We start from the raw sequence: 144,179 nt of genomic DNA on the forward strand, positions 1-144,179 counted from the left end.
GTGTCATAAAAATAGTTCACTGGCAAACTGGTCCTGACTCTGTTATGTTGTCAGCGATGTCTACATCATATGCGGCCGAGTGGGCTTCATCAAAAATGTGGTGAGAAGCAAAGTCTTTGTTTCACGTTGGTAAATGTAAATCACCTAATGTGCACCTCCTCCAGCAACGTGGCTAACAGTGTTGCACATATACTAATGCTGTTGTGGTTGTAGTTTTTTCAGGGGCAAATATATTTATGCTTTAGGTTTTCACGCTTCTTTGCACAATTCCCTGATGTCCATTTTAATAGTTTCAGAAATATTACAGGCATTTGCTGACATGCTACGGCTGAAGGCATGGTTTTTATTATAATTAGGAACCATACCTTCTTAAAGTAGCTGGAAAGAGGAATCGACAGTAATGAACTGACCATTCACAGTAATTGCAGGCTGTGTGGATGCAACATGTAGTTACATTTAAGGCTATGCCGTAATGTTTCAGAAGGGTTTGCAGTTATGATGTAGCACAAATCTCCAGTAAGATTGCATTAGGAAGGAGATCTGGTGTTAAAAAAAACAAAAACGTTTTGAATAGAGTTAGAGGTAACAAGTAGCTTGTTCTTCTTCATACTCTTCAGAGAAAATAACAATCGCTAGCAAAATATAAGGAATCAAAATCGTAGCTTTACTAAAAGGACTCAAAGATGTCAGCAAACAGCTGGAGGGAGATTGCCAAAACTACTTGAAAGATGTGAAGGAAGGGACAAAGACAGGACAAATATGTTTGCCTCTGAAAAAACCAAACAAACCCTAGGAGGGTCCTCGCTCTTTTCTATCATGGCTGCCACCGCATATAAAACTCTGGGAAATCACCACAAGGTAATTTATTCATAATATACCATGCAAAAGCATGAATGCTGGTAATGATATCAGCCACTTGCATAGGCTACGTTATATTTTTTTATATAGATTCATCTGAGAAGTCAAATCAAACCTTAAGACTTCAGACAAGTTTCCATTTATGACATATGGTGTAAATTTAAGGCAGAAAAAGACTTTTAAACCCCACTTAACATGAAGCAGAATATGAATAAAATGTGAGTGCACGTGCATGTTGCTTCTATGTATTTGTTACTTTTTCGCATGTAATTTCATACATGAGGCCATGAGGTAAAATAAAAAGACAGCTATATAACTCAAAATTGAATTGAAATTTGAGATGAACCATGTATGCTGGCCTAACCCTGACCTTAAATGTACCCTTTCGATTTTTGTTGAAAGACAGCATCTCATCATCCTTTGAGATTTCCCTCGCTGGATGAATTCCCCATTTTTACGTGTAGGTCCCTAAGCCGTGCAGCAAGAAAAGCCCCTGTCGTTTTGCATTCGCCACGCTATATTTGGTGAAATACAGTAATTTGCATTGGAATTTGGACATTGCATATTCACGTGGAATTATGGTCACAGTTATTTTTTCTGTTTTTGTGAAATCAAAGAGAGAAAATATAATTAAACAAAAAGGTTTCTTTCAATTAAACCATTAAATAACGTGAAAAGTCTCCTGGGTGTTTCAAAACACCTAATTCATGTCTGCAAGTGATAGACTTTGATAGTTCAAAGCAATGCAAAGTGAAATGGCTGGCACTTTGCATGCTTGTGGCATAAGGTTCAGCCTTTAGGAGCGTGTGCCAGAAATTCCTTAATTCTCAGTTCGCAGTTGAGTAAACTAAGATTTGGGGGGATTACAGAGTTGCTGGAGGGAGTAACATGTAGTCCTGTCTGGAAACCTTCAGCTGGTAGGTTTCACATTATTCACACACGCTTTTCGCTACATCTGCCGTCTGACACACATCACAGTACATCACAGTGTCCTCGGAGGTACAGCTGTGTCGACTGATAAGAGACTCTTGAAGCTCCACCTCCGAGTGATCTGAAAATACTATGAGCCAAATTATCTCTTCTTGTGCATCCTCCTCCCAACTGGAAGCTCAGACTTGCTCACAGCTGCTTTTCCATCACACTGAAGGACATTGCACTGACATGTACTTAAAGTAACCTTACCCAGCTCTAACTACAAACACTAGCATGATAGTAACATTAAGCTGAATTTTTACTGTAAAAGGAAATGACTGATGTGTGACTTGCCTTTAGTCCCGGAAGTGTGACTGTTTTACTATACATACAGGTTCAAATATATACATACGCTTCCTTAAACCTTTTAATAAGTGGTACTGAAGGTTATGTGACATCTTTTAACTTGACATGACTTGTTAACTTTTCATTAGTGATCATGATTGTTTCTCTTTGCCAGAATGAAAAGGAATTGTTTGACAGCGCTCATTGGACTGACCAATATTCAGATCAATAAGAAATTCCAAGGAACTCGGTGAAGATCTAAGGAAAGTTGTAGATTTACTCAAGCTGGGAAGGTCTCTGAGCCATATCTAAACAACTTCAGATTCCAGGGATTCCAGTTATTGAGATGTCTCACCATTTTGCTAAGGTCTGCTAAGAAAACACAGACTGTCACCCTCAGATGAGAGGAAATTTATTAGGATACTCAGGAGCAACTCAAGAACCACAAAGCCTGTCACGAACTAGAAACTGCTGGAACACCAGTGTCATTGTCTACAGTAAAGTGAGTTTACATCATCAAGAACTGATAGGGCGCCGACCAAGAAAGAAACCATCCATCGATCTTCTTCCACTTACCCGGGGCCAGGATAATGCCGTAGCAGCCTAAGCGGAGAAACCCAGACCTCCCTCTCCCTAGCCACGTCCTCCAGCTTGTCTGGGGAACACCAAGCCTCCCCCAGGCTAGCCAAGAGTTATAATCTCTCCTGGGTCTGCCTCAGGGCCTCCTCCCGGTGAGGAGATGCCCAGAACACCCAGGAGGCATCCTTGTCAGATGCCTGAACCACCTCAAAAGGCTCCTTTCAATGTGGAGGAGAAGACGGCTCTACTATGAGTCCCTCTCAGATGGCTGAACTTTCTCTAAAAGAGAGGCCAGCCATCCTTCGGAGAAAGCTCATTTCTGCCGCTTGTATCTGCGATCTCATTCTTTCGGTCACCACCCAAAGTACACGACCATAGGTGAGGGTGGAGATATAGATCAACTGGCTTCGCTTTTATGCTCAGCTCTCTCTTCACCACAACAGACCGATGCAGCGTCCTAGCGTCCATACCACCAATCTGTCTGTCGAATTCCCGCTTTCCTCTTCCTTCACTTGTGAACAAGACTCTGAGATACTTAAACTCTTCCACTTGGGGCAGTAACCAGTCCCTGACTCAGAGTGGGGACTCCACCCTTTTCTGCCTGAGGACCATGGCCTCAGACTTGGTGGTGTTGATTCTTGTTTTGCAGCACTGGAACGATTCACCCTGCTCCAAAATACACACCTTCAGTCTTGACTGAAATTTGCAGCTGCCAACATGGGTGAGACAAGACAAGGCATAATCACATGACGTGATAAGGTGATGTTTTCAATGGATGGAATAATGAAGGAGGAGATCCACCTTCAAATTCTTACCTTCATTTCAAATCAACAGCTAGAAGGTGGAAACTTGGACAAAACTGGATGCTACTACAGGACAGTAATCCCAAACATACATCAAATCTGGTTTTGGAATGAATAAATCAGACTAACATTGAGTTTGTGGAATGGCCTTCCCTAAACCCGACCACAACAAACCAAAATTTGTGGCTTACACTTAACGGCTGGGTCCATGTCAGGAAACCATCCAATTTAAATGAACTCTACTAATTCTTTAAAGGTTACCAAATTAATCAAATATCGGTTGGGATGTATGTATACTTTTGATACTGTGTGGATTAGAGAAATCCAAAATAACATCAAACTTGTGCACAGTGGAAAAAGAACAGTTCCAAGAAATCCTTAAAAGCCCCAAATTACCATGACTTTTATGCCAATGATAAGTGTCTGTAAACCTCTGACCACAACTGTATACACACATAAACTATGAAAAAGAGAGCACCTCATACCCACAAGTCCAAGAAAAAAAGCACACAACATAAACACACATGCATCTGGGACTTTCAGAGCTTTAAGGAGAACTTTCAATTATTGATGAGGCCACGTGCTTTGTACCTTTATTGAGGCAAAGGGAGTCTCGGGTGGGCTTGACTCAGCATTTCTCTGTCCATTGCTTTTTCTTTCAGCCTCTGTCAGCACAGTGAGTGTGTGTTGGTAAATCATCTGTTGAGAAACACACAAAAGGGAAAACTAGACAGACAAACACAGACGATAAAGCCAACGTAGACTAAACAAGAGACACAAGTTGGTGAACAACTAACAGGTCAGTGGACCTTTATAATCTCGTTTTGTAGGTCAATAGCAATTTTCAGACTCCTGAAAGAAAATAAAATGTTACTGGTGGCAAACATCAGGTTTTGCTGTTGACCTCACAGCTGAAGGACTGCACTCATAGTGGAGGCAGAGCCACCAATTTGTCCTTCAGCTGTGGCTTCAGCTCAGCTGATATGACAAAATGCTGGCAAGAGTGTCAGCCTCCTGGGCATTATTTATAGTGTGAGGCTTGGGAATTTTAAGAACTATGATGTCTGCTTCTTGGTAGTTTAAAAATTAAATAACAATAATCAGCTTTGTCTGCGTTAATCTTGTTAAAATGACGTTAACACCATTAACGCGGCAAATCTCCGTTTGCGAGTTAGTGCAGATCGCCCCGTGCGTGGGGCTGCCTGGCGTCAACGCGTTAGCACCGGGCAGCCCCATGATCCGTGCTAACTCGCTAGCAGAGATTTGCCGCGTTAATGCGGTTATGCTACAAAGAAACAACTGGCGATGTCAGCAGGTTTAAATTAAATTGAAACAATATTAGACTCGAGTTAATTCCTAATCAGCCATTTATCACCAGTAATTTAAACACCCCACCATCATAAAAAAGTTTTGAGTTAATTCAGGCTATGTTAGATAACATAGATAACTAGTCTCGATCATCATTTTAGCAATCGGGTTACGCTTACCCTTGCACCTGTCCACTGCCTGCCATTTCATTTTGACCAGATGCAGTTTTCTGCACCATCTCCTTTTGTTTATGTGCTAAAAGAGAAGTCATTACCTTGTAAGTAAAACCGATTCTGAAGTACGATTTTGCTAACTCATCTACACAAGACGTTTTGTAGAGGCCATAGCAGCCGTGGCAGTTTGTCTTGAAACAACAACTCTAATCTCTAAATTTCGACTTTCTTCTCAAAATGATCAATAATATCTTTTTATCTTAATGTGGCCCTAATACATCCCATCACACATCATGTGGAAGAGAACTAAAAATGGTGTATTTCATAGGGTGGTTTTTTTTTTTTGAAGCTGGCCACCACTTCCACCCAGTGACTGTTTTTGTGGCTCCTTCCAGCCTGTCACACAGCCAGACTCCTCGGCCATGGAGAAGTGCCCAGAAGGTAAATGAAACCACTCTGGCTTTAGAGGCAGAGGTCCTCAATTGATTTCACACCCACGTTTGCGCACATTCTTTAATTACACATTTACACACACACACACACACACACACACACACACACACACACACAGAACCTTTGGCTAATGAATGGGTTTGAAACGTTTCTTGCGTTGCTTCATAAGAAAAATTGGATAACATGAAAATGAGCAGAATTAGACTCCTTTTTATGTCACGAACCGTGAATGAATGAGCAAGTCGCCCAAATTTGACATCACCATGGCAACAACAAATTCACAAATTGCATGCTGCCGTGCATACTACAGAAACGGCTCAACATACAGGGATGTACTGTAGTGAAAGATATAAAGACGGACAAACACAACTGTACTTTTGTACATCCTTGACCCACTTTGCTCAAGACACCATGTTCAGTCCCTGTTTGAATAGAGGCTAAAATCTTTATGACCCTTTTTTTACAGTGATGTGTGCTGTTCACATCTGATTACCACCAGGGCAATAACGGATAATCCACCGCTACTAATTTTCTACAACAGTTATGCTAATTGTTCCTGTTTGCTCTCTGACTTTGGTGCCTCTCCAAATAAAATAATTGTTTTCACTCCTGAAATTATGCAGCAAATTAAAAACTATTTTTTTCATTGCCTGTGTTAGTTTTTTATTTACCAATATGGAAAGCTGCATAATTATCACATAAAACTTGCAGATTTGTCAGTTTTTGCTCTGGAAAATTTTGAAATTTCTTTCAACACACTTAACCACTTATTTGCTCAGTGTAGCGTACACATGCATACGATGCACACGCACACTGACCCTCACATCACAGGCCCCCAGCTGCTGCTCTGTTGTAATTTATTATCCCTTCTGTGCCCAGTGGAGTCATGAAATCAGCCTGGCCTTTGTGACACACACACACCCACATGGATGCACACACACACACAGTTCACGTGTCTTTTTCAAACAGTCATCTCAGCCCGCTACCCAGAAAGACCTCTTCGGCTTAATTAGTATAGGGTCCCCAGGGAGCGCACAACAGGGGAAAATACACTGGATGGATGAAGGAAGGATGAAGGGTTTGAGGCTGTCAGGCAAAAAAATAAAGAAAAAAGAAAAACATTGAGGAGATGAGCTTTTCTGTTATATAAAAAGTGGAGCAAGTTGGGGGGTTTTCAGCTTATATTTAGAGTGAGGTTGTTAGTGATTATAAATATTACCCATAGATCAATGAGAAGCTTCCCATCCATACCCCAAGGTCCTTTGCATCCCCAAACTACCCACACGGTTTTCTTTCTCAGCCACATGCCCGATCCAAATGAATATTTTATAGGACCCAAACACAACTCTACAATAGCACACCATAAGGCTTTGTTGCGCTGGTCAACACTACACATGTAAACATCTACATAATTTACACAAATACAATCGGTGTCAAAGTCAAAATTCTGTATTATTCATGTGTAAACTTGGGAATGCAGAATTGTCTTCTATGCACTTTTGGGTTTGGCTGCAGAATTTTCTACCGAAAATCAAAACGGCAGGAAATTGTTGAAATGAGATTTTAAGAAATTAAACATCAAATATTGTGAACTTGTATGCATTTGCTCTCAGGCACCTCTGTGCACGCTTATAAATGCACACTTGACTCACAAACACACACACATGCGCGCGTACACTCTGGGAGGAATTGCACCATAATTATGCCTTAGGTAGAGGTGATTAATTTTTTAATGGATTCAATGTTTTATTCATAGTACCTATCCACTCTTGAATATGGCAGAGCGCACAGAAAACCATTGCCAGAAAGTGAATACATGATAAAACTGGCTATTAGTAAGTTCATACAGTAGATAAATTACACATCTCGGTAGCTTTGAAAAAAGTCGAATTTCAGGCTGAAACTGTAGATTCACAGTAGGTCTTATAAATAGTTTCATAAATATGTAATTTACTTCCCCTTCTGCCTCGTGCTTTATTTAGGGTTGTTCTGGGCATGAAGAATTTGGAACAAAACAATGTATTTTTGTGACAGACAGCAAAAGGCAGAGAAAAGGGACAGTAGGAGGAGAGGGTGTTGTCTCCTGAGTGAGGCCAGCAGGACCGGTTATTCTGTCCTAGAAATCCATTTACAGCACCGAGCACTCTGCCTAATCATCTGCCCCGCTGTGAAAGGAATACTGTGTCCTACACTCAAGAAGGGCCATAAAACTGGATCACATTTAGGATTTTTAAATATTAGTCCTTCCTCCTGCTGATTTTCTCCCCCCAGTGTATGAAGAAGATTTCTTTTAAGCAATTTTGTTTGCAGACCAGAGTGGAGATTGAAGAATGATGAAAAAGGGAAACGGAGGTCACGTGTATATGATAGAAATTTAAGATAAAAGTGTTAGGATGGAGCTACTGTGGACACGATACTCTAATTAACAAAAGCAGTAGGGGTAAAATGATTATTTTATTATGTTTAGACAGTCATGGGGCTTAATTATATTTTGGAGAATATAAAAAGAGGATTTAATTGTGCAACTTAAATTCAATATAAATATTTCTGAAGCAGAACATGAACAAAAAATAATATTTGGCATTGTTTCCAAGCCACAGATCTTTAGGTAAGAACCATCTCCTACTGAAACAAATCGAATTCCTTGTGCTCTACTCTTTATTCATACTACTGTAGTGTAGAGCATGAGGAGTGGCAGAAAGCTGGATCTCATTTGTGATTTTTTAAAAAAACAAAAAACAAAAAAACATTACTCCTTCTTCCTGCTGTTTTTCACCCTCCAGTGCATGAAGATTTCCCTTGAACAGTTTTGTTTGCGGAACAGAACAGACATTTTAAAAAATGAGGAGAGGAAATGCAAATGATGATAGAAATTTGTGATACGAGTGTTAGACTGCAGTTAAGCTCCTCTACAGTAAAAAAACACAAAACAGTTGAGGTGGTCCGGGCATCTGATCACCCCCTGGATGCCTTATATGTGAGGGTTTCTTGGACATGCCCAAGTTGGAAGAGGCCCCTGGACATACTGCGTTTTGGCTGGCTGGGGAACACCTTGGAGTTCCCCCAGAAGAGCTGCAGGAAGTAGCTGGGTGAGGGAAGTCTGGGCATCTTGTCTTAACTGTCTCCACAACCAGATCAAGTGGCAGAGGATAGGTGGATGGATTTCTTATTGCAATATTGTCTTATTTGTACACATCTACGGGTATTTGCACAGCTCACGCCAACCTCTGAGCACAATGTGAATGGCCACATTATCAGGCATCTGCAATCTATTCTCTTAATCTGATTGCTTTAATCCGGTCACTCCTTAACCCTGCTAATACCTGCTCCATGGCCTGTTCATCCTTCCTGTATATATTAAATAATGCAGGAGACTGCATGTTCCCCTAATTTATCGCTCTCTCCCAGCTGGATTTGAAGTGACAGATTTATGAGATTGCCATTTGCGGCTTGCGTGTAATACTGCCAGTTGAGGGTCAGTGAGACTGACAGAGTCAAAGCTGTTTGATGACCTCTCTGTGATAATGACCATACAAGAGAGAAGGACACAGAAGGACAGGGAAACAGATAAAAGGAGTAGAAGGTTATTGGTGTGGGTGGGTGATGAAGGAAAAAAGGTGGTTGGATGGTCATCTGACAGAGTAAAGCAGACACAACCACATCTCTTAAATGGGCTACATGTGATACCCTAGAAAAAACTGGGACAGATTCATATTGGTATGACGAATCAAATCAATCTTAGATGTCAGTTAACACTGTACACGGAGAAAATAGCTTTTTTAGATCAAAAGAAGAAATCTTTTCTTGAGTGCTTTTTTACTGAATTTGAGATTATAAGATTGTCTCCTCTCTAATTTCTGTCCATTAAATCAGGACACAAGCAGGCTTATTCAACGTTTTGTTAGCATAAACACTAACCTGGCTTTGTGCAAAGGTGAAAACACAAGCACCTATAGCTCTATCTCTTAAGGGTGCTTTATCCCACAGGCTTCAAACTCTGTTAGGGCCTGGGGCAGAATATACTATGTCTCTCTCACACACTATAAGTATAGCATCTTCATTCCAGCTTCTGATCACTACAATGGACTATGACCAGAGTCAGAGGTAAAAGTAATATATTTCCTAGTATGCTCCTTGTTCATTGAAACATCTCAGAAAATGTGCCAAATGATTAAAATAATCAACCAAAACAAAATAATTTGAAGATAAAATGGCATCGGCACCCTGCTTCTTGCCCTGTCTTGACCCTGAATTGGATAAACCGAAGAGAATGAATGGATAGACTGATGGATGGATGGATGGATGGATGGATGGATGGATGGATGGATGGATGGATGGATGGATGGATGGATGGATGGATGGACGGACGGACAGATGGATGGACGAACGGATGGATGGACGGACAGATGGATGGACGGACGGACGGACGGACAGATGGATTTAATGAATAAAGCATTTATATACTACATACATGAAGTTTGGTTCACAAGATAGAACCATAGCTGACACTTGTAATCTGCCTAATATAATAGATTTGTGTATTTTGTGTAATGTACAAAGGATAATAGTTTGTCATTTCTGGACTGTGCTGTGCACACTGACAAGGATATAAGCCTTAACACTGAAGTTCACTGGAAGCCCACATACACAAATCTGTACTTTTAACTCCCACCACCCTCCGGAACACAAGCTTGGGGTGATCAGGACCCTGCCATACTTGACAGAAAATGTTCCCTATGGCAGAAGGGAAACAAAAGGAACATATACGTGTACACAAGTACATACTTTACTTCAGACCCAGCCACACCCTCGGACATAAACCTGTTCATCCGTAAAACAAAGCTCCCAAACAGAAACTAAGCAACATAGTGTACGCTGCGCAGTGCAGTGAGGAGTGACAGATGGTTTGAAATAGGAGTAAAAGAGGCCACCTATGTCCACTGTGGAGGACCATCATCGAAGGAGGTGGTGGCTTACGGCAGGTGCCTCAACCCTGACTCACATCAAGTAACCTCAACAGGTCACATGATAGGGTGGGGCAAGGTCTCACAGTGGTTTCACCTGAAACCTCTGGTGGTAATGACCCACGCCTTTTTTCACACCTTGTCTCATGTGATGACATACGTGATTAATAGTGTGTCAACGACCACCTCCTAAGCAGCATTAGGGCTTAAATACCTGGGACTTTTGGTTTTTGAACTGAAAGAGCCTCTTGGATGAGAGGTGAAATGGGTTTAAAAAACTTAAAGCTCTCTTTCTGGCTCTTGTTTTTCCTGTAATGTAGACGGGACAATTTGATAGCCATGAAGCTTTTTTGCTAAGCAATCTGCTTCCTGGTTGTCACTACATATTTAACTGTATGATTACATGACGGCTGCTTTTGATTTTGGATTGAATAGGCTGTTTTCTCATAATAAAACCTATTATAAGACAGTGTGAGTACAGATGTAACACAGATAGGAGATATTACATTAACCAGCTTTTCTTTTGGTATACAACATAACTCCTTGTCTAACAAGGAGAGATTTTATCCACAATTCTTTTGAATCTTTATGTCGATGATGTGTCAAAGAATATGAGAGCCTGTAAATTTAGTGAACTACATCATGTATGCAGATGATCTTGTGGTCTTCAGTCCTAGTAGTGCTTCTCTCCAGCAGCTACTTCACATATGTTATGCGTATTACTCGCAATGCCTGTAAGAGCGATATGATTTCTAGATTCTATATAGATTAAGGAGGAAATCTATCTCAGATTTCCAAAGTTTACATTGTCAGATAATAATCTTACTGTCAGTAATGAGATCAAATATCCTGCAGATCTTTCTGCAGATCCAATGACAGATGACAACAATATTTATAGGCATGACAGTTAATGTATGCTCAAGCGAACATCCTCTTATGCAAATTTACTGCATGTACAGAATGAGTGAATATTTCTTCATTTAGAGCATACTGTACACATTTGTATACAGAACACCTGTGGATGAAATACAGGGAAGCGAGCTACATGTAGCTTATAATGATGCCATGAGGTTGTTACTAAAGAGACTAAAATGGCAAGTGAGATGCTTGTAACTGCTGGAATCAGTATATTTAAAGCTTTATTAAGAAATCTCATGTTTAAATTTATATTCAGGCTCAACACGCCTGAGAATGAGATCACTGGGCTAAATGGATATCAGGTTTGGCAAAACATGAGTCTTTATTGGAGGCACTCCTGTAGTCTCTTTGTGGGTGTATTTCTTTCTATGGACAATGAGTGCTGAATAAAGATTGACTGATTGGGAAACATTGAAAAGAGGAGTCTCTAGCCACCTGACAAAAATGATAATGCTGAAAAATACTGCAGAGTGCAGTGGCCAGTGTGAAGAGGACGAGGTTTGCATTTAAGTTATGCATGAAAAGGAACACCAAAACGACCACCAAAAAAAACGATAGCATACCTCCTTGTTTCATCTCCACACAACAAATGAGCTAGGGATCAAAAAGCCCGAGCCAAGGATGCGCTTTTACTGAAGCTTTGGTGGGGGGGTTGGGTTTCTCATTTTTCTCACGACCTGATATAGGCTGCATCGTGAAAAGACAGGATAGCGATGGGAGGAGGGTTTTTTTCTGCCCTGAGTGGGCAGGCCCTTAAAGCACGGCGTGGTTATATTATTGGCGCATAGCTGTTAAATGATGAAGAATTTTAGAGAGGTTGCCGGTGGTCCAACCAATCGCGTACCGAGGTGTGGCCCCGTGAAGGCGTGGTCTAAGCGAAGAGGGGCCGTCCCAGAAGCGGAAGTGTGTCTCGGCTGATCTTTCGCTGTCATTCGGCCACGGTCGGTTCCAGGAGAGAGGGGCAGCCAAGAAGCAAGCAAGCACACACACAGAGGATCGGCTGGCTCTGAAGGAGAGACAGTTAGTGAGAAGAAAAGAAAATAAAGCGAACAATGAAACCGATCGAATAAGGCTTTATGAACGAACCGAGTATAAGTCACACACTGCCACGTTAACAAAGCTCTTCGATGATACGGTCCAGATTACAGGCAGCAGATAGAGAGCTGTGTCATTGAGCAGGCAGGACACGTCAGGAGAAGGGAGAGAGAAAAAAAAGAGCTGACCGACTGCACTGTACGAGTCAGCTACTAAAACCGCCTCTGAAAACCTTTGCCTGCCGCACTCATTGTTTCAAGGACACCGTCTCGCTCTCAGCCCGAGGGAAAGGATCTCGACACAGACGACGCCGAGGTCGAAAGGTGGTGATCAGAAGGTGAGGAGATGTTTTATTCGCTTGCCTTCAACCTGTCCAGCTAGCTAGCATTCGTGCTAACGGTCGTTAGCTAGCAAGCTAATGTTAGCAACGGATGGAAAAGTTAGCTGGTCAGCTAACCACGATTTAAACTGCTTCTCCGTCGACGCGTGAAACCGATTAATTAACAATAATTTGCCCGACTGATAAAAAAGCCGTATTAATATAAACGTAATTTTGATAGTGGGCTCTTCCCAGGGTGCTGACAGCTGTCAAACAAGGTCGAGTGTTTTATTTTTGACGGTTTTGTTGGTTTTTTGTCAATATTTTCAGCCTTCGTTGATATTTTGTGCTAATGTGCGTTTCTTGGGTGATAATTAGTTGCCTGTCAGTTGGTTTTCGTTAGTAAAACGTCCCCAAATGGAGACTATATGCTCGACACAGCAGTGGTTCTGGCTTTACTGGTGGCTGCCAGCAGCTCAGCTGTAGACAATCTGGCAACGTCACGGGGTTATAATTAGCTAAAGATGTAACGTTAACTGGCTGGCTTTTTTTTAAGGATGAGCTCTAAAGCCACAGTACAGTGAATGTTATATGTGTGTAGGATCTCATTTAGAACCTACACATAAAGAGATTTCCATGCCTCTGTGTCCCCTCACTTCGTTGTTTTTTTTTTTTCTAAATCCCTTGATCTGTTGGTTAATGTGAGTGGGTGACTGCTAACTCAGTGCATGCCATGCTTGTATGCTCTTCTCTCTATAGGACCAAACGATCACGGGATAGCACTTGTCTGTGGGGGGAGAAAACAAATGGGGGATTACGGGTTTGGAGTTCTAGTTCAAAACAACACTGGCAACAAGTCTGCATTCCCGGTCCGAATCCACCCGCATCTGCAGCCCCCTCATCATCACCAAAATGTGTCGCAGAGCCCTGCCGCTTTCATAAACAGCACCACAGCCGCAGGGAATGGCACCACGGGAGGCTCTCCCTGGCTCTTCCCTGCCTCCGCCACCCACAACAGCGTGCAAGACGAAATCCTGGGGGGGCCAGAAAAACCCAAAGCACAGCAGCAACAGGAAATGCAAGAAACGCAAGAAAAGCAGCAGTTGTCTCCTGGGAGTCACCAAGAGGGTGGAAGTGGCGTTGGGATAATTTCAGAATTGGAAAAAGCCAGGTCCGAGGAAGGCAAGACAGAGAATGGCACATCTGACAGCAGTAATGGAAAAGAGAAGCAGCTCCGTCTTGAGTCACCTGTTCTGACAGGCTTTGATTACCAGGAGACATCTGGTCTCGGGGGTACGGGCCCAGTTCAGTCCAGTACAACCTCGTCATCGCTTTCTGGCTTTAACAACTGGTCACCCGCCATCCCACCTGCGCCATCAACAATCATCAACGAGGATGTCAGCTTTTTCAACCCGGCGTCTGCCAGTAACGGGCCTCTGCTGTTCCAGAACTTCTCACACCACGTCAGTCCAGGGTTTGGTGGGAACTTCTCCCCCCAGATCGGACCAGCTGCTGCCTTGTCCCAGCACCACCCGGCTCCCCCACCTCATCCCCATTTCCAGCACCCCCACAGCCAACACCAGCAGCATCGGCGTTCTCCAGCTTCTCCCCACCCACCACCGCCCTTCCCACACAGGAATGCAGCTTTCAGCCAGTTGCCGCATTTGTCCAACAGCCTGAACAAGCCCCCGTCTCCCTGGGGTCCAGCCAGCTACCAGAGTCCCTCTCCCTCCCCCGGCTCCTCCACTTCCTGGAGTCCCGGAGGAGGATATGGTAGTGGTGGCGGCTGGGGAGGATCTCAAGGCAGAGATTATCGACGCGGGCTGAATGGCGGGATGACTCCCATTAACTCTATCTCCCCATTGAAGAAGACCTTCCCTAACAACCATGTGGCATCCCAGAAGTACCCTCGAAACAGTCCCGCAGGCTTTAACCCCAAGTCCTGGATGGATGATGGAGTTGGCCGCAGCGATAACATCTTCCCCTTTCAGGTCAGTTTGCCTCTAAGATGTTTATTCAGATGGTTGAGTGGGAATTTTCACTAACTGTATGGAATTGTCCTCTTTTTCTTCCCAATTATGTTGTATACTAAGCATGAATGTCCAGCGTATATGTCTGGTTCTGAATATTTTTCAGTTGTAGCTGCTCATCACCTGAATTATTAAACAGCAGGATGTCATTTATGTGAACTATTAATATTATAGCATTATGTGGTACAGCTTCTATTTTTAGACACAGCAGGAGGGCACAGATTTACACGATGCTTTTGCTACTGTGTTAAACCTGTTATTGGACTCTGTACTTCTATAGCTGAGCGTCCTTTGCGATGACTAATGTGGCTCTGTCACTGCAGTGGTGTGTGCCATGTGAATTGGGGGGGGGGGCGCATATAGGAATGGGGGAGAAGACGGCATGGACAGAAAAAAAATGATAAGATTTTATAATGGGAGACTGGGAGAGCGAGGTACAAAATGAAGACGGCGATGGAGGGTATAACGACAGACAATAGTGTCAAAAACTATATCTGCATTAAGTGATGAATAACAATACATTATGGTTAGATTGCTTTTGTTCCAGTCGTAAACAACCATTAGCAACAAACGGTGATACTGTAGATCCATGAACCTTGCTCAGTTCTTTATGCTTTGCATATATTAGGCTCTTGACCTATTACACTGTGTAAAAGAGAGCCTGATGATTTATAAGATTTAGAGTTACATTAATCACTTACTGTATGTCATGGCATGGGTGGCCACCCCTTAATAAAAAAAAAAATCCAACCTGTTCATTCATTTTAAAAGCTGGGTCCACATACAATGAAGACTGCTTAAATAATTGTACTGTCACATGTAGAAACCAGCTGTAATGGAAAGAGGTAGAGGGGCCTGGAGATAAATTCATTCTATTGATCTAGCCCGTGATTGATTGTGCTGGTCGTTATAAGGAGGAGGGGAAAGAGACAGAGGTGGCTATAGACCCATCTGGGCCTATCCAGTGAAATGTTTCTTTAAGTACCCTACATATCCTTTACTTTTTTACGTTGTGACAAAGTCCCTGCAAGTTGGTGTCAGTCGTAGTCGTCGTCATGGATGAAAATAGATCCTGTTAAATAGTCCTGGTGGCTGCATGTCTTTTTAGATTCAGCAGCCTGTCAACATCATAACTGAACGTATAGATTGCAGATTTCCTGGACACGTTCTTTACCAGTGAATCCAAAATTCTCTAAAGATGCAAAGTAACTTAAAACTGTTAAAAGTGATGCTTGTTGTGACCTTTCTTCTTGTCCATTAGCAGTTAATGACTCAACACTCCACAGGCTCAGCAGCCAGAAGGTTGTGCGGACATGTCTTGACATGTATTAGAGAGGGAGCACATGCTTCTCAGTAGCTATTTAGGATTAATGTTGTTAACAGCTAATTGCTGTAGGTAGTTGTGCGGCCCAGGTTCGTGTCTGACCTGTTCCAGTTTGCTTTGATGAGGAGACTATTTAAAGGGGGCCTGTTATTCTCATTTACAGTTCCATATTTTTATTCTTGGACTCCACTAGACTAGCTTTGCATGATTCAGTTAAGACATCCTCATTTGTCTTGTACAGGGTGTTGGTACAGTTCATCCAACGTTTGAAATGAGCTTTTTTAGCTCCCACCCCATCATTGCTTAAAGCCACTAAATGTCAGTGACCTTCTGTGGTCTCTGATTGTCACCACACTTGCTGTGTGGACTTCCCTTAAGAGGACAATATTAGGAACATCCTCTCTCTTTTAGCTAGTTTTCTGGCAGCATAATTACAAGGATGGTGGCTCACTTATTTAGCATTGTAGTTTAAAAAAAGATAACTAAAATTGTAACAAGGTAGTTAGCTAATTTATAACTTCATCCTATTGCTTCTATTAACAGTTTTTACATGTCAAAAAGATTTAAAAAGCTTAAATTGATTAAATAACTGGGCAAATGTTGTGACCTAGTTCTGTATTACCTGTTCAGCTAATATCCGTCCTCTTAAGTTAATTAGTTACTGTATGCAAAATCATTTGTTGTGATATGTGAACGGGGTCATCAGTGATAGAATACTATAATGATCTTATAGAAGCATCACTTTCGGCTCATGCTGGAAGGAGGGAGGCTCTCCTGTGTCTCACTTTGTCTCCATCCTCCTCCCTGCTTTGTGCAGAGGTGCACATACGCAGCTGTTATGTCTTCATGAGCACAAAATTACAGATTAGCATGGTTGGATGGTACAAAAAAAGCTGTTGGCTTAATAAAAAAAAAAAAAAAGACCAGAAAAAGTATAATGAGAAAGAAGTTCCCAACATGCTTTGTAGATTTAAATGCGTTAAAAGCATTACAACTGGCGTTACAACTGGTGTCAAACAGCCTGTAGATCAGATTTGGGTTTCTGCAACAATTTTGAGAAGCCTGACTGTTACATCCCGGTGTTAGAGTTAAGCTAGCTTTCCTGTAGCTGCAGTATGTTGTTCTTCCTTGTGGTTGAATCAGATCAACTAAAGTAGCATTGTCCTCTTGCCCCCTTGATACTGCAAGGGCAGATGGAGGATGGGCGTAGAATGGCCTCCCTGTCGGTGTGCATGTCTGAGAGAGGGAGAGGGACTGATTATGTAAGTGTAACTCCTTTTTTAAAATAACAACACATTTAAAATATAGGTTTCAATAACAAACAAAGGATAACAATGACTGTTAAGAAATTGCTGTGTATATTTATAGTCCTCAAGCTCATTTTGAAACCTGCCGCAATCTCCACTTTTGCTTCTTTTCTTCAAGAACATCTCCTTCGTGAATCTGTACTTTTCAAGCATATGCACGGTGGCGTAATGGCAAGTCGGACACGATCAGTTCACGCAGATTTGTTTTCGCCTCGCTTTGCGTGGATGTGGATCGGTATTGTTTTGCCCGTAGTTACATCTTCCACTCAGATCTGTATCAGTGCTGCTTGTTGCATTGTGTAATGCAGCCGCTTTGGAACATTCACTTCATATGCACTTCATGTGGATATTAGGATTTGTTCCAACTGAGATAGTTTACTACATGTAAATGAGGATTTGCTTATAAGTCTGTCAAATTCTGAATCACATCAGTTGTTTTTCTTCTCTTTTTTCTTTTTGTCAGTTTCGATCCACCACAAAACAACCGAATCTTGAAATGTTTCATTTTGGTGTAAGCATGTACTGTAGGTCATGATGTTGTGGTGAAGTGGTTACTGTAGAAACCATTGTTAAATTACTGCACAGCCAACCAAGCGTCACATTTAATTGCCAGTGCCTTCTCTGTATATTTCACTCTTAAATACATCTATCCAAGTGTTGTTTGGCTTTCATTATCCATGCTTGCATATACATGTGACATGAAAATTGACACATCGGTCTCATCAGTTGCCTTAAGCAGTTTCCTATCCATTTACTCCCGTAGCTACAGAAATACTCCAGAGGAAGTTATGGGAAAGATGGCTTTGTTTTGCTTTCTTTAAAACTGTTTTTAAAATGGTTCTTGTCAATGTTTGTTGAGATCAGGCATTGTTCAGATGACTGATTACACAAGTTGTCTTACACAAGGCACTCCCGGATTTGGTAAATGAAACACTGTAGTTTGTGTAACTGTGAACTAAACAGACCTGTGTCACATCCCTTCTCCTGTAAGCCTCAACTGTTGGAGTTTTAGCACACACAACAGATGAAGGATCAGTTGGGCATTATTCAGGTCTTCTGTGTTTGATGAAATAACTCCTATTTCATCACAACATCTGCTTCTTTGTGCATTTTTAATGTCGTAAACATGTAATATAGATGATTTCTGTAAGTCAGTACTTTTGTGACCTTTGCACTATAAACTCGCTGCACATAAACACAATAAATCAATAGTATGCAACCAGTCAGATATGTTACAGTGGTTAACTATCCAGACACACTGCTGCTAACTGCTAGCACACAGTTCACTTAGTAAATAACCTTTGACCAGAAATGTGTACTTTTTAAATGTCAGGGAAGTCTTTATTTTCTTCTTCTTCTATCTGTTATTCTTTCCTTCTTTGTCCTCTAATTCTTCACCCGTGAATTTCAAGGTCAGAAGCCTGCTGCTGTGTCAGGTGTACTGAGTGGTTTCAGACTGGTAAATCTGGCCAGTGACCAGGTCAAGACCTGCAGGGTCTGAGGTAGAGAAGCCAGCACAGGATATTGCCTCAGTAAGCCACCTGGGTAACTGTTGGTTACAGCGCTCCTGACTGTTTGTGCAGCTTAGAAATAATGATGCTGTTATCTGAAGGCACATTATTAAAACTGTCTCTGTGTATGTCCAGAAAATCTTTGCAGAGTGTGGTTTTACATATCGCTTTAACCAAAACAACGCTACTTTTTATGTAAAATCAGACCTGTAAATGACCAGTACACGGGGTTGTAAGCTGGTTTGCGTTACGAATATTAGACTATTAGGCCGTTTGTTTTTACTCGATAAGCCTGTGCTTTAAATATTTGTAGTTGGATGCCCTGTGTCAGCTTACATGGGCTCCAGCTCTTCTGTGACCCTGAATTTGATAAGAGGTTAAGAAAATGGATGCATGTTTGGAAAATACTGTAGCTCTGGAGTGGGCGGCACAGTGGTTAGAGCTGTCGCCTCTCAGCAAGAAGGTCCTGTGTCTGCATGTTTCCCTTTTGCCTCCAGATACTAAATCTTCCTCCTACAGTCCAGTGACATCCATGTTAGGTTAATTGGCTGTCTCTGTGTTAGTGCTGCTATATACTGGCGACTTGTCGAGGGTCTACCTCTCCTCTCACACCATGACAGTTGGGAGAGTCTCCAGACCTCAGACCCCACCCCCAATCCTGAATCAGATTAAGAAAATGGATGGATGTATAACTGGACGGATGGTGCTCAGGAGCCTAAAGATGATATTCAGTATTTACATGAACCTTTGTTGGTTATATTCTACAAAGGCCAAGGGTGGCAGTACATGCGTGAAAACTGCTAACATCTGAATCTTTAATGAAAATATGATGCAGAAAATATTGAGTGTGAACTAGAGGAAGTGCAGTTGGGTAAACTCTATCCTGTCCAGAGTTAATTGTCAGTAAAAAAGTTAGACAAACAAAGCCATGGAAGTGGCTGAAAAAGCAAGGCCTGTTGCTTTGTGCCTGATAAAACCGAGAGTAAAATGCAGCTATTTATTATGTCTGGTAATGGCAGACAGAAAACATTGTTTGTAAACTCCGGTTGAGAAGAGATAAGAAAGGTATGTGTGAACATCCGTTCATATATGTACTGTGAACTCCTGAAATAAAACTTTCACTTTACAGCAGAAGTATAAGTTCTGGATTAGCAAGTAAGCAAAGCTAAATGTTATTTTATTATTGCCTGAATTTATTCCGATAAGTAATTTTCTTCTGCTCATTTTTATTTGTTCATAGCTCATTTGTGTCCTGGAGCGATCTGCTTATTCTTAAACTGATATATTTTTGTGGGATCACTAGGATGTCAGGTGTGGCAATGGCAAATGGTTTGCATGGATCAACCCCTTTTTTGGGGGTGAAATGGTAGAATTATTGCTGCGGTTTTTCACAGATGTATTAATAATATATTTCAAACAAGGCAAAAGTACATTTTTAACTCCCTAACCCCAAAGCACACACACGTATATATGAGTATGAATACTCACGTATAGGGCTGCTCAATTAATCGAATTTTAATCACGATTACGATCTGGGCTTTCAACGATCATTAAAAATGACTGAGCCGATTATTAGCCCCTCCCTAATTTATTCGCGACACCTTAAAGGCCGTTCCGTGAAAATATTGTCGGGCATAAACCGGTCCGTGGCGCAAAAAAGGTTGGAGACTGCTGATTAAGAGGACCCGAGGGAAGCTCGGAAAGCTAAGCAGAAGTTATTTGGAGAGTGACTGCCGTTGGTTGAAAAGAGAGTTTAAAAAAAAAAAAAACTTCAGTGGTGTTGCACACTATTTTATATTATTTTTTTAAAGTCATTGTTAACCCTTTAAAGCCGGTCAGAGCAGCACGCTCCGTTTTGCGTAACTATTTTTAAATCCCTGTAGAACCTGAACCGTGTAAGCTAGCGCAATAATTTGTTTTGCATATGAAACCGGAGGAGTTGTACTTACATCTGATGCCATCAGCTTGTCCTCGGTCACAGTTTCGTTCCACATATAGCTTTGCAAAAATTGCATAAAAAGCGCTTGCAGGAACAAAAACATAATATTCCAGAAACATGCTTTGCCGTTCCTATCAGCTGTTCGTAACACTTCCCACAGTGAAATGATGCACATGCTGTTTTCTTTGCAAATTTGCATCATAGGATTGTTTTTTGTTTTTCCTGCAGTATATAAAAATTGCTGTATCTCCAAAATAAAACTATGAAGACACTCAAAATAAATTTCCTGTTGTTGTAAACTATTTTTTGCAACTTTATTGTATTTAAAGTTTTGAGGGATAAGCCTCTTAAATTTCTCCAAGTAGAAATATATGTAAACAAAACAAAAGCGATTTTCAATTTTTTTTGTAGTTTATTGCAGTTTTTTGCAATTTATGTAATTACTATGGACTTAATGCATACATATTATTAAAATATGGGCTATAACAGTTGTATTGATGTATAGCAACTTGAAATGCTCCCACAAATGGCACTACAGCATGTAAAAAAATAATATAAGCTCTGGTGGACTTTGTTCTATAGTAGGTCTTAAAGGGTTAAATAAATATCGTCAAATAATCGTGATCTCAATTTCAGTGAAAATAATCGTGATTATCATTTTTGCCATAATCGAGCAGCCCTACTCACGTATCAGGTAATTGAACTGTAGACCTGCCCATTTTCCTGTGTTAAACACAACACCTTATGGTTCCTGTACACAATCACGCTGACACTGACAAATTTGCTTTAAAGATAAGCCTCAGGCCTTTCAGGTACCCTTCCTTGCCTACCTGTGATGTTCTGCATGAAAACTGTCATGCCATTTCAGACAAATTCTCTCGGTCATTTGAAGCCCAAGGTTAAAACCATTACCACTGGTCCTTGTGACAGTGTTGTTAAATTAGAAAAAAAACTTGCTTTTTTTTTTCTTTTTTTTTAAACTAATGAGCGGTGCACCGGCAAGCACATAACTCTCCTGCTCATACAGCCTCATTGTGCCCTTCTTACGCCCTTGACAGACGCTCTGCAACAGGAAGAAAGGGCACTTGTGTATACGTGTGTGCATAAGCCCTAATTAGTCACTGAAATATGTGTTCAGCAAAATTTGATATAACAAAAAAGAGTTGACAAAGGAAAGTTTATGTTCAGGTGTCTTATAGGGCTGCTCGATTATGGCAAAAATGATAATCACGATTATTTTCACTGAAATTGAGATCACGATTATTTGACGATATTTATTTAACCCTTTAAGACCTACTATAGAACAAAGTCCACCAGAGCTTATATTATTTTTTTACATGCTGTAGTGCCATTTGTGGGAGCATTTCAAGTTGCTATACATCAATACAACTGTTATAGCCCATATTTTAATAATATGTATGCATTAAGTCCATAGTAATTACATAAATTGCAAAAAACTGCAATAAACTACAAAAAAAATTGAAAATCGCTTTTGTTTTGTTTACATATATTTCTACTTGGAGAAATTTAAGAGGCTTATCCCTCAAAACTTTAAATACAATAAAGTTGCAAAAAATAGTTTACAACAACAGGAAATTTATTTTGAGTGTCTTCATAGTTTTATTTTTGGAGATACAGCAATTTTTATATACTGCAGGAAAAACAAAAAACAATCCTATGATGCAGATTTGCAAAGAAAACAGCAGGTGCATCATTTCACTGTGGGAAGTGTTACGAACAGCTGATAGGAACGGCAAAGCGTGTTTCTGGAATATTATGTTTTTGTTCCTGCAAGCGCTTTTTATGCAATTTTTGCAAAGCTATATGTGGAACGAAACCGTGACCGAGGACAAGCTGATGGCATCAGATGTAAGTACAACTCCTCCGGTTTCATATGCAAAACAAATTATTGCGCTAGCTTACACGGTTCAGGTTCTACAGGGATTTAAAAATAGTTACGCAAAACGGAGCGTGCTGCTCTGACCGGCTTTAAAGGGTTAACAATGACTTTAAAAAAATAATATAAAATAGTGTGCAACACCACTGAAGTTTTTTTTTTTTTTTTTTTTTTTAACTCTCTTTTCAACCAACGGCAGTCACTCTCCAAATAACTTCTGCTTAGCTTTCCGAGCTTCCCTCGGGTCCTCTTAATCAGCGGTCTCCAACCTTTTTTGCGCCACGGACCGGTTTATGCCCGACAATATTTTCACGGACCGGCCTTTAAGGTGTCGCGGATAAATTAGGGAGGGGCTAATAATCGGCTCAGTCATTTTTAATGATCGTTGAAAGCCCAGATCGTAATCGTGATTAAAATTCGATTAATTGAGCAGCCCTAGTGTCTTATTATAGGTAGCTTTGCTGAATGCATACAGTAAGTGAGTTGTTTTAATCTAATCCCCAAGCAGTTCAAATACTGCTTGAACGCCTCCCTTTGTCACTTGTTTTAAAACCCAAACGCACACACTGTTCAGACAACACTGTGTATTTGGTTGTTTTTGGCAGCTGGGAGTAGTTAATATTACTGTTTAGTACAATCACCAGAGCTGAGCAATGTGGAATTTTTTTAATTTTTTTTTATCACAATTCTTTTCTTTAATGTCAGTCTATCGATCAGTATATAATTTTGACTTTTTACTTGTGATGATGTAAGGTTGATTTTGATTTAAATATTTATTTCTGGTCTGCATTTTAAAACAAAATAGGTATATAACAAAGTGACAATCTAATCAGTTAAAGTTCTGTGACAGAAGAACGCAAACAAATGTCTAAATTCTTTGGTCAGTTCCAAATAAATAAAATGGATCCACATTTAAGAATGGAAAATAAATCACTAAAAATGGCATCGATACTTTTCTGTTGATTCAAACCGTTCTGTCCCAGTCTTCTGAGCCTTGGACTGTGTCCTCTGGGGTGTCGTGCTCTGTAATGCATGAGTTTTCGTTAACATTTTCTGGTGTCATTTTGTCCTTTAGCTTGCTCATACTCCTGACGTTCTACTGTACGTGGTTGCAGGAGCCCAGACATTAGCGCATGTGCCACTACCTGCTGCTCTTCCTACGCTTTGCAGGTCACGTTAACCTGATATGGCTCAAACTCTGCTATTCTCATTGTCATTGGACTTTTGTGTTGCCTGTCAAAACATGGATGGAATGAGTTTTATCAACTTTATATTTATTTTGTGATAATTAAATAATCACAAGCGTCAAAAGAACAACTTGTTTCCCTTTCCTGTACTACATTTTTCCTCTTTTTATGATGAATTACCTCACTATTCACTTTTGCTCTCCCCTTTCTTTAACAGCTGTATCTACCTTCCTTCTTTGGCCTTTCTATCTTTTACAAATCTCAGGGATGTAATTAAAAGCTCAACCTTCCGACAATTGAATATAAGCGAACTATTAAATAACCTCCAAATTCTACAGCCTTGACAAATTACACATCACCAGTGTGTAATTTAGTTACTCTTTTTTTGCCTTTATGTTGTGCATCCCTTTACCCTGCCACAGCTTCCATTTTATCTTAACAGCCAGATGACATTGATGATTAATGTTGAGAGTTAATCACCCACAGCATGTTGGATTTAATCATTCTTTGATGACTCTACATGCCATGAAAATCTGTTGGAGGTTGCTCAGTTTGGTGCTGCTAAAGATTAGATTCTGTTTAGAGGGAGCAGTCACACAGTGGTAGCCAGGCCCAGCCCTGGTTTTGTTTGCTTTTTTGTTTTTTTCCAAACATGCTTGACTTGAGCTTTTATGATATTAAAGGCAGCGTGTTGTCGGTGGTCTCTGTTATAGACGGAGCCGATGATAGGCTCTCCTGTCCAAATAAATATCTCCTGTCAAAAATAGACATTGTTTTTTATAGATGTCTAAAATTGATTGGAATTGACTCTGTGTAAATATACCAGGGAGCCCAGAATGGCAAAGCCCAGATCTACCTAGACTACTTTTTCAGTCAGTGTTAAGCAACTAGTGTGTGCTGTGTGCAGCACTTTATGCACTGGTTGTAAAGCTAACCCATATCATAATTTAATGAACCATAGATTGAATGACAGATGAACCAATTTCTGATCATGTGTGACCCAGTACGCTTTTGTCAAGCATTTCAAATAAGCTTCTTAGACAATGCATAGGTCCCAATTTAAACAAAAAAAGAAAGAAAAGGGGGAAAAAAAGGAATTGATTATTAATTTTAGATTGATAAGAATTACTGGCTGAAAAAGTCAAATTATCTGAGAGGTAATTGTAATGGAATAATAAATAATAAGCCCATTTTTGTGTGTTCCATAATCCTTATTCTGGATAATAGTCCAAAATTTTTAAATGATTAGTTTGGTGCATAGTTTTTAATTCAGTGTCAAACAAACAGCAAATGGCACCGGGCCTGGTAGAGTAAGGTTGCCTTGCTGCATACAACCAACAATTCACACCTATCATGCATAGTAAAAGGAAAAAACCCTGCACTGTCACTGTTTACATTATCAGCTTCAAATAGACTGCTTCAGGGTTACACGTTTCTGCAAGAGATGATTTTGCAGTGTGAATGGGCTGCATGCAAATTTAAGTGTATGCATTAGGCCGTGTTCATAGATTACAAGAACTACCATATAAACCGTCATTTTTCTTGCTTGTGGCTAATGTGCGTGCATTTGTGCATGCTTGCAATCTGTCAGGGATAAGCTCTTTGCTGGACAGCTGGCCAGTTGTTGAGAGCGAGTGAGATGCAGAAATCTGATGATTAATCACTCTCCAGGCTAATGCTTAGCAACTGCAGAGAACCAGCCAGGCCTCAAGTCCACCATACTGAGTCCATCTCAGCCACAAAATGAATTTGTATTATCCAGAAACAGTATAATAGAATTACCCTGTCATACTACACCGCCCACATATGATGGTAAATAAACTGATGCCACAAAGCGTGCGAATCCAAAAATGCGTACAGCATTGTCCGCTTCCTATTTGTATGCATTTGTCGTCATGTTGGAATATACTCATTACCCTTGTATACTTAAGGCAGAAACCAAACCTGGACTCTGTTTCTGCTTCCCTTGCCTTGGAGTGTTTGACTTATTTGTCCTTAGGCAATAGCGCAAGTGCACATATTATACTGAAGCGGATATGAGAAAATGGTGGACACAATCTGGCCTGTATCCCCATGTTGATATTTGTTTTGAGGGAGAGAGAGTTAGTGCATTGGGTGTGTTCTGCCACAGTGTTGTTTCTGTTGTAGTCAGCTCAAATGCTGGTAAGAAATTTGGCTACAGCTGGGAAGTTTGGCTGTTTTACCAGCCAAGTGTGCCAGATACCCAACCACGCTCTTCAAGCCGATCAGATAGTAGATATTGAATTTTGGTGAACAACTCCAGACACCGGACGGTAGATTAATGAGGAAAAAGAGAAAAAGTGTGTTGCCCTCCTAGTCAACCCTTGAAGTGTAGTTCACTTGGATAGGTGTGTTTCTTCTGAGCCTTTTAGCATGGTAACACAAAGGACAATGAACATTTCTTAGTCTTTTCTGACACTGCCTGCAGTTTGCCGTTAGGCTTTGAATTGGTTGCTGGTTTAACAACAGAGATCTTTGCATAGCTGCTGCTGAAGAAACAACATAGTAAATTTAAAGAGTGACTGATAATGCAGCCTTAGTGACATGATGGGTAATTCTCTGCCCATTATCAGTCAGGCCCAGGGCAGAGCTGACTATGTAGTGTTGTTGTCAGGATGTTTTCTCTGTTTTGTCTGAAACGGTGAACTTGTTTCTGTGTCATGCTTTATTTCAGTTATTTAACACTTTTCTCTTCCGTTTTTCTCGAGGCAGAAGTTTTCTGACCAACATTCGAACTGTTGCTACACCTGAACTGTATGAGTTTACTGCTTACTTTGCTTATAGTTTTTAAATTTGGATTTAGAGTTTTCCACATTTCATCTGAACTGTCCGCCGATTAGGTTTAAAAAGAAACAGACCACATTGTTTCACACTGATGCTTTTGTTATTTTAACACTGCGTTGCTGACATGGTTTGGAAGTCTGATCTGTCAATCATCCTGTCAGGTTCAATTGCTTCGAAGTGGATGTTTTTACAGCGTTAAACCTGAACACATCAGGTGTGTTCTGGCATTGTTATTTTAGAAGCATGACAGTTAGTAGTTAGGCAGCCATTCCTTCTCCTGTCTTTTTTTTTTTTTTTTTTTTTTTTTTTTTTTGTTAAATTGTAATAATCTATTTTATGTTTTTACATATTTACACAAAATGCTAACGGTTGATTTTCTTTGAGTGCCGCTCTACAAATTAGTTGGAGATTGTTTCTCATTTAAAAAATCCCTTAAATAATCAAGTAGTCGATGGACTAGATACCAAACTGAAAGTAGGACATGCATATTCAGTCGTGACCAAGTTTTGAGAGAATAAACATGACTAAACTTTTTAGTCATAGGGTACAGCCTATGAACAACAACTTCTAGCTAGAACAATTGCTGCCTTTGTCAAGTATGAGATCTCTGACACATGCATGAGGAATATAAAAGGTTTTTTAAGGCATTTCTACTTTTGAAGTTGGTATTTGTTAGAGAATGGCTTGGAAAATGGTGAAGGAGGAGGAAGGAAGCAATGAGACATTGAAAAGCGAGATGCGAATAATAATTATTTCATATTTAACTTTTGGTTCTTTCAGAGGAAGGGAAACCCAAAGAGTTGATCACTTTCTTTAGAAGTTGTTGACAAAGACTGCATATTTTGTCTGGCTGAGGTGGAGTCTGCACTGAAACCTTATCAGCATGCCACTTGGAGTGTGTGTGTTTGTTTATGGGTACATGTTTTTAGTGTGAGAATATTTTGTATATACACATCGTATGGGTGTGTGCGTGTTAACACGTATTTGTGTGTGCATACAATTATATCCAGTGTGGCTGGCTGATATGCCAAGGATGCCCTTGTTGTAGGTGACGAAGCTTTTGCCCAGGAATTTGCTTGGCTCATGCTCCATTTGACTGCTTGTTTTTCTCTTGACTTTCATTATGTTGCCTCATTGAACGAGTCTGTTTATTGCTTGTGTTTACTTTGCAAGTTGCACAGCAGGAAAAGCACACAAAAACATGCAAGAAAAGAAATTAGGGTTGAATTAAACACATAGTAATTAAGCACATAACAGCATCTTATAAGATGAGAGAAATCAACTGCTGAGAGCAAAAGCTAGATTTAATAAAAGAAAAGAACAACATTTAATTCTTCTTCCCATTGGTAGATACACACCTACAGATAATTTTTAAGCTACTTTGGGATGAGTCCTTCTGGACCCACACAATAAAGCTGAACACAACGTGAGCCAAGAAAATGCTATAACTTTTTTTATTTCTCATTTCTTACTTTTAAAACGATTTAAACCAATACTAAGTCTATGTGTACCTGTACAGTCTCTCACATTGAGAGAAACAAAGCTTTCTGTCAAGTCTTTTCTTTGAAACAAGCTCAAGTGAGGTGAGAAGAAACAGGAAAGCATGTGACTGTTCCCCTTTTTTAACTCTTTTTGGTCAAAAGTCTTTAAGTATTGCGGGAAGTTTTCACCATTGTGTAAATTTTCTAAGTTAAGAGTGAACATGTCTGTCTTGTGGCAAGACAGTCTTTGGCAAGCTTAGATATTAACCAAGTCATTGTCGCATTAATAAGGCAATTTCTTCATTGCTCCGCTTTAACAGTTAACACCATTGGTTACCACATTTCTTTTTATAGTTGTGTTAACTGCATGTCTTTGAAGCAGGCTAAAAATGTGACACAGTGTTTCTTTTTTCTCTCCTCTGTTTAGGAGCGCACCAGGTCATTTGACAGCTTCAACATGAACACTCTGGAGAGCTCCCTGATTGACATCATGAGAGCTGAGCAGGACAGTCTGAAAGGTAAAGATGCCAGTTGTCAATCAAGATCATGAAACACTAAGCAGACCAGTAGCATTTTTTTTTCTTCCTTTTTTCTGTTTTTAATTTGACATTGCGTTAACAGCAGAGCTGTTTTTTCATAGAAGGCCACAGGCCTAGACACTGGTTGGTGAATGTCTGACAACCACCAGTCGCTAGCAAAAAGTGAGTCTCCAGCATAAAGGTTTCGCCTTTTGAAATGTGTTGGTTGCGGCAATATGTTTCAATCTGTTTGTGACCAACGAGGAGGTTTTTGGTGCGACAGATGTCTCCCAGCATCAGCCTACAACTTCCAGCAACCATACATTTTTCCCTATTCTATAGGCAGGGAATTTTCTTTTTTTACTATGGATTCGGTACAGGAAATGAGTGTATATGCTGAAAGTGTATGCTTCCCATTTAGCATGTCTGTATTTTTAGAAAACCTGTGATGCGCTGGAGGTAGTTGTATGGACCTTTATCTTTAGATGCATCATATTTTCCCACAGATGGCACACATACTATGATACTGATCTTGTCATTATTTGTCCAGTAAATGGCTGGTGTGCAATAGTTATTCAGTGCATGTCAACTGATCTCGCTGAAAATGAGTTTCACAATATAACATGCAAACACTTTGCAGTACACTCGTTATTTTGCATTTGGCAGTTTTCCTCATATAAGGTGTGCAATACAAGAGGGGAAAAAAATGTTAATGTGCAAGCAGGCTTTACCTTTAAACACTTGTCTTTGTTATGGATTGTAGCTTATTTGGCCGCACAAAGGAACAACAGCTCACACACAATAATTTATCAGTTAACGCCTCAGTTTTTAGCAGAGAGGTTTCACCTCCTCCACAGGTCAGCCATGTAGAGGCTTTGTCTTCTTTTTGTGCTATCATCGGCGATATTATGAAAGGCCACAGTGTGTAGCAGTCAGCTCACACCTCTGTCTTCCTTTTCCTTCTTTCTTCTTCCCACTCATCATAAAAAACACAAACCAAGACAAACAAAAACAAAATTCTCCTTGTGGCTTCTATTCTTCTTCTTTACATTTTCTGTCATATCCATATATGCGATTATTCTGGGTGCGACAAATGCAGCTGGGTGAGACTATGTTGCATTCTGGCTTATGCCAGAGCTGACGGCAGTGGATTTCACAAGCAGCTCTAGGCAAGGCAAGGCAAATTTATTTGTATAGCACAATTCAACAACAAGGTGATTCAAAGTGCTTTACAGAGACATTAGAAACAAAAACAAATAAAAAGCATGATTTAAAATTGATTAAAACAAGCAAACAAACAAACTAACTAAACACACACATTTCACACCTGTACGCGCGATCTGAACCCTTATCGTAAGGGGAGCTACCAGTCCTTCTGTGGACGAGCTACTTTCTATTTTAAATTCCCTGAATTTAAAATGGCATTGCTTGAAACTGTGTCTAATAGTCTGTTTTTGCTTGGAAGCCATATCAGGCTGTACAGAGCAGGTCAGGAGGAGACAAAACCACACATGTAAATGACAGAGAATCTGGTCATTTATCAAAATAAAAGACTAAACCTTTTGAAATGCTCTCAGTGTGATTCGAAGCATGCATAAAACTGCATCAGAGAGGTGCCTTTCCTGTGCAGCTGTTAATATTCTACTTGCTGTGTTACATATGGTATTCCCTGATGGCAGATGTTTTCCACGTCAGTTAGCGTTTTCTTATGCAAGTTGATTCCCATGGACCTGTATAGCAATAGTTGACTGACCTGCTTTTCCACTGTTATATAACACAATAAGGAGTTAATGAATTTAATATTTACAAAACACAGACGCCCAGCCATAGCCATCGTTGCTGCACATATTTGTGGTGTCCACAAGTTGCAGTTTTCAAAAGCACTTTTACCCACTATTGTTTTGAATCTGATGGTTTTTATATTGACAGATGACTGCACGATCAGCATAAAGTGAGCCTTTAGGAAGAGGGGTCCATTTAAGTGAGCTTGTTTCATAGAAACGGTGATGAACTGAGGGGCAATGCAAAAAGAACCATAAGATAAATACTGTCAGTTGTTTTAAATGTAATTCTCATCATCATTTTTATACTATTTTATTATTGTTTTTGCTATTTGTGCTAATTTTATTATTTTAAATGTTATTTTAATAATCATCTTATTTATTTATTTTTTAAATTAATTTATTTTATATTATTTTTTTATTTATTTTTTAACATGTTCAATGTATCGTTTCTGGCATGTCAAGTGTACAGCACTTTGTGTTCAACTGGGGGCTGATCTGAAAGTGCTATATAAATAAATTACTTGCTTGCTTCAATCAAAGCTACTTCTGTGGCATCCCAGATTTAAAAACACAAAGTGTACAAACTGAACTGAAGGATAGCTGAGCATGGTGCAATAGGTATAACCTCTTTCTCATGAATTTTAAGAAGCAGATGCAGAGAGATTCATGAGGGCTTAGGCTTTATTTAAATGGGAATTATGAGAGATGGGAGAGCCCTCGCTGAACTGAACTGACACTGTCGTTGTTTTCTAATGATTGCTGCTGCTAAGCTTTTCATGCAAAATAGTGTTGTGAAATAGTTTTGGTCCAAAATGTGTGAAGAAGTTGCATGCTAATTTTTTAACATGTTGGTGTAGACGTTGCCAAGAACAATGATACTTTTTAACATACAGTATTGGTCTTAGCATTAAAAGGAAACATTTATTTGATAGCAAACAGTGCTGCTGACCGGTTATCATAACCCAGAAATTGAATATTAAATTAATTCTACAGGAGTCTAATGATCATTGTTTTAAAGGGTGACGCTCACAGAAATAATCTGACTACAGAAAAGTTAGTCAGTGGCCAATAGTGAGTGTTGGCTAAGAGGATAGAGCTGAAGTTCTTAGTAATGATCATTGTTTGAAAGGAAGCACATTTGATTTCTCAAGGCTTAGGCTAAGTGTAAAAGGTAACTAACTATACAGTTAAAGTTGACTGTTATATTTGATAGTAGTTTAATAGGACAGAGGACTTAGATAATGATTATGTTGTTTTTGTTAGGTTGTACAAGTTTTAAGTCAAGGACCAGAAATTGATAGGAGTCTTCTTATGAGGTAAAAATGTGGTATAAAAAATCTCTAAATGGGAGCGATGTCGTGCGTAATATATGCATAGCTTTATGTTCCATAAAAACGCTTACTATACACATCAGTTTATTAGCAGAATAAATACAAAATAAAAGTTTTAAATAAATTTTTAAGTATGGGATGCTACAGTAAGATCACTTCTTTAAACCTCGGACCTATCGGGCTCAGTGGCGGTATAATGTTGTGCTGTCAAATCTTAGTAAATGTTTCTTCAGTATTAGCAGAAGAAAACTAGAAGTCTGCCTCATTAAACATGTTTTGGTGCTTTAGCTCCACTGATGGATCCAAGAAAACACAGGAAGAGAAGTCAAAATTCTCTTCTAAAAACCACAAAGCTTCTGCTTTACACAACTTCATCACAATTTCAAAATACTGCATAGTCTGGTTTGCAGAAGTGATTTTTAAGCCCAACTTCCTATAAATATGATAGAATATGATATGTATACATCCTATAATACATGTAAAGTAGATGTTCTCTGCTTCGTTGATGCTAATATTAGCTCAGTGGTAGGGATGGGTACCGGTGTCCGGTGCCATGATGGTACCGGTGTCCGGTGCCATGATGGTACCGGTGTTCTGACATAAACGGTAGTAACCAGACCGAAAAGCAGCGCACATTTCGGTGCTTTATTTCGGTGCTTTTTTTTCCTGAGCTGTGATACACTTCTAGCCAATCATTTTACGTTTCCCAGGATAGTAGGCGGGTCCAGGTACATACGTTCTTTTAGAGCGGAGCTACAGATTAAAATGCCCAAGGCGAAGCGGTCAAAAGTCTGGCTGTACTTCACAGCAAAATATGCAAACTCAGCAGCCTGCAACAAGTGCTTTAAGCTGATACTGTGATACTGTCAAAGGAGGTAACACCTCAAATCCGATGAAACACCTGGCGACGCATAACGTTTTTTTTTAAAAGCCCAGAAATGCGCCGTATGATAGCTTGCTGCGAGACCTCACACCGAGCGCATCTACTGTGCGTGGGTTGCCTGTTATCTGACCCGGAGTTAGCAATATCCCCCAAAAACCCCGAAGAGGAGAGTCCTGGCCCCTAGCCCTGCCAGTGTATCAGAAATGATGAGGATGATGATGCAGCAGCAGCCGTTCTTCTCTGCGTGAGTAGCTTAATGTTCGTGTGTAATTTACGTTGAGTAGGCTAACCATGTTATTACATTAATGCAGGTAAGGTGAACTAGCAAACATCATCATAGCTACATGCAGCTGTCTTCTTGTTTGATGGCAGATACTCCCTTCACCCTGGCCAAAAAGGCTAAAATGACCAAAGAAAAAGTGGAAAACAGTTAAACATGAGAGGTTTTGGATAAAGTTTGTGTTTTTTCCATTGATTAAGCACTGCTTCCAGCCAAGAGTGATACCATATATGCCCCATAGCTGCAGAAAAGGCTAACATTGTTATCTTTTTACAAAAAACCAGCTGAACATGAGAGGTTTTTGGACCAATTTTGTGTTCTCCATTCTTTAAGCACCGGTTTGAGCACCGTTTGAGCACCGGCACAGTTTCAAAAGTACTGATTTGGCACCGGTATCGGATAAAACCTAAACGATACCTATCCCTACTCAGTGGCATTCTCAGAACCTTTTTCTGTGTGGTCAGGTATGTTTACATTTTTCCGTTGTCTGCAAAGCTTGTCTGAAGAAAGATGACAAAAAGTAAATAATTTTAGACAATTTGATGCATAACAAATATTATATTATAATTACAGCGACTCTTCTCCGGGCCAGTTTTTGCTCTTTCTCTCCGTCACATGCATACATGCATCTACATAACAAACTGTGGCAGAATTCATACACAAGCACATTTAGATGCACATAAGCAGGGCAGCAATTTCTCATTCCGGCTTAACATATTGCACAAAGTGAGAGCAATGAAGCAAGGGAGCGGGCGAGACAAAATGTCTACAGTACAAGGAGCTTTGAATCCCTTCCAGCATTGTCCTGACTGACAGAAAGGATCCCTCTGTTCACCCGCCCCATGCATGCACACACACCCCCCCCCCCCCCCCCCCGTCTTTTGTGTGCTCTGCATGCATGTGCTTTAACTGTTACAGTACTGTACTCACATGTAGCCAGGAGCATGCAAATCAGGTTCACAGAGCGGGCATGCACAGTCCTGCAGACACACAGGGATATGGTGATCCTCGGAGACCATTATAGCCCTTTAAAATTCAGAATAGCAGGTGGTGCTCAGATGGACTTTTACCTTAGTGTCATCACATCACTAAGGTCTGAATTGTAGTCCAGAGGATTTTAGTTTGGTTTGGTTGCCACCTTTGAGCTTATTTTGATTAAACTGAACTCATTTTATTGCATTTTTATTCAGATAATGATGATGGGTGCGCTACACAGTCGAATATTATCATCGAGCGGCGTGTTTCAAAGCTGCAGGTGGTCTGTCCTGGTTTCTCTGCTCTGTGAGTCGGGGTTCTGTTTTTTTTCTGTTCCCCCCCCATAGTTCTAGGCAAACTATGGGGGGAGGAGCCAACACATTTCCATGTGACCAAGGCGTTGGAATGCACCAATCACAGGGCACTCATTACCCACTCAACAATGGTCGTACTATTTGAGCTCTTTCATGTCATTATCCCTCTGCAGCAAGTGGGCCTTGCATAACTTCGAAGCTTGTTTGGAATCATAACATGTTTGTGTAGGCGCGGGTGTGTGCATATGCAAGAGGGTCTTGCCAAATGGCTAAAATCTATAGCATGAGGCTTGGAGAATAACGAGGTGATAAGAGGGAAAGAGATAGTTGATGTCCCATAGATGTAGGAGAAACATGCAGCGAGCGGTAACAAAGGTTGTGGTCATAGCTGTCCCAGCTAAAGTCTGCTCTGGATTAACACTTTAAAAAAAACTTATAACAAAGTAAAGTCACCAACTGTTCCTATATTATGCGCAGAATAGATCAAATAGTGCCCCTCGGCAATTTAATTAGTGCACTGCTGTAATTGTCAAGAGGATTATTATGGTAACAGCCCTTTTCCAAATACAAAGTACTGATTGATAGTGTTAGTGGTGCTGTCTTGCCTCACATTGTTTTTAGCTGGCTGTAGCTGGTGTGGAGGGCAGACATCGCATTAGTGACAGCCATTTTATTACTATATCTTTCATATTCTTAATAAAATACAGATTTTTCTTTCAACTGGTCAGTGAAAATATAATAATAGCTTTATAGGAAGGTTTATATGATATAACAAAAGATTTTTTTGTTGTGTTTCCCTATGTAGGTCGTCTTGGTTTTCCTCACCCAGGAGGGGACAACCCTCTTCCCCTCAATGGTACGTATGGTAACCTAAACACTCAAGAGTCTGCTAAAATGACAAACTGGGCAATAACAAACTAATTAAAAAATTAAATCATAAAATGCTGATATCTCTGATAAATTTATTTATTGCAAGCTGGCATTCATTTTATTTATTTATTTATTTTAAAAAAAGGGCCTTTATCGCTTAAAAACGCCCAATAAGTTAAAATGGACAAGTGGACAGTAGATCGACGTGAAGAAGAGTCAGATGTTTCAGATGGTTTTTTTGGAGACGTAACAAGGTGGGCTTCATCAGTCTGAGGAAATGGCAGTAATCTCTCATTCAGACATGGGATGCTTTTCCATTAACGTCCCTCATAGCTTCCCAGCCAGTGCCATGATGGAGGGAGAGAGTGATGGCATGCCTGTATTGTATCGACTCTAGCGAAGCGTAACTGCACTTGAAGGTTTAGTTGTTTGCCGCTGTTGTTGCTAAGAGCGGTGTTTCTGTCTGTGTACTGTTCATTGCAGCAGCTGCTCCTGCCCCTTGCATGCAGGATCAGAAAGTAGGCGATCTCCCTGATAGACTGAGAGAAGCAGGAATACATATTTTATGATTGGAAAATAAGTTAGTTAGACACAAGACACTTGTGCAGTTGTAATCTTGAGTGTGTAACCATTAGTGTGACTGGTTTCAGTTAAAAACTTGTTGGTAAGAGTGCCATTGTGACTCTTAGAGGAAGTAGCCACGATATTTATGCAGACACAAAGGTAGGGTGTTTAGATGCCGTCAGATTCTTGGAGAAGAGTGCACATCTTAAAGGAGGGAGGTAGGCTAAATATAGCAGGTGGAGATGCAGATCTTTCTGTTCGTCTTACCTGAAGTTAAATACAAGCACATCCCCACATGCCTGCTTGAAATTAAACTAACAAGCATATATTTTTGTGCCCTTTCTCCTAGCTTGAAACTAATGTGGGGCTCTTCCCTTTCTACCTGTTACTGTTGAGATTGCTTAGTCCCCAAAGCCAAGCGGTAAAGAATGGATTGAGAAATGTGGACAAGTGGAGGGAGCGAAATGGTGTTTTTTCACCACTCTTTAATAAGTGGATAGAAAGCAGCAATGAAAGGGAAACTGCCTTTGGTTTGAATAATTTGCTAAATACCAGAAATAGTTTGATAGGTAGTTACACTAAAGATGAACCTCTTTGCTGTTCTCATGCTTCTTAAGGAGGCTCTTTCATCTTATGTTTGTTTTGCTTTTAAATGCATTCTTTAATCCTGGTGCTTCTCAAAAATAAGATATGGAGCTCGAAATTAGAATTGGCTTTATACTTTATTTCTTTCCTCAGCGGGTAGGAAAAAACCAAACCATTCATGTCCACATGATATGTGGAATTTAGTGGCTTCTACTTTGCCCTTGTACGCTACAGTTTCCTTTATTGTCCTTTTAGCTTTTTGCTTCTGGGCTTGGGGCTAAGATGTAAAACATGAAAGGCCAGCAGTTTCTTCAAAAGATTGCTGAGTCACATGGCAAGATCACATGATCAGGAGCTGTCATCAAGCCCCGAGACAGATGGTGCCAGCGGATAGGCAGCAGATAGAGGATGCACACTAGCCAAACCCTCCCTTCCATCCCTCTACCCCCACCTCATAAGAACACAAAGATTGCATTCCTATCTCCTGTTCTTTCACCCTTTCATTTTCTTTGACCATTTTTTCTTTTTCTCCTGTTCACGCACTTCTTATAGCTCTGTGTGCTTCCTTTTAGTCTGCTTTCTTGACTCTCTTGGGCTCTATTGCTAGCCTTTGTAGCCCCCCCCCGGTTGATGTCCATCTGGGTTGGAAAATCCACTGAGGGAGGCCAGGATTGTTGCTCATGCGCTCTTCTCCATGTTGCTCTTTTACATGGGTTGAGGCCTGGTTCACTCCAGTGTGCACATTTGAACATTTGTCACTTTAGCTCAAGGCCAGTATAGTCCCCCCCCCCCCCCCCCCCCCCCCCCGCAATGATGTCAGCATCAGAGAAACCACTGCCCTGGGAAAAGTTTGGATAATGACACACTGGATACATTTTCTTTCTGTTAATTAGGCTAGATTGAAACTGCTGTTGTCAGGGGTAGTGCTGCTTGACCTTCAGTGATGCATTTGATGTCTTGGAGAGTTCAGATTTAGTCACTAAATTACTGAGGTCATGCTTATAGTAGAGGTCTCAATTTTATTTATTTTTTAAATAAATAAACGTCTTTTACACTTATTGAGCCTAAGGCAATATTTATCTATTTGCAGCATTACATTCCTGGAAAACATTCTAGTGCAAACTAACATTTTCTTCAGCTCAATGAAGAAAAAAAGGTTGTAAATTGACTTTTATTATGAAAGAGTCACACAGGAAGTGCAGTGCATTTATCAGTGAACTTGTATCTTAATGCCATTATTCACTGTGATGTTTTTTTTTAAATTTTATTTTGGATAACAGATGGGTTTGAAATATTGCAGGGAGTAATGAAACAAGCAGGAGCAGCCACTGTGAACCATTAGATAAAGAGCTGCAGGCAAAAGGCTGTAACTTCCCAGCAAAGTAACCAACTCACTCTGCCATGCTGTTTGCAGGTTCATGCTGTGTGGAGCACACATGCAGGTCAAATATGACCTACAGTTTTAAAGCACATTTGCTGTTAGCTATAGGTCTTGCTAAATTAGACCTGAAATCCAGTTTAAGGTTCAGCCCTGGGATCAAGTCTTCGTCATCGTCTTTCCGTTTGCATAATTATGCAGACTTGCTTAATTTTGGTACTTTGCAGTCAAGCTAGGTGAACTGGATAATTCACACGGCTGTTTGGCTGGCATTGAACATATAATTATATCTGGCACTTAACTTCACACAAAGCTGCAGTTGTTCCGAAACTGGTTTCTATTCATGCTTTTATTATTTTCTTTTTCCTCCTTCCTCCTCTTTCATTTTCTTCCCCTCTTTTAATTGAAGGCTTCATTTGATTTTTGATAGATGTTCCTGATGTGCTTCACTTTCAAGTTTCAATTTTTCTGCCATTTCTGTCAATATTCCTATTCAGAGCATCCATACATGTAGCGTAACACTTCATGTTATCCTTCAGTTTCTTTGTTAAAGGTTATCCCAGGGCTTGTATTGAATTACAGAAATGTTTTGCTGTTGAACTGAGATGTCCTTTTTTAGCTGTGCGCCTTTAGATTGTCTCCTTTATCCCCTTCTCATAATGAGTCAGCATTTTATTTTGAAAGTGCTATATTAATAGCGAGGTGACCTTTACAGCGTGTCTATATAAAGTGTCCTTTATAAAAAATACAGCAAGTTTAAAATGATTGTCTGCAACCTTTCAAAATGCACAGTTCCACAATTAAAAAACACAAAACAAAAACCTGCTTGATAGTCGGTGTGCTGACAAAACCACAGGGTGTTTATGATTCATCGGTGATTAATAAAATCAAGGGCCCGCAGGCTGAAAGTGGATCGTCTCTCCATTGTCGTGCACCACCTGGCACTTTTATTGGTATTATGTGTATTATGGGACTTTTGTGAACATCCTCTTCTTTGATTTGTCCTTATTCCACATGCAGCCAGGAATTATAGCAGGAGACGAGGTAAAATGCAATCACAAATACATCATGTCTCGTTTTCAGCATATTTTCCCACCCTATAAGCCTCAGTGTTTAACTAATCTTGTAATGTTAAGCAGTGTTATGATTTTATTGACTGTGGTCTGCTTGTTTGTTGTTACATTAACGGGCACGTGCATTTAGTTTTGGAATGGCCCTGTGCTTTTATAAAACTTGTTTTCTTTTTCTTTTTTTTATACGTGCAGTGATGTGACGAGTTTGTCTGCATGATTGTCTTTAGTGTCGAGCCTTGTTACTCGTCGTCAAGTGATCTTGTGCATCTTTTATCCTCAAGTTTTTGTTTCTCTCATTATGCTTCACTCTGCTCGCTTTTCTCCATCTTTGCTTGCATATTGCAAGATTAACTCAGACAATACAAGACGGTGTCACACTTAGCTACAAGTTAATGAGGCAGGGAGACGCGCAAAGTGTAATTCCTGATTTACACTCATTGCAAGAGGAGCCCGACACATGGCGAGGCACACACACTGTCAGTTAAGGCTAACGTCCTTGCATAAATCTTCATAAATCTTCATAAAGCAGCTCAGGGCAGGTTGTATAGGAGCAGGGATAGAGCAGGGAGAGCTTAACCTTTACCACACACAGTGCACTCTGAAAGTGTTTATACTTTCTCACTGATGGGACTAATGTGTGCGCGATAACCTTTATGTTCACAGGCAGCACAGTTCCATGTGTGATTCATGGAAGCTAATTAGGAATAAAGAACAACACATCAAGGACATTTAATTCGGTCAGACTGTGATGTGGTCCTTTCAGGCTCTAATATCTCCATTCTGCGTGCACATGTTTAACTGATTCTCTTCCAATTTGAATCAAATAGTTATATTTTAGTAAGTAAGATAAAAAGGTTAATGGTTTGTTTACTGTTGTTAGATCAAGAAAATTAAAGTAGTAGGAATTGAGGTCAGATAGACAAAGGGATGAAATTAAAGTGCTCATTTACGGCCATCTTTATTGTAGTGCCATTACCATGATTTACTGTTTTCTTTAAAAAAACAAAACAAATGTCTAGTTTTCTCTTCAAAAGATAAATCTTTTCCACCTTCTTCTTCTTTCTCAGGCCACTCTTCTCTCTTCCCCATAGAGGATGGTTTCCCTGATGATGAACGTGGAGACCAGGGTCTCGCAGGCCTAGGTTCCCCACACTGCTTTCCGCACCAGAACGGAGAGCGCGTGGAACGCTACTCGCGCAAGGTCTTTGTTGGAGGACTGCCCCCAGATATAGATGAAGGTGCAGTAGTAACATGATTAATATCAAAAGGATTGAATTCCTGGGTTACTTTTAGCCTTTTATGTAATCAAACTTAGAACAAGGGAACTTGAGGGAAAATGTAAAAAGTTAAAAATAAATAAATAAAGCAATCATGCCTGAAACACACAGGGCTTCTTACAGTACACCCCCCTGTAATTTACTGTGAAATCTGAGCAGGGCCTCTGCTCTAAATCTCCCCTGGTGTTTTCTTTGAAAAAGCTATGGGCTGACGATGAGGACGCATTATTATTATTTTTTCATTTCAGATGAGATAACAGCCAGTTTCAGACGCTTTGGACACCTGTTTGTGGACTGGCCTCACAAAGCTGAGAGCAAATCCTATTTTCCTCCCAAAGGTATCTTAAATTCCTTAAATTCACAGCTTGTTCACACTATGCTGTTTTTTTTTTGTTTGTTTGTTTTTTTTGGCAACTGACTTCAGTATTCCTGGGTAAAGCAATGAGTGATAATCTGCTACAATCGATATCTATACATCTGAGCAATCTGGTTTTGTCTTCAGGCTGTTATCTGAAGCATTTGTCATCTCTGCTCAGATTGTTTGTATGTTTGTAAAAGCTTATGCCTTCCTGCTGTGCGAGCAGAGTGTCGTGATCAGACATGCTTTCACAGTAATCAGCAAACTAAATTCCAGCACAATCCTCTGTCAGTACTCTGCGGCCCCAGCAGCGAGAATAACCCTCTTGTGTTCTGTGCAGGCTATGCCTTCCTGCTGTTCCAGGACGAGAGCTCAGTGCAGGCTTTGATCGATGCCTGCATCGAGGAGGATGGCAAGCTGTACCTCTGCGTGTCCAGCCCCACCATCAAAGACAAGCCGGTCAGTGGGAACACACACACACACACACACACACACACACACACACACACACACACACACACACACACACACACACACACACACCAATATGCTTAAATCTATTGGTAGTCCCTTAGTAGACTAGAGCTAAAAAAACCCAAAACCCACTTGTTGGTTTTGTGTGTGACAGGTCCAGATCCGCCCATGGAACCTGAATGACAGCGACTTTGTGATGGATGGATCTCAACCTCTTGACCCAAGGAAAACCATCTTTGTGGGAGGAGTTCCTCGCCCACTCCGTGCAGGTATCCTTCTTTTTTATGCTGGTATTTTTCCGCCAGCTGAATTAACAACAAATGAGTGTTTATAATACAAACATCTGAGGAGTATTCTGTGCATATGCTTTGCATCTCAAGTGTTTTTTTGTCAAAAGCCTTTTAAAGGTTCTTATTTCCCTTCCCTTTGATTCAGTAGTCTAAATATTTTTATAGCATAAATGACCAAATGAGAACAATAAGTAGTAGTCTTCTCTTACTTCCTTTTCTTTCCCAACTGTTGAAATATCAGCCGTAAGCAAAATGCTTCCTTCTGTGAGACAAAATGTGATCAGCTTGTGCTTATAAAATTAGACCCGCTACAGGGTGAGGCTAAAGAGACACTGACCTACACTGGTTATTTCAGGAAGTAGTCTCTATGACACACTGTGCAGTGTTAAAAAAAATAAATATTTTTTTTCCCTTGATAATAATGTCACGTGTACTGTGTGTTCAAGTTTATGCCACCTTTGTGTAACTGTGTCTTAAACCTCTGTGCTGCCGTTTTAGAAAGGAACAAAGACATTAGGCCCAGCAGTGCATTAAATATTTTATGACCGTGTGTAATAACTGGGTTTAGATTTGCATTTTAAGAAAATCCACATATTAAAAAGGACGTTCAGACTTTTTAATGTCGTAATAAGTAAAGCTGAAATGTAAACTTGCAGGGATTTTTTTCCACAAACTGCATGCTTGTTAAAAAAACTGAAAAACAGTCATAAGGACGGTCAGTAAATTCAGGGCACTGCTTTCATATTTACCCCGTGAAACTCTGCAGGACTTTAATCCGTCCACGTTAATGGTTTAAACTCTCAGATGAACAGTTCTCATAAAGTATGTGTTTGTGTTTTCTGGTTACACTGGCATGAGTTTATGTGAACCTCTGTATCCACACAGGTAATTGCTGGATTTCTGTGTCCTGCAATCTTTGTGTCTGTGTGCTGTCTCCATCTGTGCATCAAACTTGTTTTTGTGAATGTTTTGTTGATCTGCTTGTGTGCGTCTTCCTCACCCTCCCTCTTTGCAGTGGAGTTGGCCATGATAATGGACCGCCTGTACGGTGGAGTTTGCTACGCTGGCATCGACACAGACCCCGAGCTGAAGTACCCCAAGGGAGCGGGGCGGGTCGCCTTCTCTAATCAGCAGAGCTACATTGCTGCTATCAGTGCTCGCTTTGTACAGCTGCAGCATGGAGAAATCGATAAACGGGTGAGTGGAAAGAGGAGAGAAAAAAAAAGCTCAGTGTTTTTCTGTCTTCCCCCTCAGCCCCCTCCTTTCTTCAGCTTGCTTCCTGCTCTTACTCGTGGTGTTTCTTTCAGTTGCGCAAAGGTGATGCAAAGTTTTAACAGTTTTTCCTGGAGTAATATAGTCATACTATACTGCATTTTATACAGAAATCATCTAGCATATGAACAGAAGAGTATAAATGACTGCTGTTAAATTTAGCTTCAGATTTTACATCCATTTTAACCTTTATCCAGGCAGAGTAGTTATAATAGGCGTGCTGTGTTTGTGATGTAACTGGAGCAGAGAGTGATTTGTGTAACAGAATAATGTAGGTTCACCAGAAATGATTGGATGTTTTTAGCTGAAATATATCTTGGTGTGGTTGAACTGGGCTTAAGATTTTCATGTCTTCGCAAGCTGTAAAACTGCTCTAATGACGACTCTCCTGTTAAAGCAATAATTGAGATTTTTACTTGTAGAACTGCCTGAAATTCAGACTTTGTAACTGAGTGGACTGTTTTTTTGGTCAGCAGTTAAAACAGCTATTTTGACCAGTTTCAGTAGTAAGAGTACAAATTTGTTAACAAGTGCTTTTTTTTTTTTTTTTACATTCATACTGTATGTGTCAGTGAACCAGCATGCATAATACCAAAAACCCTGAAAGTGAAGCATCTAAATGGAATTTGGCTTTCATTGAGTTCATTTATCAGTGCTATACCTACTGTGACCTGAAAACTATTCTCTATAAAAAGGCTATGAACTCCAGAGCCTCACTCTTTCAGTATCAGGAACCCTACAGATGGTGCACAGTCTATTATTTATTACATTTTTTTTATTAGCCTTAATTCATAAGAATACTGTCAGTAACTTAGCCAGCGCTGTCAGCAGCAGAAGAATTACAGTAATCTCTACAGGCATGCTAATGAACTGTATATGACACAAATTCTACTGACAATAGGTGAGTTAAGATAACGTGAGACTCAGCAGATGCATGTAAAGTATAGGTAACATTATAAGATAAGACACTGGAGTAATGGTATGCTCTTTTAAGATTTGCATAATTGTGATGTTGTGCAAATTTTGTGTAATGACTGCCTTGGTAACGTTCACCTCCCAATACTACAGTCATTCATCAGTGAGCAGGAAAGATAAAGAAGCAAGAGGTGTTCCAAAAGGTCATAAACAGGAAGTTTAAAATGCAGAAAATTTTTAGTATTTTAATAACGGTGAAGTCAGCAGTGCGATATTAACAACTTTAAACATTCTTTTGAATACTGATCAGGAATAGGAGATTATTCGGCTTTTTATTCATTCTGCTTTTTATAAACAAAAACAAGTGAAACACATTTATGCAACAAAACAAATGTCAAGTGCTCAGATCATTTTCCAACATGTTTAAAAATTCACCAGACAACAGGACATCAACAATTTATTATTTATTCCCCCCCCCCATCTGACTTCACAATTTTCCTCATAACTGCTTACATCCTTTGCTCATACTGAGGCTGTTAGCTTGGATAGCTTTAGCATTTACCACTTTGGCTTTGTTAGCTTCTTTCATCTGATTAGTTTTGTTGTTAAAAATGTTTGTGTGGTCATTCCCGTTCTCATGGGTCACTTTGGCTAAATTTGTGTATTTACTCACAGTGAAGAGCTTTCATGCTAACGACATGTTTGCGTGTGACACTGAGTAAACCTGCAACTATTTGCATGGCCACTGTGTGCATGTTGCACATGCATGGACTGGGCCTGCTCGTTGCTAGTCAGGGCCACAAACAATAAAAATGGTCCAGTTCCTGTCACTAGATGGTCAATCAGTGCATCTTTAGTTTAATTTGTGTATGTTGAAGCATAGACTGAATAAAGAAAGCACACTGTGTGGGGTGCTAAGTTAACAGCAAATCCTGGCTAGCTTGGTTAGGAGGAGGAAAGCTCATACAAACACCTGCTTCCTTATTCACAAGGGATCGCGATGCCCTTCCTGAGACAAGCCCACAGGGATTTGTGTCTCCTCCCAGTCTCGAACTCTGGATTTCTTTTTTTTGTCTCTCAGGCCACCACAGTATGGAGCCTCTCACACACACACATCTGCTAATCACTGGTAAATAACGGATTGAGAAGATACTACAGTCTTCCTCACCAAAAGTGAAGCTTCGGCTATTCCACTCAGCACGTCATATTATTTGTCAGCTAAATCAAGATAATGTTTTTCCAATAAAAATGGTAGAAAAGGCAAACAGCCTAATCGTAGCAGATTGTTAATCAGCTATAATGAAAATAAACTGTGCATTGTGGCCAAAATTGAGGTCTGTGGCGTCTGCAGTGAATGAAAGTTCAATTTTGAGCCCAGGCTGATTCTGTGACACTTGAGATTGCTTGTCATAAAAACAAATGTGGTTAAGAAATGCTGAACAAGTGCAAAAAAAGAGACCTTTTTTTTCCCTTTGTGGAAATATTTTTAATGACCAATTGCTGAAAAGAATTACAGCAGTAGGGCACCCGGGATTTTTTTATTCACATTAACTTAAAACAACGTGATGCAACAGTAGGAAAGGGAAAAGTAAACGGTGAGACTCGTATCAGAAAGATGGAATTACAAAGTAACAGTAAGCTGGGTTATAGACATACACTCTCCCCTGTGCATCACTCATGCGTGTGGAATAGCAGACCCCTCAAATAACAATGAAGGCTGTTACATAGAGGTGTAAATGCAGTGAATTATTGATTGGATTAATTCACGGTATTAAAAACAATATTTTCTTTCCTGCTTACTGTAATGATTCCAATAATAAAAGCAGCACCTGTTGTGGCTCACGTTGCACCCTGCTCGTAGTATGTATGGATTTATTTATTTATTTCTACCTCTTTTGCAGGTGGAAGTGAAGCCATATGTGCTGGATGACCAGCTGTGCGATGAGTGCCAGGGAACTCGCTGCGGTGGGAAGTTTGCGCCGTTCTTCTGCGCCAATGTCACCTGCCTACAATATTATTGCGAGTACTGCTGGGCGGCCATCCATTCGCGCGCCGGCCGCGAGTTTCACAAACCCCTGGTGAAAGAGGGAGGTGACCGACCCCGTCACATCTCCTTCCGCTGGAACTGAGCGGAAATTAGAGAGGGAGAGGCAACAGAGGAGCAGGAGGGCAGGTAGTGCAGGAGTCGCAAAATCATTGTACAAATAAATGCACTTTTCTGTTGCTGGTTCCTTTTTGCTCCACTTTCACCCGACATTTTTTGCAATTTTTTTGTTAAATTAATATTTAAAGACGGAAAAGAAAGATTGGATTTATATCCAGATATGTCAAGGAAGCAAAAAAAAAAAAAGATGTGTAATATGATTTTATTTATGTTTGATTTTTAAAATATTTTTATTAGTTCTAAAAAAAAAAAAAACTTATATAGAAAAGTTTGAGGTGTGATATGGTACTCTGCTATTTTAATTGGGATATTTTTCTAAACAGTGTATTTTATTTTAATTTTGATACAAGAGGCCCCGAAACAAATACTTGTCATTTGACATTCAGCTGACTTGTTTTGTAGCAGAGCTCTTACATTTTATTTTGTATCGAGTCTCCAGAGCAAATGCTGTTTGAACAGAATATGATTGGCTATTTATTTCTGAGAGGTAGGATTAAAGTGCCCCTATTTTGCATATTTGCATATGTTTAAAGTCTCAGTGTTTCATGTGAGGGAGGCGAGTGTTCACTCAAATAGATTTCGTGAAGTCCAAAAACAAGATTTGGGTCATACTGTTCACTGCTGCAGTGCCTGTCTTTAACCCTCTGTGTGAAACTCTCCGTTTTGCCTCCTGTCTCTTTAAGCCCCCCCCCCCCCCGACATAAGTCACAAAACAAAAACCTTTGACAGTTTCAAACAGTACAGCAGTATTTTATATATAGTTAATATATAAAAAATCAACACACACACACACACACACCAGACTAAAGGATATGGAAGAACCCAAAAGGCATAATAGGGGCACTTTAAGTTTGCTATTGATAGCTGAGGCTCCAGAGCAAATGTGAATTAAAAAGGGTGTTGCTAAAGAAGAGTGCACTTATTTCCAGTTTAAGTACTGAAGATACACAGTACGTAAGACCCTTAGTAGTTACCAAAGCTGAATCTTAATTCACTCTGACGAGCAGAAAGAGCCCACTGCAGAACGAAATGGATTCGTTTTCCCTTCCCAGATCAAAAACGTTCGAACCTCTCGTTATGATTTCCAGGACCATACAAACATTTTGATGTTACTTGAAAATCTAAACAAAATTTTAGCAACACTGATTAGGGTTTCGATCTCCATTTTGACATGCAAAAACTAATACCTCAAACTCCGCTGCTAATGTGCCGAATACAGAGAGAGAGAGAGAGAGAGAGAAAAAAGAAACCAAGAAAGAAAACATCATCGCTCTCTGGTGTTCTCCTTTCCTCAGAACTATAATCAGAGGGAAGTGATACAACAGGCAGAGAGTGATGTAACTGGCACAGTTTTCTACTCAACTTGCTTCATCACCTCCTTATTTTTGTAATCAAACCCAGGGTTGTGCTAGTGACAGAGCATCGTAAAATATACAGTGTATTATTGGAATGTATGGTAAAGGGAGGCTACAGGAGAGACAGGCTTAGTGGTGAAGAGAGAAATTCAGCCCCAGATCCCCTCCTCGTGTCTGCCTGCGGCCTCTGCTGCTAAGCTTACAGCTAACAAACAGAAGGCCTCATTCGTGGATCACAACCTGCTCGAGGCTTGAATCCACGTCCTTCAGGACCGAGGTTAAGGCAACGTGTCACTGAAGGACGGTATTGCAGTTTTTAATGGGGCTACCACCAAACAGGAAATACCTGTCTGTGTTAGTTTTGTTTTAATGCATTTGTGCAATTCTCCCAAGTCTTTAATGGAAAAAAAAAAAGTTTTACTTTGCATCCAAGGGTTAGTTACATTTAATGAAAGAAGCAATTAAAAGTTTATCTGACTTTGGAATCGTCATCACATGTAGGGATCTGCCCTTGAAGCCAGGTCCCTGCCAAGCTAATCCAACTCAGCATCCAGTGTTTTTGAAGCATAAATGAAGATAGTCTCTGAAGTGTGCTCTACTACTGCACACTTGTGACCCACATGCAGTTTGCTCTCCATAACGAGATTGCAGGTCCAGTCGACTGTAGCCAGCGGCTTTTGGGAACCAAAGATGGCTGTGCAGTAGTGGGTCATACTGTAGCTTGTTACTTGTGTGGAAGTTTTGGTTTTTCTTTTTCATTTTCTTCAAGGACGTTTTGCATATATATATTTTTTGTTTTCCTAAATCTGTGATTTCTACCCAGTTTTGCTTAACTGTCAAGCCCTGATAGACTCCAGCGAACCAAAGATTGGCCTTGAACATCGTCTTTACAGAATGCATTATGCATATGAACGATAGTGCCGTGAAAACCATCAGAACATCAGTATGGGGGGGGGGGGACAAAACAGGGCTTGCGAGACATGCAAACAAGGCCTCACACTCCCTCCGTAGCTCAAAATGGAGGTGTGTGCTGTCAGTTAGGCGCTAGTTATTTTTATCTGAAATGGATTTGTGCGTTTGGGAAAAGTAACACAAAAAGTACACCTTCCCACGGCGAAAGTAAAACTAATCCTTACCTTTGTTTGAGTCACTCAGTGGTAACCTTATTAGCCGAGCATTTAAATGTCAGGGAGTTAGTACAGAAACTTGATTATTACACACACTAGTGAGAATCCTCATATCGGCGCGGTGTTGTCGGCACCAGTTTTGCACCCTGGACATTAGTTTTGTGGGTGTGGTGGGTGAGCATTTTAGAAGTTAAAACACTTTGTGAAGAATTTGCTGTTAAATGAGATGAAAAAAAAAGATTATTTTATACATGGCCTGCTGATTTTTGGTACAGTGTTTTCTAGCTAAATTATTTTGTCATGCACATATAAACATTTATTATGCACTACTTTTCTAAATATTTTTTGTTTCTTTTTCCAACAGTCATTTTAGGCACATTTTTCACAAATGGGGAAACTCCTTTTTGCAATACCTCAATTTTTCACATTGTGAAAGGTAGCTTTTGTACTTTTGTTACTGAAAGATCTGCATATATGGAAATGTTCATTTTAGGAAAAACAAAAAAAGTTGAGTGATTTCAATATATATTATTTTCAATTATGCTTTTTATACATTTCAGTGCTGAGGAATCTTTACAACTAAGTGCGCACTTGTGTTGATGCGACTTCAGATGTGCAGAGGAGAGACCAAAGTGTATCGCTCTCTTGGTCTTAGCTTTTCTTACACTAGATGTTTTCCAGTCGATCTGGTCAATAAGAGCATGGCGAGAAAAAGAAAGAAAGAAAGACATATAATTTGGGATTGATGTTAATGTGTCTAAAAATGGCTATACTAGTTGGAAATGGTAACTTCTGTCTTGGTTTCCTCTCCATAGATGGAGCATAACTTATTATATAAGGAGAATGCAAAATTTGGTTCACGCTTAACGCTGAATCTCGTATCACAAGAATGGATGTTTGGTGTTTAGATATTTTAATATTTGAAAAAAAAGTATATATATATATTCTTGAACTTGCCAACTAGCACCTATTGTAATCCTTAGCATGCATGACGAAAAAAAAAAAGAAAAAGAAAATGACAAGTACAATGAATTAGCTATTACAATTAATTGTTGTGGTGTGCACCAAATGTTTCTCAACTATTCAGTTAAGGACACCCCGAACCCGCTCTCACCTCACCCTCTTCCCATGTTCCCGCCCCACGTGTCGATTTCCTCGCTTCCCCATTCGCAGACCTCTGCAGGATGCACGTGACAGAGAGATAAAAGAAACCTACCTTTGAATTGATTTGGCAGTGCAGGACTTTGAGCATCCTTTATATAGAGAACACTGTTTAAAAAGACTTGAGAACCTGTCCCCGCTGTCTGTCGAGGTGATCTTACATAGACCTATCTGGAGGAAAGGGGAGCTTAAAGACTTGAATGTGGTAAATGTTGCAAGTTAACTTCAAGTTGTTATGTGCAATACTTCTTTTGAACCTTTTTCCAGATAAAGACTCTTTGCAATGTAATTCTTTAATGCCATTTTTAATTGCAGACATTTAATTAAAGAAGATGTTAATATGTTTTTCACAGTCATTTTCTACTGTTATTGTAATCCTTTTCATGCTGGTGTTTGTAAAAAAGAAAAGAAATCAAACTATTTGTACTAATATAAATAATTGAAGTTATTTTTAAAACATTAAAGGTTTTGTGCTCATTTGCTTATTTTGTTTATTTTAAGCTACTGTGATTGATTGCATTGTAATTATTAGGTCAACAATGTATTTAGCTGTTTATTGGTATATTTTTAATTGGAATGTATAATTGATTTTTATAATTTTGATCAGATTTTTGTTATATTTTTGAGGTGAAGCTTTTAATATGTTAAAGTGTCTAGTTTTTACTAATTGCTATATTGTGCTCCACAATATATGGTTCACATTTTCTGAAGGAAAATAAATATTTAAATATTTGTCTGTTAATGATGTTACTTAATGGCAAGATTTCAATAGTTTTTAACTGTGTATGGGAAGGTTGTTGTATTTATTAATAGCATTTTTTTACTTAAGATATCACCTTAATTTTTATTGTCATTTCACTTTATAAGTTCCTATTTTTGTATTTTCCTTTCTAATTAAGTTATGTAATACGGATATGTCCATATTTCTAGGAGTTGGTCTGTAGAAGTGCTAGTGAAACGAAAAAGAAAAATCTAATGTTATTTAATTGTTTGCAGCCAACTATTTATAACAGTATGCATAATTTTTAAATATTTGTAATGTGAAATGTTGAATGAAATAAATCTTAACTGTGATGAAAGCCTGTGTGTGATGTGATTATTTATGACTGTTGTGTTGTCACAGCTTTAAACCTTCAGCTCCTTAATCAGTGTTCAAATCTGGCTGAAAGTTGAATAATTAAAGAGGAGTGTCGATGCCTTGTCTGGCTAAAGGCATCCGCTGTCCGCCTGATCTTCTACAATTCACAAGAATTCCCACTCCTAGAGAAAACTGCACACGACAGTCATCTGATGGCTCAAGGTCGTATTTGTTGTTTTATGGGATTTTTCTCGATGACGAGAAAACTTTGACGTTCCTTCAGTTTTTCACGCATTCAACAACTGAGAAGAAGAATGAGCTGAATGAAAGAATATTGTTTTCCTTCTTATTTTATTTTATTTTTTATATCAAACAACGATAACCGGAGAAATTCAACATGCAGGATTTTAAATTGTTAAGGGAACAAAGTTGTCTAAACCTACCTGGCTCTGTGTGATAAAGTAATAGATGGTTGTGCCTTGGCAACATGAACTGCAATCATGGCTTTCAGTAACTGGTAATTAGTCTTTCACATCACTGTGGAGGAATTTTGGTCCACTTTTTTTTTTTTTTTTAATTCAGCCACATTGGAGGGTTTTCCGGCATAAATGGTTTTCACACCAGATGTAACTGGTGTAAAAGTTATACTTTTGTCCCATCAGTCCATGGAATTCTTTCTCCAGAGTCTTGAGGATCATGAAGACGTTGTTTTTGTTTTTTTTATATATATTTATTCATACAAGACGAGCCTTTGTGCTCTTTTTGGTCAGCAGTGATTTATTTCAAACTCTCCCATGGAGGCCATTTTTGCCCAGTCTCTTTCTTATTGTTGAATCATGAACTCCTTAACTGAGGAAAGTGAGGGCTGCAGTGCTTTAGATGTTGAACTGGCTCCTTAGTGATCTCCTGGATGAGCCACTAGTGCTCTCCTGGAGTAATTTTGGTAGGTCGGCCACTCCTGGGAAGAGATGGGCAGTAACGCCTTACTGTAATCTGATTACTTTTTTCAAGTAACGAGTAAAGTAAGGGATTACTATTGCAAAAACGGTAATTAGATTACCGTTACTTTCCCGTAGGAACGCTGCGTTACTGCGTTACTAAAACCGTGATTTTTTGCGAGAATGTCTCATGACAGTGACGTAAGCAAGTGCGACCTTAGTGACAACAGCTGTGTGCAGATCAACAATGGATAATATATCGAGTGCGGGAGAGAGTATGAGCGTGCAGCGTTTAAAGCGTGGAAGTACTGACCTTACTTTGAGTTTGATTCCATAAAAAGTGACAAAAACATTAGCGTCCGCTGCTCACGTGGGAAGAAAACTTCTTTTTACAGCGAAAAAAAACCCCCTAAACTTCCGAGCAAGCACCGAGTGCGCTATGACGTAATGGGAAATTCACAGAGAAACTGCCGTATCCTTCCACTGACCGCTGCGGCACACCTGCACCAGGGTAAACCTCCGCCTACCTCCTGCTTTACAGGTGAAAATAGAGCAACAGGACCGCTGAGTCTTTGACTTTATTTATTTTCTGCTGTGTTTTACTTGCATCGATTTGAAAGACTGAGTGTAAACACACAAAAAAAAAATTATTATTTTATGTGCTGGAATGTGCAGAAAATAGGTTTAAATATTAAACAAATTTATTCAAGTCAGAGAATGTTGCATATAATTAAATTTTTGCTTGATGCATAAAGTTAAAAGATTAAAACTGATAAAACAAGTTAAAAAAAGAGACTTTTCCATTTGATTACATTTTGTATGATGGATTATGCAGAAAAAGTAGAATTGGGCTGAAAGATCTTTCGCTTTATCACCTATTCAGGTTGTAAATCGTGTTTTTAAAAAGTAACTAAGTAACTAAGTAATTACCTTTTAGTTCATGTTTGAGTATAAAAGGAGCTGTCTACACTTTTTCTTTGTGAGTTCATTACTACCTATCTAATAACCCAGACACGACCTGTTCTTTTGTTTTCTGAACATGTGTGACAGCTCGGTAACACCACCAGCTGGCTGCATCTTATTTGTAACAGAAGTCCTCTTTCCATGTAAAGTGTGATTTTTAGTCAAAGAAATGTAAATTTTGTAGAGATGTTTGATACAGTTAGGCCATAAATATTTGCACAGAGACAACTTTTTCTATTTTTGGTTCTGTACATTACCACAATTAATTTTAAATGAAACGACTCAGATGCAGTTGAAATGCAGACTTTCAGCTTTAATTCAGTGAGTTGAACAAAAAGATTGCATAAAAATGTGAGGAACGAAGACATTTTTAACACAATCCCTTCATTTCAGGGGCTCGGCGTAATTGGACAAATTAAATAACTAAAAATAAAATGTTCATCTCTAATACTTTGTTGAAAGCCCTTTGCTGGCAATGACAGCCTGAAGTCTTGAACATGGACATCACCAGATGCTGGGTTTCCTCCTTTTTAATGCTCTGCTAGGCCTTTACTGCAGCGGCTTTCAGTTGCTGTTTGTTTGTGGGCGTTGCTGTCCAAAGTTTAGTCTTCAATAAATGAAATGCATACCCAACTGGGTTACGGTTAGGTGACTGACTTGGCCAGTCAAGAATATTCAATTTCGTTGCATTAATAAACTCCTGGGTTGCTTTGCTGTATGTGTTGGGTCATTGTCCATCTGTATTATGAAACGCTGCCCAATCAATTTGACTGCATTAGCTGGATCTGAAAAGAGTGTATGTCTCCGTCTCATTTGGCTTTTGTCCTGTGTCACATCATCAACAAACAGTAGTGTCCCAGTGCCGCTGGCAGCCATGCACACCCAAGCCATCGCACTGCCCCTGTCCTGCTTCACAGATGATGTGGTATTATTTGGATCATGAGCTGTTCCACAGCTTCTCCATACTCTTCTCCTTTTTCTTGCCATCATTCTGGTAGAGGTTGATTTTGGTTTCATCTGTCGAAATATTTTTTTTCCAGAACTGTGCTGGGGTTTGGCTTTTTTTTTAGACGTTTTTATTTACTTATTTATTTTTTGAGCAAAGTCCAATCTAGCCTTTTTATTCTTGAGGCTTATGAGCGGTTTGCACTTTGCAGTGAACTCTCTGTATTTACTTTCATGCAGTCTTCTTGGATATTGATACGCATACCTCCTGGAGAGTGTTGTTCACTTGGTTGATGTTGTGAGGTGGTTTCTCTTCACTGTGGAAATGATACTGCGATCATCCACAATTGTTGTCTTCCATGGACGTCCATCTTTTTTTGCGTTGCTGAGTTCACCAGTGCTTTCTTTCCTTGGATGTACCAAACAGTAGATTTTGCCACTCCTGTTATTGTAGCAGATGTTTTTTTTTTCTGTTTTCATAGCTTAAGGATAGCTTTGTTCACCTTCATGGAAAACTCCTTTAACCACATGTTGTCTTTTCACAGCAAAATCTTCTAAATGCAAGCACCACACCTCAAATCAACCCCAGGCCTTTTGTCTGCATTACTGATAATGACTTTGAGTTAATTGTCCAATTACTTTTGGTCCCCTTTCTCCAATTTGAATGTGGATACCCTCAAATGAAAGCTGAGAGACTACACATTCTGTCCATTATATAATTATAAATGGAAAGTGTTTGGATAAGCAGGTAAAAAAACAAAACTTGTGTCAATGTCCAAATATATATGGACCTAGCTGTAGTTGTTAGTGTGATACAGCCTACCTTTTCAGGTGAGGGGAGGGAAGAACATGTTGTTATCAGGAAGACAAGTTTAGAATAACATAAAACATATCTCGTCCACACCCAGTAATATGAATATAACAAGATGACTGCAGTATTAAACTATCCTGGTGCTCGGCTTATAGGCTGAAAATCAATACGTCATCATCTGATTCCCATGGACAAACAAACGGAGCTTGTTAGATTGTGTCAGGAAATTGTATGAAGAAATAATTTGTATTACCTCATACCACAGGGCAGCTGGAGGATGATATTTCTCCACTGCAAACAGAGCTCCATCTTTGAGGTTCTCACAAAAGGAGATGATGCAATGGCTGAAAAAAAAATGTCTGCAAAATCACTTTAGGTGTATTGTGTCTCGCTTACAGTCAATTATCCCATTTTAGTCGGTTCCCTGAGAACCATAAAGGAGCTAATTCCTAAACCTGAGAGGACGCAGTAGGAACATTACAGTAAGTATACAGAAACAGGCATCAGATTATATCTCTGTTCAGCTGCTGAATAATCAGGTAATCACCCGTCACAAAAGGATGAAGGGTGGTCATGCTCAGCTAAACTTCTAAATACTTTCAATACGTTTGACGGCAGGGAAATAAATGGAAGCTCATCTTTAATCATCTGATGTGCTATAAAAAATATTATATTTGATCCATGGAGGAGTTAGGTGTTTATGTCAGCTGACTTGATAACCTCAGGAAGATCTGCAAGCACAGCAATGAAGCAGAAAAGTGCATAAAAGATTACGTTTCCCCTGTTGTGCCTCTATGGAAATGCGCTTCCTGGCCAGGAGGGTAGAGAAGGTGGTTAAACCACGGAGAAGGTGAAAAAGCATGAAAAAGTCACCACCTCTGTGAAATATGGCTGCCTACATACCGACTCTTGGGCTCCAAATGTCCCGTTAATGCTGCATACAGGTTACACGTCCCCACAAACTTGTGAAATATGATTATGATTATTATTAATAATATTAATGATTAAATAATAATGAATACCATTATCATTAGTTGTATTATTTGCAGCATTTGTACCTTTCAAATTGTCTCCAGCAGCATTAGTAGTCATATTATTATTTTCACTCATTAGTAGAAGCAGTGATTATTTGAATAATGCTAGTTTTAGTAGTAATCGTATTAGTAAGCAATAGTAGTAATAAGTCAGATTAAGTAATAGTAATACCTTTTGCAGTATTTGTACCCTGCCAATTGTCTCTAGCAGTAATGCTAGTAGTATTGGTATTTTCATTGGTAGGATTAGTAGAAGCAGTGATAATTTACAGTAATGCTAGTTTTAGTAGTAACAGGATAGAATGGCGCTTTATTGTTATTGTATATGTACAATGAAATTAGTAGTATTACTTGCAGTATTTGTAGGTTGCCAGTTGTCTCCAGCAGTATTAGTATTATTCATATGATAAGCAACTGTATTTGATGTAGTGTTAGTTTTAGTAGTTTTAGCAGTAGTAGTGTTTCTACCTTGTGCAGCCTCCATTACGGACACGCCCTCTTTTGAAATATCAGCTGCACTGTTACACTGGCTGCGTGTCACTTGTTAAACCACCAGGTGGCGCTGTAGGACCAAAGAAACCAGTTTGAGTCCCGCATGTTTCATGCTGCCTTCACGTGATGCGTGTAATGTTGCTTCTTTATGGAAAATGTCAGTTTTAAAACTGGGGAAATGAGAATATTAAGCAACTTCTAAGTGATCGGGATGTCATATTCAGGGTGGAGAGCAAAATCAATCCGCTCCAAGCAGTCCACTTTTATTCTTCGGGTTAGATCTGTGTATTCACAACGCTAGATCCGGACCCGCTTTAATTCATTTAACAAACAAAAGTGACCAAAATGCTCTAAAATATGTTGGTGAAAAATCGGACTTTACCAGGTAACTTGAAAGGCAACGACAGTCCAGTTTCCACTTTGGCAAAACAAACGAGACTCTTAGAGGAGGAAAAAAACCCCAAACATCCCCCTAGTGGCAACTCCAGCGGCTTGGCGTTAGCAGCTCGGAGAGGAAGAGGCTGTTTGGATTAAGGGGGTTGGGCTGCCTGCTGGTAGGAAACCTGCCGCCAGACATCCAGTTTGTCTCCGGCGGTGCAGCGCAGCTTTCCCGCAGCATCAGCAGCAGCGACGCCGCAGAGCATCCTCCAGCCTCACCTGCTCCTCATCTGCGCTCCCTCCGCCTCTGTCCACACAAACAGTGCCGCAGCACGGAGGAACCGGGCGGACAAGGACGAGCAGCTGTAAGTATCAGCCTATTTTTTTTTTACGCGTTATTCGTTCATTTTCTGATGGTTTTGTTGTGATAGAAAGAAGGTGCTGAAGACAGAATGCATATTTCCTCCCCCCCCCCCCCCCCACCTTGTTTTTCGGTAGTTTTCACTCAGATACATGTTTCAGTGTAAACGAAAAAAATTCCCCTCCCTCCGATTTCCTGTTTTTACTCTAATCATTCACCAATCAATCATTCAGGCATTATTTGAGCACCTTTTTGTGCGTAAGCTGCCTCACAGCTACACTCCGCTTAATTCAACATTTTTATTCACCGTTTCATTAAAAATCGTCCCCATCAATCAACCAGCGTTTGCCAGCTTTCATTGACCTGAGAGGCTGTAAAGGTGCAAAACTTCCTCTTTTCAGAAGTAGGCTTCGGGGAAATAAAGGAATACTAAAGGCTGAAGATGGTGAAACTGGGGAGTAATCTGCAGGACAAAGGCGCCAAACCTGTGAGCGTGGAGGACGGCTTTCAGAATGTGCCCCTCATCACTCCACTGGATGTTGGCAGCCTCCAGAGCCAAGCACCTGACAAGGTGAGAGACTGCCCACCAGCTTCTGTGCATCTTCTTCTCAAATCTGCCTTCGCTGCCATTGCCTCAGTGCTTTTGACCTGTGCCATCCTCCCACACACAGACAAACACAGCAAAGGGAAAAAAAAAGGTGATATGATGGCTCTGTTAAGCTGTGGGAGGCATTTTGCTGTTATTGTTTGAAACCACTTGCCCCCCCACCCTCTTGAGGGGAGGATCATTGCAGATCAATACAAAGTTGATGTGAGTGTTCACCTTTATCTGGTGAGGAAGTATTTCACTCCTGATGGAGGTGATCTCCTGTTATCCCAGGATTGCAGGACCTCATATTTGTAGTTCACAATGGGTCACTAAATGTCTCAAAATCACGTTGATTTATATTATGTCGATTTTTACTTTTATTTGCCATCCGTGTGTGTGTGTGTGTGTATTATGTTTTCTTTCTCCATTTATTCACACATTCATTCATCTTATCTGTCTCCCAGCCATGTCCTTTGTCTTCCAGCTGAGATTAGGAGACAGATTTGGTGCCAGACAGACTGTCATTTGTCATCTTGACATCCCATAGTAACTGCGCCGCCGCTCGTTAATCCAGTTACCATGGTGGCAGTGCAGCGCCGATTGGTGTATGTGCCGGGTTGGAAGAGAGAGCAGCACTGATTGCGCATTATAAGAATTAATGGAATTAGGCAGCAAGGCGAGCTCATTGTCACTTTTTGCACACATGAAAGCTTTATTGTGGATTGTTTGTTTCGCTGTTTGGATGTAAGGATGAACATTTTTCAGCTATATTAATCCATATTTCTCCTCTCACCAAGTGACCAATGACTTGTAGAAGTAAAAACAAATCAAATTAGATACATTTTGAGAAATAAATCCATAACTTTGGACTGTAACGCCATATTTTTGTATTTTATTGGAGTTGGTAAACCAACAGAGAGCTATCAGCTTCATGTGTAGCTGTAAGAAGCTTTATGGCATGATTAATCCCCCCTATTTAGTTGCTGTTTAGCCATTTTTAGTGAAAAGCCTCTAACAACCAAATGTACTTTATTCACATCACTGAATGACAGACACGAAGCAACTAACTGGTGGTAGAGTGGAGCATTTAGGAGCTGGATATTTCCCTCTGGAGAACATCTGAGCTCAGAGAGAGTCAATATTGGAGCTACACAGCCAGCAATGGCCAGAAATACGATGACAAATGAGTGAAAATGTTGCTGCATAACAGCTGACGATGTTAATAAGTGTCTGGCTTCCATAGCTGGAATATTCCCATTAAGGGAGATGTCATTTCTCCGGACGTTTATACTGTATGTGGCAAATTTAAGAGGCTTATGCTGTGTGTTTAAATTTGAAGTTTAGCTGTGCTTGTGTTCTTCATATCATGGTCACCCCGTTTTTTGAAAAATGCGTTAACAAAGGGTTTAAATTTTTGAGCGTACACACACAAAACTCCACCGTATGAAACGAGCTCCCGTTTGGCCTGCTGCGAGGCGAAACAGATAGCACAGCCTGAACCCCACAGCGCGGATTCTGCTGAGGGAAGCACAGTCGCTTTCCATTTCATTTACCTGTTAACTCAGGAGACCTGCCATTCACTGTGCTAACACACACACATGCGCACACACTTGCAATTTCATTCACGGTTGTGCTTGCGGGAATTCTAGCAGCGCATACTTACAACAAAGGCGGCGCGTGCGTGCACGTGTGCGTGAGTGACAGGTCGTCTCTGTCACCAGTTTGTGAAACGGCGTTCTTAGTAGAGCTGTCAGTCATTTTACTCTGATTAAATCAGTCCCAGCAGATTCACCAACACTGCTACGTACTGTAGATGAAGCTGCCTTTGCACACACACACACACACACACACACACACACACACACACACACACACACACACACACACACACACACACACACACACACACACTCACTCATTGCTGTATTACTGTACTGTGTGACTACACAAATATGTCTTATATTGATTACCTGAAAAGGGAGACTGACAGAGAGAATAACCTGAGTTGAGTATAAGTCCCCATCCAGTGACTTATTGCTGTTGACATTTAAGAGGAAAAGAGGTCAAACAGGATGGCTTGCAGTTTTTTGTTTTTTTTAATGTAATTTTTTTTCTGTTTGGCTTTGTTTTTGAGTTTTTACATGCCTCAGGAGATGCATCCACAAAGATTGCATTTGCTTGCTGCTTTTGGATAAATCTGCTGACAGCTGATGCAGATTTTGCCGGCTTGCTCCCAGGACTGGGAAATTGTTAGTTCAGCCCCTCCGTGTGCTCATTTATTTTGTGCTCATTTGTGCATTCGGACACTAAGCAAACAAAACCGTGGCAAGTTTTTTTTTGTGTGTGTGTGTTGCTTTTAATCTATCACTATGCAAACGAAAGTGGATCCGTTTGTTAACAGTCAGGACAGTGTGGGAGTCGGAAAGGTCAATTTGCTGCTTAATCTTAGCATTTGTTTGGAGCTGTAAGTGTGAGAATTTTCCTCCTGGTAAGTGATGCATGAATGCAAGAGAGGCCAAGAAATAATGAAATATTTAATTAAACATCAGATTTTATGAAATCTCTAGAAAATTCATCTGTTTATATTTTAAGCTCTTATGCAACAACTTTATAATTCATTTGGAGTCCCTTTTCTTTGGAGTTCCTGATTTGAATAAAGCCACCAATCTTGCACATGAGACCCAAAGCAGTCAAACTGTGGGTCAGACTGATAACATTAAGCTGAATCTATGCTATTCAGCTCTGGAAAGCACAGAGGACCAGACAGCTTGTTTCTCGTTGTTATCACCAGTGTCGGGTGTAATAGATTACAAAGTAATCACATTGCTATTTTTTTCAGTACCACACGTTGATTAAATAACATTACGTTATTTCACTATTTGCACACAAATACATAAAATGTGCCCTTTTCTTCCTGCACACCTGCACTATAATAGGCTGTTTTCAGTTTAGCAGGGAGGAAGAAAATGGTGGAGCAGTGTTTGACTTTTGAGGAGTATAGGTCTGAGAATTACCTTCATTTTCATTGTATAAAAATACCAGAGCATGATGGTAAAATGTAAGCTGCACCCAGGAAAGAAACAGCGGCACTGTACTGCTAACACAGCGTTGGCTCTTTGCAAGCATTTGCACGGCATGCTAACACAAAGCTAGCAAAGAACCCAAAGTGACATTAAAGCTGAGGGTATGCAGAGTCTAGCCCAGCAGCCAGAGCCTGATCATAAACAACAACAGTGATGAGCAGTCTGACTTGTAGCCATGTAGCATCCATTTCTACCTTTTTTTGGACAGAGTCACTGTAGCAATCACTTAAAAGTCCCTTTAGGCTGATTTTCAATGTTGTGTCAATGACTTTGGTTTAAAAGTTAAACAATCAAAGACAGACCATGTGTATGTCCTCATTAGGATAGGGATTTGTACCAGCATGTCATGCTGTAATCGACAGTTTATATTGTTAACACACCAAGTGTGCTGCAAAAAAGCAACATAAAATTAAACATAAAACAAGAAAAGGAAGAAACCGAGATTCTGGGTTCATTTAATTCTCACGAGAAGGCAGCAGCATTGAGAATTTCATGGTTTTCTCCAAGAGTTGAAGCCGAAACACGGTTGCTTTCATGCATATTTCAGGATGTCAGTGGGGCAGTTTGAACTCTTGTTGGCAGAGCTGAGACCACATTTTAGGAGGGAGAAAATTTTTTTCAGAGAGCTGATTGACCCGGAGCAACGTCCAGCTATGAGTCTGTGGCAAAACTGTGTTATTTTACTATTTCCATGTCGCCAAGTCTGAGGCCATGGTCTTCAGCCGGAAAAGGCTAGAGTGCCGACTCTATGTCAGGTACGAGTTACTGCTCCAAGTGGACCCTAACGTAACTCAGAGTCTTGTTCACGATCAAGGGGAGCAGGAGATCTCGATTTAACAGTCGTTCTACGTTCTTACCTTCACCTATGGTCACGAGCTTTGGGTAGTGACTGAAAGAACGAGGTCGTAGATACAAGTGGTAGAAATGAGCTTTCTCCAAAGGGTGGCTGGCCTCGCCCTTAGAGACAGGGTGTGGAGTTCGGCCATCCAACACTCAGATTAGAGGCGCTACTGCGCCACATCAAAAGGAGCCAGTTGAGGTGGTTTGAGCATCTGACAAGGTGTTCCGGGCATGTCCCAGTCAGAGGAGGTACTGAGGCAGACCCAGGACACGCTGGAGAGATTATATCTCTTGGCTGGCCTGGGAGTGCCTTGGTCTTGGAGTTGCTGGAGGATGTGGCTAGGGAGAGGGAGGTCTGGGCTTCTCTGCTTAGGCTGCTGCCCATGCGAATAAGCAAAAGAAAATAGATGGATGGATGGATGAATATTCAATACTGGTGTCATGAGGTATGAATACACATGTTCCCAAATGCAGTGGTCTGATTGGTCAGATCTGTTTATTTTGATCTGAAAAATCTGAAAAATTGAGCTACAAATGCTGTAAATTTGTGCTGCAGATTTATGCAGTTGATGTGAATGACTTCATTAATAATAAAATATTCACAAAGATTTAAAAGCCTTAATCCACAGTAATGCAACAAGTAGTGTAAAGAATTACATTATTCAGGGAGTCATTAAGTAATGTAAAGTTTAAAAAATGACAGGAAGTGTAATACATTACCTTTTTTGAGTAAGGAACCTATACTGGTAATCATTTTGTTATTTGACGTTGATTGTGTCTGTAGGAAAACATTCCTTTGTCTAAATCAGAAACTGTAGACTCGTTGCGGCGACAGGCTTCATAATCTCACTGAATACTGGGTTGCTGTTTTTGCCACTTGCCCTATCCAGAAAGAGATCACTGGTAATCAGCTTTTATCATTCTCTCAAAATCTGATCTGAGACCAGTTTTGTTCTCTTTGTCCTTTAAAGCCAAAGCGAGGTTTTAGTAGGCCATGTGACCCGACTAGTACCCCACATCAGCGGTGCGGTTGTGAGCGGCTTTACAAATACGAGTCCAGCTGTTTTCTCCCTGATCCCTGTCTGATGAGTATGTGACCTTGCCGGCTACAGGGTTACTCGGGGATATTTGCAGATTTTTGCAGGGGTGGGGTAACTTTATGACAGTAAAGTTCATACACTTACAGGCACACCAACGCATGGAAGGAAAATGCTGCTGAGGCATTAGAAAAGCATTAGATTTGATTTCATTTGGGCAGAGATGCATCACGGCCTCTGCTGCGCCACCAATATCTTGATTGGATTTCTGGTAGTTTGAAAGAAAATCAACAACAACAACCAGAGGAGGGTGGCAAGAGGTGGACTGCCTCTGAGAGAGACACGCAGATCGTTTCTGTTTATCATTCCTCTAAGAACAAAGCTAAGCTACCAAGACTTGCTTCAAAGGCAGTAAGAGACTTACAATCACTCTCGTCCTGTTTAACACACATCCTCATTCTTTTATTGTTCTCACTTCCCTCAGTTACTTCAGAGACGCTTTCAAGTCTTGTTCTTTCTTTTTGCGATTCTTTGTTCTTATCCTCATAAATTAAAGAGGAATTCCTGGTATTGAGAACCCTCCATCAGGCAGTCAAATCAGTAATGGATCAGCGGATGATTTCTTATGCGTTGTGACGGCTTTGGGCCTCCTAACCAGATGAACCATCGCTCATGTTAATTTGCCAAATCGCCACAGATTCTAAATATATTTTTTATACGTTTATCTGGCTGGATGTGCACAGAGGCTGTAGGCCAGATCAGATGAAACGCAAAGCCTACACAGTCTGTTTTTTGTTTAACAGTTTGAATAGCAAGCTTTAGCGGGGGATCATTTAGATATCTTTTTTTGTTTATGATTAGATTTAGATTCCATATAGAGTATTTCCCAAATGAAGAAATTAATCGTTTTGTCAATCATCTGTCATAACATGTTGGGAAACATGCATAAAAAAGGATAACAGTGAGTTTACCATCACTATAGAGCGAACAGCTGGTATTGCTTTGACTGAACACTAGTTAGTTGATGAATACCTTAAGGAGACCTAAGGACCATTAAATTCATGCAAAATAATAGACAGTGTCAGTTTATCTTCAGTATTTAAATGAATGAAATACATGTATGCATGTTCAGCCTTCAACAGTTTTGTGTTTATTTTATACTGTAGCAGCCATTCAGGGCTCATGCTTTCTTTCCACTGTGTAATCCAACAGTACTGCAGTGCTGCTGGTTGGTTGGAGTGTTGCACCTTTGGATTTAAAGCCCTGCTGGTTTATATTCTGTCTGTGTAGCCACAGATTGATTTCTACCTCAGATGCTGGGGAATGCAAATAGCTGCTCTTACTTTCCTGATAAGAGGACCAGCAGTACTCACTCTGACAGGCTAACAGAGACTTTCAGGATTGAGCCCCAGTAATTGTTGGGTCATGGTAATGGTGCAAAGCTTTTCTTTCATAGGTCGCCATGATTAAGATTTTTATTTTCATATGAACTAAACAGCTGTGGTGATAAAAGGGTGGATACGGTCCGCAATAATGCTCAGGTAGGCTGTGGTGTTAAAACCATGCTCAGTTGGTAGTAAGTTTGCCAAGAACATATCCCCCCATGCCATTACACCACGAGCCTGAATTAGGGCTGTTCGATATAACAATATATATTGGATGACGATATAAAAACGTCTATCGTTTCATTTTACACTATCGTTTGTTTCGTGGTGTCGCAAAATAAACTGTTTACGGCAATATTTTTTCATCCTTTTGATGGTCACTGTAGTGACTATATTAATTTCTTCTTTCTCTCTTTCTCTTATATTTTATATAACCACACTACTGACGGGCAAGCGCCTGTTTTTATGCGTTGTGGTTAGCAACAACGACGGTAACAGCATCACGTGTCAGCTTGTTTATGTTCCACATAAACCTTTCACAATAAAGCTCAAGATCCTGTTGAGACTTTTCAAAATAAACTGAATCACGTGAAAGAGCAGATTATTTATGGATGAGAAGCAAAAAAAAAACAAACCTTAGACTCAAACGTTAGAACAGGCTTTTCCCCGCAGCACGCCGTGTAATAAATACTCACAAAGAAAACGGCGGTCGTTACAACTTATGTCTAAAAATGTATCGTTTCATGCATCTGTTAAAACACTCGACTCCAGCTACATGACGCGCAGCTGGAAACACTTCACGCAAGTCGAGCTGCCCGAGATTCACAGAATTTACAGAAAATGTTACATTTTTGTGATTTATATCGTTATCGGAACGATAGAATTCTTATATCGGGATATGCGATTTTGTTCATATCGCACAGCCTTAGCCTGAATTGTTTATAAAAAGCATGATCCATGCTCGTTACCCGCCAATTCAGATGACCCCACCATCGTCACAGCAGAAACTGTGACTCCTTAAACCAGGCAACATTTTTACATTCTTCTGTTTTTTAACTTTGATGAGGCTGTGTGAATTGTAGCCTCAGTTTTCTGTTTTAAGCTGACAGGAACAGCACCTGGTGTGATCTTGCCCTTCCGCTTCAGGGTTCAGTATGTCGTGCGTTCATAGACGTTCCTCTGCATATCTTGGTTGTAGGGTCACAATACCAGAAATTGAATAGTTAGTACCAGTAGTTGAATTAATGGACAGCCAATTCGATATCAAAACAAAATTTGTATCCCACATACTTAAAGATGAACTTCTTGAAGTTCTTTTAAAAACACTAACATGATGGCGGGTCATTTATTTAAAATCTTAACATTACATTTTGTTGACAAGACACTGACTGAAATATTAGAATATTTGCCATGGAACCCTACTAATGTTAGAGTTACATCACGTTATTATAAGCATTTAATATCGCATCGCACAAAGCTGATTTCACAATGTTAGCTGTCAATCTAAATAGCAGCGTGCATTTCAGGATAACAAAAAAAAGATAACACTTAAAAGTATCCAAACTTTTAATTTAAACTGAAACTCACTCACCTTCAATTCTCTGAACAGATCTGGATGTTCTGCTGCCTCTGTACCTCCAGTGCCAAATAAAAACAAATGCAGTCACATTTAAAGAATTTTACTCTTAAGTTCTGATGACATCTCTACATGGATGTAACAAGCGGTTATTTGAGTTTCTATTGGCTTTTTATTAACTTGAAGTAGTCTGGCTATTCTCTGTTGACCTTGGACATCAATAAGGCTTTTTCACCCAGAGAACTACTGCTCACTTTTTCTCTTTTAATGGATCGTTCTCCATAAACCTTCGAGATGGTCGTGTAGGAAAATCCCTAACAATCACAAATTTCTGAAAAACTCAGCCAAGCCTGTTAAGTACCAACAACCATGCTATGTTTACAGTCACTTAAATCACCTTTGTTCCCTATTAATTCCCTTAATTCAGTTAAAATTTCAGTAGGTTGTCTTAACCATGTCTGGAATTCTTATATACTTGAATTCCTGCCATTTGATTCGCTGAATACATTTTTGCATTAGCCAGGACTTGGACAGGTTTAAGTAATGAAGTGCATTGTAGTATGAAGTACTCAGATTAGATTTGCAGAGATCCCCGTATTTATGTGTTGAAGACCATTATTTAAAAAAAAATTTAAATAGATTTAAAGATAATATAGGCTGATCCAGCAGGTAAAAAACAAAAGTAACGTTATAACAGATTTACCTTATTTTAACTACCGTATTTCCTGGACTACAAAGCGCACCTGAATATTAGCCGCACAAGCTAAAATCAGGGGAAAATCCTGTTTTGTACATACATTAGCCGCACCTGACTAAAAGCCGCAGGTGTTTCAATGTTGACTTATCATATGTAAGAGAATATGCACAAAGCGAATTGTCAGGAAAGAGATGGCTGTTTGTACCCATAACTTGAAAAACAAGTTATGGGTACATATTTGCACATGTAGTACATAACAGTAACCTACAGCACACCAGAAAAATAGATTCGGACTACCTTTTAGGCTCAGGTGCAGTGACACGGCTTTAACAAGAAGAAAAGTCAGTCATTCACCACCATCTTTCTCTTCTTCCTGCGCACTAAAACCACCAAAGTCCTCTTCTCCAGTGTCGGATACAAACAGGCTCAGGATGGTTTCGTCATCCACTCTCCGCTTCTCTCCTTCGTTGTCACTTTCAAAACCAAAGAAATCCTCATTGTCAGTGTCAGAGTCCTCCTCTCCATCATGCAGCAGTCCAGCCCTTCAAAATCCGGTGGTGATCGTGGATGTTTTCACACTTTTCCACGCTGTCAGAATCCACCGGTGGAGTTGAGCATAACTTGCTTTTCGCAAGTTTATCGCCGCTCATCATCCACGACTCCCGCTGAACGCGTAGCGCTACTTTGAAGTTTGTTTTTCGCGCTACTTCGTACGGCACTACGTTGCCTGGCGGACGGACATGTGACTAACATACCACTCTTGAACCCCGATCCTTCCGCCAGGCAACGTAGTGCCGTACAACAGCGGAACAAACAAAACAAATCGTCTTACGATATGACAAAAATCATGGACAATCCATAGAAAAGCCGCACCTGACTAAAAGCCGCAGGGTTCAAAGCTTGTGCAAAAAGTAGCGGCTTATAGCCCGACAATTACGGTAGTTAAGATAAAAAATGTGCCAACGTGAATGTCTGCTGTCATTTAAATTAAATATTAATTGTCTTGATTTTAACATCAGTTCATCCTGTTATAACTCATGTTGTACAAATGTTCTTCTCTATTTTTAATGGTTTTCATTAATTATTTTTATCACAAGGAATCCCGAAGAATCAAAGGTGTCAAAAATGTATCTACAGCTGCTTTCCACGCTAAACTTCACCAAAGACCAACTCTCTCCCACAGCTCAGTTCTTAGGGATGAAAAACGAAACAGCATTCACTGCGATAACAGGTCTCACATACTGGGAAGATGGGCAAAGAAGAAATGTTCTGACAGCTTTTCCACAGGGGATATCAAATCTGAAAAAAAGAAAAAAATAATAATACTGTCACGGTCCGGGGCAGCGGCCGTGTGGAGAGTGGAAGGAGGACTCAAAACGCAGCACTTATTCAGGTGTGAGGGTGATTTATTGATAATATCAAATATAAAGTGGGGATGGTAAAACAGAACTAAGGATGAACTAACTGGGAGAAACTACACAAAGAAATAGCAAACCTGAACATGAAGGGAGAACAGCAGGGAGAGCACGCAGGGGATTTCACAGGGTATGAACACAGACGACGCGACGAGGAGCAGAGGAAATCACACACTATAAGTACACAAAGAGACACTGGGAAATCACACACAGGTGGGGGAAACAGCTGGACCTGATTAACCTGACGAGACAGGGGAACACTAACACCAGGGACCAACAGAGGGAGCACAAACCCAGAACCCAGTGTCTAAAATCCCAAACACAAACCATCCCAAAACAGCCATGAATAATAATGAAAGTAATAACAATAAAGAACATAAACATAAAGTCACTGAGTCATGGTCGCAGGACCATGACAGTACCCCCCCCCCTCAAGGGCTGGCCCCCGACAGCCACAGAAACACACCACCAGATCCGGGCGGGCGGCAGGGGGCCCAGGACGGAGGGACCGGGCCAAGACCAAAGACGGAGGCCCCAGAGTCCCAAACAAATGTTAACAAAAAAAACCTCACAGGGGAGCAGAGTCCAAAACACAGTTCAGGTGGCCGGCCAGGGGCCCGATAACACAGGAGGCCAGGATGGGACAGTTCAGGAGGCCGGCCACGAAGAAGGCCGTGGAGGCGCACAAAAGGTTCAGGAGGCCGGCCGTGCGGAAGGCAACGGCGGCCGCTCAGGCGAAGAGGGTCCGGGGGCCGGCCGTGCGGAAGGCAACGGCGGCCGCTCAGGCGAAGAGGGTCCGGGGGCCGGCCGTGCGGAAGGCAACGGCGGCCGCTCAGGTGATGGCGCCCGGCCAGTAGCCTAGCCAGCGGTCCAGAAAACGGCCGTTTAGCTCCAGACCCAAACGAGGCTGGGCCAGGCGAGGCTGAGGGCACGGAAGCCGGGACCGCAGCAGGCGGAGATGATGATGCAGACACGGAGGCTGGACCAGACGAGGATGCAGACACGGAGGCTGGACCAGACGAGGATGCAGACACGGAGGCTGGACCAGACGAGGATGCAGACACGGAGGCTGGACCAGGCGAGGCTGATGAGGATGCAGACACGGAGGCTGGACCAGGCGAGGCTGATGAGGATGCCGAAGCGGAGGCTGGACCAGGCGCAGTGGGTGAAGATGAGGATGCTGTGGCCGAGGATGCGGGCACGAAGGCTGGACCAGACGAGGATGCAGACACGAAGGCTGGACCAGGCGTGGATGAAGCTGGAGATGAAACCGGGCCAGGCGTGGATGAAAGCGGGCCAGGCGTGGATGAAACCGGGCCAGGCGTGGATGAAACCGGACCAGGCGTGGATGAGACCGGACCAGGCGATGAAGAAGCTGTAGCTGAAGCCGGGCCGGGCGAAGCTGTAGCTGAAGCTGGGCCAGGTGAGGATGAAGCTGGACCAGAATCAGGCGAGGATGAAGCTGAGGATGAAGCCGGACCAGGCGTGGATGAAACCGGGCCAGGCGAGGATGAAGCCGGACCAGGCGATGAAGAAGCTGTAGCTGAAGCCGGGCCGGGCGAGGACGAAGCTGTAGCTGAAGCTGGGCCGGGCGAGGACGAAGCTGCAGCTGAAGCTGGGCCAGGCGAGGACGAAGCTGTAGCTGGAACCGGGCCGGATGAAGCTGGACCAGAACCAGGCAAGGCTGAAGCTTCAGGCTGAGGCGTGGCAGTAGCAGGTGGTAGCGCTGCAGGTGATGATACTGCAGGAGGCGGCGCTGCAGCCACAGGTGGAGAAGCAGCCACAGGTGGCCGGACGGGATCCTCGGGCCCCCCAGCCGACGTGGCAGTCAGTGTGGCATGAGGCTGGACGGGCTCCCCGGGCCCCCCCAGCTAGCGAAGCAGGAGGCTGGACGGGCTCCCCGGGCCCCCCAGCCGACGTGGCAGTCAGTGTGGCATGAGGGTGGACGGGCTCCCCGGGCCCCCCAGCTAGCGAAGCAGGAGGCTGGACGGGCTCCCCGGGCCCCCCAGCAGGCGAAGCAGGAGGCTGGACGGGCTCCTCGGGCCCCCCAGCGAAAACAGCCGCAGAACCAGCGGGCACCGGGGCCCCCGGCACACACAAAACAAAACTAGGAGGCACGTGGGCCTCTGGCACACATGAAACAAAACCAGTAGGCACGTGGGCCTCTGGCGCACGTGAAACAAAACCAGTAGGCACGTGGGCCTCTGGCGCACGTACGGAGGGCTGCAGCTGCGCAGAGCACTGACCCTGCTCAGGCAGTGACAGCCCGGTGCAGTTCACAGCTGGCATCTTGGCCTCCAGGGGTCCAGAGTAAGCTGAGGGCAGTAACCCAGCCTCTGGGGAAGCCCCGGAGTGAGCAACAGTCTCTAACGTTGCCAGCTTTTGAGGAACAGGTCCGTTGTAAAACAGTTCATCTCCCTGCTTAGAAACAGCGGTGGAAAAACAGTGTGAATATTGTGACTCAGCCATTAACTAAACTATGGGTTGAAGCGATGCTAGCGGTGGTGGTGGCTGAGTGGCTAACTGGAGCGGCGGCAGAACAGGTAATTGTGCCCTTAGGGAGGCTAACGGTTGAGCTACAGACCGGGAAGCTTGTGGCTGGACACAGAACTGAGCCGGAGAATGGCGAAAAAGTCCTGGCTCAGAAGGAGCGGCAGAGACACAGTCTGTCAGTTTTGCAGAGGGTTTGTACACGCCCACTTGGGAAGGATCCGTTACCACGAAGGTAGGTAAGCGACCCGTACAGTCTCCCATCCCGCTCTGAATAGCCCCAGAAAACAAAGTCCTGGAATCTGGGGAAGCCAATGCATCCCGCTCACTCACCGCCTCGGGCTGCTCGAAAGTAAATGCAGACGGGGGGTGAAGTCCAAGGTCCAAAAGGAGAAACTCCCGCTCCCACGAACAGAGCGAGTCCAGAAGCCATGGGAGACCGGTCACCAGACGCTGTAGCCGCCTCTCTATAGCGCGCTGGGACGTGCCACCCGGGCTTTCCAGCCACAGGTCGATCAGCTCCTGTGTGGCATCGATGAGCGTCTCCCGTAGCTCCCTGGACGGATTAAGCGCTGCTGGGTCCATTTCGTGGTCGCGTCGTACTGTCACGGTCCGGGGCAGCGGCCGTGTGGAGAGTGGAAGGAGGACCCAAAACGCAGCACTTATTCAGGTGTGAGGGTGATTTATTGATAATATCAAATATAAAGTGGGGATGGTAAAACAGAACTAAGGATGAACTAACTGGGAGAAACTACACAAAGAAATAGCAAACCTGAACATGAAGGGAGAACAGCAGGGAGAGCACGCAGGGGATTTCACAGGGTATGAACACAGACGACGCGACGAGGAGCAGAGGAAATCACACACTATAAGTACACAAAGAGACACTGGGAAATCACACACAGGTGGGGGAAACAGCTGGACCTGATTAACCTGACGAGACAGGGGAACACTAACACCAGGGACCAACAGAGGGAGCACAAACCCAGAACCCAGTGTCTAAAATCCCAAAACACAAACCATCCCAAAACAGCCATGAATAATAATGAAAGTAATAACAATAAAGAACATAAACATAAAGTCACTGAGTCATGGTCGCAGGACCATGACAAATACTGTGACTGGAGATGGAACGATGGAGAGACACAAAGAGAGAATGGCAGGCTGAGATTGATGAGCTTAAGCCATCTTTTCTGAAATGCACTTCATATACTTCTTCATGCCTTATTCAATCACTTGCTCCTTCACTCAAATATAGAAACGTGTGTTTTCAAAAAAACCCACATATCTATAAATTCTGTTGGCAACCAAAGTGTCCATCGTCACATTGTGAGGCAATCATCAGCTTACTGCACAGAGATATATTACAGATCTAAAAGTGACTCTTGAGTCAGACACAGAAGTATTAAAAGGTCACAGTGAAACAGGATGTTTACATAAAATATACATGACTAATTTGATATCTGTAAATAGACTCTCAAAGGAAATTGCTGGAGAGGCTGTACCCATGTAGGTGGGGGAATCATTAACCCGCCTCTTCCAGATGTAGAAGCGCTTGCCAGTGATATATTAAAGCAGCTACAGAAAACTCATGGTGATGTATTTTTAATACGGGTGGTTTAATTTGAAATTTTATTCACAGATGCAGTAGAAGGAATGAAATATTAATAGCTAAAATAAATATTTTTTATATACAAACTGATAAATAAGACTCAAAATTTAGATAAAACGGTGTTAACGTGCAACGCTGGTATTCTGGAAATTAAAATTGTGTTTTCACACTTACAGGAATATGTTACCAAAACTGCAGGATGTGCTGCACCACTGCTGAGACAGAGAAGTACCACCATGAACAGTAATAATAGTACAATAGTACAACTACAGGGGACTAAATGGGTTGTGTAATCTCCCACTGAATACGTTTTTTCATGTACCAGCTACCTGTACCAAATATTTGACCCCTTCCTGATTTCTAAGTCACACTTAAATGTTTAAGATAATAAAAGAATAATAATAATAGAGGTTAATCTGAGTGAATACAAAAAATCCTGGCCATATGTGGAAAAAGTAATTGCCCTCTCTTGTCAGTTCAATGTTATGAGCCATGTCCAACTCTGATTATTGCCAGACCTGTTCAATCAAGAAATCCCTTAAATAGGCTAAAAGAGCAACAGATCGTACTATGATTTAAAGAAACAAAGTAATGACTTCTATTATTCTGGAAAGGGTTTCAGGGGACTCTATAGTGAAAGCCTTTATCTACAAAAGGAGACAACTTGGAACAGTGAACACCTTCCCAAAACAGCCTATCAAGTCATGTAAAAGGCCTCACTTGCCTCAGTTAAGGTCAGCGTTCTTAGTTTAATATAAGAAAGAGACTGGGCAAAAATGTCATAAATGGAAGAGATCCAAGGCAAAAACCACTGCTGACCAAAAAAGACTTCAGGACCTGGAAGTCTTGTTGCAAGTGATGAAACCATTAATTCCACTCTCTACCAGTAACTCCTGAAGGACAATGTCTGATCATCAGTTCGTGCCCTGATGCTAAAGTTCACTTGGGTTATGCAGCAGGACAGTCCACCTCTGAATGGTTCTTTGCTTGTTGAAAGATCTTCTGATAAGCATCCCTACAGCATTTTGCGGTGTTCCACTTTATAGCTGTCATATTTATTTCTTCAAATGGAAAAAAAAGAAAAAGTCAAGGCTTCACCAAAGCCACATTGGTTTATGTGCTGGGTAACTAAAATAGCTTTAGCAGCCTTTCATGAAAATCTGATATTTGCTGAGATATTTAATTTTGGCCACCTACCTGACTTTCACTGCTATCGCAAACACTTCACTGCAGGCTTTGCCAAAAAAGTGCACAATCATACTACTAACATAAAGAAATAAAAGGCTGCTCATGCACAATGATAATAATGCAAGCTGCAATTGCTTTTTTTTCAGTCTTCATATCACATCTGCATTATTTATACACATTTACATCCAGTGTTAGTAATAAGAGTTTTCTGTTCATAAATTTAAGGTTTCCCAGAGAGCATTTAGACCTGTCTGATCAGAGATGGTGCCACTTTGTTCAGGGGATATCTACGAGCTGGCTGACAGCTAACAGCTGTGTAAATGAGGCAATGTTGACTGATGGCCACTTCATTAGGTAATATGAAATAAAGGAGTGAGATTTAGAGAAGGGGAAAGAGTAATGAAGCAAAATAAAGCGCTGGTGTGTTTGAGCCTAGAGGCTGCGAGCATGTTATTGTGAAATGAGTTGGAGAATGGGAAAGTTGAGCCAAAATTGAGACATTAGTTACAACTATGGCAAGCCTGACGTCTGGTGTTACTGCGCGGAAAGCCTTGGGGCACCAGCGCCTCAGGGGTCCAATCAAATGCGCAGTATTCAGTACACCTACTGCGGCCTTCAACTGTTAGATAAGAGGTTTCTACAGCCAACTGACAGCTTTGTTATTCATATAGTGGAGCCAGTTTGTGTGCGCAGCAGTTTCTGGCTTTGTCTCAAAGTGACGGAGAGCCGCTCAGAGGCAGCACAATTAGCCTCAAGGACACTGAGACATTGTTCTTCTTTTTTTTCCTCTCCATCCAGCTCTCCTCTGCTCTGTCATTTGTACTCTATTCCCTGCCCTGTCTTCTGTGCATTAGTATACAGGAAACGCACAAAAACAGTAGGGACACTTTGTCTTTTTAGTAATTGCAGTGGTGAAGTGCACGCAACCTGGTAAAAAGCACCTCTTTTGTTGTTCATTTACACCAGGGCCACAAAAAGCACCACAGAGGAATCAAAACTAGCAAGAGGGGACTGTGCAAATATAGCCTCCAGACAATCTTAAGAACTGCTTATACATGTGCGTGCAGCCAGACACTACTGCAGAAGTGTGACTTGCAATGCAAACTGTTTTTATGTTTGAGTGTGCGTGGGTTGATATCTTCATCAAGAGAAGCTCAGCTGTAATTCCTATGTTACTAAGGAAATCCCATCTGCTTTCTCCTCCCACGTGTTTTGAACGTGGACCTCCTACAACACAACTGGAAGTCGGAAAGCAAACCAGAGCTTTGAAGACTCTGTGTTTGGACTACAGCTCCAAACCTGTTTGCTTGAGGAGTGCAAAATTGACACTACTGGGACAGTTTTTTGCTTCTTTTGTTTTGCTCTAGCTGCCAGCAGAAAATAGCAAGACAGCTTAGTAAGCGGTAACAGGTGTCTGATATGAGCTTTCCAAATCCAAGGTTTAATTCAGCGCCAAAATAAGAGAGCTAACATTGTTGCCTTAGAATATAATTATTGAAAAGTTGACTGATGTGCTGTAATCTCATACACTGTCTAATATCAGCTGACACTCTTGACCCCAACTGGTCACAGCAGATGGCCCCGCCCCTCCCTGAGCCTGGTTCTGCTGGAGGTTTCTTCCTGTTAAAAGGGAGTTTTTCCTTCCCACTATCACCAAAGTGCTTGCTCATAGGGAGTCATATCATTGTTGGGTTTTTCTCTGTATGTATTATTGTAGGATCTAGCTTACAATATAAAGCGCATTGAGGTGACTGTTGTGTTGGTGCTGAATAAATAAAATTGAACTGAATCGAATTTTCTAACCCTTAAACCTGCTGCTGGTTAGAAAGATGTGCCTTTGTCCAAACTTCCTATGACAATTATGCCTTTTACAGAGGAAACATAACTTGGGGTGAGGGGTGACTTCTTTGTCATATCTTTATACAGGAATAGGATTTGTTTGTAGAGGAAGCGCTAAGCACAATATTATAATGTTATTACCATAAGATTTGTTACTTTATGACCAAGAAAATGTCTCTGTCAAAATATCTTGGAAGAGCTTCTGAATTTTGTGTTTTACACTGACCAGCCACAACATTAAAACTACCTGTCTAATATTGAGTAGGTCTTCCTCATGCCTTTAAACAGCTCAGATCTGCTAAGACATGGGAACTGGATATTGGACAATAAATGGTCCTGTGTCCTTTACTTTGGGTGTGAGTTTTCCTTCTGGTGGAGGCTGCTGCTGCTGGAGAGTGACGTTGCCATGAGGGGAGTGCTTACATCCCATTTATGCTTCAGTGGGGAATCTATGCCGTAACGTAAAACATAACCTGCTCACACCTCCTGAGAAATAACTGCACGATGCATCAACGCAGCCCCCAACTACTGTGATTGGCCTGTTCAGCACAGTTGATTCCTCATGTGCATTTCTGACTACTCGCCACAGTTTTTGAATTTATCAGTGAGAGAATAACAATCATCAGCCCAGTATAAGGAATAAAAACCACAGCATCAATATAAGGACTCACAAATGTCTGTAGATTCCTGGAGGGAGATTGCTGAAACTATCAGAATGGATGTGAGGGACTGAACAAAAACGTGGAAAAAAAAATGAGGGACAAATATCTTTACCCCTAAAAGAAAAAGAAAACTGACCACAACAAACAGTAAGGACCCAGCATTTTATTTTTGTCTGTTGGCTGGCACCACGTATGAAGCATCAGGACATGACCACATGGTAATGAACATGTAACGAACCTGCGCAAGCATAGACAACGTCGACCACTTACAGAGGTTACATTGTAGACTCTACAAAGATTCCCCACAGAAGTCTGAATCAGGCTTCAGTCTGCAGCAATATTGAAGGGGGTGCTACGTGTCCTGTTAATATGCAGATGATTTTCAGGACCACAGACAGGTACAACACTGCATTGTAATTAGATGATCAATGATATTCACGCCATCTGTCAGCTGTTTGCTCATGCGGCCAAAGGACTGATGAACTTTTGCTATGTCAAGGCATCACCACTCCTCCTACAGCGTTGGTCGTATTTTAGTGAAGTGACATTAATTTAATAGCATTGATCCTCGACTTTTCAAGTCTCCTTGACTTCTTTAATTCTCAATAGTTTGTGCAACAAAACCAACCACTAGTAAGAAAACACAACTTTCTTTCTGCACGTTACATTAACCTTTGAATTCAGCTACAATGTTACTGAGCTTCTGGTTTCAATTGGTTTTTATTTTGAAGGCAGTGGGAAACAAACAGAATATTAGTAAATGAATGTTTCCTACTGGCTATTGCACATTTTTTCTGGACAAAATATTTCATAATGTACATTACAGTCTACTGAATGTGGATATGTTTTGATACAGATTGTTAACCAAGGATGATTCTGCACTTTGGCCCAGTTTTTATTAAGCCAACATGTTTCCTCCGTCACCTTTTTTTTGCACTTGACCTGAATGAACTGATTTTGTCAGGTGAAACCTCCTGCCATTTAATGCAGTTTGTAAGACCTTTGTGGCAACACGCTAAACGTAAATTAACCTTTCCCTTCCACGGTAATACCCATCAATCCTTCGCTGCCTTCAGCATCTTTGAGTATTTAACTGCTTTAATTTCGACTCTTCTTCTGCTTCCAGGTGGTGGTGAAAACTCGCACTGAGTACCAGACAGAGAAGAAGCGGCTGAAGGTGCCCAAAGTGGAGGAGTTCACCATCAGTTTTACTGATGGAGTGTCTGAGAGACTTAAGGTAAGAATTTACATAATAGAAACTCACAGTGTGCTTAATTATCTTCGGGGTCTGTGATGCAGAAATAACAATTCTAATAATGGGTGTCCGGTGGGTTCTTTATCATCGCAGCTATAATTGCATGAAGAATATTGATTCATCTAACATGTTCCCCTTTGGCCTACCCAAATGAAATCCATGTGACCAGTTTGAACTGCTCGTTACATTTAGAAATGCAGCTGCAGTTGTAGTGTAAATACTCAGGAAGTAGACAAACAAATGAATGAATCTGGGTTATGATCAGCTCATGCAGACATGAGACTCCTGCTCTTTCTATAACAATCTTTCTCACTCACTGGCATGCAAACTCACAGTCTTCCCCGGTGACTGAAATAACAAGTTAGGTTCTATAAGCCAGAGTTTAAAAAGAAATTGTGTGTATCATGCAACAAGCTATACAGGCTTCATACAGTACATTAACATGAAATTGATTTAGCCACAGTTGCATCCGTGCTATTCACAACACTCAGGATAGTCATTTATTTCTTGCTTGTATAGCTGTAACTCTGCCTAGCAACCACTACACAAACACACAAATGTTCCAGGACAATAAAGTTAGTCAGGTTAGCTGTCCTGGGGAAGTTTACAGTAGTAACACGATGCAATCCCTGTTCTGTCATTAATCTTTGCCAATACTAGTATTTGGTGAATTTGCGTTTATTATTATATTTGCAAAATACCACCATATGTCTTGGTCATATTATTTTATTTAGTTGTATTTATCTGCGACACCTTAATGGCCGGTCTGTGAAGATATTGTCGGACATTAAACTCCGTGGTCCATGGCGCAAAAAAGGTTGGGGACCGCTGCTTTAAAGCATTCGTATGTCATTTATTGTCTTTGCAGAGTAGGCACTTCTGGATTATTTTTGGAAAAGTGTCTCTTCCTGCAGGGCATTGCACCACCAAACCAAACTAAGGGATGTTTACAGACACTCTAATTGTGGAATAATTATAAACTTAGCACAAAAAGTAAGGACATTTGTGTTTGGTTGATTATTTTTTGTATCTTATACTGCTGGAAAGTCTCTTTATTCCGGCTCCTCCTCCAATCCCTGAATCCTGGAGGCAGATGAGAAAAAACACACGCACAGTAACGAAAACGTTCTCTCCTTCACAAACCGAGTATGCTGATCACGACTACGCTACCCGGTTTAGTTCAACGTTCCAGCGTTGGTTGTGACTCAACCGCCCCGTTAAATAGGTCTGAGCTGGCAAGGTAATTCTGCACAGGTGCGATGATTCTAGCTCAGGACACTCCCCTCCGGTCAACTGCCGTTCCGTGCCACGGCTTCCGGAAGTACATGTTCCAGCAGAAAAACACATGCACAGGATGGAGAGGAGAACACGACACAGTACACACAAACACCACAACAAATTGGCAAGACGATCAGTGAGGACCGTCTAGCCATGACAGTACCCCCCCATTAACGGGAGCCTCCCGGCGACCGACCAAATTTGTCAGGGTGCCGGCGGCGGAATTCCTTCACCATAGCATCATCCAGAATCGCAGACCGCGGCACCCAAGCACGCTCTTCCGGACCATACCCCTCCCAATCCACCAAAAACTGGAAGCCCCTACCGCGACGCCTGGCATCCATAATCCACGTGATGGCATAAGCAGGAGCGCCGGCAACAACCCGGACGGGCGGCGGGGGCCTGGAAGGCGGGCACAAAGGGCTGGTCCGGACCGGTTTCACCTGGGAAACATGAAACACATTATGAATCCTCATGTTGCGAGGAAGGGCCAAACGAACAGGCACCGGATTCAACACAGCTTGGATCGAAAAGGGCCCAATAAAACGCGGGGCCAACTTCTTGGATTCAGTTCGTAAGGGAATATACCTGGAAGAGAGCCACACCTGCTGTCCAACACGATAGGCAGGGGCCGGAGTGCGGCGACGATCGGCCAACCTCTTATTCTGCGCCGTCGTCCTCAACAGAGCCGCCCTGGTGGCGCGCCACGCCCGCCTGCAGCGTCTCATATGATGCTGAACAGAGGGAACGGCCAGCTCACCTTCAGTGATGGCAAGTAATGGTGGCTGGTACCCCAGCGACGCTTCAAACGGAGACACACCAGTGGCCGCTGACGTGCTGGAATTGTGGGCGTACTCAATCCAAGCCAACTGGTCACTCCAGGTGGATTGGTTCGAGGAAACCACACAGCGTAACATGGTTTCCAACTCCTGATTCGCCCTCTCCGCCTGACCGTTCGTCTGAGGATGAAAACCTGAAGACAAACTCACACGGGCCCCTAGTCCTGAACAAAACGCCCTCCAGACCCGGGAAGTAAACTGGGGGCCCCGATCAGAAACAATGTCTTGCGGAATCCCATGTAACCGAAAAACATGCTCGGTAAGGAGCCGAGCCGTCTCTAAGGCAGTCGGAAGTTTGGGCAACGCCACAAAGTGCGCCGCCTTGGAAAAACGATCTACAACAGTTAGTATGGTCGTGTTACCTGATGACGACGGTAGACCAGTGACAAAATCCAAAGCAACATGCGACCAGGGGCGCTTGGGGACTGGCAGAGGGTGCAAGAGACCGGCCTGGGGGGCACTGGGGGTCTTATTGCGAGCGCAGGTAGGGCAGGCCGCAACGTAGTCCCGAACATCCCTGAGAAGAGAGGGCCACCAAAACAAACGTCGCAGGAAACTCACGGTGCGGTTCTTACCAGGGTGGCAGGAGAACTTTGCTGTATGGGCCCAGTGTATAACCTTGCCCCGGACCGTTGTGGGGACGAACAGTCGTCCGTCAGGGCCCGTCCCTGGGTCCGGCTCCTGTTGCTGGGCCTCTTTAACCATCCTCTCGATCTCCCACGTGATAGCTCCCACGATGCATGTGGCGGGCAGAATGGGTCTCTGCTTCTCTCCGTCATCCGTGTGTGGTGCAAATTGGCATGAGAGAGCATCGGGTTTCGTGTTGCGTGATCCTGGTCTGTAGGTTCTAGTGATATTGAAACGTGTAAAGAACAGGGCCCACCTGGCTTGACGTGCGTTAAGACGCTTAGCTGCCTGGATATACGCCAAGTTCTTATGGTCCGTCCAAACCACAACGGGGTGTTCACTTCCCTCCAACCAGTGCCTCCATTCCTCCAGGGCCAGCTTGATGGCGAGGAGCTCCCGATCGCCCACGTCGTAATTCTGTTCCGCTTGGGTCAGCCGTCGAGAGAAGTAGGCACATGGATGCAGCTTGCCACCCACCTGCTGGGAGAGAACGGCCCCCACCCCCGAATCCGATGCGTCCACTTCCACCACAAATGGTCGGGTGAGGTAAGCCTGGATCAAAATGGGAGCAGAGGAAAACAGTTGTTTCAAACGAGCAAATGCCTGCTGCGCGGAACTAGACCATAGAAAGGGCAGTTTGGGAGAAGTGAGTTGTGTGAGGGGAGAAACCACCTGGCTAAAGTTCCTGATGAACCTCCTGTAAAAGTTGGCGAACCCAATAAACCTTTGCAGTTCTCGACGCGTCTTGGGTTCGGGCCACTCCACCACTGCCTTCACCTTAGCAGGATCGGCTCGTAGCCGCCCCTCCTCCACAATAAACCCCAAAAACGGCACAGACTGAACATGAAACTGGCATTTCTCACCCTTGACGATAAGTCGATTTTCCAGCAGACGCTGCAGCACCAGTCGCACCTGTTTCACATGTTCGGCTCGAGTCTTAGAGAAGATGAGAATGTCGTCTAAATAGACAAACACAAAATGATTAAGAAAGTCACGCAGCACATCATTAACCATTGCTTGGAAGACAGCGGGGGCGTTGGTGAGTCCGAATGGCATGACCAGATATTCGAAGTGCCCCAAATGGGTGCTAAACGCCGTCTTCCATTCATCCCCCTCACGAACACGAACCAGGTGGTATGCATTACGGAGATCGAGTTTGGAGAAGATAGTCGCCCCTTGGAGTAGTTCAAACGCTGAGACAAGAAGAGGGAGGGGATATCTGTTCTTTTTTTTTTTTTTTTTTTTTTTTTTTTTTTTTTTTTGGCCTGTCCCGTTTGGCTCTTTTGCCCTCAGAATTGTTGTCTAAAGGCAAAGAAAGATGCCCAACGGATTTACTTTACCAAACTGACCATCCCAGCCTTGCCGTAATGGTCCATTTGATTCACCTTTTATTGTTTATTTTATTTTCACTCACTGAATACGGGACAGACTTGACTGGGGGAAAGAAGGGGAGAAAGAAAGAGGGAAAGAGAAACAGCTGAGAAGAGGGACGGGGGAGAAGGGCAAAAGACAAAAACCAACAGAACGGGCAGAGAAAAAAAAATGCATATATCAATCACCTGGGTCACCTGCTGAGAAAGAAAAAAGAAAGCAAGCAGAAGAGAACAAGAGTAATAGAATAAACAACATCACAATGATATATGGGAATATGACAGTAAATACTAAATGTTAAACATTATTGTGCAGCACATAAGATCAACAGAACACAGTGTGCTTTGAGGTAGGAGCCAAAAAGGGTGTAGTTTATGGGTGTGATCACCCGTGTGTACACCTGTGAGCATGGACGCGCTTGTTTTTTGTTTTTTAAAAGGTTCCTTCATGTAATAATCTGCTAGAGGGTGTGGGGGGGCCACAGCCCCGTCCTCCAGGGCATGAAGCAGGTGTGGAGGAGATCAAAACTCCAGACATCCAGAGGCCCCCAGAACACAAGAGACCAAGGAAGACCAACAGAGGGGCAGCTGCGCCACTGTCCCGGAAAGAGCTGAGGAGAGTCCCAGATGAGGGCTCACTCAGCAGCCGCGGAGCAGAAGCCAGGGGGAGTTGCAGTGACGCGCCCGTGAGCTCCGCCGGCAGCCAGCTGCGCCTGAGTGACCGAGCCCCAGGCCGAGAGGCCGGGGGCACCCCACCTCCGAAGTGGCCCGAGCGAGCCCCAGGCTCCAGGCCCCGATAAGCGGCCGCCAAGGAGTGAGCCGGTGTGTACCTGGACGCCCATCCCCGGACACAAAGAACCACCAACGCACCGATGTCTGAGGGGGTCCGCCACTGGCAGGGGAAGTGGTGGTAGGGGGAGATAGGCCTCCAAACCTTGGAGGGCCTGAGATGTCCCCAGAGAGGTGGCGCCTGACACCCAACCTGACATATAGACACAGACATACAGGCACACACAGATACAAACATCCATTCCCACCCTCATGCTCTCATATGCACTTACTCCACACTCAACCAACGTGGAGACAGACATAAAGAGACGTTGTACACACGATCACACTCCCCAAGCGTACTCTACAAACCGGGTCTAGGTGCCCCCGCCCCTGGAGGGGGGAACTGCACCCAGACCCAGGTGGTGTTTCCCTTTTCCCTGCGGTGGGGGGAGGCAGACCGCCCCCACTCCGTAGCAGCAGGAAGGCTCCACACTCCAGACCGCAGTTGGACGGCCAACTCCTCCTCCTAGCCCCCCTGCTCCAGCAGGTCGCAGAGAATGGGGGTGAGAGAAGACTCCAAACCTCCCTCCACCCGCTCATTGTAGTGTTGATGCATGTGTGTTTTAAGGTGCATTTAAAACCCAGGAGGGCTTGGAGCTACCTGCCAGAGAGCAGCAGGTAAGCGCATGGTCCCTCCTGCTAGCCCTCAATGTCTATGTGTATTTAAAATTGAGAGGTGGGCAACGATGCCAGGGGTGGGGTGTACACCCTGATGGTACTTTGGACTCCGTGTATCGTGCCCACCCCCAAGATCCTATATGTATGTGTAATGAGAGTGTGAGTAATGTGAATGTCTAAGTTGTGGGATAAAATTGAGGCAGAGGCAGCCAGAAGGGGACAGGGGGGGGGGGGGGGGGGTAGCCTCCTCTGCACCCTGGTGACATACCCCTACTCCAAGGCCCTGCATGTGTGGGTGGTTGTGGTGGAGCGGGAAGAGGGAGGCAGCTGGAGATGGGGAGGGAAGGAAGGGAGGGGCAAGTGACCCCTCCCTGGGGCCAGCTCCCCCGCTGACCCCAGTAGGCACCCCCACACTCCGCGACCCGCCAGGGAAAGGGGGCCCAGGCCCATCCAGACCGGGGCCCAGTGCAGGAGTGCCGCCCGGCCCCACAGAGCCCGGGACAGTCCACCCAACCCCACCACAGAGAAAACTGCACCCACCCCACCATCCACTCATCTTCCAGACTACATAAGACAATAAACACCCAGGCTGAGATCTTCCTCCACCTCTCCTGTATCTCCCCCTCCTGCAGAGGGAGCTCCTGAGGAGAGGAAAGCTCCTGCAAGATGTGACAATCTCCCCCACCAGTTGAAGAGCCCCCCAGGTGGCTCGATGCACCGGCGGCACCCTGCTCCAGGGGGATATCTGTTCTTGACGGTGATCTTGTTCAGGCCCCGAAAATCAATACAGGGGCGGAGAGACCTGTCCTTCTTCTGTACAAAGAAGAATCCAGCCCCCAGAGGGGACGTAGATGGGCGAATTAGGCCGGCAGCGAGAGAGTCTGTAATGTAGCGCTCCATCGTCTCCCATTCAGGCTTTGAGATGCTGTAAAGCCGGCTGGTGGGTAATGGGGCGCCAGGGTGCAGATCTATCCCGCAATCATAAGGGCGATGAGGCGGGAGAGACACTGCTAGGTCTTTGCTGAATACTTGAGCCAGGTCATGGTACTCCGGAGGGACGGCTGAGAGATCGGGTGCCTTCACCTGAGCCGCCGGATTCAGGGGCACTACACTAGGCACCGCTGCACGTAAACAATGTTCATGGCACCACTCGCTCCAGCCTGTCACGCGTCCCTGAGCCCAGTCGATCTGCGGATTGTGCTGTTTAAGCCATGGGAACCCCAAGACCAATGGGGTGCCGGGGGCTTTAAACAGAAACAGGGAAACTCTCTCAACATGGTTACCAGAAAGAACTAAAGTCAGATCGACAGAGCGATGGGTTATTGCCGCTAACGGGCTGCCGTTAAGAGCTGAAACCTGAAGAGGCTCCTGGAGAGGAACCGCGGGGAAGCCCAACTGCCTAGCGAGCGATTCATCCAAAAAATTTTGTTCAGCTCCAGAGTCCACTAATGCACGGCACTGGTGAGTGTGAGATTGAAAAACCAACTTAGCAGAACAACTCAGATGGGGAGCAATGTTCATGGTCGCACCCGTCAGTACTCCCACAGCTACTGACGGGCCTGGTCGTTTCCCCGAGAGGGGCATGCGTCAGCAAAATGTCCCTTCTTTCCACATGCAAAACACTCACCCGTCTGGCGTTTCTTCCTCCAATCTGTGGAGCTCAACCGTGCTCCGCCTAACTGCATCGGCTGCTCCTCCTCTCCTGCTGACCGCGGGTCCGTCCCCTTCCACTCCAGGGCCGGTAATCCAGTCCGCCACCCAGCGCCTCCCGGTGTCCGCTTGCTGAACTCCCGAAGGTGATCGTCCAACTTAATACATAAATTAATCAATGCACACAAGGTCTTAGGCAATTCTTTGGAAGCCAACTCACGCTTCAGTCCCTCGTTCAGACTGTTCAAGAAAGCTCCCCGGAGCGCCATTTCCTCCCAACCAGTCTCCTCAGCAAGAATCCAGAAATCCACCGAAAAGTCAGCGACACTCCTCCGGCCCTGTTTCAAAACAAACATCCTATGTGCCGCACTGTCAGGGTTAGTTCCTTTATCAAAAACACTTCGAAATTTGCTCAAAAAATCAGTGTAGGAAATCTGAGGCTGGGAGTTTAGGACCGCTTGTGCCCACTGCAAGGCTCGACCTGTCAACAGCTCCACCATCAGGGTGATTTTAGAACAATCAGTGGCATAAGCCTGAGGCTGCTGCCTAAACGTGAGGGCACACTGCATTAAAAATCCCCTACTCTTGTCCAAATCTCCAGAAAATTTTTCTGGGACTGGCAACAAATGTTCACGCCGTGGCGGAGGAGGGGAGGGGGGCAGTGGGCAAGCAGCAGCGACGTTGATCGGAGGTGGTACTGGTAAAGGCCCCCCAGCAGCTCCAGGTGGAGATAGCAACATACCTTTTAGCTCGGTCACAACCTGGATTAGCGCTGATTGCTCCTTGGAGAAATGTTGTAACATATTCTCATGGCGTTCTAGTAGCGCCGCCTGAAGTGACAGCTCGCGCCGCCAAGGCGCCGAGTCCGCTGAGTCCACTTGGCTGGAACGTTCTGTCATGGTGAATGGATTAAAGGACTCAGGTGCGAGACTCCTTGCAGAATAACAGTGGATTTATTTACAGTGAAAAAGGTGAGTTAATAGTTCAAGTCTATAATCCAAGAAGGGCAGTGCAGTGATTCGGCGATCTCTCCTCACGGTGACAGTGCAATAATAATCCACAACAACTCCTGGTGCCGGCTCCTCCTCCAATCCCTGAATCCTGGAGGCAGATGAGAAAAAACACACGCACAGTAACGAAAACGTTCTCTCCTTCACAAACCGAGTATGCTGATCACGACTACGCTACCCGGTTTAGTTCAACGTTCCAGCGTTGGTTGTGACTCAACCGCCCCGTTAAATAGGTCTGAGCTGGCAAGGTAATTCTGCACAGGTGCAATGATTCTAGCTCGGGACACTCCCCTCCGGTCAACTGCCGTTCCATGCCACGGCTTCCGGAAGTACATGTTCCAGCAGAAAAACACATGCACAGGATGGAGAGGAGAACACGACACAGTACACACAAACACCACAACAAATTGGCAAGACGATCAGTGAGGACCGTCTAGCCATGACATTTCCAGTGGAAATTGGCTGACATATCCTCAGCATAACCAGGTATAATATCCACAAAACTTAAAAAGAGGTTATACACACACAATACAGTAATATTATGTTGAAGCACAGTACGTATCACTCCATGAGGCTCCTGACTACGGTAGCTGTAATGCTCAGACAATCCATTAAGCGGTGCGGCTTCGTAGCTTACCAAAGTTGTACTAAAACATTTTTGACAGATTTTTTAACCGTGTATCACATAAAATCGGTTCAACGTCAGTAAGCACAACAAGAATTCATACATAAGGCGCACCGGATTATAAGGGGCCCTGTCGATTTTTCATCAAATCAAAGGATTGATTTTAAGTGTGCCTTATTTTCCGAAAAACACGCTAATAACGACGGCCTGCTAGCATGCTCTACCAAAAATTGTGCTTTGTTGTGTATCTGACGGACGAAAACCAAACCAGTTCCACACCACTGAAGTTGCAGCATTTTTACAAACCAATGTTAGTTCATCTGTTTCATTCAACGATCCACTTTCGGCCTTCTCGTTCTCCATTACCGCCATGCTTTTTCCGCCATGTTCGTATAAAAATAAATGCATTGCACATGCACGTTTTACCCATATTCTATCGCGATATTTCACTTTCTTATCATTGCCTAACATTATACTGGTGTTACCGTGAACGGTATGATATGGCCCAGCCCTACTACTGACTCTTGTTTTAAGATGGTTGAAGAATGGGATGCCATGCCACAGCATTGTGTGACCAAGCTGGTGACCACCATGAGTAGGATGTGCCAGGCTGTTGTGGTTGTGTTTGGTTTTTTCATGTATTTCTGAGGCCCCTGTTTGTTAAATAAATGAATAGTGAAATTACCAACATGTCTTGTTTCTTTAGACTTCGATCATCCAGTCCAGTAACGACACCTAAAAAGAGTCAAAAACAGAATAAGCTTTTTGGCATTGGCAGAGATGATTTACCACATTTTCATGAGTGCAGCCCACATGCTCAACTCTGCTGCTCAACCCACAAATTCATTTTCCTTACACATGTGGCACCATTTAAGGGGGAATAAACAGGTTTTCCGGTAGTATAAGATTTATTGTCAAGAAGCATTGTTACAAGAAAGAAGTAATCGACCAAACCCAAATTTCCTTATGCACATAAGCTTAGAATTGGAAGGCCAAAGTCTACAGTAATAGGTAGATCTTTGAAAAGATGACAGTATAGCCATCTCACTATGCTGATGTTATATCCTAGCCAAGTCTTAAATCCAGTGCTTCTGGTCGGGGCTTTATGTCACGTTTCTATAGGTGTCAGCATTTATAACAAAAACAGACTTACTTTCCATCCCAGAGAAGATTTGTCTTCATTTACATTTATCAATAATCTAATAATCCAGACGATTTATTGAAGTTGGTAACCACTAGACAAACTGCCTGGCTGTTTGCATTTTTTCCCCTTTAATCTATATATACCAGTGCACAGTCAGAAGGCAGAAAGCACACTATTTCATACAGTAATGACATGACATATGAAATCCTCAACAAAAACAACAATTGCCTTGTTGAAAGAAAAACAACCACATGCAAATTATTCCACTGAAAAGCAGCTCTTTGAAGGTGGAAGCTACCCGAGCTGACAGGTACAGGGGTTCGATTTACCCAGTAATGCTTTACAAGTATAGATATTATATTCACTGTCAATATAACTAGCTACAGCATAGCAGTCTACAGTGCCTACACAGTGTGGATTAAAATCTAATAGGACACATTTTCTGGCAAAGCGAGGACCTTTACTTGAATATTCAAGTACAAATAATTGATAATTCTTCATCTTCGGTTTTATTGGCATTTTAATCTAAGCAAGGGAGCTGTGTGCATCTTCCAACACCACCCTTCTTTGCCACAGGGTAGAACAGGTGACTTGAGCAGCACGAGTGTGGATCACAGCGCTCCAAAATCATCCACGGGCGCTGTCTGCTCTGTTTCGCTGTCGTTAGGGGAGACCAGAGAGATCTCACGTTGTCATGGCAGCAAAGAAAACCTCCCTCCATGGCAACCCTGACAGGGAGCAAGAGAGGAGGAAAAAGTGCACGAGCAGAGGTGTGTGCATGTTTAGGTGTAGGTGAGGGTGTGTAAATGAGGTGTAATACTGGTCTGAGATGTCCTTCGAAGCAGGAGAGAAGAGAATCGGATCCTGGAAAACATGAGATGTGCTGTGTGTTCGGACTGTACTGAAGCTGTGAAGTTTGAGCAGAAAAATGTGTCTTTAGATTATCCCATAGCACATGGGGTGAGCTCGGTGCCTTGGTAGAACATCAGACATAAGTTTTGTTCATGATATCGACGGAGTGCAGCTGCCTCTGGGTTCCCTTACTAGTTCCCAAGAAGCCAATTAAAGGGCTTGATGCCTTTTGTGAGTCCCGTTTTAAGTGCTTATTGGCTAAGCATGTTTAGGAGGTGGTTTGAATAAATTTTGTGTGTCAATATAGTCTATACAGGATGCCATTTTTGTTAAAATGTTCTCTATCTACATATAGCATACAGCACATTTTAGGAATTTCATTGAGAAACATTTTAAATGTGAGACGACCAAACAGACCCATCTAAGTATCTTTCAATTACAAGTAATTACCTTCCTTAACAACTCTTTGAGGAGGGAAGTTTTTAGGGCTCGAAATACATTACAATTGAATGTTGTATAAAAAGGTTAAGGAGTGTTTTTATTGCACCACTGGTAACAAAAAAACGTTTTTAGCATGGTTGTCCATTGATTTTCCTACACTTATCCAATTCACGGTTGCGAGTGGGGGCCTGAGCCTATCCCAGCTGCCATAGGTTGAGATCCTGGGAGGGTCACCAGTCTATCACAGGACTAACACAGAGAAACAGACGATTATGGCAATTTAGATTTAGCAATCGGGCTAATTCCCTACTAAATTTGTGTTTTTGGCCTGTTGGAGGAAGCCGGAGTACTGGGCGAGAAAGCCATAAAGACACAGGGGCAACATGCAAACTCCACACGGAGAGGCCCAGCCAGATGTTGGAGTCAAATCCAGAACCTTCTTGCTGTGAGGCAACAGTGTTAACCACCATACTGGACTTTTTCCATATTCCAAAATCATAGTTTAACCATGGCAGACCTACAAAAATAACATCTATAGTTACATAATTAAGCAGCCTAGTGAAATTCCCTGAACAGTCCTGTTTTATTTTCATTTGGAATTCCTTGGAATTCTCATTCACAGCTTTCCTTGACCTTATATCTTTTATCAAGTACAAGGAAAAGTGTGGATTTAATATCACACTGGATAGGTCTTTTGCACACGTTCCAATGTGTGGCCCCTCGTCGTATAGAGGAAACTCAAAAATGTACACAGTGAGAGTGTTGCTCCTCTGAGCTGGCCAGAATGCTGCGGCAGACTCTACAGTCATCCCTGGCTTACCACACTACGTCAGCTTTTGTTAGCTAGATATGCGTTTCAGTCCGTGGGATTTTTATGGTATGTCGGGTAGTTTTGGGTGCTCAACTGAACCGACTCGCTTTGTTTGACTGACAGAGCCGATCCTGCAGCCGGGCACACATGCATATATGCAGAACAGAGTGCTGCACGCTGTGCAGTGCAGACATTTCTAGATGAAAAGCTTGCACATCTCTTCCCCCTTTAAAGCTCTGCAGATTTTGTTGATGGATGAAGAGCTCAGAGTGTAAAATGCTCTCTAATCTGTCCCCCCCCACCGCCTTGTTTCTGCTTACCACTCACCATCCTGCTTCTTTATTTCCTCTCCTTGCCTCTTTCTGCTCGCAGCACTGATGTTGTTTTCTGGGTGGATTTAAAAAAGCTTTTATTTATTTTAGAAATTTGAAAGTGTTACTTGCCTGGACAGTGAATGAAGGATAGTCGATCTGAAAAAGTGAGTCGAAAGAATAGTTGATTCTTTTGTTACCTAAAAGGGAAAAAAAGCATAAAATAAATTTCATTATTTTTTGTGTCATGAGCATTACAGCAGATACATTTAGTAATTACTTTATTCTCCCATTATTCTTTCTCCTTGTCTGTGTCGTTCAATCCTCCTTTTTCTTAAACATCCATCACTTTAGAACGGGTTCATGTGACATTGATTCCTGTTTCCTCGCCTTCTTCCCTCCCTCCTACTCTTGTTCTGTCCCTCACCGTCTGTCTTTTACCCTCCTCCCTCCCTCATTTTTCCTGTCCTCCTGATTACTCACAGTACAGATGAGCTGCAGTGTATTCCCTGTAGTTGTTTTGTTCCATGAATGAACCGAGGAGGGCACCTTTCCCACCTCATTAGCTATAATGAAGACGGACAATAAGTTTCTGAATTTCACTGCATGCCCCTGATAGGTAGAGAAGGAAGATTAAAGTTGATACTGCAGGCAGAGAAAGAGCTCATCATATTTTAGTATATCCAAGTATATTCCAAAATATAAAACATACAAAGTACAAGTAAAGTATTGGGCCACACCTTTAATTTTAAGTGTTTTAGGTATATAAAATATCAAGCACCTAGCCAGCTTCTGTCGGTGTAATGTATAGGTGGCCCAGTATACATATTTCTCCCTATAGTAAGGAAGCCAGCTCCTGTATTGTGTTATGGTATATTGCAATATATTTCGTGTCTTTTTTTAATCATTTAAGCAACATCAATCATCAAGTACTAATTGATACTGTCTTAAAGGCTCCTGTGCAATCACTTTAAAGAAAGAACTTTTTAAAAAAAGTTAAAATTCTTAGTTAATAGTGTTTTACTTTGGTTGTTGTGGATCTTTGGTCTGGCTTCCAGTTTTCCTACTTACTCTCAGAATGACTGTGGAAAATTATGACATCCAACCAGTCTGTTTAGCATATTTGTTCAAATTAGAATCCAATAATGGAAATTTTCTCAGGAAGTGATTTTGTCTCAGTTCAAAACAGACACTGGATTTTATATGCATGAGGAATGGTAGTTTATTAAAGCCTAATGTTTTAAGATCATCTTTTGTGTGAGTTATTTCTATATATTACTCTTCTTAAATGCATTTTTAAATCATTTTCACATTAGCTCCCAGTATACTAATTAGGAGTTGTACATTTTATGGTAATATACTGTCTATGGAGATTAGTAGGTACATAACAGCTGATCAGACACTATTACTATGGGCTGTTGTTCTTGCTATGCTTTGCAATAGAATATCTGTGCAATACTATACCTGTGTGACATCACCTAAGATAGTGGATTTAAACGTGTAGTGAAATATCTCATCTGATGCACAGTTTTAAGTAAAAGTGATGATTGACGGGATCATACAGCCTTAGACAGGGCTTCTTTTATAGCACATGACACAGTAACATGACCACACGAACAGAGATTTGTACACAGAAACAAACACCTGTGGTCAAGAGGGTGGTTTGCGAATTTAAAAATGTATTTACAGCGTTTTGGATTTGAATTCACCTTACAGCCCTTGCTCCAAAAGATCTATCATTCTCAGCCACAAGACTGTCTCATAAAATGATAGTACGGAGATCATCTCTGGCACTGTGGATTGGAAGAGGGGGGAAAGATTAGTCTAGCACAGCAGGGCAGGGATTGAGAGATACAGGTGTATAGATTGATGAAGGGGAGAGTTGTGTTGTCCAGCTTGGTTTCTGGCTCGCTTGTTATTCAGAAAACATGGTGTAGTTGGCCAGCTTTTTTCCTCTTTACACACACTTCAAACCCACTCACATACATCAAGTGCTGACACACTCACACACCCAGGTAAATGCCAACACAAACTCGCTCGTGCGCAAACATACACATGCATAGACACGGGTAACATGGCGGTGCCACGACTGCCAAGCCGAACACGCTCGGTGCCAGCAGAATTTAGCAGGTAGCAGTGGGAGAGGCAGCTATCGTCCAGAACAATTATCCCGTTATTACCTCCATTTCGCCTTCAGATAAAAGCTTTGCTGCATTCTGCCGCCTCCACAGAAGGCCTTCACTGTTTGTCAGGTTGGAAGTAATTACTGCTGTGGTTTGACGCCTTACATGGCCTCCTGTTCCACGTATTGCTCTTCCTTGTTTTGTACGGATGACTAATAGTGCACTGATTGTAGGGAGTATTTGCAGCCTTCTTTTGATTAAACACCCACACTCATGCACTCGCGCACATTTGAACGCCAAACCTTGAACGCCGGACCTTTAGTACTGTTTAAGCAAAAAAAACAAAAAAAAAAAAACAAGAGGGAGGCAGGCCAGATGCTTTTTTGTTGATTAGGGAGAAATTTTCCAAAGCACACATAATATTGTATAGAATCATCAAAAATATCTGCAGTACAGCTGAGGCCAGAAGTTCACATGCACTTGACATGGGCATGAATTTCTTGGTCATTTGGGGCTTTTAAGGATTTTTTTTCATGATTGTGCAGCGTACACCTTTAAATGAATTTAAAAAACACGAGTCAAGTGCACAAATTTGAATTTATTTTCGATTGTCTCCAATCCGCATGGAGTCAAACATATACAAACACTCTCTTAAATATTTTAAGCGAGTAAGTAGTGCTGAAGTTTTGCAGTGTCTTTTAACTTCACAAGGCCTGTTAACGTCTGGTTAGTGATCACGATTGATCGATTAGAACAACGGGAAAGTCCAAGGAGGTCAGTAAAGATCTATGATGAAGAATTAAGTAATTGTCAGGTACACAGTTCCTCCCCTCGCTGACACCTGAAGTAGTTAACATGACACTGAAGGACACTTTAGGAGGAATTTAAAGAAGGTCACTGACGTCTTAAACAGTTAGAAATCTTACCTTGGCCAGCGTACACGTTAGCATTAGCAACTTAATTATTAGCACGTACCCGTTAGCCGCCTTAGCCACCTGTTATCATAAACCTAGCGGCTAGCGGACTGACCGCACATGGAATATTGAGCTGCAACGGAGCAAACTATGGACACATGGAGAACCGGGCGGGTTGCTGGCTGTGCAGAGCCAACTACTTTTTCTACTATTACAATAATTTATTTTTAATAATTTGTTTCTTATTTTGTTGTTGTTTGCTGCTCCGTTTTTCTTTATTTTAGCAAAACTATACCACACATTATCCAAAGTTCATTTTTAACATTTCCATAATGGTCTTCTGTATTAATTAAACTATTTATTTTGTTTATTTATTAGGAGGTAATAAGCTGTTTGGCATTGGCAGAGAAGATTTGGCAAGTTTTTCATGGGTGCAATTCAAATACTCTGCTGCTCACACACATTTTACTTACAACTGTGGCACCACGTAAGGGGAAATAAACAGGCTTTCCAAAAGTATTTATTACAAAGGAGCATTGTTTTAAAACCAAACATATATTTCCTTAGTTTCTGGGCTAAGTTTATATGATACAGATGGGTCTAGTCATCCTTGCTAAGTCGGGACTCCGCTACTGGCTCCACATTTAGGCTCCAAAAAACCCTCAGAATTTCTTTTTCTTTTTCTTTTCTTTTACATATATATATATATATATATATATATATATATATATATATATATATATACACATATATATATGTATAGAGGCAGACTAGGAGTTTGTGCTCTTGTCCTCCATTTGCCTCGATACACCAACTTCCTCTTTTTTCTCCCCTTTCCATCGTTTCATAGCTAACCAACCACTGGCACCAGTGTGCTCACACTCTCAGCAAACTATGCTGGGAAGTAATTTTCACCAGTTCTAACACAATCACACTCACACTTCTAACTGTGCCAGTTCCCACTGGCAGATTATCACAGACACATTATTATTTCAAAACTGGCTTCTGATAAAATAAGCCAGATGTGATACCTAGATCTTTAGTAGACACACATACACACACACCTGAAGTACTTACACTCTGTCATTGTTAAATTATGAATTGGATCATGCTGTTGTATTCACTTTGGACCTGAAATGAATGTGTGATGGTTGTATTAGGTTAATGTGAGCTGAAAAGTCAGTTATTAGTGTAAAATAGTTTGGATACCTCTTTATGTCTAACCTTTGCACAGCTCCACGGGGGTGTACGTAAGTCTTCATATGCCACTGATCAGGTCAGTCTGCTGTCTCAAAGGCCTCAAAGTTGACTTGAGTATGAGTTAGTTGTCACTGCAAATACTGTAGGTCCCCTGTGCCAGCTACCATATGAAAGACTGACAAACAGGCTGGACAGACAGACAACTCCACGTCTGAAAGGCAGCAGCAACGAAAGCCACGTAATGGACAGACATCACTGCCCTGTGAGTGGTATTTAGGATGATTTAGAGGTCCAGATGGCTTCCCTTGTGCTCTACTTCTAGTTTCAGTTCCCATATCAATCAGTACCTCAAGGGAAGGTATACTTCAAATGCTGTCTCCCTATCAATTTCAGCAGATATAAGTATATATATGCATAAATCATCTCTCTTATTTAATCAGTATACAAGGAAAAATTCCCTTTTTTGCCCTTTTTTATCTTAAAGGTCAAGGCGAAGAATCAATCCAATTTGAGACTACAGAAAGCAAAAGTGAATCCTGAATCCATCCAACCTTGACCATCCTGTCTTGTTTTTATTCAAGGCTGCAGAGGCAGCTGCATTCATACTCTGTTGTTGGACATAATAACTCAGTTGTAAGGGGATGCCAAGACGAAGAAGGATGTCTGAGGCTGATCAATGGCCAAGTGCATGCAGTCTGACACTAATAAATCTCTTGGCATTCATATTGCGGTTTCAGCCTGACTTGTTTAAATGTTCTGTATCAGTTGGTTTTGTTTTTTAAGTCCACCGTGGTACAAAACGGAAATCCACGAGTTCATTGCTATGAAATCGGATTCAGTTTTAGATGTAAAATTAAGTTTCTTTAGGCTTAATTGGTTGGTTAGAGATTGCCTGCAAATGCAATTATCATCTATCTCTTTTGTTTTGATAAATGGGAAAATGTGTCAGAGTATTATAACAAAATTTGGCTGAAAATGTTTCCATTGCCCCAGGAAAAGTCCTCAGTGTTTAGCGCTGATCGAGTGGCTTAAAAGGATTTCTTTGTATGGCAAAGAAGATGACATTCTTTTAAAACCATGAATCTAAATCTGCATCTGAGTGTAAAATTTAAGATTAGTAAGTCAGATTTTTAACTGCCAGTGCAGACAGCCGCTAATGCCTCGGGACTATGCAAAAGCAATTAAAGGTGAGCATCAAATACATTTGTAATGTATCAGATTTGTCCCCAAAAGAGTAATTTGATGAGGATACACAGTTGTTCCTAAAGGATTTGCTCACAACCCTGGCTTTCTCTTACCGAGACCATGTTATTTTGGTGCTTAAATTTAAACCACACATTTACCATAATGATATCAGATCAGAAAATCTTTTAAATTAGCTGCAGGAATTTGTTTGAGTTCTTGTCTTTCACAAGAAATGCCAGATTTTAATGTAATCTTTACAACCAGGAATACAAGGCCTGTAAGACTCCTCCAGCGATCGCATTTCTGCTGCCTCTTAACTTCTCAGTGGCAGCTGATCGAGTTCACGGGCTGCCAATTTCTGCAAATTGTGCAGCGTTAAAAACTTAAAAAAGATTAAATTGGAGAAAAAGCCAAGCTTTGATGTTTCCATGTTGGGGAGGCAAAAAAAAAAAATCAAGTGGAGGAAAAAAGTGAGTGGCCAGTGTGCTCCCTGTCCTCAGCCTGAGTTGTCCTCCTGGCTGCTGGTGTTCTGACAAGCTGAGCCATGGGAGCAATTAGGAGACAGACAGACTGCGGATGACTAGTCTGACCCTTCACTTTATACTTCTCTGTTGCTTCCTCTCACTTTAACATCTGTCCTCCAAATTGATCCACCTCTCACTTCCCTATGTCTTCCTCGTGGTGTTTTCAGACTACAGACACCAGTGGTATCACTCTTATCCGGTTGTTAAGTGATGATGTGACGAATCCTACTTCCGGGCCTAAAGTAGTCTGCGTTTAATATGGCTTTTGTGTTGTTAATAGGGCTGCTCGATTATGGCAAAAATGATAATCACGATTATTTTCACTGAAATTGAGATCACGATTATTTGACGATATTTATTTCGTCCGCCAGAGCTTATATTTATATTTTTTTTACATGCTGTAGTGCCATTTGTGGGAGCATTTCACGTTGCTATACATCAATACAACTGTTATAGCCCATATTTTTTAAATGTGTATGTATTAAGTCCATAGTAACTACATTAATTGCAAAAAAGTGCAATAAACTACAAAAAAAAAATTGAAAATCGTTTTTGTTTTGTTTTTTTTACATATATTTCTACTTGGAGAAATTTAAGAGGTTTATCCCTCAAAACTTTAAATACAAAAAAGTTGCAAAAAATAGTTTACAACAACAGGAAATTTATTTTGAGTGTCTTCATAGTTTTATTTTTGGAGATACAGCAATTTTTATATACTGCAGGAAAAACAAAAAAACAATCCTATGATGCAAATTTGCAAAGAATGTGCATGTGCATCAAAATAAACTATTTCCAGCAGTGCAATTCGAGTTCTAAGGCCTACAAGTAAAAAAAACTACATTTTCCGCAAAAATGACGTCACTTGCGATAGTTCGCGTTGACGTCTTTTTCAATGTGGGAAGTGTTATGAACAGCTGATCGGATCGGCAAAGCGTGTTTCTGGAATATTATGTTTTTGTTCCTGCAAGCGCTTTTTATGCAATTTTTGCAAAGCTATATGTGGAAGGAAACCGTGACCTAGGACAAGCTGATGGCATAAGATGTAACTCCTCTGGTTTCATATGGAAAAAAATTTATTGTGCTAGCTTAGCAGTTCAGGTTCTACAGGGATTTAAAAATAGTTATACAAAACGAGCATGCTGCTCTGACCGGCTTTAAAGGGTTAAGAATAACAATGTATTGAATAATGACTTTAAAAAAATAATATAAAATAGTGTGCAAATACTGATAACAGTGCAAATGTTTGCAATATAAGAAATAAATGAAAAATGTGAACTTTGCAGTGTTGCTCTGTGGTGCAGCTACGACACAATAGCAAAGTTTACACACTGTGTCTACTTGATCCACATCTGACTCCGCGAACCCATAATGTTTCCACACCACTGAAGTTTTTTTTCTTTACCTTTCTTTTCAACCAACGGCAGTCACTCTCCTCTCCAAATAACTTCTGCTTAGCTTTCCGAGCTTCCCTCGGGTCCTCTTAATTGTTGTGACGCGTGTTCGAAATGCAGAGCAGTGCGCTTGATTTGCCACACGGAGCAGCGCGAGAGTAAAGCATGAGGGAGGGGCTAATAATCGGCTCAGTCATTTTTAATGATCGTTGAAAGCCCAGATCGTAATCGTGATTAAAATTCGATTAATTGAGCAGCCCTAGTTGTTAACATGTTTAATGTTTTGTATTTTCTTCTATTTAATCTCAAAAAGCTCCTAAAACAGTCAGTGATCACTGTTGACCTCCCTCGGCTTTTATTACCGCTAATCATTTATTTAAGCTCAGTTTTTAAAACCTTAGGATGTAACTACAGCCCAGCCCATGCAGCAGTATATAAATGACTAACCTCGTATTGTGGATGGATTATCTCAGTTGTTCTCCTGGCTGAAGTTTGGTCCTTTTACAGCATCCTGCCATGCGATTACATTTGCTCCTGACCACCGAGAACACTCACGTTAACTGTTATCGAGTGGAAAAAAAGTTAGCTTGTTTATATTATGCTAACATAGCTGTGTCGCTAGCGGTCACGTAGCACATCATTAAATACCAGCTAGCCAACTTCAGTAACACTATACAAACGTCACTGCTGCTGCTTTAGTTTTCTGTCTTCATTTATGTTGGAAGTGATAGCAGAGCTGTACGTTTTAATTTGTTTCCAAAACCCTGCAGTCAGGACATGCTATATTGCATTTAGATAGAAGCTAGCGAGCTAACTTCCTGCTAACTTCTAACTCCGTTAAATGTCATAAATTCCGTTTTCATGGATGCCTGGATGTTAAACTCAATTGTCACACCTGGTAGAGCAGAACGCTGATCATTTTATTAAAGATGAAAGACTTTAGACAGTTTTTCAACTCTCAGTAATGCCATAGTGATCGTTTGATATATGGACCTGCAGCGGAGTTTAGGCCCAGACACGGCTAGTGATGTCAGACCTAATGACCGGATTGCATGATCACTGTAGGACACACAGGACTGTAAACTACAAGTGAGGAAGTAATTATTTGCTATTATTCTCTGGTAAAAATTTCTTAAGATAAGATAAGCAGAGCTCTGTGTAATAACAAAATTATTATAGTATGGGAGATATATAATAAAAATACTACTGCTACTACAGCTCATAGATTTATATACTGCTACTGAAAAATTAGGACAGTGACTTTTTACAAGAGATGTAGAGAATTCAATTTAGGTTTATTTATGTGGCACTAAATTGTAACAGCAGTCACCTTAAGGCACACTATATATCACCAGGTAAAGACCTAAAGTATTCTGGAGAAAACCCTTTAAGTCAAACTGTTGTCTATGAGCAAGCATTTTGTGATGTGGGAAGGAAAAACTCCCTTTTAAAAGGAAGAAACCACGCTCATCGATGGGAAGCCATCTGCTGTGACCGGTGTGTGGGATGAGGGGAAGGAGAAAAGAAAATAGAGAACATAGAGATGGAAACAAAACACTATGGGAGAGTTTCACTGTGATGCAAAGCATTGAAAGAGAAAGCAAGCAAGTACTTTAGGAAAGTAATCTCTAATAGAAGATAGAAATTTACATACAAAACAAGAATGGGCTAATGACTTGTGATTGACAGCTAGTTAGCTAATCAGCATGCAGTTTCATACCACAGATAATCCTTGATTTTGAAATCGGGTAGATGTAATTTTGATTCAGTGTTGCCCAAAATGTGGGTGTGAGACCATAAACCCAGCAGGAAAACGTTTACAGAGGACAAACCAGAAAGGCTCGATTAATGTTTAAGCCACTTCTGCACTGGCTTCATTTTTCCTTTCTCAGAAGCTACGTCCACATTTTATATTGTTGTACTCAACAATACAAATAAATATATACTCAACTCCATTTTCAGTACTAAGAGGGGCAAAAATTGCAAAAAAAAAATGAAGGCAATATTTGCTTGCTCATAGGGGGTTTTGTGATTGTCGGGGTTTTTTCACCTTGATGTGACTGTTAATAAATAGAATTGATCATAATGCTGATTATCTTTCATGCCTAGCACCACGTTACCATTTGATTTATAGCCATAGCTACTAACCACTACCATAACCATATCAGGCTGTTAACGTGGCTTTTGAGTAATTTAAGCGTATTTAATTTTCGTACCAGACGTGAACGACTCTACAACTTTGTGTCATGGCTGAACGGGTCGTCCTCAATGTTTTCTGCTTCTGTTGGGGTCCCGTCAGTGCGTAGGTAAAGCATGTAAATCACACCCAAAGATCTCAAATAAATTACTACAATTAAAACTGTTTGAGTTACTGTATGAAATCCCAAACTAAATCAAAATTAAAATTTCTTTGGGTGAACATTTTCCAAAGATGAAAAATCCCAGGACACATGGATACATTTTACTTTCACTGTGTTACACGTACACACAAACGCGTTCATGCACACACATCCGTGCGCATGCTGAACAAATGCAGGAACATAAAACGTACCCAGGAGACTGAGAGCTGGGGATACATTAGAGTAATGGACCTTGTCTTGCGAGGTAAACAGCTGTTTAGAGGTGCGCTGTGTGTTAGCAGGCAGGTCCCATCATTAATAATATCTCCTCTCCTGCAGCATCTTCATCTAGCAGAGTAGGAGCTGATTAGCAAACCTAATCGAGAATTTCAGTCTCCTCAGGGATTTACTACGGATTCATGATTAGCATTTAAGTGTTTTTGTGTGTTCATATTATTGAGGGTGCATTCAGATTTGTTATCATTACTGATTAGTGGCTCTCTTTCCGGTGGACTGTAGACTCACATTTTAGGGAAAACAGGTTTCTGGACTTTTATTCAGTTGTTTTTTACGTTGTGGGTTTGTTTGTTTTTTTTGGCCTCTTTCACCCTTTCTGTCCATTTTTATTTCTGTCATTTCTTTTTATTCTAACCCACCTGCTATTTGATTTGGACTCTATACTCTAAGAACCTTCTCCTCCGTGTAACATCTCTAACTAATACGCAGTGCATACAGGCAAAACCTTTGAAGTTCTGTCTCCATAGAGACCTCGCCTAATTGGGATGCATTATCATAATTAGCACTCATCTCCCGCTGAACATGCACTGTCACACTCGCTGCTGAGCTTGTGGATTCTGAGTGAGAAAAGTTTGATGCTCTCTAATGACACATCTTACAGCAAACAGACGAGGAGGTGAAAAATTAACAATGACATTGTCTATAGACACACATCCAAAAAGAATAACAGATTAGTCCTGAGAAAGGGCTTTATCATCGCTAAAGTTAGCTTGCTATAATCCTAAATGTCCCATTTAAATACCAGTGTGTAAAGACGCTGTGCTTGTCTCCATAAAAATGGGCTGTGGACACTGCTACGTTATCTTTTAGTGAGCAGAACATAAGTCTTCGAACACAGCATGAGAGCTGTTGGATCCTTTGAGATTACATCAGAAATCTTTGATTATTATGAGTGGAAATGACTAATATGCAAGTGTGTCCTGTGGTTTAACATGATTAAAAGATGAAAATTTCAAACTGTGATGACTACAATCTGCATAAAGCAGTTGTTACACATGTGATGTTCTTTTCATGGGCGAGGAGGGGGGGGGGTTAGGATTTTAAAAGACTGCTAGTCTGTGCTTGGCTTGTGTACTTTCCTTTCAGCACATAATCCGAGGGATGCAAAGCCTTCTTCATTGTGTTCCTGCAATCCGTTGCAACCGCCAACCTGGTTCAGTTAAAAAGAAAATTCAGCAACTCTTGCTGTGCTTTAATGCAGGAAGCCGCAGAGGACATTGCAAGTGCAAGATGTTTGCAGCTCATTCACCCCCGGATATGCACAGTCAGAAAGAGGGAGATTATATTTGTTCATACCAGACAGAATGCAGGTTTTAATCAGCGCCGTTTTTGCCATATATTTCTGTAAAACTTGAGTTTGGTGATCAAAGACTGCTGTCATGAATATACAGAATAAATAAAGTGACCTTTATTTAAAATTTGTAAGAAATTCACCTCACATGCAGAGAAAAACAGCAGGTTTTCTGCATGAATAATCACAACGCAGATGTTCTAGTCATTGTTTTTGAGAAAGAGCGAACAAGTGTAACTTGTTGACCTCCCTCAAGGAATCTGGGTGCTCTGGGTAGGGGGACTTGCTCCTCTGTGCAAACCTCAGCTGACCTCAATTCAGGGCAAAATCGTGCGTTTTCTCAGGTTGGCATTTTAATAGTTTGTGTTTTCGTCTGAGACATGATGCAACTCGACAGTGGAGTGTTTGGGCTCTGCTGCCATGCTACTGAAGCTGCGCTCGTCTCAACCGGATAACCAGTTCTCGAGAGCCCAAATCCGCCTACATGGTCTCCTTGACATCCCGCTGCCCTGTCTCAGATACTCCCCAAACAGAGCTGGCTTTGAGGCTTGCCTTTGTTGTATATACTAAAAACAAAGTGAATTTTTCACCCGAGTTTTTTTGGAGAGAAAAACAGCGTGCAGGATTAGAAGGCACAATTGCCAAAATCCAAGTACCGGTAGAAGAAAATCCATGAAAGAAGAGCTGTTCTTCCTAAATACTGCACAACATGGCTCGACTGTAGTTGGAAAAAGAGTTTTAACAAAACCTTAAAAGTAGAGTGGAAGAAAGAAAGTGAGGATTTATCCATCCATCCTGTTCCACTTATCCTTATCAGGCTCACTTGGGGGCGGGGGATACTGTAGCCTGTCACACCTTCCATAGAGCAAGAGCCAGGGTACAGCCTGGATACATCGCTGGTCTATCGCAGGGCTAACACAGATTGTGTCTGTGGTGCTGATAGTATTACTTTATATATGATTAAAAACAGTATTTACCTTAAAGTTTAATAAAATGGCCTGAAGACTAGACGTCCGCTCCTATTTTTTCTTTTTCAATGATTTTAACCACATCACCTACCATCCTTGAAGTGACAAAGTATTCCGGTAATTTTCTGTCATCATTGTAATAATGGCCATGTCCACATTTATATCGCATACAGTGAAAGAGTATGTTTGAGTGGTGTATTTTGCATGAGGGTCCAACCTGTGATCTTTCAGTTATCAGTGATAGCTTCCAACCAAATGCCTTAAAAGGTATCTGTTCACACATTTCATTAGTTTCTGCCTTACTGAACTGCCTTAAGAGGATAAGAGAATATTTAATTTAAAATTATATGTAGCTAGCTGATCCATGGCTTAAAGCATTGTGCATGTGACATATAGGTGAGGGTTTTATTCTGGATTAGGCACATGTTCATCTCTGCTCTTATATCTTTAGGCTGGATTGGATCGTATGTTTCCAAAGACGGCTGAAATGTTAATATATGAAAAAATATAAAAATAAAAGATTAGCTTTGCTAAATTGTGTATTTTTACATTCTTAACGTACTTACTTATCAACGGAGCATGATCAATAAACAACAAAAATTCAGCCCTCATTGCAAAAATACCGTTTTTCTTTTCCACTTTGTTGCCACGAGTCAGTGTTAGAAGTCCAGTTCCAGTCGCACTTGTTCTGACCTTACTCATAAACAAAATGTTACTAAAGTTCCGATGATTCTGGATTTAATCTGAAAATTCTGTAAAGATTTGCATTGTGATTTTAGCTTTGTAATAAACTTTTAGTCACCGAGGTGATAAAACTTCAAGTCTAGAAGGATTTGGACAAAGACTACCTGTACTTAAATCCTATTAGTTGTGCCGCATGTGTGACAAGAACACTACATCAAATAGGAAGAGCAAGCCGAGTTTCAAAGAGGATTTTGATCTGGAAACTTTCATGGATATTTATATTTGACATTTAAGTCGTCTAATTGCTCTTTTTTTGCCTCGTCTGATTTCTTTCTAGTGATGTAGTTTCAGAATTTAACCCACGGGCTGCGTTACGATGGATAAAAAGCACTGCTCAAGTTTATAGTCAGACTTTTAAAGGGTCCTTCCCCACATCCTTTATTTTTGGATGTTGAGTCTGATTGACATACTGGCATTTGCCGCTGACCAGTGACCTTTAAGCTTTTTAAAAAAAATAATTTATTTTTGTAGGGGAGGCTTTCACTCTGCACTAACTCAGCCTGTCAACAACATAATTAATCTCATTAATCAACAAAATTTCCCTTGGGGCGTTTGAGATATTACAGCTAAGGTGAAACTTTTTAGCATTCAAACAGTCCTCATTCGATAGCGTGGCTGTTTTTAATGCTTGTAGCGCCACATGCCCGTGCGAGCGCAGATTCATTCAGCTCACTGCTGAACGGAAAATAATAGTTGAAAATTTAAGAGATTGAGCTTCCTTTGTGCTGCTCTTGAGAAGATGTCAGAGGGGTAATAGGAAGATGAATGAAAAGCAGTTATTCATGCTTTCTTCAGCACTGTATTGATCGATGCAACAACTGATATCCCATTGCGTTTGCTGCCCTCCCGCCTGCCTCTCTGTGTGTCTGTCTGTCCCTGCCACCTGCTACCAAAACAGGGAACAAGATTCTCCATCTGCCCCTGGATCTCTGTCATTCGCTGTCTGCCTTTTGCCTGCTGCTTTATTGCCTTTGTCATCTCTTTCTTTATTTCTCGCTTTGCTCCCTCTGTCACTTAGTTATCTGTTTTATCAGCGCCGTTTCTCTCTCCTGTCACACACCCACCTTTCTTTTCTCTCCTGCTTAGACGCGCACTTACATATTCTCCTCTGTTCCTCGAATGTGAGGAGGTGTCTGCTCCCCCCATATGGCCTGTCAACTTACAGCAGAGAGTGTGGGTGGTGTGTTGCATTTTAACCTAGCACGGCGTCGGGAAAAAAAAAAAAAAAAGGAGAGAAATCATATGTCAAATGGTGGGAAAACACACTGTGAAGAAGCACATCTATTTAGAAAACTCACTGCCTTTGAACTTGTGATGCACCGTGCAGCCATAAATAATAAAAGAGAAATGTATTTTGTGGAAAATATCTCACTCGCAATCAATTATTTTCTACAATCCAAAGGGAGTTTGAGAAAATAAGCATGTGGTGTGTGTGTGTGTGTGTGTGTGTGTTATGAAAGATGTGGTAAACAACAGGTAAACTGTAGATGTGTAATCTGCAGTCAGTGATGAGAAAGCCGGGGAGCAGAGGAACAATCCTAATGGATCTTTTATAATCTGCTTTGTTTTTTGTCTTTCTCTGAAATTCACAACTATCGACAGCTGCCTGTTGTAGAGAAGAATAAAAGGCAGATAGGGAAGTACAAGATTATAGATATATAAATATAAATATCTTTAAGCCTGATTGAAAGAAAAATGACCTGCAGGCCATTTTGAGCAAAAATGCCAAACAGGTCAACAGATTGAGGAAACTATCTCAAGTGGATGGTCTTAAACTACATTCTAGTTTATTCTTTATAATAACGTTTTTACCCCTCTGCCATAAAGACTGATGAGGTATTGTCGTCACCCAACTGGGATGACAGGTGGGCAGGCACCCAAGTTTGTGAACACAGTAACCCCAGAAGAACGAGGCGATGAGTTGAAATCTCAGTGACTTTGTCAAGGTCAGAGGTCAAATTTTCTGAAAATCACCTATAGGATTTTAAAATAACTATCACAGGCCGTCAGTATTTTTGAAATAGATTTACCAAGAAGATGATGCCGATAGCCTTCGCTGAGTAGTTCCATAGTTTCTGACTTCATTCGTTTGATTTGATTTTGAATGAACAAATTAAATCTTTATTTAAACATGTAAGTTGCAAATGCTAATAAACATGAAAAAAGTCATCTCAAACTGGGTGATGAGCATGACATGAGTTCAATGTACTCAAATGGCCTCCACAGTCACCAGATCTCAGTCTAATAGAGCAACTCTGTGGTGGAGATTTCAATTACGAAAGTCCGTCAGGTAAGTCTACAGCAACTTTTTTTTTTTTTTTTTTTGTTTTTTTTTTGTTTGTTTTTCTCAACATTGTTGTACTTACTTTACTCATGAGTTCTTATTAGTCTTTCATGTGAGCAAACAGTGTGGATCCACAGGAAGCCTGTGATGCTTGTCAAATCTATTTTTATTTATTTATTTTGCTTTGTGTGGTTTTAAATGCAGACAGTTTGAGGTCTTTTTCCCTCGGCCCCACCCCCACGGTGGATTAGGTGAAGTGATTAAAGCCCCAGCAGGCACGGTTACCTGTAGCCACCCAGCCTCTGCTCATGAAGCCAATCCTTGTTAAAGACACACTGTTCTTTATTCAAAGCGCAACAACATGCTGCGCCTCTACCTGCATCCAAGACAAACAAGTGTTTGTCTGTTATCTGTGTTGCACAGCAAACGGGATGGTGGTTGTGTTGGTGGTGATAGTAGTGTAGTATGACACATACTGAAGTGCTAGTGACAAAACAGTCACATTGAGTATACTGAGAAGAAAATGGGATGACGCTGATGTGGGTGCCTTGCTAGAATAATTATAGTTTTGTAGTGATCAAATCAAAAAAAGCCTTTCTCTGCTCTGTTATGTTCTGGTGTAGCTTGTTCTGTTCCATAAATGCGCATTTTGTTACGCTCAGATCAGATACATGAGTACAGTAGTGTCATCCTATAGCAGCGAAATATTACAGTAAGACAGTAAATAGAAGTTTGAAGCCATTACATGCATGGAGGGAGTCGACTTCCCTCAGCTGAACCTTCTAAGGTTTACTGCAGAGTTCAGCCAGATTATGAATAATGGAGAAAGGTCAGGATAGATTTTTAATGGATTTGCACACCACATGGCCACAGCAGCTGCATCAACAGGGATTTTAGAGCGATCATTTCTGTCACCGAGGGTGGGCTAAATTCCTGCTTGAGTCATCACTCCAACAACAATTAACATCAGAGAGAGACTGAACATAAACATCAACGCTACACACTCGGTGCAAGGGTTAATCCCGCTAATCTGTTTTACGTATGTAATATGTCACGACCTAATTTTAAAAGTGTCATTTAGTAAATAATCCCCTAAATGACTATTTCAGACAAACGGTTCCAGTGCGTGGATGAAGACTCTTTAAATTCCCTCCATTTTTAGCAGCACACAGAAGTGCAGATCTCTTCAGACTCCAGCCTTCTTTTCATGCTTCAGAGTTTTTAAGTTTTAAAGCCCACATGCATGAGCAACTCACATTGCTTTCTTCATGATATGAGGAGCTTTACAGTAATCCTTCTTCTTAATAAGCCCGTTTCATGTGCATCGCTATTCAGGACTTCAAAAAAAGGGGGTGGGTCCTTCGTCAGTCACTCCACGTCTGCCGCTGCTCCCTAAATACGAGTTAGCTATGACTTTCAGCGCATTCTTTTCACGTTTAGCAGTGCGGGAGATGTAATTTACAAAAAGTGTCAGCAGCAACCGAGGCTGAGAGTCGTGTCCCCCGGTTGACACCAAGTAAACAGTCACTTAGCTTGCGTGTCACTGTCCACCCGCATAACGCTGATGGAGACTGATGATTACAACCGCGCGTAATTGCTCTGACATCTCGCTGTGACAGATTGTATACACAGCAGTAAATCGGGCTTTAACATTGGTCTAGAAATGAAAAGAGAAAATTAGATACGTTCATCCATTATGGAAGAGTCCATATTTCAGCTGACTCCCTGGGATAACTCTGACTTTTAATATTAACGTTTTTCTTTTTTTTTTAGGAGATACAGCTATGTTCATTCAGCTCACACTTACCTACAGCTATCCTTTGTACTCCATTTGCATAATTCTAATTAAATGTTCACTCAGAAGCACCCAATCAGGGTGTCAAGTAGAAAGTAGGAGGAAACAAATCCTTTTATATGTTAATCTACTTTACTACAACATTGTCTAGCCTGCCAGGGAAATGAATATTTCACACATCAAACTACACATTTGCATCAGCATGCAGAAATAAATGCATTACTTCCATCATTTTCGATTAGCTCTGCTTTGGGCTGATATTTGGGCATTTTTCACACTGCATAATGTTTTTGATTCCATACTAGTGCTTGTCCAGGCTGATAACATTTCATTGGCCCTTGTTATTGAAACTGACCCAAACATTATGCTTTGTTTCATTTCTTTTCTTTTAAATTATATTTCATTAAGATCAAGAATATGCAATTTATAATTCTGTTTTGTGCACCCTGTTATTTACAGTGAAAAATGAAGGGCACTTTTCTTTCTTCTGCTTTTGGCAGTGAGCAGCTGGAGAATTTCAGAAATTAAATGGTGGGCAAATTCACTAACTCAAGTGCGCTGACAATTAGCGCAGGTTTGGTGGCAGGAAGGGTTCTGATTGATTCACGTGGATGGCTCACAGACAAGACGTCCAAAAACCAATCGATAGCATTTTTAACAACAGAGTGACTGCAGCATATCTCCATGGATAAAAACAAAACAAGCAAACAGAAAAAAACAATACTGTTCTACTTTAGAAAAATGGAAAATCTGGTGTAAAGAACATGAAAGCATGGATCCATCCTGCCCTGTTAAGCATTTCAGGCTGCTAGTGGTGATGTAATGGCATGGAGGAGGTTTTCTTGGCACACTTTGGGCCCTTTAGTACCAGCTAAGCATTGTTTAACCCTGGCTCTTTTTACAGGTGCTCTTTAACTAACTGTCATTCTTTTACTGTTTGTGCTACAGATTAAATTAAAATGGCTTCAGAAAGAAGAAAAGACGAGCTTTAAAGGGATTTTTGATGTATCACAGTAGCATAAAGCATTCATTAGGTTCTGCCGTCTGAACACAGACGGAAAAATCAGCTCTGCCTAGATTTTACCATGTGCACTTCACATTACCGTAACTCCTCAACTATTCTGGGCTGAGGAAAACATTCAAATGGTTCCTAAAAGATTAGATTTTTAAAATAGTTTTACAGCCAAAATTACTTATACTAAGTGTAAGTCCTGGGTGATAGAGGGTGAAATGCCACAGCCTACCTGAGTGTTGTTTCTGACAATGTACAGTCCTTTATGACCACAGTGTACCCATCTTCTGATGTCTTAAACTAACTTAGAATAGTTTCTTGAACATAGCAATAGTTCACTGTAATCAAATGTTTTTCACAGTCACCAGAGGCCACCTTTTTGGTGAAATACACAATTTGTATAAGGGTTGTACAGCAACTGCGTGATACCGTCAGGCCTGTTAGGAATGTTTCCAGCACCTTGTTCGATCTATGAAATAAGAATTCATAGATACGTATCTTTCAGGACCAATTTAATGCCATATCATTGTGGGCTAATTTGCTTCACATACAGCAGTCTAAAACAACATATACAATACATCATGCACAAACAGAACAAATCTAAATCTTCTACCCCCAACTGGGGGTGGATGGAGGAAGACAGGAAAAAGACAATGAATTCAGATGATGACAAAAATTGAAGGGGTCATTATCCCCAAATCAATTTTACCTGCTTTTCCTTTTATCTGTAACACTGTTTACCCATCTAAATTACCCTGTTGTGGGTTGACTGCCAAGTAAAACAAGCATCCAGCTCACTAACATTATACTGTAGTTCTGCAGTGTGTGGTCACTTATATTTACATCCTGTCATGAACACAGCCTCTCGCCGTGGGTAGATATTCGCTTTTTGCTATGCACTGATACAACTGGTGGGTGTAGTTTGTTAGAAATAGTTCCCACATGAAATTGCTCTCAGCATGGATTGTGGGTTTATAAACCAAGTGCCAGTTTCATTACAACCAAGAGAGGGCAGACATTTCTACAGCAAGGTCTTCGAAGGTGGGTAATTCACACCAAAGCGATCTAGATGGATATGTAGCACGACAGGCCAGGGATGGTATGTGGAGGCTCGCTGTCACACCTGTCACAGCTTACTGGGATGCTTGAACAGAAAAGAGCTTTGATTCAAACTGAGTTTTTGAAAGAAAAAAAAAAGAGACCTTTTAGTGACAAAGGTGTTGGTGCAAAATATGCATGTACTGTATCAGAGAAACACACATATATACCTGAACAAAGGTAAACAGAACAGTGATTTACCTCGCTCACTTAATGTCTTATCTTTGCAGCATTGTCACCGTGGAAACAAGGTACTTTTTAATAGTGTCACCACTTGAGTCATTCATCACACATTTCAACAGGAACACCTTGCCTTGAGGAGCTTTTGACCTCAGTCAACAACATCTTACCATTTGTCATGACTACACACACACATGTAGACACGCACTGGTGCACACGCTCAATCTTTCTCGCTGTCTAACCCTAAACCTCCCTCACGAAAACTACAATCGTCCATTATTGCTCTGACCAGTGTTTGTCCTCCCTGCAGGTGACGATTCTGATCATCCTGGCCTTGGCCTTCCTTGCCTGCATTGTGTTCCTGGTGGTTTATAAAGCCTTCACCTACGACCACGCCTGCCCAGATGGATTCATTTATAAGGTAATACCCATAAACGGCCAGTGTTTCATTTTATTGCTCAGCAGCACATTTATTAGGAGAGGTGTTTAACACAGTAGCTGGTTTGTGCTGGAATGTGGGTTGTAGATTAGCCTCTTCAGTGCTGAGCAAGCCTGCAGCACACGATAACTTATTATTATTGAGCCATTTCTTAGCATTTTTTTTTTATTAATATGTCTATCTTAATTTTTGCACCTTCATGCCTTTTGTGAATACTTGGACTACCTTCTTCCTTTTCTCCAAAACAACATATTTGAGGGTTATCAGTATTCTACAGTAGATATTTTCCTGTCTTGGAGATTTCCAGGTAATATATCAAGTGGAAACACATCTGTCACATCTTAAATAGGATCATGTCAAGAAGAGATGAATAATCTCAATAGCACTGTGGTTTTTCACTACTTCTATAGCACTTGTCTGAATTAATCTGGTTGGTCTCAAAAGGAGACACAGAGTCAAGTAAAAGCCCCACATAATATAATGTCATTTGGTTTATCATGCCTATCGAGGTGCACTTCTTCAAACTGCCCATTCATTCCTCTGTGAATATTGTAATATTTTGGATAACCTAATATCAGGTTTTAGCCTACTACAGGTAAATGAGTCCTTGTATAAAAAAAACACCCCAAAACAATCCCTGTATCATATTATCTAAATACTTTTGAGTTTCTGAACTAATTTCTAAATAGTTAATGCAATATGTTTGTTAAACCCCTTGAATTTAGGCTTTGAACTGGAAGTCATGCTCACAGGATGTCAAGTGGGATGTACAAAATGATCTGATGTTTAATCAATCAATAAAGAGCGAGATTTTAACCATAATTCGATTAAATTTGTATTATATTGACATCTTTTTGCTGCAGTGCATTGTCATAAGAATACACTGATCAAAATATGCAGCACGTGCTCAGTCAGAGGTACCTGAAAACTCTACCTAAGTAAAATATAGAAGTATCTGTACTTCGGTACTTCCCACCTCTGTGTTCAGTTAATTAGTAAGGCACATCAGCATACCTCCAAAACTCTTCCATTGTTTAGACATTCACTCCTATTAATTATGCATGCACTAAGAAAAAAAAATACTTGCAGTGTTCAAAGCATGGTCTTCAAGTCTTAAGCATACAGAAAATTAAACCTTTTAGTAATAAAGAACAGCATGGGAGCCACTTGACAGTAAGAACAGGCCTATAATCTATGTCCTTCTTAAGATTTGGGTCCAAAGTGTCTCCCATCACCTCACATACAGTCGCTTAATTTTCTTTTAGTCCACAAAGACGCATCCAGATGTAAATAGTAGGTAACACACAAATGATGAAGCTCTGCTGTGTTTTCTTCAGTAGCAGATGTCTTGCTCTAAGTGAAATTCTCACAAGGTTTCCAAAGCCTTTTTGTTTAGCCACGTTCTTTGTTTGGATCCTGGTGTGTACTGCTTAAAAGCTTGTCTCCTATGGATGGTGCATTACTGAGTGTAGTCATGGGTGGATTGGGAAAGATTTAAGTAAGTGACGTTTGTTTATGTAGCACTTTTCAAGAATAAATGTTGCAAAGTGTGTGGCAATATAAACAACAATTAAAATGCTATGAATGGATAAAAGTAGATAGAAGCAATCCTGCATAGGTGGGTCATAAGCTTCTTTTTAAAGGTGTAGACAGTGTCCACAGAGCTGAAGTCGAATTAAATCGAGTTCTACAACTTGGGAGCCACAAACCAAAAAGCGCCGTCTGAGTTTGTCCTTGACCTAGATCGAGGTACCACCAAATGCACTGATTAGCTGACCTCAGAGGCTTATTAGTTACGCGTGGATGGAGAAGTTCACTAGGGGAAGCGTCTGACCATGAAGCGCTCTGAAAGTGATTACCAAAGTCTCACACTGAGCCCCAAACTTTACAGGGAGTCAGTGTAAAGACCACAGAATTACTGTCACACGGGACCTTTACAGGACCTGGTGAGAAGCCTCACAGTAGATGGTTTGCTCAGGCAAAGGAGTAATGATATATTTAACCTCAGACCACCCAGGGTTATCAGATAGGGTTCAATTAAATGATTTGCTTAATCGAACTGAGACGTGAGTATTTTTAGTTGCACATTGCTTTCTAAACACATCCTAGCTATTGCAGCCTCGGTTTATGCTCATAGGTACAAAATCTGGATGTTATTTCTTGAACCTGCTTTTCCAAATCTCTCATCAGCACAAAATCTTCTTAAACACTCAGCTATCCATGAGGTATATTGATTTTAAGCCCCCATTAAAAGAAACTGTGAGCCCTCAGCAAAGATTTTCTGGTTTATTGATGTGTGAAAGCTTTTTTTTTAATGTGCAAAGATAGCCAAGTGGAGAAAGTTGATGTGCTTGTTTGAGGAGTGAGAACATAAAAATGTGTGATGATGTTAATGCATCACACATTAACACTGTAAAACATTTTGGATTTAGCAATGGTAAGCTATGGATCCAGGTCTTTAAGGAAGAGATTTTAGTTATTTTTGTGATGATTGTGTGGTTTATGTCGTCTTTGTGTGTTACTGTTGTTTAAATCAATATATGTGCTGTTCTTTAACACCAAAATGTTCAATACTCTGCGGTGTCACATGTGTGGTTCTCATTTATCATTTTTTCCTCTTTGTTTGGTCGTTGCTGTTGTTTTTGAGCATCTGTGTAACTGAAAGATATCTCAGCGTGTGCAAAATCAATAGGCTCATAGGATCAAATTGTTTTGGAGGTGGAGCAGCTGTTGTTTGATTATATGCTCGCGTGCTCATGCCTCTCCTGTACATACATCCCCTTCAGCTCATTCGTGCTACATCCTGAAGAAGGCATGAGCTGTGAAGAATATTTTAAGGTCCAGCTACGACATGTCACCGTAATGAGATTTTCTTTCCATTCCTTTTTTTGTTTTTCTGTTGTTCCTCCCCTGACAGCAGGAGAAACTGGAGCATCCAAGTATTTTTCTAAAATTTCACAATAAATTTCTCTGTCATTGGCCATTCGTGTTGGCAAATATTTGCTCTGCCATATAAACTGCAGAATCCTGTCCGCTCTTCTCTAACGTCCCACCTATCTAAATCAGGAAATAGAGGTGAGCGCAGTCTCCCCTGGGTGAAGAAAAAAAACTTCTGCCCTACTTTTATTCATTTCTGAGTTCATGTTAACCGAAGAGGCTGATGAGGCTTATCTGACAGGCAATAATCCATCAATGGCGTCAATGATTTTGTTATGACCGGTGTAATTTTCTGCTTTTATTCTTTGACACAGAAGCCAAAAAGACACTTAATTTAGTCCTCTATCATATGTTAATAGCTTGGTTGACAATTAGATGAAAATTAGAAAAATCAGACATGCTGAATATTTTATGGTAATTACCACATTATGACTGACTCCTGATCATTACGGCTGAGGTCGTAAAAGAAAATGTTTCACACTGATGTCCTTATGCAACAGTCTGTTTTAGGTTTTACAGTGTATGGATACAGACAGCCTCTTTTCTGCTGATTTCTACTGCCCTCTACTTATAAGTTTTACTCTACCTTGTAAGAGGTCACCTTGCAAGTCTGTGTCTCTAGACAGATGTAGTCTTTAAGGTGGAATAAATCTAGTTTGAGGCCCACAACCTCTGCAGGGGCTCTGACTGCAGTCTGCTGAGGTATTATTAGCAGTGTCACATCCACATTCACAAGGTGGAAAGGTGTCAATAGAAAGACACGCCTGCTCACACAGTGTGCCACACACAGCACAACTATGTGAGGCTTTAAATGGGTACACACTGGAGCACACTGACCTATAAATCTTATGCAGAGCTTTAGGCGTCTTCTTGTGTCTTCTGACTTTACCTCCTTATTACAACTAATATTAGAATCAGAAATAGAAGCCTTTTATTGACATTTTACAATGTATAATGAAAGCTGTAGCTGGTCGGCTACACCATCAGATAACAGAGCAAACATACAGTTATTTACATAGAAAATATAAAAAGGTAACTGCTTAATAAATAAGGTATTTCAATGAGGTAATGTGGTAACTAAAAAATCATTAATGTGACAGAGTACACACAATTTCACTGTGACTTACCTAATAAGAGACAATATTACTGTGTGTGTTCAGTGTTCTAACAAAAAGTATTAGAAAACATGAGATAATTACCTTGTTCTTATTATATATTACAGTGGGTTTCTCATCCTTTCATAAGACCCTGATTGTATTATGTCAAATGCCACCAGAAGATTTATGTTGTGGCAATATTATTAATCTTTTTTTCTGTCTCTTCTGCACAAACTTAGTACAAATAGAGAAGAGTATACTTAAAATTTGTGGGGAGAAAGTTGTGTATATTGTCTAAGGGGCTTGGAAAGAAAAGTGTCTGGATTTCTTTAAGTTGCTTGAAGACATTTCACATCTCATCCAAGAAGCTTCTTCAGTTCTAAGAGCAACTGGTGAAGAGTCCCAGATTTTAAACCCTATGGGATTGTCCCCAAGAGTGTCAAGCCAAGGTGTGAAAACGGGTGTAGGTCACAATCAGCCAAATTTTCGGCTGAACTCATTGAGCCCCACCCTATCATGTGATTTCCTGAGGTCAATTGGCCCAGGGTGTGAGTGGGCGTTAAGGCGTCTGGAAAGGGATCTCAAAACTGGATTTTAGATGGCAGACAGTTGGTGTTGTAAACCACCGCCTCTGTTCAAGGAGGGTCGTTCACAGTGGACATAGATGGCTGCTTTCACTCCTCTTTCAAACCACCTGTCTTCTCTGTCCCATACCCATTTTCACACCTTGGTTAGTGTGATTAGGTAGAGGATCAATAGGAGGTCCATGACCCACTTGGGGACCCTCCCATAGGGCTTAAAATCTGGGACTCTCCACCAATTTCCCTTAGAACTGAAAAAGCTTCTCAGATGAGAGGTGAAACGGCTTCAAGTAACTTAAAGAAGTCCAGATGCTTTTCTTTCCAAGCTTCTGGGACAAAAGATACACCCTCTGAGAGAAAACCAGAGTTAAACAACTAGCTATAAGCTTTAAGAGGAAAGAGGAAAGCTTTAAGTCTTGTCTTAAAAGCAGAGCTGTCTCCCAGACCCAAACTGGGAGTCGGGTCCACTTTTAGATTGGGAGGCAGAGCTGTCAGCTCGTTTAGAATGTGCTATTAGGATAAAATGGGACTATGAGGTCTTTACTGGACCTGGTTATTTAAAACCTTTGCTTGTGAGCAGAAGGATTTAACGCTAATATGCTAGAAGCTAATATGGGACATCTCTGTTTCTAGTCTCTGTCAGAACTGGAGCACAAGTGATTATAGTACAGTAGCAGCACCGTACCTGTTTTTCCTTGATGTAGTGTTATCTTTGAATATTTCTGATGTGGCCAATGCTAAGTATACAATCAGTGTAAAAACTTAATAAATGTGGTATAAACACATTTTGCCTGGATTGTAATTGAAGTTGGGATTTTAATGTTTTCCTTCAGGTTTCATTGCTTTAACTCTGTAAATGATTCAGTATTTAATTCAGAGTTTTTAATTAGCATGTTACTCTCCTGCTAAATCACACCAACCTCACTGTTGTTCCCCCTACAGCACAAGCGGTGTATCCCAGCCTCTCTTGAGGCCTACTACGCTGCCCAGGATGCCAACTCCAGGGGCCGTTTCTATACAGTGATCAGCCACTACAGCATGGCCAAGCAGACCACCTCGCACTCTGTCTCCCCCTGGCTGCCTGGAGGGTCAGGAGGGCGCGACGCCAAACCCCCGAGTGGCGGTGAGGGCCACTGAGTTAGCTGAATGGTTAAAGGATGTAAAGACACACATGCAGACATGAAGACGTACATGCAGACACAGGCCGACAACATGTCAGTGAATATTTAGACTTGTAGACAAAAGAGACAGATTCACACAAGAGTACATATATAGAGTGAAATCGTGCATGCAGACATTAAACCCCACAAGCACATTTGTATTCAGATTAACTTGTCTGCTCTTTTATGTGCTCATTCTTATCGAGGGGCATCCGATCTCTTACTCTGTTGAGGTTATCATCATCTGCTGACGTACACCCACATCCACCTGCAGTCTGCTCTCTTGTTATCTTGTTTACTCCCTTCCTCAAAATGATTATTCATTGACTATCATGGTTATTTATTTTTTACTGTAATCTATGGATGTTTTGTATGTGATTACCAGGTAACTCTTTGTACGAAGGCACGAGTTGACGCTGAGATTCACGCTTCTTTGTGCGAGTCTCTGAAGTTTGAAGTCATATTTTCCCCAGTGTGTATACTGTAGTTACTGTATAGTCATTCTCAGCCCCTCTTCTTTCTAGCTTTTTTTGTGCAGACTAGGCAACCTCAGGCATACCTGTCAAAAACTACACAGGCGTATCACCCAAAATGTGTCAAAGCTTCAGCTGGTCTGTCTGAGGCCAAGGCCCGCGTCAGTTCTGACTTGACCGAACGACTTTCCCCCCCCCCTTCATTGCTGTTTAATCGCTCATACACAAGAAGAAGAACATTTTAAATGTGATGTGCCATACATTTTAAATCCTGAGATCCTGCAGTGAGCTAAGCTGTACATAAAGATGTGCATTCAGGCTAGGTTGTGTGTATGCATTGTAGTAGCTTTAGGGAGTTTTTCTTCTTCTCCTTTTTTTTAAAATTAGTACAATTCCTTTATGTGAACTACATATTGCTTCAGTTGCCAGTCTTGTAGCTTCATTAAACACAATGTTGCAGATGGGAAACAAGATATTGTGCATACAACTGTCTCTTGCCAAAACTCTTTATTTGCCACTGTGTATTGTTCTGTTTATGGATGGGCTTCAGCTGCAGCCAAGTTATCCTCCTGCACTCTTATTATTATTAATTTTTTTTCAATTTGGTAATGTTGGATCTGTTGTCAAGAGCGCTTTAATGAGATGTTGTGATGTTGTTAGTTGATATGTAGCGATACCTGGTGTAATTTATCCGTGTGCATCCTTGTCCCTCTTCTCTTGGTTCGAATTCAAAATAAAACAAGCTGTGACCTGTGCCGAGTGTGTCTGTCAGTCCCGCTCACCGCCGCGTCTCTTTAGCGCTCACACGGCGTCTAATGTGGGCCCGAGGCAGAGCATCGTGAAAGAGAGCGACGGCTTTTTTGCACCATGTTATGTTATTGAGATGTACATACTCAGATTCAAACCACGTTGTTAAAGTTTCCAGAGCTGTGGGGCAAATTTGTCTGCTATAATAATGAGCACCTGTGATTGACAGTAAAATAAAATTATTAGGAAAAAAATACCTGTATGAATAATAACTACTGGATATATTACATGTCTCTATAGTCTTGTAAATGGCAGATAAGGCATTTCAGTGACATGAATAGCTGACTGTCCTAATCGGAAATGTGTATTCTAATGAATCTGTCAGCTGTTTATCACTTGTGCAGAGTGAAAATGGTCCTGAATTCAACAGCTTTTTGAGAGCAAAGAAAGCACCATAAGACGAAAAGACAGCTATGTAGGATTTAAAGCAGAATAAACAAAGAAATAATACATTTGGTGTTTAAAATATCCATGAAGTTTCAATACTTCAAATAGCACTGGGTTCATTTGATGATGCAAATCATGCAGGGGCCATGGTTCATTATGTAAGAGGAGAAACTTGCCATTGGACCATGTTGATGCCCAGGGAGAAAAAGGGTGGTTTGTGAAGGGAAGTGGAATAAATGTAATTTATTTAGAGGAAATAAACAAGTGCCGACTGTCACTTAAATTAATTTCTCATTTTTGTTAATAGTAAATACAGAGTTGTGGGGTGCGGGGATGTGAACTTTCTTTGCAAGGAAGGCATGCGAGTAAAAGTTTGAGAAAACTCCATTAGCATAACAGGAATTAATTACTGTTGTTGATAGTGCTGTGGGATACCAAGTAAATACAGGACCAATATTGCCTATACTGATACTTTTAACCTATAAAGGCAGCTTATGCAGGGGGAAGCAAATCAACAGGGACTATAAGCAGAATACAAACAATTGGCAATCAGTCCTCTATTGCAAAGAGATGTGTCAGAGGAGTGGCGCTCTTGGGGGCAGTTTGTTTTTAAATTAGACAGCGATTATTTGCAAATCATTCTGAGAGTGATTGCTGTCAGTGTTAGTTGTTTTGTGGCGACAGGTTTCCTGTCACCAGCTGACCTGTGAAATCGATAGTGGTCGCCCAGAGGTTGAGGGTGTTGCACGCTTAACCTCTGGGTGACCAGTTGAATGGCAGAGCTGCTTGCAGTCAGTCGCTGAATCCCAAAATATTCAATGCAGTCACCTAGCAACCACAGATTTTCCTTAGTTATAGGGAGGTTACTTTTATTCTAAATCATGAGTCAACCATTTTATACCATCATTAATAATGCAAAGTGTTTCCTCTTGATTTTTGAAGACCAAGATTAAAATTGGACATTTTCCCATTTAGAGCGAAAAATGAAGCTCTTTACAACGCAGGTCACAGGTCCTTCTTTGTCCTGTGTTCACACTACATAACTTATAATGCAAAGAGTACACAGACATACTGCCAAACACAACACTGCTTGTTGATCTAAAGAAACTGATAATTCAACCTTTCTTAATCCTCCTGTTAAACTGAAAACATATCTGTGTATTTAAAGAATTGCCCAGTGTGCATGTGCGTGCTGCCGGTCAAAATAACAGATTAACACGACTCCTCACGGTCCAACACGCAGCGTTTTTTGTTTTGCATCTTTTTCGAAGTCAATAAATAAAAGAACAGCCACCCGTTTCCAGATGAAAACAAATGGAACTTAATTAAATGGTTTGCAGGTATCACTGTCGCTCACACAGAAAGAAAGAGGGAGGTAACAGAATCATGAAATAATCCAACACAAAAAAGAACAAAACAAACAGAACAATAGGATGAAGAACGAACAACCAGGAAACGAAAAGAAACTGATAAAAGGGAGGGAAATCAGCAACACAGCAGTACTGACTCAGACATACGCATGGACAGATGTTCTTTTATGCCGTGCTTACACAACCCTGACATGTTATAAATTGAAGGGTTAAGTGAAGAGGAGCAGCTGATGACCTAACGTGTCCAAGAGACAGTAAGTGGCAATCTGTTTCCTTCACAGATCAACAAGGGTCAGGGACTAGACCAAGGTACGCCTCTGAATGACTAAGCAAGTCGGAAAAGAAGAAGTAACTGACAAGGGTAAACACAAAGAGAAAATACAGAAAGCCTAAGGGGCTGATGATCTTTTGTCACAAGAACATTTGAAGAACTGTAAACCTTGCTGACATGAGCTCAGATACGTTTGCTGCCTATCAAACTTTCCTAGATCATTAATTTCAAGCCTTGTGGTCCTGATTATTTTAAAATGAGCAGCTGGCATCGAGATATGGGAATAAACGGTTCTTAATAATATCTCTTGCTTTTCTATTGTAACTGCAAATATCTACAATTCATCTTCCCGTGGTACAGGATGTTGGTGTTACAAAGAAATGATAGATGAGACAGGTCATATTTTTTGCGAAGGGAGAAATTGTCTGTTATAACTGATGCTGATAAAAATCAAGCTTCGCTCTGATCGTTCATAAGAAACAGGATCCAAATGAAACACGCCCAACATACAGAGGTTTAAAATCCACAACCTTCTTATAGAAGGAGGGGGTAAAAAAAGAGACAGGAGGTCATAAATGAGTAACTTACAAACTGCAATGCATGGGAAATAAAACTGACATCTGCACCGCAGACTCAAATTTGATCATCTTGTTGTCCTTCAGCACAGAGAAGAGAGACACTGAACTTCACTGAATACAGTGGATCTGTATCCACTACAGATCAGCTCAACTACTGTCATTGGATACATTATAGTAAAAAAAATAGACTCTTTTTCTCACATTTAAGACAGCTGGAAGTATGCAGAGAGCTTCTGGCTGATAATATTGGGTTGAAAAATCAAAGGATGTAGTTACATGTATTTCCCAGCCATAAAAAAGAAATCAAACTGACATATTTTGTTGGATCACTTTTTTGATTTGATGATGGCATACATTCTGCATGGCACCATTTCGATGAGCTTATGCAATTTTTTATTTATTTCTATCCAGAGTTGCATTACTTTTCTGTCAGAACACTGATTTGTTGAAGAGGTCTAGTGCGCTCATTGATGTATTCCCCTTTGCTGGACAAAACTAAACAGAATGGCAGGCTATGTATGAAGCAGCTAACCAGATAACTGAGCTCAAATTTGCTCTTAAGCCCTACTGCCACTGCTGTCTTTGCCAGGGGTTTAAGACAAAACATATTTAAAGAGCATCAACAAACAAATGGGGGTCTCAGGTGTCTGCCGGACTTCTAGAAATCAAGCCGCAAGTCTATCCCCTCTTGCAAAACTAAGAAACCTCAGTGCCTGTGCTGAATAACTGTTTGTAAAGCACTGCCCAGACTCGTTATATATTCGAATAGCTGCTGCTTGCCTTTTCACATTACACATTACAGCCTCTGGAACAGGCAGAACAAAGACGCACACATATTTTTGAAATTATTATTAACACACGTAAGTTGTACTTGCAGAATTTATTCCAAACTGTCTCATTTTAAAAATCTCTAACAAAAACGTTCATTGTTGTTTTTAAATGTTGTTCAAAGCTACCGACGATCAAAAAGTCGCACACACATCCGGCCATCTGTGTAATTTTCCCCACACCTCCATCTCTCCCATCAGCCGCCTCCCCTGCTGTCACAGAAAGGCTGCCTCTCAGTAGTTGTCCCTTAGAAGTGGAGGAGGAAAACAGAAGGAAGGGAATGAGAAAAATAGTAGAGGAGGGGGAACAGAACCACGGGGAATTGCAAGAGGAGGAGAAAAGTCAGGTAAATGGTGGGGGAGTAGCAGCGCGGAGTTTCATCAAAGCTGCACTCTGGCAGATGTTGACAGCTTTCTATTCAGCCTTTAAGGTTGATCTGTCGCTTACTGCATCTTTAGGGAGAAGCAGGATGTGTTTTTACAGAAAGTAAGTTAGATACTTTTTTTGCGTCTCTGTATCCCCAAGAGACATTCATTATTTTCATTGACTTAGAGTTAAGTATTTGCTGTGACAGTATTTTAACAACCTCTCCCTGGGTTGTCTTTCAGTCAAGCCAATAAATTTGAAATTTTATTCTTTTACTCTACTGCCGTAGGTTTGCATAATTCACAGTTTATAAATCCTTATACGCTTTAAAAAAAATAAGACACCGGGTCCTAAAAGAATAGATGAAATGGAGAATCGCCCTCAGAATGTAACATGCCGGCGAGTGAAATGAATCTATAAAGGAAAAGAAAGACTTCATTTCAGTCTGCCGTGGTGATCAAAGGTCAGACAGCTTCGAGTCTCTGCCTCTCCACTCGTCCTTCAGACTCGAGGACCTTGATTTCGAAATGAAATGCAAATTTTACTTTCATCTAAAAGGACGACTTCGAATCGCTGAGAAAGTCTCCGCTTCTTTTTCTGCTTACACCAGGTAAGACGTCTCTGACATTGTCTCTGGTTCAGGAGTGGCTTTATATTAAGAATGCAACAGTTGAAGGGGGCATGTGTGTGTGGTGGCTCTTGATCCACTGATGCCAAGTTTTTGGATGGACTTTTCTTGAGAATCCTCTCAAAAGGTGGCTCTCATCCTTGTTTCTTGTGCATATTTTTTCTATTAGACTCTGTCCTTTCATTCAACTTTCCATTACTGCACTCTGTGAACAACCAGCCTTTTCAGCAATGGGATTTTGTGGATTATCCTGTTTTTGTAGGCTGTCGATTATCTGTAAAATCAGCAGCCTTCCTTGTGATTGTGGTTCCATGAACTGAACTAGACTGAAAGATACTCAGCTGGTATTTACACTATGTAAATAGTAATTTGCTCAAACTAAAAGTAAAACATTTAAATAATTTGAGATACTGGATTTCTAATTTTAATGAGCAATGAGCTACAGGGCTAATACTTCTTTGGCCAAAAAGTATGTAGAGCAACAGATAACCCATCTGTTGCTCCAACTCAGGTGGGATTACATCTTGTTTGCGATGGAGATGGACAGACTGACAGATGAGGTCAAGCAGGAATCTCTGTGCACTATGATGTTCACAGACAACACTGTGATCAGTAGTGGAAGAAATGTGCAGGTTGCAGAGAACGTGGAGGTCTGTACTGGAGAGAAGAGGAATGGAAATCAGTAGAAACAACACAGAATACACGTGTGTGAATGTGAGGCAAGCTGGTTGAAATGTGAAGATGCAAAGAGCAGAGGTAGTGAAGATGGATGAGTTTAAATACCTGGGGTCAACCATCCAGTGCACAAGAGAGATGAAGAAGAGAGCACAGGAAGGGTGGACTGACTGGAGTCAAGTATGAGGGATGAAAGGGAAGGTTTACATGAGGGACGGCTCAGGTTGAGCAGTTAGACATGTAAAAGGTCAAATAGTGGAAGTACTGGACAAAGGATGCTGAAGGTGGAGCTGCCAGGCAGGAGGAAAAGAGGAAGACTACAAGGGAGGTTCATAGATGAAGTGAAGGAGGACAGGGAGAGAGTCTGGTGTGACAAAAGTGGATGGTGGTAAAGGTAAGGATGCACTCTGTGGTGAACCCTAAAAATAAGCAGCCAAAAGAAGAAAAAGAAGATGAGCAGAAGTTACGAAAATAAAAAATAAGAACAAAACAAAACAAAAAGTCCTGAAATATTTCACTGTAATAGTTATACAATGAAAATAGAATATATAGAGAGATGCGACTGTACATGAGTATGCAGCACTCTTGGTTTAGATCACAGCAGTCCTTAAACTTAAGTGACTGCATCCTGCTGCAATCCTATGAGAGACAAACTCATAAACAGCGGTCAAAGTTCTTGGTACAGTATCTTAGGAACCACATTTAGCTGTGATGACACAAACATGCTCACCAGGTGAAATCAATATCAAGCCACTGCATCAAACCAGGTAAAAATATATTCTTCCATCTGAATCAACTGGTATCTTCAAACTGAACACAAAAGCCATGAAATACACAGACACTGTTTGCATTATAGGTTACGCCCACAAAAAACTCTGAAACCTTTTCCTGCTCAGAAGAGTTCTACATGTTTAGCAACCACAGGATACTAAAGAACAAAAGCAGAGTTATCTCGACCCCCTGAAAATGAGTCACGTAACTTTTAAAAAACTATTTTTAACTGTTGGAATATAAACTGTGAATTAAAGTCTCTAGTTTTAACGTCTAAATGCAAAAAAGATATGTCATGACGACAAAAGATCACCATGAGGAATATAATTTATGTTATTTTGAGCATTTAGTCACGTTCATTCATAAAAACACTTCATGCTGTGTCTGTACACCGCAGCATATTGTACGAAGGGTGCTCTCTTTTCCTGTTTTGCTTTTATTCAGATGTTGCAGCAGAGATAGACAGCAAATGCAGGAAAGAATGAGGCGGAGCACAAACTCAGCTGCTAAGGGCATTTAAGCCCATGTGGTACGTGCCCCAACCTATCGTCTTTTTAATCTGAAATCTGTGGTGCATGTGTTGTTTTGTCTGGCTGTGTGACCTTCTGAAAAATGAAATCGAAAATCAGCTGCAGGTGGTTCCTCTGAACCGCCGGATGTGTTGGCGAGCAGCTTGAACAGCCGGCCACAATTAATTCGAAAAATATACAGTGCTTAAGAAGATCATAAAATATTTAACAGTCCACATTTGCATTAAAAATGTAAGGCTCATCCTCATGAATGCTGCGCACATAATACCGTACTAGTGCGAGTGGATAATATTTTATTTTAAAGCACCGGAAATCTCAAAGGAACATAAATTTGTGTCTCATTTGAAAGCATTATGAGACTCACCGGGCGAGCAGTCCCCTGCGTCTCATGTGTGTGTGTGACTATTATATATCTGTATATGTACTTTGCCTGGACAGCAGTCTAATTAGCTAAATCAACATATTAAAATTCAAATATCAGAGCATCTAAGTTTGTGTTTCTCTATATGAGAGCACTTTGTTCTGGCCTAGTTTCCCCTCACCCATTTAGGAGATGTCAGTTAAGTCCACAAGCCTTCATTGCTGCTGGGGTGCTCCTGCTGAGCTTAGTACATATAATATTCAAAATACCGAGCACAGTTCAATTATTTAGAAAAAAATGTCTGGGTTAAGGGATGCGTCTCTCGCTCCCTCTCTCAGGGAGCGGCTACAGAGGAAGCATAATAATCAGGCTTTCTCCACAAAACAGAAAATATGACTCAATCGTGTCCTGACCTTGAGTTTTCATTATTTACATTATTTTAGGACCTCATTAGGTCATAAGCTTACAAATAAATTTATCAACGTCTGCTTTGTTTACCCTGCCAGTATTTTAACATTGTGGACACCCACTGAGCCAAAGCAGACAGCGGCTTATGACTCCTAAGCATAAAAACATATGCGCACAGACTAACGTGAATATGTGTGGACGTTCATGCTTGAGCACATTTAAAAAAAACATGCACAGATTTGAATTGATTCAGGCATTCAGATGGTCAAACACACACACACACACACACACACACACACACACACACACACACACACACACTCCGATCTTTGTCTGTGCAGAATATTTACGACAAGGCACTCTCTGTTTGGCTGTCCCAGTGAAACTGGGGCAATGGGATAATCCCTGGTCAGATGTCAGTCATATTTAGGAATGGATGCCAACACACTGTGTGCTGCAGACAGCAAATTGTACTCTTTGAGAGCAGGGATTAGTGAGAGATGATGATAAATACCAGCCTGGATCTGTTACATGTGCACTTGCTGCCTGCAAATGTGTTAATTTCATGTCTTCGTGATTTGGTTTCCTTTATGGTCTGAAGCTGCCAGCATTGGCAGGATTGAGTTTAACTGTCGTTTGCAGCTCTCTGATCACTGAAAGGAGAAATTTAAGAAGTTAGCTCGAAGGGTAGCGGCGTCTGCCCATTGAATCAGATTAATACTTAGAACAGAGCAGTAGGTCTTATCTAATCAATTAATCCGATAACACCTTCACTACATCAACATCATTTTCTGTTGGATTTATTTTGGCTCATGTAACATTTAATACAACCAAGAATAATATAAAATATGAAATTTAATTGTCATTTTTCATCAAATTGGGAAAGTTGACACTAGCCTCAAACACTTTTTCATGTTATTTAAATCTCTACTCTGGGCTCGGCCCTCATTAAAAGTCAGATCAGCAGTGGTCTGAGATAATACTCATGACTTTCCACACCCATCCATTGTCCTCTTCTTCCTCTAATTATCCTATAATTGGGTCTTTATTCATCAGCATACAAGTCTCCTCGCATTATCACTTCACCTGGTAATGAAGCCCAATCAGGGAGGAAGAGGGACAGAGGTGAAGTAATTTCTCTGTCGTGATATAGTGTGAAAGACCCACAGTGGGGAAGTAAAAATGAGCAAACAGTAAGCAGACAACAATCCAAAAAACAGTACTCCAAAATGAGCACAAACAGTGAGAATATATCTTAAAGACAGAATAGACTATATATACACAAAGGGGACTGATTAGGGGCAGGCTACAGGAGAGGAACAAGATACAAATGAAAGCAATTATCACAGGCAGAGGTGGGAAAAGTACAGTCATTTGTCACTTACAGATACATACAGATGCTTGAGAAACTGCACAGAAGCTGTTTGTGGGTTTGCTGATATTTAACTGTTTGAAATGTTGCACTTGAAATGACCTCCCACTTAAAAAATCTATGCTGTCTTTATGCTTATTCCGCTTCAGTAGTGTTACCTAGATACTGACGTGCTGCGACCACAACATCTTGACATCTGCACTTTGAACACCATTGTGCAATATACATAAATTATATGCTTGGGTTTTTTGGCAGCTTTTTCATCTCTACATCTTTTAGATGCACCAATGCGATTGCTTTTTACAGTATTGTTGCTTTTATTTAAATGGGCTTGATGTCGGGAAGGCACACAGTGATACAAAATGACAACTCCCCTCAAACGTGTTAACTCTAAAGTAACAAAGCTGTTTTGAAAATGTATGAAGTAGGGAGTACTGTAGTTATGTGTTGTGTTAAAATGTACGCAGCAAAAGTAGAAAGTTGTAGGAAAAATAAATATTAAAATCAATTAAAGATACCTGAAAATTCTCCTTGATTATAGCAACAATGTATCTGTATCGTTTTACTTCCTATCTCACACAGGTGAAGACAATCAGGGCGTGGCACACATTTACACAGAGGGGAACAAACAGGAAGTAAAACTAACTTATAATTATAACTTATAACTCGTTGTTTTTTATAATGTTGGTTTTTTTTGTCAATGTTTGTTTTTACAAAGTCAGCCATGTGTTACAATATGCTTTTCTCCCATGTGAAAAAAGCATCTTCTACTTGGTTCAAATGCATTTATTCACATAGCCATAAAAGCTCTCCTACACAAACAGCACAATTTTCCCACTTCATTTGACATTCGTTGTTGTTTTAGTGATTTAGTGCATTTTTCACTTACCATTTCTTCCACCCTTGAAGATAAATAAATTCAGTGCAAGGAAGAAGCCAGACTGAATTAAAGAAAAAACAACAACACATGGATCAAAAGAGGGCAAAATGAGGGCAGGGTGAGTCATAGAAGACTTTATCTCTGAGAAGGGAGGTGGTTACAGAGTGAAAAGGTGCTCGAGTTTTACTAAAGAAAAAAGGAGAGGGGAAACTTTAAAAATTTATCACTGAGGATAGCTGTAGTTGGACTGAAATCGTGTGCGCATGAATTCGAATACGTTGTTGGGGTTTTCAAGTGTCCTTACACCAGCTACAGTCAGTATTTTTATAATAAAGTATAGTATTAAGTGAATATTTCAAGCCATGTTGTTGGACTTACTTTCATCAGTTGAATGCATATCAAAAAATAAAAAATCGTTTTATGTACAGAAAATAACCAAAAACTTTGCCGTGTTTTACCTCTTCCAAGGAGGGAAAAGGCAAAAACTGTAAAAAATAATAAAATGGCAGGTCAAAATACAAATTCACACTTATGTTATTGGATGCAGTTTCAAAAAAGTTGTGAATATTCTTGTTGCCAGGATTTAGGATGATTCATATACTTAACTGTAACGTGCTGGAGCTGCTGCTTTTTATCTCAAGATCACATATTTATTATTTTGCAAGCCTAACACTTCAACAATTTATCTGAACAAAACAACGTTTTTTCAACTTTTTCACAAATCATGAGATAATTATATACAAGCATGACAAGGTAGTCTTCTGTCTTATGCCATCTGTCTATGCTGTCATGCAATGTGTCTGCAATCCACAAAGAAAAGAAAAGATACACTTGGTTTAGCTTTTGTTAATATTTCATCCTGTGAATGAGATAAGAAATAAAATCCATCAATTTTGAGGTTCATCATCAAGCCCAAGGACACTTCCACGTGTGGACTGGAGGCAACGATGGTAAGTGGACTGGTACTTGTGCTTTTCTAGTCTATTTGAACACTCAAAGCACTTTCTTACCACAAGGCTGCCGTGGCTTTACCTCCAGAGTCTCTGCAGGCTGAGAAACTCTAGCTCAACACCAAGGCATTTTCTGAAGATAGTAGGACATCTCCTTTGGTCCATGTTTATCTTTGAACTATGCTGAATTTGTACAGCATATTTACACATAATTAAATAAAAAAAACTATGTGCATTTAAAATTATTTTTTAACCTCCTAGGACCTGGCATCCACATATGTGGACATCACATTTTGGGTTATTTAGACCAAAATACTCAATTTTGCTCTACAGGGGCCTGATATCCACTTACGAGGACATTATACTGCTACTGTTCTATCACAATTTTAAATGAATATCCTCAAATGTGACTCTTTATTTTTCTTAAAAACAAAAATAAGATAAAAAAAAATCTGGTAATTCTTTGTTTTTACATACATCGGGTCCCAATCAGCCCAAATATCAAAGAGAAATTAAAAATGCATGCTGTGGAAGAGTTCAGGTTTTAGGAGGTTAAAATAGAATTATTGTGGTTACCAAGATATTTTCAAATTTACTGTTTCACAAAAAAGCTGACAAAATACTAAAGCACATTATTATGTTTTGATTAAGATGCCACATTTTAGTTATTTACAATCATTCATGAGCTTAAAAATTTGTTTCAGTATCTGAATGTCACGGTTGGTTAATTTCTCAATGCATGCTAGCTAAAATGTGGGCAACGTGAATTCAGTTTGTTCAATAAGTTACAATTTCATTTAGTTTCAAACAAGCTTTTGACAGATTTGTGTTTTTTCGTTTTTGTGACAGATGGTCTAATAAATGAGTAAAGCACTGCAAATGAAAGAAAAACATTCTCACTCATAACCTTCCACTTTTTTGCCCCACCCACTCTGACCTGTGCCTCCACATTTCACCTATAATCAGTTTGTAACATGAATATGACCCCCTATGAGCAAGTGCTTGGAAGGAAAAACTCCCTTTTAGCTGAAAGAAACCTTCAGCAGAACCAGGCTCAGGAAGGGGCGGCCATCTGCCACAACCGGTACGGTGAGGTTTTAAGCCTAATCTTAAAAGTAGAGATAGTGTCTGTCTCCCAAATCCAAACTGGAAGCTGGTTTCATGGAAGAGGGGCCTGAAAACTGAAGGCTTTGCCTCCCATTCTACTTTTAAATACTCTAGGAACAACAAGTAAGCCTGCAGTGTGAGGGTGATATGGTACTACAAGATCATTAAGATTGTTTAAAACCTTGTATGTGAGGAGCAGGATTTTAAATTTGATTCTGGGTTTAACAGGAAGCTAATACAGGAGAAATCTGCTCTCTCTTTCTAGTCCCTGTCTTGCTTCAGCATTTTGGATTAACTGAAGGCTTTTTAGGGAGTTTTTAGGACATCCTGATAATAATGAATTGCAGTAGTCCAGCCTGGAAGTAATAAATGCATGAACTAGTTGTTCAGCATCACTCTGAGACAGGATATTTCTAATTTTAGAGATATTGCACAAATGGAAGTAAGCCATCATATTTGTTTAATAAGTGCATGGAAGGACATAACCTGGTCAAAAATGACTCCAAGTTCCTCACAGTGTTACCAAAGTCATCCAGGTCTTTATATTGTTATGAGAGCGCAACATAAACTTTGGGTCCTTTACTGTAGTTAGCGATCAGCGCAGCACATGCCGCGTCCTATGTGAAAGAGCCTTAAGCAGAAGAAAACAGATAAATGAAGTTTAATACTTACCAAAGGGAAGGTCACATATGAACAGACAAGAATTGTCAAGAATTTTACACAACATGCACAGAATTTTAAACAATGGAGCAAATTAGAGAATTTGCTAAGTACTATTATGAATATAATAGAAAATGTACAGTATATTAGCAATTGTATAAACAGCTGATATTTCAGTTTCAAGTCATAGTTATCCACTAATAAGGTAACATAGCTCTTGCTACTGACAAACATTCAGAAAAATATGTTTTCATCAAGTAAGAAAAATGATGGAGGCAGTTAATTAATGCCCAGCAGGCTTTGACGAAATGTGCTCTGACAGAAAATATCAACATCTCAGGCACGCCGGCTATCACCGTGTTCACACCTAGCAAAAGGAGACTATTTATATATTACACAGATCATTCAGAACTTATCTCTGGCATTACTTTTCACCACACTCGACTCATCAAATTATGTGATGAAAAACATTTGCGGCATTTAATTCCTTCTGAAAATAATTTATGTTCATTCATATTCAAAACTGCAGCTCTGAGAACAAACAGCTGAACTGCACTTTGAAATTAGCAGACATTTCTACTACTGTTTTTTTTTTTTTTTGAGAGCTTCTTAACGTATCAAGTAATTTGTGGCATTTAATCACATCTGCCTTGAGGAGCTGTTCTTTTCTGATCCAATTGCCTCACTTGTTAAGTAAGCCCAAATGACCTAAATTTAGCTGAAAAGGTCTACGTTAGCGGGAAACGTCTGTGTCACTCAACTGGAAAAGCTGTAATTCAGCAGGGTAAATGATTAGTCATTGATAGGATGACTTTTGTAATTAGTTTACATTCATATTTGTGTATACTGTAGTTGTGCGTCATGTATTTTTAGCAGCTTACATTATATGATCTGGAATGGTGCACTGGGATCTGTATGTTGATGCAGCAAGATTTATGACTCAGCCAGCAGGTCTCGCGTGATAGGAGGTCATGAGAGATGCATTCTTTGATGTGAGCTGCATGACAGCTCGGTCCATCGAATAAGGACATTTTTCTGACAGCGAAAGCAGCATGCAGTGGATACAGACATGTCCTGATTTACACGCCAGGCACATGCAGGACCTTCTTTGACAGACTGCCTCTGTCTCCTGTTAACACACATACACAAAAGAGGAAAAAACCCAACAGAGGGATGAAGTGCTCTCATCAGTCCAACGGTCCTGAGGCTGACGTGACTGACTGTCTGGATGCATCCAAATAAAAACTTAAATTCACTCAGTCCTCTGCTGGAGAGTCTTGGAGGACAGCTGTATGTGACTGTTTTGTGGTACTGTTGCCCTTTCTTCACATTAATAAGTTCCAATGTGTGCTTATCTTTGCTCTTATTCTGGGAATAAAACAAAAACATAGAAGATAAAATGGTCCTGCATACCAAACAGCAGTCCGGACATGTTTTCTCTCTCTTACCGTAAAAATCCGATGTGACTGGTGCCACACGCCTGGAGTGACTGGTACAGTCAGACTCTGATGCAGAAGTTCACCGTATTTCTTCCTTCGCAAATACTTTTCATGTTACGTGAAATGTCACAGAAACGAGCACGGACAATCTCGCAGAGGTCAAGACATTTTTAAAAACTAATACTTCCTATCAGTTCTTCTGGCACAAGAGGAAATCTCTTCCCATTCCTCTGAAAATGTCAAGAAACTACAGGATATGCTCGCCCATTTCTCCTGACACACAAGCCAGCAGCTGAGGCCACTCGACAAAGTACATCTTAATTGGTTTCACTTGGCTTCACTATTAAAACGGCATGAATGCATTGTGAGGTGGTTCCTCACTCAATTCTGTGTGAGTGTCTTAAGAAAATCATTTACGCCGAATTTGCAGCTGTGTGTCTTCTTAAGGTCAGCATGTGCTATGAACTCAAGTACTCAGGGTACACCCTGAGTCTCTCTCTTTCTCTCACACACACACACACACACACACACTGAGGACTCTGGTGTCTGCCTGACCTCCTGAGGCTGACACAGTCTGCAGACTCTGAATTGGATGGGTGCATCCAAGGAGAAACTGCAGTGCAAACATTCTTGTGCTGACATGAGTGATACTGGAGAAATCACTGTCCTTCCATTCATTTATTTGTGTTATTTATTCTGTTGACATTTTCCTTTGCTGGAACAGATTCATTTATTCCACCAAAGCATGTATCAATTGATCAACAATTAACGTTATATTAAGACAAACAATTATACTCACTTGACAGTGTATCGCAGTTGCTTTGAGCCGTTTAATGCATTAATCCTTTAAACCTTATTATATGGAAATTTTGATCGCACACGGCACATATAGTGTCTGGTGTTAACAGAAAAATCAATAGAATTCTGGGACACAATGATCATCACCAATAATCCTTTTTATTTTCATTTCTAAGTAAAAAAGGGATATTATTTGCAAGAGATCATGTGTAAGAATTAACATGGATGTCAAGTGGCAGTTTTTTCCCATGATGCAGATCTTAAAACTGAGATTTGTATCCTTTTTCATGCTAACATATAAAGTGAATACACTTGATTTCACTCTATCAAAGAGAAGGTGAAGAGAATTTTCTTGCTTTTGTTTTTACGACCGAAGGTGATGAAAAGGAAGCGTTACGAAGCCAGATTAATGACTCACTGATCAAAGTCAAAGTGGCTTTCATTTTACCTGGAGAAATCACCATGGTAACTTATACTAAACACATAACGTGGTCGGGAGTGGTATTCAGAGTTTTAAGTCCTGAAGTGCCACGTTTCCACATTGTTATAGAAATGTATAAATATTATTGTACTCTAATATGTTGCTAAGTCACTTTCACACTGCTATAACCCATATGGAAAAGATATATATAAATCTTATAAAGTTTGTATCTGTCTTGTATGAAACTTGTATGAAAAGCATACAGGAGTGAAAACACATATAAGATCCCTTGAAAAATTATATAATGAAACTTGTATGTTTTGTATACTTACTAAAAAAATATATGAAAGTAATGAGAAAGTGGCCACTTTCATGAGTAAATCATATATGTTTTTACTATTTCTTTTCCATATGGGAAGTGCAGCTACCTGAACACACGACATGAATACCTACGTATTATTTTCACTTTATAGTCAGCGCTCTAATGTGCAGCCGTCATCTTAGTAACAACAGCAGCATAGAGAGTGCACTCAATGATTAAATAATGAACTGGAATTAAAACATTTATTTTACCACTTTGTGATAAATCCCAAGATTAAAGATTTTCTGCAGCATTAATCTTTTGTTTTATTTGCAACAGTGTTGCATTTACAATCATCGTCTGATAAAGACTCTGATTGAAGTAGGGGGCACTCATAGGGATCAGTTTGTGTCTGCGTATAGGAATGATGATTTCTCAGGAACTGAGATGCTATTTTTCAGATAATTGACTGGTCATTTTGTACCTCTTGATGTCTACTCAGTAACCTAACCTCTGAAGCACATTAGGTTTGCAGGAACTTAATCAAGCAAGAACTGAACTGCCTTTATAGTACAGAAAACACAGGACTAACCCTGAAGTTACCTGGATAAAATGAATCCTGCTTTGTGGTACAGCCATCTGAGTAACTACTTGATGTCTTTTCTAGTTTTTATAAGACTCTCAGCAGTGAATTTTAAATTGTGCTTGAAAGGATGGAAGATTAGATGGTAAACATTCAGTTTTGTTGTATTATCTGGATTGTGGAAAATCATGTTGTTTTTGATAAACATAACCTCCATCAAGGGCATTGTGTTTTTGGTAGTGTTTGCAGGCATGTGTGTCATCATTCTGTGAGTAAACATGAAAAAAAAAAGACCCTATATCATCTTACATTTGATCTCTGACCTGTCCTTCAAGGTCAATAGACTTAGTGAAGGTAATAATAATGCTGTATAGAGCTATTGAAAACTATGTTTTGTACTGCTATTGTTTGTATTGACGACATATATGCATACAGGAAATGAGCTATGAGGGTTCTAATTTGGACATCTGACCTCTTCTTCAAAGTCAAATAAGATAAAATTTTCACAAAATGTCTTTTATTTTTAAAACTATGCTTGAAATTCCACTTTCTTTGTTTGTCTTGATAAATGATTGTGGTATATGGAAGTTCTTAATATCACATTGTAGTTTGCATCCAAATATCTGGTCACATTTGCCCTCTGACCTCGCTTTTATATTTTACATCTGCCCTTTTTTTCCAAGTTAACTCTAAAATGTGTTTTTATCTTTGAATAAAGTATTGTCAAGTGAAAGAGAAGGGGTTACCTAGTTAGTTAGAAATGAATTATGTAATAAGTCATGTCCCGCTATTCATAGTCAGTATCATTTATGCTCCTACATAATGTTTGTGTAAGCAGAGCAAACATCTATCTACCCTTATCAGGATTTTACTGCACTAGAAACTTAGAAAACACTGGAAAAGTAAAGTGCTTCTTGTTGTTGCTCTCTAAAATCTTGATGTGCTTCAGGTTTTACTCTATTTCCTGGAATTTCCATTGATCCATTTACTAGGGTTATAAAATACAGGATCAGGGGTTATACATGGGACAGATCACCAGAGTGTTGCACAGCTAACAGAGACAACCTGCATGTCTTTGGACTGTGGAAGGAACCCAGAGAGAACTTGTGCAGGTACATCTGAACCCATGACCTTCTTGCTGTAAGACTTGAATGTGTTTTACTCTTTGCTGGTTTTGCACCTGGTCTGTGGGAACGAAAGCTATACATACGGACCGATGTGGCAAAACAGAGAACTACAAAAGGAAAAAAAACACGTTCTGATCAGTCAAGATGTGGTTGGTGACCCCGAAACTGAAATTATTGACGTAATAGCTTTTTTCTGTCTGTGTGATGAAGTGAAGATTCCTGTATCAGTTCTTTGCTTTCTTGCACTGAAAAAAATCTGTCGGTAGGACGAGACTAAGACCTCTGTAACACACCTTCACCCCTTATGAAGCAAAAAGAAGAAAAGACAGAAAGCTCCTACTTACGCACTAAAGTGCCCACAGGCACAATGTTCAACTTGCACCTTGCTTGGGAAATCCACTGCCACTGATGTCATTGTAGGTACTGTGCAGATGTTGTCCTGTTTCATTCCTACTTATCACCATCCAATACAGACTGCTGTTAAGCAACATCACAGAATGCCTTCCAGGAATTTACAGTTAATCGCCTCAAAAATGAAGGACACATTGTGGCCCATTTTCAGACAATATGCTAGAGTATGTTTATTATGTCAAATCTATGTATGTGCGCCGAGGAGCAGGGAGCTTTTTCAAATCCCCCTAATCTGTTTACTGCTCATCCTGAGAAAGAAATGTGCTGTAAGAAGAATTCTCTCTCACGTCATCCTTATGTTTAAAGACAGCCACAGGCTCTTTGTAGAAATGGTAATTGCACTGCTGATAAGCCCAATCTTCCTGAAACAACCAAACTCAATGTTGGAGTGAAATATTGGAAAGAATTGTGTTTTGAATTCTGGTGTGTTGATAGCAGTGAGAACTGCTTCTATCAAAGTGTTTTTGGGGTTTGATAACAGTTTCCTCAGGCTTGTTCTCCATTCTCTCATTCAGAAATGGGGGGAAACAAGCAAGACGTCTAATTACCTCAAACTCCAGGTTGATATTAATGCTTGTTTTAGTAGAGGAAATTAATCAACTATGATCTTTACACTTTTTGACGGCACTAAATTCAAAGTGCAGATATGCAGAACAGCCTATAGGAGATCATGTATTTTTCCATTTCAGTATATTCGCTTTTTATGATGATTTTCTTCCGCTGTAGTTTTTGAACTTCTCCTGCTTCACGATTCATCTCCACTGTCACCGTCAGCTCTGCATGCCTTGCTCCATACATCAAAACACCTGGAACAATAGTAATAAATAATGCCTTGTGGATTATCATATGAAAGCAATCTTCTGTATCAAAGAAAGTGTTCTGAAAACCATATGCAGAGACTTTTACAAACATAAGCTGAAAAATACATATACCAGCACACAGAAAGCGAGTAAATGGAGTCTATTTGGCGAGTGCGATGTACAGGGGAGTTTTGAGTCTGATTAGGAGAAGCACTAGAGGTGCAGGTAATATGAATGTTGGAAGAGCCAGGAGAGAGATAAATACATTATGGAGAGCCCTTCAGCATCTTCAGTAGTCTGCAGCTCTTCTCCGGTGTTTGTATAGTGTCTGACTCATCTACACAAGCACCACAAAACCTCTGTGACTTTCCTGCTTCATCTAACTCTGCTCCTCGCTTTCTGCAAGGAGAAAATTGTGTAGTCAGTGGTGCAATACACACAAACTTTGTAATGCAGACACATTTTGATTTTGTCTCATCCTGCGAGTTATAAAATGTATCATTGTCAAAATCCGCTGTTGCCCTTCAGAAATTAAATTTTAGGTATAATCCAATTTTGCTTTAGAGCAACCTTCAGCTTGATCAAGGTCTTATGGTTTCTGCCGCCTGTATCACAGCTAATGGCAGATGGAGGTTACTCGCTGAACGCCAGGGCTTCGTTTAAATAAATACGTGTCTTCCTGCTGATTTACATCAGCAACAATTGTGCTGCCCTGGCCCATTTTTAACTTTGAAAATCTTCCCAACCAACCCTTCAATAAAATCAGCACGAGATAAAGTATTTCTTTCTTTGAGCTTTTATTGAATCATTTTGATATTTGGGTAACTTGCTTTTTGAGGCTGATTCCCAGTAGCGTTATAGCTTGGTGGTGATTGGATTACAAACATGTCAGAAAATTTAGAATAACAGTGTTTAAACACAATTTAAACCCAGTTTCTTTTAGAAATATCAGTATTTAATGAAAACTGCTGTTTTTTTTAAGGCCCCCCCCCCTGCGGTACCCTCAAAGCCCACGAGTGGGCAGCAGTCCACACTTTGGGAATCCACATACACTCACCATCCATATTACATACACCATGCTAGCACTGGGTTGGACCCCTTTTGCCTTCACAACTGCTCTTAATCTTCATAGCACCTGTGCCATGAAGGTGCTGGAAACATTTCTTAGAGATCTTGGTTGATACTGTTCCTAATGAAGTGGCTGCTGACTTAAAGAGAGTATTGCATGGTAGTCCACTCCACACAACAACCACAAAACTCAGATTTCACTTGGAAAATTTTAACTTAAAATGAAAACCAACCCAACTCCTGTATTTACCGTGCTGTGTCAAAGATATTTGTGTATTTATAGTTATTATTTGAAATGAACAGAAATTATTAGTTTCAATTTTATTCTGCACACAGATTTTTTTCCTTTTTTTTTTCCATGGGATCCTCTGCCCCTGTACTTCCAGTTTCTATACTTGCCAGGTTAACCTCAGTGTTCTAGGTGCAGATGTATAATGAGGGCTTAGTCTTTTAAGGCCCATGCCAACCAAATGACCCTCCTGCCAGTTAGCACGAGCACAGAGGGTGGAAACATATTTATACTGCACATAGTCTTATTAGGCAAATGTTAGCTTGGGCAAGCTGGGGACCAACAGAGATATAAAGAGACAACCCAGCTGAGAGGCTCTTGATATATTTGAAATGTAGTAATTTAAATTCTCTGTGTGTTACAAGCAGTGAAAGCAGAGGCAGTTAGCTGATTAAAAAACGAAATAAAATCTGTCACATAAAACCTGCCCATCTCTTCCTATTAAAGCCCAGTCCCACGGAGACCACTGGAGTCTGCTTTCATGCCTGCAATACAGTTCAGAGCTCTTTAAATAGACGCTATCGTGCAGTCATTCTTATGGGAGACAGAGCTCATCATCTATTCAATAACCACCGTCAGAGAACTTGCCAAAAATGAGCCTGACAGCAATTTACCAGTGACGCATTGATCACAGATTTATCTGAAGCCAGGGCAAGGCAGGCACCACTTCAGTGTCTCTCTGCGTCTCTTATTTTTTTATCCAATTTGATGTTACAAGCACAAAGTAAAAACCGAGTTGTTTCTGGAGATACTAAAGTTGAGAAAAGCCTGCTGTTCGGTGACTTACTTTGACTCTCATGAAGACATCCAAAGCCATTAATTTGAAGAAACCGGCGGTTCTGTTTCAATAGATAAAATCAGCATAATTATCTAAAGCTGCAGTTGTAAATGGCATAATTAGGGTGAAGTGAAGAACCTTCTGGTCTCTACGCTGGCTTTGATAATAAGATCTCCCTCTCTCATGCAGACACCGAAGTGAAAAAAGGTCTGATAACAGGAACTCATGATTATGGGTTCTGGCCGTCACGTCCTCTGTGGTACGCCGCAATTTGCATTATTTTGCTCTTTTGTCTGAGTTTCATGTGAAATCTCTGTTCTCTGTGAAACAGACAGGCGTGAATTTGGTAAGGTGCTGTGACATTTCAATGTTCTCGAAGGACAGAGCTAAAGAAGCAACAAGTGCCACCAGTTGACATTACTTAAAACAATCGCCATTTCTCTGCCGTTTTACGAGAACAGATAATAACTCCTAATTAAACTATGTAATGAAGCTGCCAGTTCCAGAGTGGAAAAAGGACCGAAAGAAACGAATCCACTGTGATTGAGACTGAGAGCATTGTGCTTAAAATGTATTTAGTTAACTGAGATGTGTTTTCTGTCAGCATGTTAATAAACCTCTCAGACAAATCGCTCTGAATTAATCGCCACCATGTGAGTCACTCTGGTGTCCCTGTTGGTAGTTCGTATATTTATTCTATGGACTGTTTTAAGCTTTTAATGCAAATTTATTGCAACAGCTGCATACAAATTTGTCCAATGAGGTACTAAAGCATCCAAGAAATAGGGCAATGTACATTTTTAAAAAATTATTTTGCTTGTTTTGTTTTTTAAAGCCACATATTAGCATCCCAGAAAGCTTTTGTTTTTCTTTAGTGATTTTTCTAGGTTGTCAAGCGTAGGTGCATATTATGAACTTGGATATTTGTAGCCAATTATAATTCCTGAACCGTGCACTGCTCCTGACTCTGCAACAGCCTGCACAAATTATGTACCATGTTTCACTTGAAGAGTGCCTCCAGGCCAAAGACTGTACTTGTACCCCTCTCTTATAATGAACATAGGTTGTCACAGACATATACACTCAGCTGCTAGCTGCTCAAGCAAATATGATCGAATGTGGAAACGCTGTAAGCAGACGCCGTCTTGATCGTTCTTAAATGTTTGTTGTGATCACCCTGTCTTTCCCAGAGTTTCCAACCCGAACAGGTTCAATAAATAATTGCTTTGTTTAGCTGGAATTTGGTTAGAGAGGTCTTATTTCTATTCTGAAGGTTATTACTCATTGTGTTGTCATTATAAATCATGCTGTCATTACACACACACATTTATAGGGTCATATCAATTAACTTACACAGATTTTTTATGAGGCCAGGTATTGTTGTAAAAATGAATATTAATAATCATTATGCAGGTAATCATGTTTTGGTAGGTTATTTCAATCAACCTATATTAGTGTTAGATTTATCGAATAAAGTGGGAACTGTGCTCACATACTTTTCATACTTACGTGCTTTTTCTCCATAGTTCTCTATAGCACAGATTCAACAAGGTGCTGAAAACATTACTCGCAGATTTTGGTCCATATTGACATGAAAGCATCACACAGTTGCTGCTGATTTGTCGGCTGCACATCCATTATCTAATCGCCCGTTACATCACATCCTGTAGGCGCTTTACTAGACAATAACTTGGTTCCTGTGAAGGCCGTTTGAATACAAACTGAGAACTCTGTCATGCTTAGGAAACCAATTTGAGATGATCTGAGCTTTGTGACATGGTGTCATGAGATGAAGGGTACACTGTGTTTATCAAAGGATATATACCTGAAACACTCAGACCAGACTGTCTTACATCAAAAACCATGCTACAGTCAAAGGCACTTAAATCACCTTTCTTTCCCATTCTGATGCTTGGTTTGAACTTCAAGAGGTTATCTACATACCTAAATGCAATGTGTTGGTGCCATCTGATTGGCTGATTAGATATTTCCATATAGGAATAGATGAACATCTGTACCTAATGAAGAGGCTGGTGAGTGTATAGTAGTATACCTGTTCTAATATCTTCGCTACTGAAATGACTTAACCTTGATTTGCCTTCTGCTTCACTAATGGTCCATTAAATTTATGACTTCTCTGCATCAGGCTGAGTGTGGGATTGCAGCACATCAGGGTTTAGCTCATTTGATCTCCTTATAATTAAGAAAAATCTGTGAGGCTTCCTTACTCCAAACTGCAAATCCATAAAATTATTATTCACTGGAGGTTGCTCAAGGTATCCTCCGAGGATATAAAACGGACAAAATGTTGTATTAAAGTTCCATTAAATGCTCTGAATATGCACATTTGCAAAACCTTATCCCCTCAGTGAATTTCCTTAGCATGGTGGAGAAGTTTGTGTATCCCAGTGATCCCAGGGGTTATATAGTCAGGGGTCTTTGTCCTTGTTAGAATTTCCCATTAAAAAAATAGGTCCTCAGCAAGGGGCCAGATGGCAAAACTAAACAAACATTCAAGCGACCAGTTTACCGTGTCCAGGCCAGCATTTTCAATGAATGGTCGGATGTACAAAACATTATCTTTAAAGGCTACAACTACAAATATGTGGCAAATTAAAGTGAAAGAATTTACCTTAAAATCTTGAAGGTGAAGCGATCAAGGAGATCTTATGTCTCTTTCATGGTGTTTGGGGCATTTTGCTGGTAGAATTTGGGTCCCTCTTAGATGTGATGGGAGTCTCCTAATCATAAAAAATAGTTCTAAGTGATTCTATAATGAAACATTTTCATTGTTATGAGAGAAGTCTTTTCTGGGATGGGTATGCCCCTGTTTTTCTAAAGGGCATGTCGGGTTATTGAGTGGCTTGAGGAGTGTACAAAGGATGTGAATCACATCCTGTGGTTTTCATCAGCTGATCATCAGAGAAATGTTAGGCAGCACTCTCCACCACCAACCCATAAAAACATCAAATCAGGGAATAATTCAATTCAATTTCAATTAAATTTTATTTACATAGCGCCAAATCACAACAAAAGTCGCCTCAAGGCGCTTCATAGATACAGAGAAAAACCCAACAATCACATGACCCCCTATGAACAAGCACTTTGGTGACAGTGGGAAGGAAAAACTCCCTTTTAACAGGAAGAAACCTCCGGCAGAACCAGGCTCAGGGAGGGGCGGGCATCTGCTGCGACCGGTTGGGGTGAGAGAAGGAAGACAGGATAAAGACATGCTGTGGAAGAGAGACAGAGGTTAATAACAGATATGATTCGATGCAGAGAGGTCTGTTAACACATAGTGAGTGAGAAAGGTGACTGGAAAGGAAAAACTCAATGCATCATGGGAATCCCCGACAGCCTACGTCTATTGCAGCATAACTAAGGGAGGATCCAGGGTCACCTGGTCCAGCCCTAACTATATGCTTTAGCAAAAAGGAAAGTTTTAAGCCTAATCTTAAAAGTACAGATAGTGTCTGTCTCCCGAATCCAAACTGGAAGCTGGTTCCACAGAAGAGGGGCCTGAAAACTGAAGGCTCTGCCTCCCATTCTACTTTTAAATACTCTAGGAATATATTTTTTGGGAACGTTATTTTATCCCTTCAGTAGACTTGCTAAAAACCTGGCAACTCACTAAAATTTCCATCTTACCAATGGATAAAGGAACCTCTAAAACTAGTTTCTGAAGAGTTTAACATATCCACATATCCAAATATGTTAGTCACCAGTGAAATTTTGAATAAGTGAGAGGGAGCCTGGCCTTCGCTCATGAGGTTTCAGAACAACATACAGTGGTATTTGTAGCATTTTGCTGGATATCACCGAGTGTCTCTGATGCTATTTTGTATTTAAAAAGTGTGGGTGTAATAATTACTGGCTGTCCAACAAAGGCTGCTCCAAAACATGGACAACAGCTTAAATTGCCTGTTACATTCCTGCCACATAATAAACACCTTTGAGGACGCCCACCTACTTTCCTTCACTCAGTGCTTCCCTCACTTTTTTTTCTCCCTCTTTATGTCTCCTAAGTCTGTCTGTTTCCTTTTCTCTTCTCTAAAAGTAATTACCACTCTGCCGGAGCCAGATGTTCGCAACAGCAAAGCTTATCGTCACCTCTGTGCTGTAGAGGCAGCCGGCCAAACGACAAACAAACATGAATGAATTCAAAAGAAATCTGAAAATGAATTCCCTAGTCCTGCCATGTTTTCTATCTTTGTAAATAGCTAAACATTCAGCTCTACGGTTGATGTTAGTCCCGGTCTTTGATTATGATCAGCTGACGTGGACTGAAATGACCCTTCACTTGTGTTTTACCCTGATCAGCAAGGCTGGATTAGATAAGAGGATGAAACTTTAATGATTCCTGGGATATGGGATCATTGTCCTTGCGAAGACCCAAAATACTGATAACAGCAACAATTAAGAAAGTTCAAAGACCTACTGAGGATAATACAGCAAATGCATGTACACAGAAATAGATATAGAGGCAAAGACTCACAGGATGTTAATCTTCATATTTATTGAACACTGAATGGATCCCATAGAGAGGAAAATGTTAAAAAAGTAACTTAAACACTGCTGTTTCAAACACCTCAGATCTGAAGTCTGCTGTGCACTGTTAATGATTATAGGATATGTTTAAACCAATGACAATCATTGGCCATATATTGATACTTAAAAGCTTCTTTATCCCCTTTTTCTTGCTCCCTTAATCTTGACACAACCCCAAAAGGATTTACAGTACGTCTCCTCCTGGGAACAAACCGGGGGTCGTCTGCTTGGCATTAAATAAGAAAGTTTTGAAAGTTTTGAACAAGTTACTTGAGGAAGAACAGAGGCACCGACTGTGGTGGGAATCTTTGTTCGGTTGGACAGCTGGCAGAAATCAACACTTGAAGCATTGCTTTCTATAGGTGTGTGACTTCATCAAAAAGTATGGCAGGCTTTAAATGAATTATATGCCCCTCTGCAGACTCCTTCAGGGTGTCCACACTGAGTCCTGTGACTCTGCCACCCTGTAAAGGGTCAGGGATCAGAATCCTTCACAGTATACGCTGTGGTGGGAAATGAGAACTAGTTTTTAATTCACCCGGTGTACCATGGCCCCCTACAGTCTAATTTCTAAATAATACAGTATCTAAACCCCAAACAATACTTCTAAATACTGAGAACTCACTGCTGCTGGATAATCATTTTAAAAAACCACAAAGGAGTCACAAAACACTTAAAACCAGAATTTGGATTGTTTTGTAATGACTGGAAAACAGTCATATTCATACAGACTATAAAACCACACACTGAGACGAGGAAACAGAAACATGCCGCAGATTAAACGAGGAAATTAACATTAAGAGAAGCGCTGTCACTGGAAATAACCATTCATTCCATCTGAGCCAAATTTAAAATAATTGCAGCTTTCGTGCTGTTTGGCAAAATACATTCACTGATTATCTTCAGATCTCTGACTTCCAGAGAATTTAGCAGTCCTGCTTTGATATTGAGCCAGATACACAATAACCCACCATATTCACATGCAAGAGGCTCTATTTAAATATGTCTTAAAGGTGCACTGAAGGCGAAGGGGTTCCTTCAGTGTTTCAGATGAAATTGCTAGTTCTTTTTCACGTGTGTCATCCAGTCTATCACAATGCCTGCACACAAATGCACATGCAGTGAACAGTCAAACAAGCAAAACCACACCAGGTATCTAGTTCCACACGCAGTTTGACACCTACCATCCTGCTTATCACAACAGGGCAGATTCAGTCTGATCCACAGTCTGTGAGATAATGAGCGTGCTCTCAGATTCAGACACAAAGAGAATTTCAAGTGTTACGTTTTCTATATTTTCGAAGAGGAATGTAGATTGTGGTCAGGCTGAATTTAGATCTCACACTAAAATGTAGCATGATGATAACTTTAAAGAGAAAAGTAAGCATAAAAGTAAGCATCAAACACTTCAATTCAATTCAGTTCAATTTTATTTATATAGCGCCAAATCACAACAAAAGTCGCCTCAAGGCGCTTCAATCATACTGTGTATTACCTTACTTATTTTTTATTTCTTTGTATTTTTTGTATTTTCCTTCTGATATCTGTACCTGAGCTGAGGTAATGCAAAATTTTCCCCGTTGTGGGATCAATAAAGTCTCATCTCATCTCAACTCATCAAATTGCATCTGGTTGAAATGACTGAAAGATTAATAGGCTCTGTTTTGTTGTTTTTGTGTTCAAAAAAGAATGACTTCATATAGGGAAAAATATATATCACATATGCAGGACACCTGCTGTATCAAGACACGAGGACTAAACCCCAATTCAACCAGACCCAGAACTGATCCGGAATTAAAACAGGACTACAACAGTTCAAAATCAGGACTACTTGGGATTTAACCAAGACAGAACCAGAATCAGAACTAGATGATAGTAGCACTGAAAATCATCATAGACCTGCACTACACTTATTTTTTAATTCTACCAAAGTACAATATTTAGATTGAGAAAAGTTTATATAATTATTTAGCCTTGTTGTGCAAACAAGCCTGCATAACTTAATAAATGTAGAATTTGAAAAATAACAAACCTAAAAGGAAACACTAGGTACGAGATACATGAGGACCTATGATACGGTGATACTTTTGGTAAACAACCATTTGACTAACATGTGTGTCTCACCTGCTCTTGTTCCGTCTCTCTCCCTCTTTGTGCTGACAATCAAGCCAAACACCAACATCATCAAATATACAGTTGAAACCAGATATTTACAAACTCTTCAGATAAAAAACACTTTTTTAATTGTAACATCAAATCAGACTAAATGTTAATTTTTTTAGGTTGATAAATATAAAAAACATATTTGTTAACTTTAAGAGTAAAGAGAGAAACTATCTGTATTTCTTAATTGTAAATGGCACCAAATTGTATTCAAATTTGAGCCACACTTATGCAGCTCCATAATTCTTTTCCTGGTATTTTGGTTGATATCTCTTGATTTTCCCATGTCACAGAAACAGGCTCTGTGTTTTGCCTTATATCCATCCACAGGTGTGCCACCAATTTACTCACATGGACTCTACCAACCTATCAGAAGCTTCTTCAGCTCACAATGGAATCGTCTGGAGTTTTCTTATTAATTAACAATAAGCTTAGTGTACATGTACTCCTAAATTTGATGAAAGTGATAAAAAATAGACAGCTCTGTCTCTCTTTATTCTGACATTTAACTAATTCAAAAGATATTTCAATATTTATTTATCCAAAACAAAACAAGTTTACTCTAAATTGATGTTGTACAGTAAAACAATGTTCTTGTGATGATTTTCTTTGGTACCTGGTCGAACTTCAGTTCTCCTCTGTCTGCCTGGCTCCGTTTCTCCAACAGCGCACTCGCAGGCAGCAGCTCCTCCCGCCCCCTCGCTCAGTCGCTTAGTGTCTGAGCTCGGATCATACCAATATTAGGGGGGATTTACGCACAGTCGTAAATTCCCACAGTGTGCACTATGTGCTTCGAATATTGTGTGTAGTTTTTGTTTTATACAGTTGTCAGCCAGGCATCTAACTATGAAAACATTACACTCCAAAAGACCCCGGGCTTCTGACAAAACAGACTATGCAGACTCATAGTTGGGACTTTAACTAAAAACACAGCTTTTATTGCTGAAAGGAAAAATAATACAAACCCAAACTGCGGAATTGCAGGAAACTAAACATACAGAGAGGCACATGGAGAAACACACAGCCATGAGGTAGATTGTGACACTGGACAGAGGGAAACAGAGGGTTTAAATATACCAGGAAAGACGAAGAAACAGGAAACACACGGGGAACACAGCTGAGACAAATTAGGCACAGTGAGACAGAAGAAGCAGAACTAAACACACCGAACATGGAATTCAAGACTGTCACAATAAAACAGAAAACGATGGAACACAAGACGGACACGAGCTTGACACAGGAGTGGAGGAAAGGCAGACAAAAGAGGGAGCAAGGGAACACGAGGGAGCACGAGAGAGAGGACAAGAGAAACATGACAGGCTGGGGAACATGATAAACATGATAGACAGGGTGAATGTCTAATGAAACACAAGGAGAGGAACATGGGAACAGGAAAGGGAAACAAAACACAAGGACACACAAACACCGAACACACCGGGAAGGACACAGAGGGGCAAAGACACAAGTGGAACCTAATAGACAAGAACTAAACAGGGAAACAGAGACAATTCAAAATACAGAATAAACTCGCGACTAACAAAATGAACTTAAGCATAAACCATAATACAAAATGACATCAAAACACAAGAACTCCAAATACTGGGTCAACTGACCCAGGACCATGGCATCACATACTTCTGTCATCCCTTATGTCCTCATGCAGTATCAGCTTTTCTCTTGGCACCCTATCATATGCTTTCTCTGTAGCCACAAAATGCAACTCTTTATGATGTTCTCCATACAAATCCTCTATACTAAACCTCTATATACTCTATATCAACATTCTCAAAGCAAACATTGCATCTGTAGTGTTTTTTCACTGCATGAAGTCATAATACTACTGTTAAATTCTCTCCTTCATCTAGCTTCAACAACCTTTCCCATGTCTTCATGGCATGGCTCATTAACTTCATCCGACTGTAGTTGTTAAAGATCTAAACCTTTCGTCATCACACATTTCATCAGCACCAGTTCACTTCTTCTCCAGTCCCCAGGGACCCTCTTACTCTCCAAGATTGTGTTAAACAATGTGGTTAAAAAGTCCAGCGCACTTTCTCCTAGACTTCTCATACCTCCAGCGGTATGTCATCTGGACCAGTTACCTTTCAACTTTTCATCTTCTTCACAGGAGAAAAAATAAACTACATTTATTGCCTGTTTACTGTTCATATAATCTATCTTTGAATATTACAGCTTTCATCAGGCTTTTGAAAGAACAATAATACTGCCATGGGAATTACAGCAGCACATGGGGATATCACTCTAACCAAAACTGGTATTTCTCAGCCTTTGTTTACAAAC

General features: G+C 40.9%; 2 protein-coding genes and 1 long non-coding RNA gene across 7 annotated transcripts; all 3 read left to right on the top strand.

Moving 5' to 3' along the window:
* Window positions 1–4,239: 4,239 nt before the first annotated feature.
* On the top strand, window positions 4,240–6,002 carry LOC113030605 (uncharacterized). Its single transcript, XR_003273611.1, has 3 exons — window positions 4,240–4,296; window positions 5,328–5,419; window positions 5,898–6,002. It is a non-coding gene; the product is annotated as an uncharacterized LOC113030605 (long non-coding RNA).
* Window positions 6,003–11,992: 5,990 nt separating this feature from the next.
* cpeb4b (cytoplasmic polyadenylation element binding protein 4b) lies at window positions 11,993–45,512 on the top strand. Of its 4 annotated transcripts, XM_026181227.1 has the most exons (12): window positions 11,993–12,685; window positions 13,427–14,658; window positions 17,215–17,283; window positions 28,576–28,666; window positions 35,039–35,089; window positions 38,651–38,674; window positions 39,771–39,941; window positions 40,229–40,318; window positions 40,679–40,797; window positions 40,967–41,081; window positions 42,118–42,299; window positions 45,191–45,512. In XM_026181227.1, exons 2-12 carry the CDS (start codon window positions 13,474–13,476, stop codon window positions 45,416–45,418), a joined length of 2,325 nt encoding a protein of 774 aa, XP_026037012.1. In that variant the 5' UTR covers window positions 11,993–12,685; window positions 13,427–13,473; the 3' UTR covers window positions 45,419–45,512. The 4 variants fall into 4 exon arrangements, with proteins under 4 accessions (XP_026037012.1, XP_026037014.1, XP_026037015.1 ...); XM_026181229.1 differs by lacking the exon at window positions 38,651–38,674 and having other exon boundaries at window positions 11,995–12,685; XM_026181230.1 differs by lacking the exon at window positions 17,215–17,283 and having other exon boundaries at window positions 11,997–12,685.
* A 10,053-nt stretch (window positions 45,513–55,565) lies between these two features.
* nsg2 (neuronal vesicle trafficking associated 2) lies at window positions 55,566–114,957 on the top strand. Of its 2 annotated transcripts, none has more exons than XM_026181697.1 (5): window positions 55,566–56,100; window positions 56,501–56,667; window positions 75,636–75,746; window positions 107,827–107,937; window positions 113,513–114,957. In XM_026181697.1, exons 2-5 carry the CDS (start codon window positions 56,539–56,541, stop codon window positions 113,705–113,707), a joined length of 546 nt encoding a protein of 181 aa, XP_026037482.1. In that variant the 5' UTR covers window positions 55,566–56,100; window positions 56,501–56,538; the 3' UTR covers window positions 113,708–114,957. The 2 variants fall into 2 exon arrangements, with proteins under 2 accessions (XP_026037482.1, XP_026037481.1); XM_026181696.1 differs by having other exon boundaries at window positions 55,568–56,100; window positions 56,498–56,667.
* Window positions 114,958–144,179: the final 29,222 nt, after the last annotated feature.

The sequence above is a fragment of the Astatotilapia calliptera genome, chromosome 10, assembly GCF_900246225.1.
Source record: "Astatotilapia calliptera chromosome 10, fAstCal1.2, whole genome shotgun sequence".
Classification (NCBI taxonomy): domain Eukaryota; kingdom Metazoa; phylum Chordata; class Actinopteri; order Cichliformes; family Cichlidae; genus Astatotilapia; species Astatotilapia calliptera.

What these genes read in the sequence shown, in the direction of transcription:
- cpeb4b (XM_026181227.1), top strand. Translation starts at nt 13,474, where the DNA reads ATGGGGGATTACGGGTTTGGAGTTCTAGTTCAAAACAACACTGGCAAC. An exon ending in TGAGCAGGACAGTCTGAAAG is followed by an intron (nt 28,667 to 35,038) that starts GTAAAGATGCCA and finishes TTCCCTATGTAG; the next exon opens with GTCGTCTTGGTTTTCCTCAC. An exon ending in CCACCATCAAAGACAAGCCG is followed by an intron (nt 40,798 to 40,966) that starts GTCAGTGGGAAC and finishes TGTGTGTGACAG; the next exon opens with GTCCAGATCCGCCCATGGAA.
- nsg2 (XM_026181697.1), top strand. Translation starts at nt 56,539, where the DNA reads ATGGTGAAACTGGGGAGTAATCTGCAGGACAAAGGCGCCAAACCTGTG. An exon ending in GAGTGTCTGAGAGACTTAAG is followed by an intron (nt 75,747 to 107,826) that starts GTAAGAATTTAC and finishes TCCTCCCTGCAG; the next exon opens with GTGACGATTCTGATCATCCT. An exon ending in CAGATGGATTCATTTATAAG is followed by an intron (nt 107,938 to 113,512) that starts GTAATACCCATA and finishes TTCCCCCTACAG; the next exon opens with CACAAGCGGTGTATCCCAGC.